The sequence below is a fragment of the Symphalangus syndactylus genome, chromosome 20 (assembly GCF_028878055.3).
Source record: "Symphalangus syndactylus isolate Jambi chromosome 20, NHGRI_mSymSyn1-v2.1_pri, whole genome shotgun sequence".
NCBI classification, from domain to species: Eukaryota; Metazoa; Chordata; class Mammalia; order Primates; family Hylobatidae; genus Symphalangus; species Symphalangus syndactylus.
In genome coordinates, this window is record NC_072442.2 from 40966492 (window position 1) to 41106616 (window position 140125).

The window sequence follows — 140125 nt, forward strand, 5'->3', positions numbered from 1 at the left end:
TCAAAAAAACAAACAACAACAACAACAACAAAAAACACAAAAGGACTTTGGGGCCACACACACCTAAGTTAGAATTCTTCCTAGGTCTCTTGGTTTCCCCATGCCATTATCCTTTATCAAAGGCACAGAGGGCAAAATGAGATATGCAAGTGTCTGGGACAATCCTTTTCCAGCTCTCTAGCACAAGGTGGTCTTGCTCTGGCCTACCCCTCTTCTCTTCTAGGTACAAGTTATTTCTCTGCCAGTCCCTCCCTCTTCCCAGAGCCTATTGCAGGGGGTCCTGCAGGACTTGTGGGGACTATTGAAGAAAGAAGTGGGTGGGGGTCTGGGATGGGTGGGCCTGGAAGGCATTGCACACAAAGAGGGAACTGCAGGTGCCTGCTACTCCTGGGAGGCAAGAAGGGGTTGGGGGTAGTTCCAGGGGGCTGTGGTGGGGGGGAGGGGAAAGATGCCATCCTCATTATCCACCCACCCTGCCCCCACTCTGCAGGGGCCGAAAGTAGCTACCTGGACATTACCCCCTCCCTCCCCCAACCTGTACTTGAATATGTGGTTGAGCACTTAAGGCGGACCCCTGACTAGGGTATTTGCTGGGTATATGACCTTGGGCAAGTCACTCAGTCCCCTTCACAAGTTCAGTTGTAGATCAAATTGACTTTTATTTGTGATTCATGAATTGGGGCAGCCCCCATTCTACAAAATAGAATGAAAGCTTCCACTGGGCAATAGCAGAACAGTGGGTTTTGTAAGGTGGGAACCAGGAAACAGCAATAGGAAAAAACCTGATTGGTTAACATCAGGTACTTCAGTTACCTTTTTGTGGAGTTAAAGCAGAGGGGACTTCCTTATTAAACTGACTTAGGTAGATTGGACTCTCCTGTTTTCAGGAAAAAGTGGTCTGTTTTGGAATCTATCTGCTTCTTTAAAGTTTCAGTTGGATTACATGGCATTTAGCATGAATGACTCGATCTTGGTTTGGTCTAGTCTTTTGGGACCTAGTGTAGGAGCTCAGTCGAAAACAATGGCCTCCATAATTTTTTTTTTTAGACAGAGTCTCACTCTGTTGCTCAGGCTGGAGTGCAAGAGTGCGATCTCGGCTCACTGCAACCTCCGTCTCCCCAGCTCAAGTAATTCTCCTGCTTCAGCCTCTGCAGTAGCTGAGATTACTGGCGTGCACCACCACACCCAGCTAATTTTTGTAGAGGCGGGGTTTCGCCATGTTGCCCAGGCTGGTCTTGAACTCCTGACCTCAAGTGATCCTCCTGCCTTGGCCTCCCAAAGCACTGAGATTACAGGCGTGAGCCACCACGCCCAGCCAACTTGCCATGATTTTTTTTTTTTTTTTTGAGATGGACTCTCACTCTTTCGCCCAGGCTGAAGTGCAGTGGTGTGATCTCGGCTCACTGCAACCTCCACCTCCCAGGTTCAAGCAATTCTCCTGCCTCAGCCTCCTGAGTAGCTGGGATTACAGGTGCCCACCACCACGCCTAGCTAATTTTTGTATTTTTAGTAGAGATGGGGTTTCACCATGTTGGTCAGGCTAGTCTCGAACTCCTGACCTCGTGATCCACCCGCCTCGGCCTCCCAAAATGCTGGGATTATAGGCATAAGCCACCGCGCCTGACCTATAATTTTTAACAATCTAAAATGGGGATAATGGGAGTACCTTCTCCTGCTCCTCATAGGGTGAGCCATTCTCAGTATCCACCCACCCTGCCCCACTCTGCAAAATTCTTACACAAAACTCTTAGTGCATTGTCTGGCAAGTAATAAGTGCTCAAGGCATATTAACAATGACTACCTCTGCTCCTTTCCAGGATCTTCCTTCCCTGCTAGTCCCACCAATTCCTTCTCCAAAACCAGTTCAAAATTCTCCTACCCAGGGAGCCTTCTCTGACAGTCTTTTTCATTGAACCTCCTCAAGTCTTTTGAGGTATATTTGCATATGCAGATGAGTTCCTTTTATAAGTATTCTTTGGTTGTTTTCTCCTGGGTTGTATGCTTCTGTTCTTTCTGCTCTTTGGCAAGGGGAGGGAAGGTCCTGGAGGCATAGTGTCCCCTTCATGGATCTGGAAGGTCCCCTAGAAAGAGCAGCATTTCTTCTCTTCTGCAGGCTTTCCCAGCAGAAGGAGGCTGGACTGAAAGTGTGGCTCTGGATTTGGGGTTTGGAGCTGGCTAGGCCGGAGCCCACTGGGAATTCCTGGATGAGGCTGGGCCAGCGCCAGAGTACTCAGGTGGTTAGGGCTGGGCCAAGAAGCTCTGTTTACCTTGAGGGTGACAACTGGCAGAGCCTGGTCAGTTTATTTATTTATTATTTATTTTTATTTATTTATTTTTACCAGGGATACCAGCCTCCGGTTGGAGGAGGCCAAGAAAACCCAAAATGTCCCATAGGGCCTAGCCTCTAGGTGGCCCCTGGCAAAGAAATGTGGACAAAGTTGGGAGGAGAGCAAGGGAGGTTACAGAGGGGAGCAGCTCAGGACCAGAGATGAGTAATCCCTAAGTCTGCACAGAAGTTCCCTATCCATCAAAAATTTAAAAACGTACACACCTTGTTAACTCAGCAGTTTAAATTCTAGGAATACTGAATTCAATGAATTCAATTCAGTTGTGGAATTGTGCAAAGACGTATGTACATATATATAGGATTATTGCAATGTTGGTGGTTTTCTTTTTCTTTTCTTTTTTCTTTTTTTTTGAGATGGAGTGTCGCTGTGTCGCCCAGGCTGGAGTGCAGTGGTGCAATCTCGGCTCACTGCAACCTCTGCCTCCCGGGTTCAAGTGATTTTTCCTGGCTCAGCTTCCTGAGTAGCTGGGACTACAGGCACATGACACCACACCCAGCTAATTTTTGTATTTTTAGAAGAGATGAAGTTTCACCATGTTGGCCAGGCTGGTCTTGAACTCCTGACCTCAAGTGATCCACCTGCCTTGGCCTCTTAAAGTGCTGGGATTACAGGTGTGAGCCACTGCACCCGGCCTATTTATTGCCATATTGTTTTTAATAGAAAATAACGGGCAGCAAGCTAATGGAATGAAATGATACGCAGCTATTAAAGAGATGGACGTTGGTCTAAGTGCACTGATATGGAGGTATCTCTAAGATATACTGTTAAGTTTTTTTAAAAGTGAGGCAAATACTGTGTAGAGCATAATTCCATTTGGGTAAATAAAATTATATATATTATATATACATATATGTGTATATACACATATATGTGTATATATATGGATTGAGTATATATATATGGACTGAGACTATCTGGAAGGAATTGTAAGGAGGTGGAGGGAAAGGAAGACTTCCTTTTTTCTTTCTTTTTGAGACACAGTCTCACCTCTGTTGCCCAGGCTGGAGTGTAGTGGCACCATCATGACTCATTGCAGCCTCAAACTCCTGGGCTCAAGCGATTCTCCTGTCTCAGCCTCCCGAGTAGCCGGGACTACAGGCCTGTGCCAGCAAGCCTGGCTGATTAAAAAAATTTTTTTTTTGTAGAGAAGAGGTCTTGCTATGTTTCCCAGGCTGGTCTCTGACTCCTGGGCTCGAGTGGTCCTCCCAGTTCAGCCTCCCAAGGTGTTGGGATTCCAGGCGTGAGCCACTGCACCCAGCCAAGAGTTGTTTTTTGTATTTTTCCTCCTATCTGAAAATTTAAAAGTATGGTCACCCTTCTCACCCCTGTGACTTTCCCCCACCTCATTGAAGGCAGGCATACCCGTCTATACAAGTTTGTGTGAGAATGTAATTTTTATAGATAAAGATAGATTATCAGTAGACTTGGGAACTCAGTGGTAAGAACTCTGCAGAAAAATTAAATCTTTGGACCAAAGTAAGAGACACTGTGCTGTGGTGAGAAGTCCCAGACCAGCTCTGCTGTCCCGAGTTGCATGAGCTTGGGTAAATCCTCTTCTCTCTCTAGTTTTCAGTTTCCCCACCTGTAAACTGAAGTTGAGGTACCCCAGCTAGAGGAGTGGGTTGCAAAATGCCTTCCTCACAGTCTCAGAGAGGTGATAGTGAGGCCGGGACGGTGGCTCACGCCTGTAATCCCAGCACTTTGGGAGGGCGAGGAGGGTGGATCACCAGGTCAGGAGATAGAGACCATCCTGGCTAACACAGTGAAACCCTGTCTCTACTAAAAATACAAAAAAAAAAAAAAAAAAAATTGCCAGGCATGGTGGCAAGCACCTGTAATCCTAGCTATGCGGGAGGCTGAGGCAGGAGAATGGCATGAACCTGGGAGGCAGAGTTTGCAGTGAGCCAAGATCGCGCCATTGCACTCCAGCCTCACTCCAGGGCGACAGAGAAAGACTCTGTCTCAAAAAAAAAAAAAAAAGAGAGAGAGGTGATAGTGAAAGCACTTGGAGGAGGTGAGGCCCAGTTAACCAATCCAGAACAGTCCCACTTTCACCTTTTCATATTTTTGGTTCTGTGTAAAACTTCATTAAACACAGGGCTCCACTGCTTAGATTTTTTAAATTCATGGGTAAATTACTGTTAAGGGCTCTTCAAGTTCTGACACTGTAATTCCAAATATGACTTTTCATTTATTGAGTTGGTTTAAATCAGGGTATGCCTGCAGCTTTGTCTTCCTTTCCCCCCACAGAGCCCAGCCACGGCTGCAGAGGAGCTCAAGCCCATTGGGGCTGAACCCTGGTGTATGGGGAGGCAGAGGAGGGCCACAGATCCTTTTCACTCTTTATGTGACATCCCTTCCCCCATCTCGTGGCCTAGTGGTATGGCTGGGGCTCTGCCAGCTCCCTAAGACATCCCCAATTGCCCCTCTCTGGCACCAGTGCCTGCTGATGGCAGCTGCTGGAACCGGAGCTTGGCCTTAGTTTCATGCCTACTGGAGACTTGATCAGCAAGACCTGGGCAAACACAATGAGCCCCTTGCTGCTTCCTCACCCCTAAACTCTCCAGCTCCCCACATCCTTCCTCTGTAGCCCACAGAATGGAAGTGGTAAAGTAGCCCTCCCATCTGAAAGCAGAGGCCAGGGCTAGGCCTCTCTGTTCTCTCGGCTTTTCACACCAGGAAAGGGAGGCAGAACTGGACTGAGTATCTTGATAGTCCTCAGGCTACTCGAATGATCACCCCCAGTATGTTTTACTTGGTCACTGTGGAACATGGAAGGTCATCACTGAGGAACTTCTGCATTGGAATCCTCTACCTTGGAAGAGGAATAAGAAAGTACGTCTCTGGAGTGTCTTCCCTCCGACATTATCTGACAGTTGTCCCCCCCTGCTGCTATCTATAAGGCAATCAGGGCCAGTTTATGTCTATAGGGGCCCCTTCAACGATGATCTGAGACACCAGGCAGGTTGGAAAGGGGTGGGATGGTGCTAGGAGCAAATTATTCACCTGAAGAAAATAGAAAGTTAGATCCTTCTGCTTAGGATTGAAGAAAATAATGGTGTTTCCCAAAGGCCTGGAGTTAAGTGCTGCTTATGTGGTTTTCTGTCTTCCTTCCTGATCATGAAAGGAGAGAAGCTACATGAGCAGGAAGATGGGAATCCTGACTGATACACACTCTATTTCCAACAATAGTTTTGCTGATTATAGTTTGTTGAATGCCAATTATAAGCACTTCACATAACTTTCCCCCTAATCTTTACAACAATCCTTTAAACTAAGGCAACTCAGGCTTGCAAGAGTTAGGCAATGTCCCCAAGATTGTGAATTTCTACTGATCTTTCAAGACACAGATCCAATGTCACTTCCTTTAAAAAAATATTTATTTACTTATTTATGAGATGGAGTCTTCTTATGTTGCTCAAGATTACCTCAAACTCCTGGGCTCAAGGATCCTCCTGCCTCAGCCTCGAGTGTAAGCTGGGATTCTGTCACCCAACACACCCAGCTCAATATCACCTTCCTTTGAAGCTTACTCTAACCACCCTTGGTTCGTCTTTGTTTTCTTGGCTTCCTATGCATTTCTCTCTATTACACAGCACTGTGTGTTTACCCACAGGTCTCCCACTTCAAACCACAAGCTCTTCTAAAGGCAGGGATTTACTTACTTCTTTGGTACCCTCACCTAGTACAATGCCCACCCACTGGAGGCCTTCTGTGAATGGTATTATTAGCACTATCATTGTCCACTTGGAGGCAGCACACGCAGCTACAGACCCCTTGTGCAGGAGAGCCAGGTCTCTGGCCAGGTGGCTGGGCTGTCAAACCCCTAAGTGAAGGGAAATGTCCACCCAAGCCTCTGCTTATGCCCGCATGGAAGCCAGGGATGACTGTACCAGCAGTTTGCTGCATCCTCTTCGGATTCAGTGGAAGGTACAGTACTCATTGCTGGTATCAGCTGGGCTGTCCTTGGAGACACTTGGCTATGCAGGAACGTCTCTATCTTGGACTCAAAGACCCAGTGCTATAGTTTGAATGTGACCCTCAAAAAGCATGTGTAGAAAATTAATCCCCAACACAACAGCGTTGGAAGGTGGGGCCTAACGAGAGGTTTGTAGGTCACGAACTCCGGCCTCATGAATGGATTAATGACAATTATAAAAAGACTTGAGGCTGAGGCTGCAAGTTTGATCTCTTGCTCTCTTGTCCTTTTGCCTTCTGCCATGGGATGACACAGCCTGAAGGCCCTCACCAGATGCAGGCCCCCTGATCTTGGACTTCCGAGTCTCTAGAATGGTAAGAAATAAATCCATGTTTTAAATAAATTATCTAATCTCAGGTATTCTGTTATAGCAGCATGAAACAGACTAAGACACCCAGTGAGGAAGCTGCAGGAAAGAAAACCCAGAAGGGGCAGAAGGAGTCAGTTGCAAGGGTCTCAGAGAAAGCTTCTCTTGAGTAGGGCTGCATCTCATAGGTAAAAGGGGAGAGGAATTCTTCACTAGGGCTAATGAACCCTGCTCCTAGCTGGGAAGTGGATAAAGTGTCCGCAGGTGTCTGATTGAGGAACCAGGTTATGTCTGTCCTCTGGAAGCGGAGGCAAAACAGTCACAGGGGACAGTCACAGAGTGTCTCTGTAGACACCTTCCTTCTTCTGCTACTGGGGTAACACCCGGAGGCTAGGGGTAATGATGGTGGTATTAGAGGCAGTAGGGAGGAGGGAGAGCATCCACTTCTGCCAGAGAACTTTGAGAGAAGGGGAGCAGATGAAACAATGAGGGGAGTGGCAGGGTATTGCCAATGGCTTAAATTATGAGCAGATAGGTGAGAGAAGAGAGGGTAGGGGAGGCATCTGGAATTATTTATTCTGAGAAGAGAAAGACATTTTCTTCTTCTTTTTTTTTTTTTTTTGAGATGGAGTCGCTCTGTCACCCAGGCTGGAGTGCGGTGGTGCGATCTCGGCTCACTGCAAGCTCCACCTCCCGGGTTCATCCCATTCTCCTACCTCAGCCTCCCGAGTAGCTGGGACTACAGGTGCCTGCTACCACACCCTGCTAATTTTTCATATTCTTTAGTAGAGACGGGGTTTCACCGTGTTAGCCAGGATGGTCTCGATCTCCTGACCTCATGATCCACCCACCTCGGCCTCCCAGAGTGCTGGGATTACAGGCGTGAGCCACCGCGCCCAGCCGAGAAAGACACTTGCATAGGCTTCACTGACATATAAGAATTGACATGTGCGGCTCATGCCTGTAATCCCGCACTTTGGGAGCCCGAGGCAGGTGGATCACGAGGTCAGGAGATGGAGATCATCTTGGCTAATGTAGTGAAACCCTGTCTTTACTAAAAATACAAAAAAAAAAAAAAAATAGCTGGGCATGGTGGCGGGTGCCTGTAGTCCCAGCTACTCAGGAGGCTGAGGCAGGAGAATGGCATGAACCCGGGAGGCAGAGCTTGCAGTGAGCTGAGATCGCACCACACTACTCCAGCCTGGGTGACAGAGCAAGACTCTGTCTCAAAAAAAAAAAAAAAAAAATTGACGTGTAAGATCACAATCCCTGGTCTATCAGATATTCTACTGTACACACTGCTTCCTCAAAGCCAAGGGAATTAATCCTTAATGGTAGGAGGTGATATTTGAGAGGAATATTTGAGGATGTTGCTTTGAGGAGGAAGAGGAGTGTATTAGTTAGGGTTCTCTAGAGGGACAGAACTAATAGGATATTATATATATATGAGTTTATATATATATGAGTTTATATATATGTGAGTTTATATATATATATGAGTTTATTAAGGAATATTAAACTCACATGATCACAAGGTCCCACAATAGTCCATCTGCATGCTGAGGAGCAAGGAAGCCAGTTCGAGTCCCAAAGCTGAAGAACTTGGAGTCTGATGTTCGAGGGCAGGAAGCATCCAGCATGGGAGAAAGATGTAGGCTGGGAGGCTAAGCCAGTCTAGTATTTTCACATTCTTCTGCATGCTTTTATCCTAGCCATGCTGGCAGCTGATTAGATTGGGTCCATCCAGATTAAGAGTGGGTCTGCCTTTCCCAGACCACTGACTCAAATGTTAATCTCCTTTGGCAACACCGTCACAGACACACCCAGGATCAAAACTTTGCATCTTTCAATCCAATCAAGTTGACACTCAGTACTAACCATCACAAGGAGGTAAAAGAGAAAGAGGAAAGGGCAGCCATAAAGAAAGGGAGCCCTGGCCTGAGGACACAGGCCTCTTCTGTTCTCTCAGGGAGACCCACCTGAGCATAGATCACCTTTCCAGGTGGACTAGAGGCTCCAGGAGGCCCCTCCAAGCCTCTCCCACTATGCAAGCCTTGCTCTCTCTTCTACCCTGTATTGGGAAGGGGGGTAGAATACAGGATAAGATGAGCTTTCCAGCCCCTGGGGAATCCCCCCAGGGGGAGATCCTAGGGGAGTGAGGTACAGGGTTAGTGAGCCAATAGGCATTACTGAGCATCTATTAAGTGTCAGTTTCCGAACACACAGGGATGTGTAGGACATGGTGTCATCCATGTAAGCAGCATTTGTTGTAGGAAAAGATGTAGGGAAGGATGGGGGAGGGGGTGCTAAAGAAAGAGAAGGAAGGAAGAGACTGAAGAAACAAGGGGAAGGGGAAGAAAGAAAGGCGCAGTTGTCAGTTCTCTTTTTTTTTTTTTTTTTTGAGATGGAGTATCGCTCTGTCACCCAGGCTGGAGTGCAGTGGCACGATCTTGGCTCACTGCAACCTCTGCCTCCCAGGTTCAAGCTATTCTCATGTCTCAGCCTCCCAGATAGCTGGAACTACAGGTATGTGCCACCATGCCCAGCCAATTTTTTGTATTTTTAGTAGAGATGGGGTCTCACCATGTTAGCCAGGATGATCTTGATCTCCTGACCTCATGATCCTCCATCCTTGGCCTCCCAAAGTGCTGGGATTACAGGTGTGAGGCACTGCGCCTGGCCGTCAATGTCTCTTAACTCATACTCTAGTTGTGGCAATCGGACATCTAGAGAAAGGGTGGCTAAAAAGCTCAGTGATAAGTGAGAAGTCACCTGAGAGAAGTTAAAAGGTTGTGTCAAGGAAGGTTTCAGGAGGGCTTGGGACAGAGGAGTGGGCTGGCAGGGTAGGTGGCTTCTTCTCACCTGTAGACCTGGCTGGCCTGGTTGTCCTCGAGGAGACCCTGGCCCAGAGGCTTCACTGGTTCTTGAGCTCCATGGATTCCTAGGAGCTTGTCTGGGCTGGGCAACCCTGAAAGGTCCAGTGTCCACAGGGTTCCTGGCAGCCCAGAAACTCCTGGGCATCCAGGGTGGTCCTGGGGCCCTTCGTGGCCAGAGTAGACCTAAGGTCCTAGGGGTCATAGAGATCCTGGGCTGCCAGGAGGTCCAGAGGCCCAATTCCACCCTGCAACTGGAAGAAGAGGCTGGAGCTGTGAATGTGAACCACAGAAGTAGGGTGTGTATTCGAAGGTGGGAGTCTCTTACAGGGGCGGTCAGTGGGGCCAAGCCTGGGAACCCTGCTGGGAGTAGAGCGTGCACATGGGAAAGTGCCCTCGGCCCTGAGATCACTTAGGGAAATTGAAGATGGTCCTGGGGGTGGGGCTACTGAGTTCCAGGTCCTATCCCAGCACTTGGGTGTAAATATAGAGATTGTCTCTATAGTTAGAGATAATACGGTTTCTTAGCTTGAGACTCCTGTCATCACCTTTACCCCAGACCCTTAATTCACAGGATCTTCAACCACAATTCTACCCAAATAATGTCATCACCTGTCATCCACCCACCACCTACTCATTACCCACCCACCATCCATTCAGCCCCATCCACCATTCACTCTCCTCCCCACGCACTCACCATCCACCCATTTGTCTGCCTACCGTCAACTCACCACCCACTTACCACCAACTGCATACCATCCACCCTCACCTCTGGTCTAGCTGCTCCTTCCAAAAGTAGTGCTAATCGGGAGCCACAGAAGGTGCTGGGAGGCTAGGGTCTCTGAGGAGGGTCTGGAGGTCCCCTGGGGAGTTCCTAAGGAGCAGAGGATCTTGGGCTCCCTAAAGCTCCCTTTCACCAGGAAAGCCAGAGGCCTATTCTGTCCTGGGGCACTCCTCTGCCCCTGCTTTCCCTGCTGGAACAAATGGGACATGCAGTAGAGATGGAAGGAGGGAAGAGAGGTTTTCTGTCTCACTCCAGCTCCTTAGTCTTCCTTTTGTTCACCCACCTCCCCTCCACTGCCATCCCAGAGGATCCCAAAGGCCCAGAGATTTCTCACACAGAGTGGCACTTATCTGACATTCAGGAGGCCCAGCAGGGCAGGCACATCCAGAAGGTGAGTTGGGAGCAGGATGAGATGGGCTTGGAAGAGAGGTTAGAATCAGGCCGGCTTTTAGATTACTAAGTCCCACCTCCCCATTGTACAAATGGGAAAACTAAGGCCCAGAGAGAGGTGTAACTTGCTGCAACGGGGCAGCAAGCTGACCTGGGGGATGGGGTGAGAACGCCAGTGATGCCTCCTAATGTGGTGGGGAATAGGGTCACCTGAGCCTGTCACTTTCTCCCTAGCTCTGACATTCCATATAGGGTCCTTGGGAGGCAATAAGGTGGGGCCCAAGAAGAGAGGAGCAGGATGGGGTGGAGTGCTGTGTGCCCTTACCCAGCATCCATCTGTTTCCCTGACCATCTCACCTTTTCAGGCTCTACACCTTCTCTCCCTCCCCTATCCCATGCCTGCTTTCTTGTTTGCCTGTGTAGGAGCCAGGTACTGAGGGGTACACGTCAGTGTGGCCTGAAAGAGCCTAATGAAACTCCCATTCATTAGTGGAAGTCAGGGTGGGGAGCGGGGGCAGGAGACCAGCATTCCAGGTAGCTGATCCCCACCTCAGACTTTGGACTCAGAACCCAGGGGTCTGACTCGAGGAACTGCAGAAACCTATCCTCCAGTCCATTGCCCTCAGAGGGCTCTTGGTTGCTGCTGGGAGCAAGCCTGATGGGTAGATGTGGGCTCTGAGACTTGGTCTAGCTTGACAGCTACTACCTCATTCTTTCCTCTGAAGAATGAACAAATGAATGAAGAGGGAGAGTTTACCCCAGACCCTTAATTCACAGGAACTTCAACCACTCATCTACCCAAATAATGCCATCACCTGTCATCCACCCACCACCTACTCATTCTATTTTCTGATATCTGATTTCATACCTGTTTCTAAATCTCTCTCACCTCTCCAAGCTTTTCATTTCATCACATCTATTCACCTGTCTCTGCCTTTCCATCCCTCTATCCTGTTCCCTGTTTCGGCCCCTCCCTCTCTTGGTTTTTCCCTTGCTAGTACTCCCTCCTCTTCTCTCTATCCTTTCACTCCAAATCATCATAGAATCTTAGCATCAAAAGAGACCCAAGAGGGTCATAATAAGGACACCATCAATTTGTAACCTGCTTTCTGGTATACAAGCCTGTGATTTTTATAGACAGCCTCATTTGATCCTCCTTAACAGCCTGCCAGAGTGAAGTAGGGAATAGCATCCCCAGTTTACAGATAAGGAAACTGAGGTTCACAGTGGTGAAGAGACAAGCCCACAGCTAATAAGGACAGAGCTGAGATCTGAACCCTTGGCTCGGACTGCAGGGCCAGTGCAGACTGCCCCACAGTTTGTGCATCCCAAGCCGGGAGCAAAGCTCTTTTCCATTTCAGGCCGTCTGGCTTTCCCCTGGCTTGGGGCCCAGCTTCTGCTGCTCTTTAGATCATCATGACTGGGTGGGGGTAAGGAACAGCCTGCACCGATTTCAAAGATTACTGGCTCCATACATCAAGTCTCTGAAAATGGTGCAGGCCAAGGGAGTGAATCCAGGTTTCAGGAGAGGAGACAGAGGCCCTGTGGATTAGGAGTTCCAGGCGTAATAGGCCTTGTTGCTGGGCCTACCCAGCCCTGTTCCTCTGCCATCATGTTCTCTCCAGCTGTCACCAGTCATCTTTACCTCTCTCAGGCCAAAGACAAAGGAGACTGAAGTGAAAGAGGCCCCTGGCATGGAAAGCCTGCTGGGATCTGTGGCTTCTCTCTGAGACCCTCTCTTCGCGCAGCTGAGGTTAGATCTGGGGCCCGGGATGCACCCTGACTGAGGGCACCAGAACTCTCAGGTTAGCGCTAGATCTGGGCCAGCAGGGAAGACATAACCCCCTCTGGGCACACAGAATCTGACAACTGGAGTTGGAAAGACAAGGGCTTCAGTGGTAGCAGGGCCACTGGGCAAGAGGAAAAGGTGCTGATTGGGTTTGGGGAAAAGTCTCCAAGGCTATGCTGCCTCTGGAGGTGGGGAGCGGGAGGTGCCAATTGGAGGCTGGGTGTGAATGGAACACAGGCTTTGTTGTCCTAAAAATGAGTTTGAATGACATTTAGTTGCATGTGACCTTAAGCCCACGTTTTTACTACCTGGAGCCCCATCTATAAAATGGGTTTATAGGGTTACCATGGTAATCAATGATCATAATAAGAGGCATTGAGCCTTACTCCATGCCAGGCACTGTGTTTAGTGCTTTACACACATTGTCTCAGCAGGTTTCTGCACAGACCTATCAGGCTGGGCCGGCATTATCTCTCTTACAACTGAGGGCATTTGAGGATAAGAGGGAGGATGCCACTTTGCCAAAGTCACAGAGCTAGTAAATGGCAAATCCAGGATTCAGTGCAGGCCTTTTGGCTCCAGGCTCTTAATCTCACTCACTTGGCTGGTCATGGCTAATAACTAACACTCACTGGGCACTTAATATTTGGCAGGCAGCATTCTCAGTGTTTTATGCAGATTCATTCATTTAGTCATCATAGCCACACTATAATAATATTCATTTAATATGAAGGATGAGGACACTGAGGCACAGGCTAACTTATCCTGGTTTCTGCTGCCAGGAATCCAGCCCAGGCAGGCTGACTTGAGAGCCAGCACTCTTTAAACAAATAAACAGGAAAAGCCTTTTTTTTTTTTCAGTAAAAATGGAAGTATAACATGCATACAGAAAAGTGCAGAAATGAGAAATGTCTAGCTCAATAAATGTTCACTTAGTGAGGTTGTAACTAAATAATATTACCTGTACCCCATAAGGCTACCTTCACTCCTCTCCCCACATGTAAACTTTATCCTGGTTTCTAAAAACATAGATTAGTTGTCTTAGTCTGTTTTCTGCTGCTATAGCAGAATACCACAGACTGGGTAATTTATAAACACTAAAAGTTTATTTGGCACATGGTTTTGGAGGCTGCAAAGTCCAAGAGCATTGCACTGGGATCTGGCAAGGGTCCTCCCATGGTGGAAAGCAGAAGGGCAGAAGCAAGTGTGTGAGACACAGAAGGAGGCCAAACTTCATCCTTTTTTTTTTTTTTTTTTTTTTGAGAAGGAGTCTTGCTCTGTCACCCAGGCTGGAGTGCAGTGGCATGATCTCGGCTCACTGCAACCTCCATCTCTAGGATTCAAGTGATCCTTCTGCCTCAGCCTCCCGAGTAGCTGGGACTACAGGTGTGTGCCACCATGCCTGGCTAATTTTTGTATTTTTAGTAGAGACGGGGTTTTGCCATGTTGGCCAGGCTGGTCTCGAACTCCTGACCTTAGGTGATCCACTGCCTCAGCCTCCCAAAGTGCTGGGATTACAGGCGTGAGCCACTGTGCCTGGCACCATCTTTTTTTTTTTTTTTTTTTTGAGACTGGGTCTTCCTCTGTTTCCCAGGCTGGAGTACAGTAGTGCAATCACAGCTCACTACAGCCTCCACCTCCTCAGGTTCAGGTGATGATTCCTCCACCTCAGCCTCCTGAGTAGCTAGGACTACAGGTGCATGCCACCACACCCAGCTAATTTTTGTATTTTTCGTAGGGACTGGGTTTTGCCATGTTGCCCAGGATGGTCTCAAGCTCTTGGGCTCAAGTGATTCTCCTGTCTTGGCCTCCCAAAGGGCTGAGATTACGGTGTAAACTTCATCCTTTTATCAGGATCTCACTCCTATGATAACCAGCCCACTCCTGTGATAACAGTATGAATCCATTTATGAGAGTAGAGCCCCCAAGACCTAATCATCTCTTAAAGGTCTCACTTCTTAATACTGTCACAACGATGATTACATTTCAACATGAGTTTTGGAGGAGATATTCAAACCGTAGCATTAGTTTTGCCTGTTTCTGAGTTTATATAGAGTGATACAGTAGTAATCTTTTGCTAACATATGATTTGTCTATATTGTTGGATGTATCAACAGCATATTCAAATCGAGACTTAACTATTCTACTATTGGTTCCATTTTTGGCTATTCTGAAGAGTGCTGCTGTGACACTCTTGAACATGTGTTTTGGAACACACACACAGACACACACACACATACACATTTCTGCTGGGTATATATCTAGGGGTGGAATTACTGGTTGCTTCTCAGTGGTTATACAAATTTGTTTTCTTACCAGCATTATATGAGAATCCCCTTACTCCACATTCTGGTATTGTCAGTATTTTATTTTTTTACCCATCTGGTGGGTATGGAGTGGTTTCCCATTATGTTTTTCCATATGTATTTATTAAATGAGGCATAACTGGAAGCAGGTGCTCTTACCACCCACTTTGTACAGTTTCTCCTAACAATCCCATGCACTGCGTATTTCGCAGATGAGGAAATGGAGGCACGCCGTTACTCCCTTTCCTCTCTTGTAATCCCCTCACATTTCCCGGAGGCCCTTCCCTACTTTTCCAAGTGGGATTGGGCTGTCTGGTCACCACCAATCTTGAGAGGCCCCTCAGGCCGGGATGTTCTTTTGGGAAGGGAGAAGAGGAAGGTTGGGATGAAGTGGGCAGGGGTAAGGAGGAGAGAAAGGATGAGGCATAGACGCTGGCATGAAGGATCCTGGCTCTGGCTATGGAATGATGGGGCCAGAAGAGAGTCTGGGCATATGCAGAAGGCATGACTGGTACTATCTGTAAGCTCCTACTGCTGGTGGGGAAAGGGGGAGGCATGCAGCTGGGGAGTAAGGGCCCTGTGTGCATGGGTGTTGGAGATCACTCTGAAGGTCCAGCAAACTGTGGGGGCTTACCGAGTCTAAAGTCTTATGCCCCCTCTGTGGGGGTGTCTCTAAGCCTAAAGTCCTCCTTTTGGAGGACTCTGGGTTCAGAGGTCCCTTGGTCTCTTTAGGATTTCCTAACGGGAAGGTGGCACTTTGTTCCCCAGGGTTGGGGAAGCAGGAGTCAGGGCCTGGAGGCCCTCTAGGGAATGTGGACAGGGTATCTGCTCTGATTCGGGGCCTCTGATCTGTCAGGCCACCTGCCCTTTGACTCAACAAGCATTAGGGGAAGCAGGGCAAACGATTTCCCAGCCCAACCTCTGGCTCTCTCTGCTCAAAGTCCCCTGTGTGTCATTGTTTTTGCAAGTGTCCTCTGCAAGATTTTCCCAGGTTGCACTTTCTTCTTCTGCTCCTTACCCCCATCTTTCTCGAGTTCTGAGCCCATAGCTCACGGTCAAATAAGGCTAAGATTGTAGCAGGCAGTAAATGTATTTGGCACAAGTCTTGGCTCAATTACTTGCTAGCTGTATCCTCTTGCGTTAACCTCATCACTTCTCGGGATGGTGACAGAACTCTCATAAGGTCCAACATCATTCACTTGGCTTGTCTCCTGCTTAGGCTTTGGACAATGAGAAAGCGCTCCTGTTGGTGCCAGTTGGCCTGGAAACGTTGCAGGCTCTGGAGTGTTGGAAGCCATGCCAGCACGGGGCCTTGGACCATGCAAAAGGAATCCGGAGGTCCTAGATTCCTAGATTGCCAGAGCTGGAAGGGCCTTCACAATTCAATGAGTTGCCTTCCCCCATTTTACAGTTGGCCAAACTGAAGCTGAGGAACAGGAAGTGGTCACAAAGCTGGTAAGCAGCTGGGCAGGATGGCCTGGAGATATGAAACTGGATCCTGGCCAGCCCAACTGTGGATGGCTCTCCTCTCCCCTCCCCCTCTCTTGCCTGCGTGTTCACCTCTGGAACCATGTGTTCCCAGGGAAGGACCCAGGCTCCGTAGTCTGGGACTGGGCTGGACCAGGCCTCCCTCTGCACTGTGTTGTCTCTATGGAGATCCTGGCTCTCCTGATATGGTCTCTCCAAGTATGGGGCCCTGGTGGGCAGGAAGGCAGCTGTACTGATGCACCATTGCTCAGCCCACATCTGCGGTGACTGTGTGGGTGCCCTGTCTGGGACCTGGATGTCAGCTGACATGGAGGGGAGCTAAGCTCCCCCACCCAGTGTGGGCACAGTGGACATTCCAGGGCAATCAGGAAAGGGGCTGGGAGGCCAAAGTTACGAGGAGGCCTGGGGCCCAGTCCCCTACCAATGCCACCTCTGCCCTGATCCCCCCACCCAGCTTGTACTCTGTGTCAGACTCTTTTGCCCTTGTTGGCATTAGAGTGCTCTGACAGCTGTTTTGAAAGGCAGTAAAGCATAGGGGCTAATAGTACAGACTCTGGAGCCAGACTGCCTGGGTTCACATCCCTGTTCTTCCACTTGTTTGCTGTGTGACTCTGAGTAAGTTACAAACCTCTCCATGCCTCCATTTCCTTGTCTTAAAAAGGGGATGGTGATAGCGCCTACTTCATGAGGTTGCTGTGAAGTGTACATGAGTGAAGCACTTAGATCCCTGTCCTGCATGTAGTCTGTGACTACTGTGTTAACTTTTTTTTTTTTTTTTGAGACAGAGTTTCGTTCCTGTAGCCCAGGCTGGAGTGCAATGGTGCAATCTTGGCTCACCGCAACCTCTGCCTCCCGGGTTCAAGAGATACTCCTGCCTCAGCCACCCCAGTAGCTGGGATTACAGGCACACACCACCGTGCCCGGCTAACTTCTTGTGTTTTCAGTAGAGACAGGGTTTCACCATGTTGGTCAGTCTGGTCTTGAATTCCTGACCTCAGGTAATCCACCTGCCTCGGCCTCCCAAAGTGCTGGGATTACAGGCGTGAGCCACCACGGCTGGCCTAATTTTCATTATTATGTATAGTTTGTCTACTCCATCAGACAAGATGATCCCTAGGGCAAGTCCATCAACTCAGAGGTTCCCTCAGGGCAGAACTGTGTCTTTCCCCCGAGAACTGAGCTTGCTTTTTTCCTATCTATTCTCTGTCTCTCTTTTTTTTTCTTTTTTTTTTTTTTTTGAGACAGAGTCTCGCTCTGTCGCCCAGGCTGCAGTGTAATGGTGCTATCTCTGTTCACTGCAACCTCTGCCTCCCGGGTTCAAGCGATTTTCGTGCCTCAGCCTCCCAAGTAGCTGAGATTACAGGCACCTGCCACCACACTTGGCTAATTTTTGTATTTTTAGTAGAGATGGGATTTATCCATATTGGCCAGGCTGGTCTCGAACCCCTAACCTCAAATGATCTGCCCGCCTCGGCCTCCCAAAGTGTTGGGATTACAGGCGTGAGCCACCGCACCCGGCCTCTTCCTATCCATTCTCTAAGACGCCCAGCCTGAACCCTGCAGAGGTTGGAAATTGTACCAACAAGGAAGCCAGTGAGACTTTCTAAGTAACAAGCCAGCTAGGGTGGGAGGTGGAGGAGGCTGGGAGGGAGTAGGCATTTTCTTCATCCATTCATCAGGAGGAGTGTCTTCCCAGTCCTTAGGGTACCCAGGAGGCAGGGACAGACAATGATGCTGTGGGAGAGGAGGTTTCATTTTCTGGTAGAGCCCTGGGCTGAGAAAAATGTCAGGGAAGGAGGGCCAGATTTCTGCCTTGGAGAGGGTCCTTGTCTGAGCTTCCAGTCCACGAGGAGACAGAAGCCAGGTGGAAAAAACTGATGACCAGCACCTGCACCTTCTCCTTGGGTTCCAGAGCCTCTCCTCATTCATTATCTTGTTTTTTCTTCCAACCATTCTGTGGAAGATAAGCCCATTTCTTCTCTCTCTCTCTCTACATATATATATGAAAAATTTTAAATTAATTAATTAAATAATTTTTTTGAGAGGGAGTCTTGCTCTATCACCCAGGCTGGAGTGCAGTGGTGCAATCTTGGCTCACTGCAGCCTCTGCCTCCTGGGTTCAAGTGATCCTCCTGCCTCAGCCTCCTGAGTAGCTGAGATTACAGGTGCACGTCACCACGCCTAGCTAATTTTTGTATTTTTAGTACAGATAAGGTTTCACCATGTTGGTCAGGCTGGTCTCAAACCCCTGAACCTCAACTGATCCACCTGCCTCGGCCTCCCAAAGTCCTGGGATTACTGGCATGAGCCACTGCGCCCGGATGAAAATTTTTTTACAGAGGGTGGAAATGATCCTCCAAGATGTTAAGTGACAGGTCTAAGGTCACACAGCTCTTAAGAGGCTGCGTTGCAACTTGAACCCAAGTCCTCTGACTCCAAATCCATGCATTTTTTTTTTTTTTTTTTTTTTTTTTAGATGGAGTCTTGCTCTGTCGCCAGGCTGGAGTGCAGTGGCACGATCTTGGCTGACTGCAACCTCTGCCTCCCAGGTTCAAGCAATTCTCCTGCCTCAGCCTCCCGAGTAGCTGGGACTACAGGTGCACGCCACCGGGCCCGGCTAATTTTTGTAATTTTAGTAGAGAGGGGGTTTCACCATGTTGGCCGTGATGGTCTCGATCTCTTGACCTTGTGATCCCAAAGTGCCTTGGCCTCCCAAAGTGCTGGGATTACAGGTGTGAGCCACCGCGCCCGGCCTGCTCTTTTTAGAAACAATTTTATTTTTTATTTTTAAGAGACCAGGTCTGTCTCTGTTACCCAGGCTGGAGCGCAGTTGCAGTCATAGTTCACTGCAGGCTTGAACCCTTGGGCTCAAGGGACCCTCCTGCTTCAGCCTCCTGAATAGCTAGGACTATAGGCACATGCTACCATAGCTGGCTAATTTTTTTTTTTTTTTTTTTTGAGACAGGGTTTCACTGTGTTGCCCAAGCTGGAGTGCAGTGAGCTATCTTGGCTCACTGCAACCTCGACTTCCTGGGCTAAAGTGATTCTGCTACCTCAGCCTCCCGAGTAGCTAGGACCACAGGTGCATGCCACCACGCCCGACTAGTTTTTGTATTTTTTTTTTTGCAGAGACAATGTTTTGCCATGTTGCCCAGGCTGGTCTTGAACTCCTGCGCTCAAGCGATCCACCTGCCTTGGCCTCCCAAAGTGCTGGGATTACAGACGCGAGCCACCATGCCTGGCCCCATGCTCTTTATACAGCCTCTCCCAGACACGACACTTGCAGGCTGAAGGGGGACACTAAACCCAGTCTTCTGAGAGCCTCTAGTTCAGTGGGGGAGACACAGGTCTTGCCACCAGGGGGTCTCAGCCATGTGGAGAAGTTACAGTTCCCAGCAGGAGAGGGGTAGGAGGGAGCAAACACTTGGTGCTTACTATGTGCCAGGCACTTTGGATAGGTCTGTCTCTCTTTCTTGCTGCAAAGTCCCATTTTCCAGATAAGGCCTGAAGCGCAGAGAGCTCAGGTAACTTGTTTTAGGTTTCCCAGTGAGCCCAGTGACACGGCTGGGGTCAGAATCCAGGTCATCGTGACGCTCACACTGTGCTGATTCTTGTAGCATGGAAGGCCATTGGCTCAAGGATCATCTCTCTCTTTTTATTTTTTATGGTGAAAAGATATACATATATTTAGCATTAGACAGCTGGACTCAGTTTAGATGATCCCAATTTTGTTGGCAACATCCAAAGCGTCATAATCAGGAGCCAGTCCAACATATGCCTTCTTCTCTCCATCAGGCTGAATCAGGGTGTTGACCTTGGCCACAATCAATGTCATAGAGCTTCTTCACAGCCTGTTTGATCTGGTGCTTGTTGGCTTTAACATTCACAATGAACACAAGTGTATTGTTGTCTTCTATCTTCTTCATGGCAGACTCAGTGGTCAGTGGAAACTTATTGACAGCATAGTGGTCAAGCTTGTTTCTCCTGGGGGCACTCTTCTGAGGATATTTGGGCTGCCTCTGGAGTCGCAGTGTCTTGGGCTGCCAGAAGGTGGGTGACCTGCGGATCTTCTTTTTTTTTTGTGGCTGTGGACACCTTTCAACACTGCCTTCTTGAGTTCGGCTTTAAGAGGAGCAAGAGATTCCTTCTTTGCCTTCGGCACCGTCTTGTGAAAAAGGATCATCTCTAATGAAGACTTTCTGCCTGTATGCCCTGAATGTAAAACTGACCACCTGTGGCTCTGGATCCCCATTGTGCCCCATATGAACATCTCCCAGGGCACCTGCACACTTCTCAGATTTATTTTATTTACATACTATCCTCCCTCATTAGGCAGTGAGCTCCTTGAGGGCAGGGGGTGATCTTGGTCATCTCTGCATCCCTGGTATGTAGCATAAGGCCTGTGCGTATCAGGCGTTCAGTAAATCTGTGTTACATGAATGGTAGGAGGTGCTTGGAAGGCCTCTTTCCTGTGCATCTTCCTGCCTCCTTGGAATTAACCCAGTGATGAGGGGTGGAGGGACACCAGAGGATGGACTGAGGGGCTGGCGTTGAGGTGTGGGAATCTGTCTTGTCTGGCAACCTTTGCAGATTCCCACACTCACCTGCACTCATGCTTCATCCCAGGCATGTTGTGTGGCATTGTCCGGCCTCTCCTGCACTCCTGCCTCTGTGTCCCGGCACCTTTTCTCCTCTTGGGTTTGCTGAACAGGGGACATGTCTGGCATTGGGAGCAGAACTATTCTTCTCCCTTCCATTTTATTCTCACAAGAGCTTCAAGAGGTAGGATGGGTGGAGATGATTTACCTCCATGTTACAGCTAAGGTCAGTCAAACTCCAAGTTCACACAAGTTGGTGGCAGAACAGGGTCCAGTGATGATCAAGGAGGGAGATGGGGTGGGGCAGTTTTCTTTTCTTTTTTCTTTTTTTTTTTTTTGAGACTGAGTCTTGCTCTGTTGCCCAGGCTGGAGTGCAGTGGTGCGATCTCGGCTCACTACAACCTCTGTCTCCCGGGTTCAAGCGATTCTCCTGCCTCAGCCTCCCGAGTAGCTGGGACTACAGGCATGTGCCACCATGCCTGACTAATTTTTTGTATTTTTAGTAGAGACGAGGTTTCACCGTGTTAGCCACGATGGTCTCGATCTCCTGACATGATCCACCCGCCTCGGCCTCCCAAAGTGCTGGAATTACAGGCGTGAGCCACCGTGCCTGGCCTGGGGGCAGTTTTCTGAATCAGGCACAGGCTGGGCTTCCCCAGGGACTTGAGGAAGCTGGTTCTGTTTGCCCTTCTCCAAGGCATATGGGGCAGAAGGGTCCCCACTTCATCTATGAGATGGAATGGAGAGAACCCCAGAATCTTGGCCCCAGCCATCACTTTCCAGCCCTTCTGCAGTCTTGATGGTTGCCAGTAGGTGCCGTCAGTTTGCAACTTTTTGGTCTGTCCTGCAGGTCCGGCTGCCAGTCCCAATCTCCCTGCAATCATCTCTCAGTAAGTAGGAGGTAGCCCAACCCCCGTGAGGCTGAAAGACCCCTGTCCTGGGGGAAGAAGCAGGAAGAGGGTCTCTGAACCGCATTTCAGCTTGGCTGACCTGCAGCTTTCTAGGCCGAGACCAAAAAAAAAAAAAAAAAAAAAAAAAATCCACAGTAGGTTACTGATTATTCCTGGACAGGTACCCTTAACCTGAAACCAGCTCCAGTACAGCAGAAACCTTTGTAGGGGAGGATGGGTGGGAATTGGGGGGGGCTGAGAGGGAACCTAGGAGATGGATCTTTGCTCCAAATGCCACTCCAGGGCTCTCCTCAATTTGGGCAGGATTGGGCAAGGCTGGGGGAATAGGGGCATCAATAGGATTTCACAAAGGGTCAAGCCAGGCCCAACACTATCCCAAGTAGCAACATTGGGTGAATTAAAAAAGCATCCCTTCCTTAAAATTCTTTTTTTTTTTTTTTTTTTTTTTTGAGACGGAGTCTTCCTCTGTCGCCTGGACTGGAGTGCAGTGGTATGATCTCTGATCACTATAACCTCCTCCTCCTGGGGTTCAAGCGATTCTTCTGCCTCAGCCTCCAAAGTAGCTGGGATTACAGGCATGCGCCACCACGCCTGGCTAATTTTTGTATTTTTAGTAGAGATGGGGTTTCATCATGTTGGCTAGACTGGTCTCAAACTCCTGATCTCAGGTGATCTGCCCACCTTGGCCTCCCAAAGTGCTACGATTACAGGCATGAGCCACTACACCCGGCCTTCTTTTTTCTTTTTCTTTCTTTTTTTCTTTTTGAGATGGAGTCTCACTCTGTCGCCCAGGTTGGAGTGCAGTGGTGCAATCTCAGCTCACTGCAAGCTCCACCTCCCGGGATCAAGCCATTCTCCTGCCTAAGCCTCCCTAGTAGCTGGGACTACAGGTACCCACCACCACGCCCGGCTAATTTTTTGTATTTTTAGTAGAGAGGGGGTTTCACCGTGCTAGCCAGGATGGTCTCGATCTCCTGACCTCGTGATCTGCCCGCCTCGGCTTCCCAAAGTGCTGGGATTACAGACATGAACCACCGCGCCCGGCCTTCTTTCTTTCTTAGAGACAGAGTTTCCTTCTTTCACCTAAGCTGGTGTGCAGCGGTACAATTCTAGCTCACTGCAGCCTCCAACTCCTGGGCTCAAGTGATCCTCTTGCCTCAGGCTCCCGAGTACCCGGGACCACAGGCGAACGCCACCACACCTGGCTAATTTTAAAATTTTTTTGTAGAGACAAGGTCTCACTACGTTGCCCAGACTGGTCTTGAACTCCTGGGCTCAAGTGATCCTCCAGCCTCAGCCTCCAAAAGTGCTGGCATTACAGGTGTGAGCCACTGCTGCACCCCTCAAAATCCTTCACTGCCATCTGGGAAATGCACCTGCACCCCTCAAAATCCTTCACTGCCATCTGGGAAATGATCACAACAGCTCTACAAATACACAATGACCACAAGGAATGGTGCCCCTCTGGAGTTGTTCAACGCAAAACTTGCACATTGCAAGTGGCAATCTCCCAGGCCTGCCTCCCTCCACCAGTGGGTCTGAATGGGCCTGAGAGGCAAACATCCAAGAAGGAGGAAGAGGCTTGGCGGCACCTCCCTCCCCGGGAGTTCTGCTGATTCCATCTTGGGGAAGCAGGGTGGACCAGGGCCCAAATGAGCCCTGGGGAGATTGCGGGGGAGGGAGAGGTTGCATGGGACAAGTGGCAAGAAGCCTGTTAACGTCTTAGGGCCACCAGGCCTTTCTGTGCCCCTAGCTAAGTGCTTGTACGCTTTACCCCACCTCAGGAGGCTTGATCTCCAGCGGTTGAGGCTGGAAGCACCGGGGTGCGGTGGAAAGGGTTCTGTCCAGGAAGAGCGGATACGCAGAGCTGGGAGTCCGGGCTAGGAGGTCCCTTTCTCGGTGGGAGACTGAGGCCGCCTTGGCGGGGCGGGACAAGGCTCCTCCGAGGTCGGGAGAGGGGGTTCTGCAGCAGCCCTTTGGCTTCCCTTCTCCCTTGCCTCCCCTCCGGGGCTCCGGTTCAGAGGCGCTCTGGGCGCCTGCCACGGCTTCCAAACTGCGCCGCTTCCTTCTTCGGCAGAAAAGGACTTTCAGATGTAGCGGCGGCGGCGACTCAGGACAGCGCCCCCTCCCCCTAACGGCCGCCTCTCCCTCTCCCCCTCGCCCGCCCCGGCTCCCCCACCTCTGGGAAGGCGCTGGGGGTGTGGCCAGGGACCGGTATAAAGTCCGGGGGAGCCGGTCCCGGGCAGCCGCTCAGCCCCCTGCCCCTCGCTGCCCGCTGCCTGCCTGGGCCGGGCCGAGGATGCGGCGCAGCGCCTCGGCGGCCAGGCTTGCTCCCCTCCGGCCCGCCTGCTAACTTCCCCCGCTCCGTCCCCGTTCGCCCGCCGGGCCGCCCCGTCTCCCTGCGCCCTCCAGGTCGGGTCCTCCAGGCGCGCCGGGTGCTGCCGCCGTGTGCCCTCCGCTGCCCGCCCGCGCGCCCGCGCTCCCCGCCTGCGCCCAGCGCCCCGCGCCCGCGCCCAGTCCTCGCGCGGTCATGCTGCCCCTCTGCCTCGTGGCCGCCCTGCTGCTGGCCGCCGGGCCCTGGCCGAGCCTGGGCGACGAAGCCATCCACTGCCCGCCCTGCTCCGAGGAGAAGCTGGCGCGCTGCCGCCCCCCCGTGGGCTGCGAGGAGCTGGTGCGAGAGCCCGGCTGCGGCTGTTGCGCCACTTGCGCCCTGGGCTTGGGGATGCCCTGCGGGGTGTACACCCCCCGTTGCGGCTCGGGCCTGCGCTGCTACCCGCCCCGGGGGGTGGAGAAGCCCCTGCACACACTGATGCACGGGCAAGGCGTGTGCATGGAGCTGGCGGAGATCGAGGCCATCCAGGAAAGCCTGCAGCCCTCTGGTAAGGCACCCCTGGCCTCCCAATTCCCTCCTGAGTGCGCTCCCTTCCCAGCGGCTTCTTCCCCATTCCAGCCGTCCTGGAAGGCCCTTAAAAATCCCCTGTGAGTTGAAGAGAAGACAGGTACGTGGCAGGGCCCGACTGGCATGGGACAGGCTCACCAAGGAAACTGCTACCGTGTCCCTAGCAGCCTGTTGCCACCACCAAGGGAGACTGTCCCATCGCTCCATCTCAAACCTCCAAGGGTTGTCTATTTGATAAGGGGGTCCCAGTGGGAGGCCTGGCTGCTGGTGTAAGAGTAGCAGATTAAGGTCCAGGTAAGTCAGCTGTCTAGGGCCAGAGAACTGGAGGATGGTGGTGGGGTGTGTGTTGGGGAGGATGGGGGAGGGGGGAAAGCTTTCTGTTCCTGATCCAGGCCGAGGGTGAAATCCCAGTGGTCTGGGGAGCCAGGGCCTGCATTTTTTTTTACATAGTCCAATGGTGGAGTGGGACATACAAAATAGAGGGACTTTGGCGGTGAGGGGCATTAGACTTGCCCTTCCCCAAAGCCCGGAGCCAGGTCACCTTGTTGTTTGAGAGGCAGTGGGAAGACGGGTCCCTCTGCCAGGCCTGGATACCTCTGCCTGCCCTGGTATACAGGCCCCCTGTTCTTTTCTCCAGGCAGGTATGATTTGAGGTGGCAGAAAATCTTGGCTCCTAGCCCAGAGCTGCAGGAGCCTCATGTGTGTGGGATAGGGAATAGAGAAGGGGACGGGGGGTCAGGGGAGAGAAACAGAGAGAGAGAGAGAGAGAGCGAGCGAGAGAGAGAGAGAGAGAGAGAGAGAGAGACTCTGAGAAGGCCCTTGCCCTAACCTCATTCTTACACTTTCTTTTTTTGTTTCTCAGTTTCTCCTTAGACTCTCAGTCTCTCCTTAGACTCTCAGTCTCTCCTTAGACTCTCAGTCTCTTTTCCTTCTTTCTCTTGCTCTTTTGTTCTTCCTGATTTGTCTCTCTCAACCTCTAGTTTCACTAGTCATGCTCCCGAGTTCTGTTTTCCTCAGTGTCTTCTGCCCATCATGCCTTTCTTTCTCCACCTTATTCTGTGTTTCTGTTTCAGTTGCTCTGCTTCTCTCCCTCTCTTTCTGTTGCTCTTTCTCTGTGTCTCTGTCACTGTTTGTCTTTCTCTGTTACTTTGGGACTCTCTCTGTCTGCCTTTCTGTATCTATGCCTCTGTTTCTCATTCCATCTCTGACCCTGTTTTGCTCTCCCGTGCCTCTGTCTGTCTCTGTCTCTTTTCCTGGTGCTTGAAGCTTCCATTGTTGCAGTCCGGATGCTGGGACTCCAGCCCCAAGCTTCCTGTCCTGGGTCCCAAACCCTCCACTTCCTCAATCCTCTGCAGCTTGTCAGCCGAGGAGAGCAGGATGCAGGGAAAACAGGAAGGAGGTGGACTCCAGGGGTCTGGGCCTCAGGCCTCTCTGCCCTTCCTGCCCCTGGAGATGGGTCAGCAGAAAACATTCTAGGAGAAATGCCAGCCTGGCACCCAGCATATCTGGGAAGGGGGGTCCTGGGGGAGAAAGTCGCTAATCTTGGGGCAGAGATGCCAGTGGCAATGGTAGAGGAGGTGTACTGAGACTGGGAGGGAGCAAGGGCCGAGCCCTTGGGTTCTCGGGGTACAACAGAGTCACGTTCCCTTTGAATCTCCATCCTCCACCAGCCAGAGGGTATCTGGCACCAGATAAGGATGGCTGGTAGCCTCCTCCTCTCTCAGCACTTTGAATGCAAGACAGAAGAGCCCTCAAAGGGCTGGGTAGGAATACCTCATCCTCTGGTTGGGTAGGAATACTCCATCCTGTAGTGGAGGAAAATAAGATCCCCTAGGGGTTTGGGGAGGGCATGGCATGAAAAGTTTGTGGTTGTCTTCTGGATATAATGCAGACTGGCCTCCAGGAGTGTCTAGGGGCTGGGTGTGGAGGTTCATGCTTGCAATCCCAGTACTTTGAGAGGATTGCTTGAGGCCAGGAGTTCGGGACCAGCCTGAGCAATATAGCCAGACCCCCATCTCTAAAAAAAAAAAAAAAAAAAAAAAAAAAAAAATTAACCAACTGCAGTAGCTCATGCCTGTAGTCCCAGCTACTTGGGAGTCTGAGATGGGAAGCTCAAGGTTACAATGAGCTATGATCACATGATTGCACTCCAGCCTGGGCAACTCTATTTCGAAAAAAAAAAAAAAAGGCTGGGTGCAGTGGCTCACACCTGTAATCTCAGTACTTTGGGAGGCTGAGGAGGGTGAATCACCTGAGGTCAGGAGTTTGAGACCAGCCTGGTCAACATGGTGAAACCTCGTCTCTACTAAAAATACAAAAATTAGCTGGACATGGTGGTGCGTGCCTGTAGTCCCAGCTACTCGGAAGGCTGAGGCAGGAGAATCACTTGAACCCGGGCGGTGGAGGTTGCAGTGAACCAAGATTGTGCCACTGCGCTTTAGCTTGGGTGACAGAGCGAGACTCTGTCTAAAAAAAAACAAAACAAATAAACAAACAAACAAACAAACAAAAAAACGGTGTCTTGGAATGGGGCGGCTTTAGGTCCCCTTTGGATGACACAGCTGAGGTCTGTAATGCCCCTCCCCCTTTCCTCCTTGCCTTGTCCTCCAGCCTCCAGCCATGCAATGGATGCAGGTATCTGGAGAGAGACAAGGGAAGCCTGGAGGTACCTACTGAGCAAGCTATGCCCGTGCCCTCCCACACCTCCTAGTCATCATAGAAGTAATCCCTTGCTGTGACCTGGGCCACATGGCACCATGTAAAAGGCACTCTCTAGAGTTCTGCTGCAGCCCTGCAGGGTCTGTGGGTGAGATAAGACGACCAAGCCCCTACCCACCCATCTTTTTAGCCTTACACAGTCAGTAGGCCACTGTCTGCTTTAGGTCCCAACGCTTGGGCCCATCGGCCTGCGAATAGCTTGGTCGAGGGTACCTGTCTATTTTTTCTGCCTTTTCCTTTTGGGGCTGAGTGTCAGCAGGTGGCTGGGGGAGGGTGGCCACTTGGCATGCCCCCTTCTTTGGCTGCTATGGTCCAGCTGCCTCCTGCTTGCCCCAGGGGCAGATCTCCCCTTTCCATCTCCAGCCACCCCTGCCTGCCCTCCTGTCACAGCTTTCCATGAGCTGGCCAGGTTGTGGCTTAACACCACTGAGGCCACCAGAGATGAAGCGGGGCATGTGCGTCAAAAGTCCACAACTCTGCAACCTGATACTGATCCTAGACTCATGGAATCTGGGGCAGTAGACGGTGGAAAGATCGGCATTTGGACGGGGAGTTCCTAGGCTGGGCTCTCAGTCCCTTTGGGACAGGGTTAGGGAACAGGCAGGCTGGGTTAATTTTTAGTCAGTGCAGCAAATCCTGCCCCCTACTTCAGTACTGGGAATCCAGTTATGTCATGGGAACAAGGGCATTCCCAGAAATTCTGTGCCTTGTCGGGAGGGGGAGGGAGGAGCATGGCCGCTTCCCACTTTTAATTTAGTACTGGCAAAGCTAGCAGGATTGGTGCCTCTGGTATCAGGAGTCTTTCCACTTAAAGACAGAGCGCTGCAGAGCTAAGTCTCTCCTCCTCCCCTTCCACCCAGTCTACTTCATTTTCCTGATTTGTAAAGTGGGGAGGGCAACAGGACCTGCCTCACAGGGTTGGGGCGTCTGGCATGGGGTAAGAGCTCAATACATCGAAGTGATGATGAAGATGGTGATGAAGAAGCTGATGCTAGGACTTAGGGAAATGGTAGGACAAGGGAGCAAATTTGGGGCAACATTCAGAGGAGTTGAGAGGGGTGGGGTGGCCTTTGGTGCATTTTGCTGCTGTCAACATGAGAAGAACAGGCCAAGTTGCCTTATCTGTTTTTTATTCTGAGGCTGGCAGCATGACACAGCTGTTGAGGGGGATGCCCCTTGAGCCAGACCTCAGAGAAAGGGCCTGGTACCCAGCACCAGTGGTCTTGGCTTCTCCAGCCAGAGTCTAGGGGAAGAGGGAAAAGACCTTTCTAGCAGGACAGGTGGGTGACCCTCTGGATCACAGCTGAAACTTCTGGTCGGGATGGCTGGGCCCACTCAGTTCATAGCCTAGGTGTCTCTCGAGGGCCAGGGGCTGGCGTTGGGGAGAAATTGTGAGGGTAAAATCAGGCAACAGGAAAGAGGAAATCCTCTGGCTTTCGCCACAAACTTTGCAGCCGGTGGTGCCAAAGCCGTGTGGCCTCTTCTCTCTCTGGCGCCTTCCCTTCCTCTGCTGCTGGAGCAAAGACCGAGGTTTCCCCTGTAGTCGGATGTCAGCTGGCTTAGCTCCAAGCTGGGGGCTGTAGGAGGACCAAGCCTACTTGGAAGTCCCATCTCCCAAACAAGCTTTTTGGAGGTCAGACTTTTCAGGGGAATAGGTCTGACTCCACTCCTGCTCAGAGGGGAACCCACAGGCATTGGAATTTCTCCAGAGGGCACTACCAGGATGAGTAGCACCAGGTGGCTGGAACTCTTGTGTGAGCAGGGAAATAGCAAGTATTTAGCCAGTTTTGGAGATGAGAAGGTTAACGTTATCAAGAGACTCAATGCTATAACCCTTACCCCCACAAAAACCTGGTGCTTAGGGGTGGATCCTGGGATGGCTCTTCAGTCTGCCAGTTAAGCAGGGTTGGGCAAGGAAAAGTTACAGATTACATGGAAAGTCAACAAACCACGGTGCAGAGAAGCTGTTGAAGTCAGCGTGCCCTGCCCTGGCTCTGTGTCTCTGACCAGGACAGGGTCAGAGTGCCCAAGTGCATGTGGGTAAGGCACATGTGGATGAGTGTGTGTCTGGACACGTGATTGTTTGTATACACTTGCGATTCTTGAGCCCCAGCCTGTCTGTGTGTGAGTAGGCAAATACGGATTTACCCTGTGTCCCCATGAGACTAAGGAGGGAGCTACTCTCCCTATCTGGTGGGTGCTACTCCGTGTAGACATGAACTGGGGGTAAGTAGGATGGCTAGTGGGGAACCTAACAAGGGAGAAGCCAGGCAGGCTGCTGGCTCAGCTTTTCCTAGGTAACCCCCCGATGTGACATGGGGCCATACCAACCCAAGAGCATGAGCCATGCCTCTGGGTTCACCCTGTGCCCCATGCAGCCCTAGGCTTCAGTGAGCACACCTAATCCTCCTTAATGGTAAACATCCCAAATATCCATTAATAATCCTCTGAGGGTTAGTTGTTTGTGAACTTTGACTTATAAAAACTCAGCACTGTGGCTCACACCTGTAATCCTAGCACTTTAGGAAGTTGAGGCAGAAGGATCACTTGAGGCCAGAAGTTTGAGACCAGCCTGGGTAACATTGTGAGACCCTGTCTCTTAAAAAAAACAGAAAAAGCCGGGTGCGGTGGCTCATGCCTGTAATCCCAGCACTTTGGGAGGCTGAGGCGGGTGGATCACAAGGTCAGGAGATCGAGACCATCCTGGCTAACACGGTGAAACCCCGTCTCTACTAAAAACACAAAAAAATTAGCTGGGCATGGTAGCGGGCACCTGTAGTCCCAGCTACTTGGGAGGCTGAGGCAGGAGAATGGCGTGAACCTGGGAGGTGGAGCTTGCATTGAGCTGAGATTGCGCCACTGCACTCCAGCCTGGGCGACAGAGCGAGACTCCGTCTCAGAAAAAAAAAGAGAGAGAGAGAGAGAAAAAGAAACTCAACATAGAAAGCATAGTTGTGGTCGTGCTTCTATTCCATATCTCTTGAGATTTTTGAGGCTGCTACCACCCTAATTCTCCACACTTCCGGGGTGGGAGCTCACTACCTCCTGAAAACTCTTCCTCACTCCTTGAACTCCTGAAAAACCTTCCTCACTCCTTGAACCAAAGAATATTCTACCCATTTACTGAGAGGAATGAATCATTGTACAAAATAGTGCTTGCTTTTTTAAAATTTTGAGACGGTCTCACTTGTTGCACAGGCTGGAGTACAGTGGCATGATCACTGCTCACTGCAGCCTCGACCTCCTGGGTTCAGGTGATCCTCCCACCTCAGCCTCCCAAGTGGGTGGGACTACACGTGTGCGTCACCACACCAGGCTAATTTTTTGTAGAGATAATGTTTCACTATGTCTCCTAGGCTGGTCTTGAACTCTTGGGCTCAAGCGATCCACCTATCTTGGCCTTCCAAAGTGTTGGGATTACAGGCGTGAGCCACCCCGGCTGGCCCCTAGTACTTTCTTGTATGGTCATTAAAAGAAAGCAAACTCAGGAAAAACAAAGGCTTTCCAGGTTGGAAGGGTGCCCCCTGGTGTTAGTGTCCTGGGTGATCTCCTCCAGCCCTACCTGAGTAACATGGTGGGGCCTTTGTCCACATCTTAGCTCAGCCCCTGTCCTTCTGACATTTGGTTCTAATTCTTTAATTCTTGAATTTTTTTTTTTTTTTTTTTGTTTTTGTTTTTGTTTTAAGAGACAAGGTCTCACTCTCTTACCTAAGCTGGAGTGCAGTGGCACAATCATAGCTCACTGTAGCCTTGATGTACTGGGGTCAAGCGATCCTCCCACCTCAGTCTTCTAAGTTAGGCCCACAGGCATGTGCCACCACGTCTGGCTAATTTTTTTTTTTTTTTTTTGGTAGAGACAGGGTCTTGCTATATTGCCCAGGCTAGTCTTGAACTCCTGGCCTCAAGTGATCCTCCTGCCTTGGCCTCTCAAAGCACTGGGATTACAGGCGTGAGCACCCAGCCTGGTTCTAATTCTTTGAGGTCTTCCATTTCCTCTTTCTCTCCACTCCCCAGTTCCAGCTTACACCCCTGAAACACGGTGACTCCATCCTCAAGCCTTATGGCTTTGTGCAAGGTGGGGGCATGGAGGGAGGTGATCACTGGGCCAGCTTAGGTTTCTTTGGCTGGAGGAATTCCTTGGGAGGGTCTCAAAGGAAGGGCCTGGATCCCAGATCTTTCTCTGGTTCCTAACCAAGGGCTCAGGATCCATCTCCTTATGGTCCCCTTGGCACAATCCTCGTCTTCTGAAGTTCGTGTTTCTTCTTTTGCTGCCTACCTTGGCCAGGGGATCTTGCTATAGTGTCTTCTCTTTGGTTGACTCTTAGGAACTTCATGTAGGACTGGAGTCTCCTCTGGACTGTCCTTCTTGGGATTTTAAATGTGCAGAAGGATGGATTATATCTGTCTCCTCTATTTATTTCTTCCCTTTTATTCGTCTTTCTAAGCCAGCCCTCCACCATAACAAAATCTTCTTCCATCCTTGGTGAATTTTATTAATAACCTTTGGTGTGGAAGGTTATTGACAAAGACTTTCTGGTTAGATTCCTCCTTGCCTGGTTTGCCTTTATCCACATATTTCTCCCCACACCCCCCAAACCAGGAGAATGAGAAAAGAACCAACTCCCCGGCTTTGGCTAGGCAGAAAAATACCATTTGACCCAGAGGCAGCTCTGGGATCGCTGCCACGCATGGAGGAACCTGCTAACTCCTCAGGAAAAAAAAACCCTGACGCAAACCAGATGTAACCTCCTGTCCGGCTGCCAACATCTGGAATGCTGGCAGGGGCTTTGCACTCAGGCCGGCAGCGAGCTGCCAAGCCTGAGCATTTCAGAGGTGGCTCTGATCTGCAGAGAGGTCTTCCAACCTCTTTCTCCAGCTCAGCCCTGTGTTCCGGTTTTGACTGCCTGGAGGGAGGAGCAGTGGTTACAGTTCTGGGACTCGAGCATGGGGTTTTTCTTTTTTTAAAAAATGTATTTTATTTTTTTTTTTTAGAGACAGGGTCTTGCTCTGTCACCCAGGCTGGAGTGCAGTGGTGTGATCATAGCTCACTGTCAACCGCGAATTCCTGGGTTCAAGTGATGCTCCCGCCTCAGCCTCCTGAGTAGCTAGGACTACAGGCACATGCCACCATACCTGGTTAATTTTTAAATTTTTTGTGAAGATGGGGTCTTGCCATGTTGCCTAGGCTGGTCTCGAACTCCTGGCCTTAAGTAATCTTCTCTCCTCAGCCTCCCAAAGTGTTGGGATTACAGGTGTGAGCCACAATGCCCCATTTGGATGGAGTTTTTCTTGAGCTCAGATAGAGCCTTCAGGAGATCCCACAGAGGCGTTGAAGGTCTAGCCTCATCACTCCCGTCTCCAGATCCCTGGTGCCCTGGTTCTGGGCAACCCTTATGGACTTTGGATGGAGTCCGAAGTCTAAGAATGGGAAACTTCGAGGTGGGGGACTGAAGGAATGTGTGAGGCTGTTCTTGTGGTCCTGGGGCCACACAGATTGTGTTACACACACACTCACACACACGCACACACACGCACTCACTCTTCCTCATGCAGGCAGATACACTAACTCCCACTTCTCTCCCACCCAGCCAATGGGGAGAGCCTTTTGGGCTAGAGATCTCATTGCTCATGGAAACTCTGATTCAGGCCATTTGGAAGAGGGCGAGCAGAGTCCACAGCCCTGGGGATCCCCTGGCTGGCTCAGCCAGACACCGAAAAAATCAGGAAAGGTGACAGGGAGAACGATCAGATGGAGAGGGGAATGGTGGGAGGAGCTGAATGGAAAGGGGACAGGATCCAGCAGGGGCCCCCCCTGCCTGCCTCAGACCTCCCTGCAGGGCCCAGAGGACCCTCCTGCCATCTGGGCAGCTGCAGCTGGTGACTCATCTGAACGCTGGCCTGGTTGGGGTGAGGGACAAGTCAAGGACTTCAAGAGGAATATTCTCCTGAGAGATCCAGGGGAGAGGGGAGGAGGTGGGGGGCTGCTCTTGTTTCTTCCCGCTCCCCAGGCCCCTGCTCTTCTCCAGCGCCAAGCCGAAGAATCCCCAGGAAGGAGAACGTGGGTGGGAGGCTGGGTTGTTGTGACGCTCTGACCTCTTCCGGTGCTGACCTCTCCTTATTGCTACCTGAATGCAGACAAGGATGAGGGCGACCACCCCAACAACAGCTTCAGCCCCTGTAGCGCCCATGACCGCAGGTGCCTGCAGAAGCACTTCGCCAAAATTCGAGACCGGAGCACCAGTGGGGGCAAGATGAAGGTCAATGGGGCGCCCCGGGAGGATGCCCGGCCTGTGGTAAGGACCACCGACGCACAAATGTGCATGTGCATAGACACACACACACACACACACACGCCCCCCCCCCACCATGCACGCACACACACACACCATCACCACCAGATCTGGGGCGTGTTCATTCAGCATACATTCTAGGGTGACTACTGTGTGCAAGGTGAGTCATCAGGACCCAGAGAAAGCACTCATTCCCTTCCTTGGGATTCCTTTCCTGCCCATCAGTTATATACATCGGGACAGCTTAAGTGATTATTGAATACTGAAAAACTTCTATACCGATTGGTAAAAAGCAGTTGCCCAAAGCGCCCTGGGGTTTCTTGGCCTTTTTTGGATTCCCCACCCCAGACCTTCTCAGTAACCAAAGGGTAAATGCTGGCCATAGCAGGGGGCCTGGGGACGCTGCTCCAGGGTCTGGCTAACGTCCCTTCTGAAGGGCTTACAAGTTGTCAGTTGTAAGTTTTATCTGTCCCTTCTGCATAGAAATCACCCCCTCCCTGGCTTTCTGCATAGGTTCCCACAGCCCCTTTCCCCACAATGTCCCCTCACTTCCCACCCCTCCTTTGAAGAAGCTCTTTGGCTCGAGAACCTTTCCTCCACGTCTCTACCCTCCCCACTGTGTCCTCTGGACCCAGGCCTCTCTCTTCACCTCTCTGGGTCCTGCCCAGCCCCTGGGGCTCAGGCCTCCTTTCGGAGCCTTCAGTTCCCACTTAGCTCTGACCTCAGGCCTGGGCCTCCTGCCTCTCTTCCTTCTGCTGAGCAATTTTGTCTTCCCCTCCTCCAGCCCCAGGGCTCCTGCCAGAGCGAGCTGCACCGGGCCCTGGAGCGGCTGGCCGCTTCACAGAGCCGCACCCACGAGGACCTCTACATCATCCCCATCCCCAACTGCGACCGCAACGGCAACTTCCACCCCAAGCAGGTGGGTCTCTGTCTCCCGCTGGCTCGGCCCTGGACTCAGCTCTGGGGCATTCCCGGCCTCTCCATAGGATGGTCCAGGATGGAGATCTCAGGAAGGGGAAACTCCTCAACCCCAACCCAACCCCTTGGAGCTTCCCTAAACCCTACCTCAGCATCAGAACCTCACTCATTTTGGAGACGAGGAGACTGTGATCCAGAGAGGAGTAAAAGCATCCGGGCTAGTCCGGAGTCATAGAGCAAGTTAACAGCAGATCCTGCCTCCCTATCCAGGGCAATTTCCCTCACCCCTGGATTTCACCGTCTGTGGTGCAGACCTAGCAACCCTGAAAACCTCTGGCTCCCAACACTCTCTCATTCACTCTACTCTATTCCTATGAGTAATTCCTCCTGCCACTGAGTGAGGTTTCATCTGGGAATGGAGGGCCAAAGTCATGAGGAGTCAGGGAGGAAACTCAGCCTACCCCTCCCTGCAAGGCGAGTAGCAAAACCACCTGAGGTACAGCAAGGGTGGAGGTAAAGCCAGATTGGACGGTTGGAGACAGGCACTTTGGGTAGAAGCAGAGGAAGGAGTGGAGCAGGAGAGAAGACACAAAGGCAGCAACTTCCCTATTCCTTCTTGCCCTTGGAAGTTGGGGTCCTCTGACAAGCCTCCAGGAGGCTGGGATGGTCAGCAGGGTTGGCCTCTTCCGGCCTATCTCTGGCCCATCAGAATGAGTGGCCTGTCTGGGCAGGGCTCTGGTGTGCCTCCTGCTGGGTGTTGCCTGGGGAACCCTAGCCTGGAGCTCTTTGTGGGTGTAGACAGACCCATTTCCCTGCTCCATGAGCTATAGACAAATTCACAGTTCGAGCTGCCACTCTGCCAGCAGAGGCCTAGATAGAAGGACAAAGGTTGCCCTGAGTCTGTGCATCCCAGGATGGCATGAAAACGGTATGAGTGAAGGGCCAGAGAGGGTGCCCCAAAACCAATGCCCAGCCTATTTCTAATCTTTATCCTAACACGAATTTTATCCTTGTCCCAATTTAAAAAACTTTTTCTCTTAATAAAAAAAAAACAATAGCTTTATTTTTTAGAGTAGTTTTAGGTTTACAGAAAACTTGAGCAAGAGTACAGAGTTTCAATGTACTGTCCTCCACCCCAGTTTCCTCATTATTAACATCTTATATTTGTTGCAATTGATGAACGAATATTAGTATATTATTATTAATTAGTGGTTCACATTTTGTGTTGTACAATTCTATGCATTTTCTTCTCCTGATTTTTTTTTTTTTTAAGGGCAGGATCTCACTCAGTCTCCCAGGCTGGAGTGATCACAGCTCACTGCAACCTCCACATCCTGGGCTCACGTGATCCTCCTACCTCAGTCTCCTGAGTAGCTGGGACCACAGGCACACAACTATGTCAGGCTAATTTTTTTTTTTTGAGAAAGACTTTGGCTCTTGTTGTCGAGGCTGGAGTGCAATGGCAGGATCTCAGCTCACTGCAACCTCCACCTCCCGGGTTCAAGTGATTCTCCTGCCTCAGCTCCCAAGTAGCTGGGATTACAGGTGCCCACCACCACGCTCGGCTAATTTTTTGTATTTTTAGGAGAGATGGGGCTTTGCCATGTTGGCCAGGCTGGTCTCAAACTCCGGACCTAAGGTGATCCACCCACCTCGGCTTCCCAAAGTGCTGGGATTACAGGCATGAGCCACCACCGCCTGCATGCCAGGCTAATTTAAAATTTTTATTTTTTTTGTAGAGATGGAAGGGTCTCTCTATGTTGCCCAGGCTGGTCTTGAACTCCTGAGCTCAAGTGATCCACTGCCTCTGGCTCCCAAAATGCTGGGATTACAAGCTTGAGCCACTAGCTTCTTCCTCTGATTTTTATCCCATTGAAAGTTCTGACACTTGAACTTTATCCCCAGACCAGTTCTGATCCTTAAGCTCTCCTTTACTCCAAGTTTAATTCTCACACTGAAATATACATTTGCGCCCCCTGAACCTCCTACTATCTAATTTTGACCCAAACTTTAGCTTAATTTTAGTTATTCTGACCTTGACCTCTGTCTTTATCCCAATTGTGTTTTTACCTGGGCTTTAACCCTCACCCAACTCATCCAACTCAACTTTTAGTCATATTTCCTAATTCAATTGCAACTCTTATCCTGGTCCTACCTTAATCCCAACTTGGATCCATCTCATAACTATAAGCCCATTCTTAAAGTCTCAACCCAATCGGAATACGTACCCAAAACATCTCCAACCTGAACCCAGCCTTTCAAATCCAGCTGTGCCTTTAAACCCGAGGGCCTTCTTAAGGTCCTGCCTTCCAGAACTCTCTAGACCTTTCCTTCTTGACCATGTTCTCTGTGCTCCAGTGAGCTCAGAAGACCCATGCTCAAAAAAGAATCACCACCCTCAGAGGCCATCTTGAAGCAGCGACTGTCTGACTTGGGGGCTGGGCTGGGATTGGGATGGGTCACTTGGAGTCTCTTTTCCTGTGTCGGAACTGACCCCTCATGCCCTTCTCTTGGCAGTGTCACCCAGCTCTGGATGGGCAGCGTGGCAAGTGCTGGTGTGTGGACCGGAAGACGGGGGTGAAGCTTCCGGGGGGCCTGGAGCCAAAGGGGGAGCTGGACTGCCACCAGCTGGCTGACAGCTTTCGAGAGTGAGGCCTGCCAGCAGGCCAGGGGCTCAGCGTCCCCTGCTACTCCCGTGCTCTGGAGGCTGCAGAGCTGACCCAGAGTGGAGTCTGAGTCTGAGTCCTGTCTCTGCCTGCGGCCCAGAAGTTTCCCTCAAGTGCGCGTGTGCACGTGTGCGTGTGCGTGCGTGTGTGTGTGTGTTTGTGAGCATGGGTGTGCCCTTGGGGTAAGCCAGAGCCTGGGGTGTTCTCTTTGGTATTACACAGCCCAAGAGAACTGAGAGTGGCACTTAGCCCAAGAGGTCTGAGCCCTGGTGTGTTTCCAGATCGATCCTGGATTCACTCACTCACTCATTCTTTCATTCATCCAGCCACCTAAAAACATTTACTGACCATGTACTACGTGCCAGCTCTAGTTTTCAGCCTTGGGAGGTTTTATTCTGACTTCCTCTGATTTTGGCATGTGGAGACACTCCTATAAGGAGAGCTCAAGCCTGTGGGAGAAGAAAAATCTCATTCCCAGAGTCAGAGGAGAAGAGACACGTACCTTGACCATCGTCCCTCCTCTCAAGCTAGCCAGAGGGTGGGAGCATAAGGAAGCGTGGGGTAGCAGATGGAGTAATGGTCACAAAGTCCAGACCCACTCCCAAAGCTCAGACTTGCCAGGCTCCCTTTCTCTTCTTCCCCAGGTCCTTCCTTTAGGTCTGGTTGTTGCGCCATCTGCTTGGTTGGCTGGCAGCTGAGAGCCCTGCTGTGGCGGAAGGAAGGGGGTCAAAGGAAGACTTGAAGCACAGAGGGCTAGGGAGGTGGGGTACATTTCTCTGAGCAGTCAGGGTGGGAAGAAAGAATGCAAGAGTGGACTGAATGTGCCTAATGGAGAAGACCTACGTGCTAGGGGATGAGGGGCTTCCTGGGTCCTGTTCCCTACCCCATTTGTGGTCACAGCCATGAAGTCACTGGGATGACCCTATCCTTCCAGTGGCTCGCTTCCTGTGGCTCTGCCTCCCTCTCCATATCTCCTTCCCCTACACCTCCCTCCCCACACCCCCCTACTCCCCTGGGCATCTTCTGGCTTGACTGGATGGAAGGAGACTTAGGAACCTACCAGTTGGCCATGATGTCTTTTCTTCTTTTTCTTTTTCTTTTTTTTTTAACAAAACAGAACAAAACCAAAAAATGTCCAGATGATTGTGTTTGGTTGATTTATTCTCAGACACAGGGATGCACCAGGGGTGGAGAGAGGGGGACAGATTTTGGGAGGTGAGCACTGTGTGGTCCCCAGACCTGCCTGTATGGTAGGGGACTGCAGAAGGACGGCCAATCCACCTTCCTCTTCCCTGCAAGGGAAGTTTCCTAGGGAACTCCTTGGCTTCAAAGTCTGCGCTGTCTTTACTTAGACTCCTGGTGGGCAAACAATGGCTCCTGAAAGGGGGGCGTCACCAAGGACAGCCCTGTGTTGGGGGGGGCAGAGCTGTCTCTGGGATCAGCTGGCATGTGGGGCTGGGGCATTTCCTAGGGCATCGGGCGGACTGGGCTTGCATCTGGATTTGATTTATTAATTTGTTGGGGAGGGGCAGGGACACTGCCCTGCATTTGAGGAAAGGGGTTAGTTGCTTCAGCACATTCCACAGCTCTGACTGCCGAGATCTCTGACTCAGGCATTGTGCTGAGATTGGATTCTGAGGTTGGGAGGGGTTGACTTTGCTGTAGACTCGGTGCCAGCCACAGCTTCAGAGTTTGTGCTCACATGGTATGCCTGGACTCTTGGCCATCCTCCAAATGCCCCTCCCCTCCCACACCTCTGTGCCTTGTGTGTGTGTGTGCACGCATGTGTGTGGCAGGGGGTGGAGGGTCCGGGAGCAGAAGCTGATCTCTCAGTGAGGGCCTTTTTCCAGGAGGTTGCAGGCAGTCTGGAGACGCTGCACTGAGCCTGCCACCCGCTGCGCGGCCTCCCTCCTGTCTAGCTGTGTCCTGGATTCTCAGCCCCCTCCCCAGCTCCAGAGGCGCTCCCAGGCTTCTGATTTCACTGGGCCCCGACTTCGTTGGCACCTGTCCGGTCTGCGTCTTGAGGCTGGGTCTGCAGTTCCGTCTCTCTAGCTCTGCCCCAGCAGCAAAGTCCTGCAGCCATCTGGTCTCCCTGAGGCACCACGGCGGCTGCCAGCAGCAGGAGATAAAGAACAAAGTGGCGTTGAGGGTTGCTCATAGAGTCCCCTCCTTCTGGAGCCCAGGCCAAGGCCTGTGGGGATGGGAGGTGTTGCAGGCTGAAGACTAAGTTTTAGGTTTCAAGTTTAGGGAAAGTATCTCTTTCCCTACGGCATCTTTTTCAACCCCCCTTGTCTCTAGTTCCAAGTTGGCTTGGAAGTAGCTGTGTGCATGGCCTGGGTGTACCTTTGTGACATACATGCATTTGTGGAGTATGTGTGTGTGCATGCATGTGAGTGAGTACGACGCAGTGACACCTGAAACATGAGTGTATGGGCTATTTGGGAGTGTGCATGCCTGTTTGATGTGTGAAGGCAAGGTGTGCCATTTGTGTGGTGTGTATATGTGGCATGTGCATTTGTGTGGTGTGCATTTGTGTGGTGTTTATATGTGGCATGTGAACACGTGTGCAATGTGAGGAGAGAGGGAATGAGACATTCACGGAGCACGCATGTCCCTCCTGGCTGTGGATGACTGGACTCTCGCTCATTAGGTGATCCTGCCTCAGGGTTTGTGGGGAGGTGTCTGCCACTAGAGAATGAACATGTACTTTTGGGAGAGGACTTTCACATCCCACAGAAACACTGCTCTGTCCAGGCTTTGTGCCCACAGGATCCTGGAGCCAGGTCCCAAGTACCAAAAAGCAAATAAAAGCAGCTTCGTCTTTGCAGCTAGGCCCTCCCACCCTTGAAATGGTGGGAGTACCAAAATGGTCTCTCTAGTTGTCACAGGGGTGTCAGCACCTCTGGGAGATGTGGGAGGGAGGTCCTGGTGGCACCACCAAACCTGGATGGACTTGAGAACTGAAGTCCTTGAGTGCTCTGCCCTGCCTCCTGGAGACATGTCATTCCCTCCCACTGACTTGGAGCAGGGGGTGGGACATCCCGCCTGCCAGCAACCTCTAGCTGATCTACATCAAGCATTTGGTTTCCATTTCCCAGCTCACTAGGAGAGATCAAACCCTGATGTCGACTGGGGGTTGGGGGCCGGGTTTTCCACTGACAAGAAGGTGGGGTGAGAGTAGGGAGGAAAAATGGAGACTTGAACTGATTCCAGCCTTGGATTCAGGTTGGGGAATCTCTGGAGAGCTGGCCAAGCCTCCGGGCCCTGCTTGCTCTTCAGGCCCTGAAGTTCCAGCCACTGCCATCTCTCCCACCTCTTTCCAGGAAAAGGCTGGTTGTCCTAACCCCGCTGTCCCCTGAGCCACATTGTGCCACCAAGCTGCTCCAGGAATGTTATGAGGCATGCAGGATTTGGGGCGCCTGCTCAGTCCTCTTTCCCAGTGTGGGGGGCTGTTATGTGGCTGTGTGGTAAATGGCCTGAAACATTCCCTGACAGAGATTCCCCCTGTATTCCAGGCCTCTCTGACCTCGAAAGAGAAAGTCAAGGTGATGTGGTGGAATGGAGCTGGGAGACAGGCTGGCCGCTGGGATGTCGGGTCAGGACCGTGGGGCAGACTTTTGGGCACACCCGTGGAGGAGCAGACACTGCTGCAGCCAACCAAGGGTCTGATTAGCTCCTCACTTCCAGAGTGACCTGTGCCCTCTTATGTCTGAAGCTCCAGGGTTGAGGAGGGTGGGGTCAGGGAGTATAAGTGGAGGGAGTAGCTGCAGATAATTAGAAACATGCTCTACTGAGTGAGCAGGCGCCACCAGGACCACCCTCCCCTCACCCCCACCCCCCAACCTCTTTTCCTTAGGTCCCCAGCCCCCTTCCCTTCTACCTGGACAATTCCAGCCAAACTGGGGGAGGCGCTGGTGGAGTCTGGGAGCAGCAACTCGGTGGGATTGGCTTCCTAGGCCCTTACACAGTCTCTAAAGTGCAAACAACATATTTTTGCCATGCAATAGTATTTAATTACACATAAAAACAGAGCCATTAAACTGAAATTAAACCCTTGTTGGAATCACTTGATTCAGGGCATGACAAATTGCTTTCAGTGGAGGCGGCAGTGCAGTCCCCCAGGGAAAGATGGAGATTAGCGGCTTCCATGGCTGGCTGGGTCCCCTCCTTCTCTTGGTCCCCTTGCCAGCTCTAAATTCTGAAATTGGGGTCAGAACTCTTTTTCTGAAGACCACCCAAGCCAAGGGGAAGCCTCTAGGTTTGTTCAGGAGGATAGGAATAGAGGGTCGGGGAATCACAGAATCACTGTCCAACCCAGTTTTAGACAACTCAGTACATTTATTGATGGGGAAGTCAAGGCCCAGACACCAAGGTCGTCCAGAGCCAGGATTAAAACTCTGGCACTAAGCCATAACTAGAGAGGCTGCTTTTTTTCCTCAGGCTTGTGTCCTTTGACCTTGGGCCTGAAGACAGAGGTTGAGGTTGGGGCCGCATGGATAAGGGGTGGGAACAAAGGCAGACCCTGAATGGGGAGGGCAGACTTCTCCAGAACTAGATTCCTACCTGGTCAAAGTCTGGAGACAGTGGGGAAGGGAAAATGGCCCTGGGGTTTGGGCTGTTGAGGCGGCCATCACTTCTGGTGGGCGGCCTGGAGCCCAGACTTTGGAATCAGGCAGATCTGGCTGCTGACCAGCTGAGTGAGGTTGGGCAGGTAAGACCTTTTGCTTCTGTGAGCCTCCGTTTTCCCATCTGTCAAATGGGAATAGTAATTCCTATCTAGAGTTGTGGAGACGACTATATGGGCATGATGCATGAACAGGCTTGGGGCTGAGCTCACTAAGTTCTGTTAGACTTCCTTCTCTGGACTTCAGTTTCCTCATTTATAACAAGATCCAGCTGGGATCTGATGGCTTTTAGAAGCTTCGCTTGCTCTTTTTATGTTGGCAGACCTTCTTCCTCCCTCTAGCCCCTTTCTTCCTTCCCTTTCCTTCTTTCTTCTGTGGGTTGAATGTCTAACTATGGACAGAAGTCTGGGTCTGTGGTCAGACGACTGGGTAGGAAAGGGAGGTCTGCACCCCCTAAAGTTTCCCTGCCCCACATGGCCCTCCGGTGGCTGTGTGTGAGGCCCATCTGGAGGGTGAAAGGAGACCAAATGGGACAGGGGCTGCACTCGGTGGGAGGCTTGGGGGTCCTGCAGCAAGGGCGGGCTGCTCGTTGTCTGTGGCCTCCCTCCCCATGGGTCCTCTATGATCTGGGAACCTGTTCTCCTGATTGGAACCAGATGGGTCTGCTGCGGCTGGAGGCCTAAGCTGTCTACTCACTCCGTGTCCTCCCCCAGGAGTGGAGGCTGGGGTAGACCAAGGGCAAGTGGTGGAGTTGTGTGTGGGGTCCCTCTTTGCAGGGGCTGGGGGGGAGAGCCCTTCTTCCCTTCTCCGTCTCTCTTGTGGCCTGGAAACCTATTAGCCCACAGAGGGTGGCCAGCTGTGGACAGCCTCTCACTGAGGCATGGGTGGGCAGTTTGCTACCTTGCCTGATGCCATCCTCTAGGAGCAGTACCCACTGCCCTCACCTCCCTACCCTGCCCCCATTCTCAGAGCTCAGCTCAGCTGCAGATTGTCAAGTGGGTGCTGACCATGCCTGACCCCTGGTCTCCTGGATTAGCCTCAAGGTCATTTCCTTCGCCTCGGCTTCCTTGGTCTTGGCAGACAGAGAGGTTCCTGCACTGGGGCTCGAGTGGAAGGGCTGGGGCTGGGCTGGGGCCCAGGGTTCCCATCATTTCAGGCCTGGCAGCTACCCGGCTGCAAATGGCTCCCCAGCACAAATGTTTTGCAGCTGTCCCTTGGTCGGCTTGCTCTGGAGAGCCTTGAGACAGAGGCGGGGAGTCCAGGAGACAGAGGGCACAAGTAGAGAGCCAGGGTGGGTGGGGGACAAACCCAGAGAGCCGCCCAGCAGACCCAGGCTGCTGGGAGAGTGAGAGTGATGAGGAAACTCCAAGTTCTTGAAACAGCCTCCCCAACTTGCAAGGGTTGGGATGGGGGCTTCCCGAGGCAGGATGACGGGGAGCAGAGGCTGCCTGGCAGGGCCAAAGCTCAGGGTCTCTGCTTCCCTCCTGGGTCCTGGTCTCTGAGCAGAACCAGAAACTTCTAAGATGGAGCAGCGGGGAGGGGAGCTCAGCCTCCACCCTACCCAGGGGAAATTAGACCAGACTGCCCAGGAAATAAATTCAATTTTCCAGCATTATGGAAGGCTAGTCGGACAATAGAGGATTTTTTTCCCCAGAAAAAACATTAAAAAAAAAACCAAAACTCCAATTGCCTTTGGCTGAGCTGTTTTCCAACTTCATTTCTCAGCCACAGTTCAAAACTTCTCATTCAAAGTGACATGTGACTGCTCTGTGACCCTGGTCCGCTCAGCCGCCGGCCCTGTGAGGGGTCAGGCCAGGCCAGCACAGAACTCGAGCTCCCAGGATCTGTGACCACCCCCACTCCCAAAAGCCCTCCGAGGTCTGTTCTGGAGACAAGGCCCGCAGGACCCTCTCTGGGCAGCCCCAGCGCCTCACGATGAGGGAGGGGCTGCGGTGGAAACAGAAACCTGCCTCTAAAAGAGAGGAGAGTTTAGGGGCGGGTGATTCTTACAGCCCAGGCCCAGGCCTACAGGGGTTTATGTTACAACATAAACTGGGGCTTTAACAACTTTGAGACAGTTTCTTATTTTTAGGGTTGGGGCGGGGAGTGGAGGTTGTCTTAAGAATGCAAATGGGGCAGGGCACAGTGGCTCACGCCTGTAATCCCATCACTTTGGGAGGCCGAGGTGGGTGGATCACGAGGTCAGGAGATCAAGACCATCCCGGCCAACGTGGTGAAACCCCGTCTCTACTAAAAATACAAAAATTAGCTGGGTGTGGCGGTGCGTGCCTGTATTCCCAGCTACTCGGGAGGTTGAGGCAGGAGAATCGCTTGAACCTGGAAGGTGGAGGCTGCAGGGAGCCGACATCGTGCCACTGCACTCCAGCCTGGGCGACAGAGCGAGACTCCATCTCAAAAAAAAAAAAAAAACAAAAAAGAATGCAAATGGGCCTTGTAAACCCCTCCACGGGGATATTCTTAGGGCTCTAATGAGTGGGGAAGGCCCTGCAGGCCAGAGAAGGGCCAGCCTCCAGTTGTACTGTCTGCAGTCAGCAGCCCTGGGACACTGGCAGAGGACAGGAGGGTCGGTGCAATCCTAAGTGGCAGGTGGGCAGGGAGGGGGTAAAAGGGGGACGAGCAGAGGCTGCCAGAAGGCAGATCTCAAGGTTCTGGGGTGGGAGGTAGGAGAGGGGGCAGACCACACAGGAGGCTTTGGGGAGAGCAGGGCAGGGTCATGGCTGGAGAGGAGAGAGCAGGGTGTGTGCGTGCGTGTGTGCACGTGCATGTGTGCACGTGGTCGGGGGAAGGGAAGGGATGGCTCTATCCTGTGGCTGAGAAAGGTCATCCCCAAGAAGACCAGGGTTGGGACTAGCACGTTCCTCTCTGGCAGGTCTGTAATGAAGATGGGAAACTGAGGCCTCCATGGGCCTGAACTGGCTTGTCGGAAGGTGTAAATGAACTGGTGGTGGAAGTAGATTAGAACTCAGGGCAGTATTCTTTCCCCCAGTGTCTCCTGGTGGGATAAAAAGGGGAACCTAAATAGGAAGGGACACTTCGGGCACCAGAGAGGTGAAGCTAGGCCAGGGGCTTTCATTTGGGAGGAAGGAAGGGGGTGTAGTTTCTGGGCAGAAGAGCCGTGATCCTATATGAGGGGGACGGATATGTGTGTGAGGTCCTGCTGGCGACCACACATTTATGTGGTGGCCTTATGTACCTGAGCTCAGGGGCAGAAGAAGGCAGTGGAGAGGCATCTGGTTAGGACCCTGTGTAACACCCTCCAGAGGCCTCCTGTTCAATACCTTCCTTGGCCTGTAGCGCTCTCTCCGAGTTTCTCCAGCCCCTTTAGTGTGACGCTGCCAGCCTCAGGGCCTTTGCACGTGCTGTTCCCTCTGCCGAATCACTCTCACCCCTGCTCTTCACCAGGCTGGCTCCCCTACCTCCAGCCTTCAGCCAAAAGTCACCTCCCGTGAGAGTCCTTCCCTGACCATCCTAGGTAAAGAATCTCCCTCAACCTTACTTTTCTACCATCTTGTTTATTTCCTGCATGATGTTTTTCACAATTGTTCCTTGGGTTCCCCTGTTTTGCTAAAACACATGCTGGTCTTATTTAATTACACTTGAACCTCCAGAGCTGGGTGCACAGTAGGCGCTCAACGAATGCTTATTGAATGAATAAATGAATAAAAAAAGAAACAGGAAGCAGTCCTGGGTGGCTACAGGGCTGAAGTCTTCTTATAAGGGGACCAGGGTCCTCTGCTCAGTTCTGCCTTTCCCTTCACTCTTTCTGCCCTAGCCCTGTGGGGTTCCTAAGGACAGCCCAGGTGGCAGAAGCCTTCCTGGGACAGGAGAGCTCAGTGCAACAAGAAAGCTGGCACTTGAGGCCAGGCGTGGTGGCTAATGCCTGTAATCCAAGCACTTTGGGAGGCCAAGGTGGGCGAATCACCTGAGGTCGGGAGTTCGAGACCAGCCTGACCAACATGGAGAAACCCTGTCTCTACTAAAAATACAAAATTAGCCGGGTGTGGTGGCGTATGCCTGTAAACCCAGCTACTCGGGAGGCTGAGGCAGGAGAATTGCTTGAACCTGGGAGGTGGAGGTTGCGGTGAACTGCGATTGGGCCATTGCACTCCAGCCTGGGCAACAAGAGCAAAACTTGGTCTAAAAAAAAAAAAGAAAAAAAAAAAAAAAGAAAGCTGGCACTTGGATATCTTTCTTTTTGTTGTTGTTGTTTTTGTTTTGAGGCAGGGTTTTACTCTGTCGCCCAGGCTAGAGTGCAGTAGTGTGATTATGGCTCTGGGATCAAGAGATTCTCCCACCTCTTGAATAGCTGGGACCACAGGTGTACACCACCACGTCCAGCTAATTTCTGTATTTTTTTTGTAGAGACAGGGCTTCGACATGTTGCCCAGGCTGGTCTCAAACTCCTGGGCTCAAGCCATCCTCCTGCCTCGGTATCCCAAAGTTTTGGGATAACAGGCGTGAGCCACCCCAGCCAGCTAGCCATCTTTCTATCTATGCCTCTGTCTTTCTGTGGGTTCCTTTGCCTCTGGTCCTGGTTCTCTTATTTGGTTCTTATCTTTCCATTTTCCGTGTCTTGCTGTCCTGTGCTCCTGTCCCTTTTTTCCCTCTCCATCTCCCTCTCCCACTACCTCTTTGTTTGTTTGTTTGTTTGTTTGAGATGGAGTCTCGCTCTGTCACCTAGGCTGGAGTACAGTGGCGTGATCTCAGCTCACTGCATCCTCCTCCTCCCTTGTTCAAGTGATTCTCCTGCCTCAGCCTCTCGAGTAGCTGAGATTACAGGCGCACACCACCACACCTGGCTAATTTTTGTATTTTTATTTTTATTTTTTATTATTTATTTATTTATTTTTATTTTGAGACAGAGTCTTGCTCTGTCACCCAGGCTGGAGTGCAGTGGCGCGATCTCGGCTCACTGCAAGCTCCGCCTCCCGCGTTCACGCCATTCTCCTGCCTCAGCCTGAGTAGCTGGGACTACAGGCGCCCGCCACCACGTCCGGCTAATTTTTTGTGTTTTCAGTAGAGACGGGGTTTCACCGTGGTCTCGATCTCCTGACCTCGTGATCCGCCCGCCTCGGCCTCCCAAAGTGCTGGGATTACAAGCATGAGCCACCGCGCCTGGCCAACTTTTGTATTTTTAGTAGAGACGGAGTTTCACCATGTTGCCCAGCCTGGTCTCAAATTCCTGACCTCAGGTGATCCACCCGCCTCAGCCTCCCAAAGAGCTGGGATTACAGGCATGAGCCACCACACCTGGCCTTCCCCTGCCTCTTAAATCTGCCCCATCACTGGGTTTTCCTGCGTCCCGCTCCCCGACACTACTCCGCGGTCTGCCCGGAACCGAGGCATGACCTCTCTTGCCGCCACAAAAGACCCTCTGCAGTGCGAGATAGGCTCTGTCATAACGCCAAGGCTGCCTGGCTTTTGGGAGGGGAGGTGGATGGAGGAAGTGAGGGTGAGGCACCAGGGATCTCCCCACACACCTGCTCCCAAACACATTATCTGAGGGCTCAAGCGGCCCCCACCCTTCAGGCAGGGCAAAGTGGGTGGTTCTCTGTTCATCTTCCTCCTCTCCTCCATCATGCACTGGTTTCCATCTTGGCAATTTGGGAGAATCACTGGCTACCCTGTCTGGGAGGATGGTCCTCATGAGGGTATCTCAGAGAGTCCCGCCCGGCTGATGGGAGGGGTGGGACGGGGGTCTGACTCAGAACTCAGGTTTTCATCCCTATCCGAAGCTGGATCCTCCTGGCCCTCCCCATTTCAGGAGAGGGTTCCATCATCATTCCTGTAGGCTGGAACCCTGGGAGGCCTTCTAGATAACCCCCTCCCCTACTTCTCACTCCTGTTCCATCTCGAAGTCCTCTGGATTTTAATTCTCAGTATCTCTCCGCTCTATCCCTGATGTCCTGCCTCCATCCAGGTCCCGGACGTAGCCTCCACCATTGCTTCTCTTGCTTACTCCACAGCCATTCTCAGCTTATTAATCCCCAGGTTTTTTTTTTTTTTTTTTTTTGACAGAGTCTCGCTCTGTTGCCCAGGCTGGAGTGCAGTGGTGCAATCTCGGCTCACTGCAACCTCCACTTCCTGGGTTCAGGCAGTTCTCCTGCCTCAGCCTCCCAAGTAGCTGGGATTACAGGCGTATGCCACCATGCCCGGCTAATTTTTATATTTTTACTAGAGATGGGGTTTCACCATATTGGCCAGGCTGATCTTGAACACCTGACCTCATGTGATCCACCCATCTTGGCCTCCCAAAGTGCTGAAATTACAGGCATGAGCCACCGCACCTGGCCCCCAATCATTTCTTCCTACAATACCAGGAAATTGAGTCCTGTCAGCCTCTTTCTTCCCTGGCCTCTCAGGGAAGGGTCAAGACCAAAGCCCCCAACATAGGCTGGAGGTCCTGCTTGGCCTAGCCCCTGCCGACCTCACCAGGCCCCCTGCCCCTCACACCCCCTTGCTTTCTGGGGCCACTAGTCAAACTGGCTGTATTGCATTCCCTTCCACCACAGGGTCTTTGCACATGCTGGTCCCTCTGCTTTCAATGCTCCCAATGCCCCCTCCTCCATACCCCCTGACAATGGATTTTTCTTCAGTTCTCATCTCAGCCATCATCACCTCCTCAGGGAAGCCCTCCCTGACTTCCCTGAGCAGGTTAATTCTCCCGAGTATTCATTTCAGAGCACCTTGCGCATCTTCTCAACAGAAGGATATTTAGTTAGGCATTCACCATGCAATTACTCTGTATCTTTGTCCCTCTTTTCTTTTTCTTTTTATTTATTTATCTTTTATTTAATTTATTTATTTTTTGAGATGGAGTCTTGCTCTGTCGCCCAAGCTGGAGTGCAGTGGTGCAATCTTGGTTCACTGCAAGCTCCGCCTCCCGGGTTCACACCATTCTCCTGCCTCAGCCCCCCAAGTAGCTGGGACTACAGGCGCCCTCCACCACGCCCAGCTATTTTTTTGTCTTTTCAGTAGAGATGGGGTTTCACCGTGTTAGCCAGGATGGTCTCGATCTCCTGACCTCATGATCCACCCGCCTCAGCCTCCCAAAGTGCTGGGATTACAGGTGTGAGCCACCGTGCCTGGACTTCTTTTTGTTTTTTTGAGACAGAGTCTTGCTGTGTTGCCCAGGCTGGAGTGCAGTGGCACGATCTCGGCTCACTGCAACCTCCACCTCCCTGGTTCAAGAGATTCTCCTGCCTCAGCCTCCTGAATAGCTGGGATTACAGGCGCCCACCACCACACCCAGCTAATTTTTGTATTTTTAGTAGAGATGGGGTTTCACCATGTTGGTCAGTCTGGTCTTGAACTCCTGACCTCATGATCTGCCCACCTCAGCCTCCCAAAGTGCTGGGATTATAGGCATGAGCTACTGTGCCCAGCTATCCTTCATTTTTATAAGCTCCATGAGGTCAGGAACCTCATTCATCACTGTAGCTCCAGGCTACATATTTAGAAAATAAAAAACACAGGCCATCCAGTTCTGTGTGAATTTCAGATAAGGAACAAATAATTTTTTAGCATAAGTGTGTCCCAACCCCATCTCTAAGGGCTAAGCACAGTGCCAGATACACAGGATGCCTGAGGCAGATACTGAATGATTACTGAATAAATGTAGCAAGGGGCTTTCTGCCTGTCTCTTCAATGCCTACTGCCCATAGATGCTTTTCTCCTGTGCTCTCTACCCTTGGCACCTAGTAGCCCTATTTCTTCATTTTTTTTTTTTTGTTTTGAGATGGAGTCTCCCTCACTTTGTCACAAGCTGAAGTGCAGTGGCGTGACCTCAGCTCACTGCAACCTTCGCCTCCCGGGTTCAAGGGATTCTCCTGCCTCAGTCTCCCAAGTAGCTGGGATTACAGACGTGTGCTACCATGCCTGGCTAATTTTTGTACTTTTTTGTGGAGATGGGGTTTCACCATGTTGGCCAGGCTGGTCTCGATCTCCTGACCTCAAGTGATCCACTCGCCTCAGCCTTCCAAAGAGCTGGGATTATAGGTGTGAGCCACTGGGCCTGACTTATTTCTCCATTTTGTAAGAGGGAATGTGTCTCTGTAGATTGCCTTGATTTGGGTCTCCTGTCTTCTGGCCCTGTTCTCTCTCTGGGTTTCCTTCTTTTCGGATGGCCCTCCTCCTGGTCTGTTTCTCCATGCCCTCTTTTTTTTTTTTTTTTTTGTCTGTTTCTCCATTTCTCTTTTTTTCCTGTCTTTTATTTTCTTGAAAAGGAGTTTCTCTCTGTTGTCCAGGCTGGAGGGCAGTGACGCAATCACTGCAACCTCTGCCTCCCTGGTTCAAACAATTCTCCTGCCTCAGCCTCCCGAGTAGCTAGGATTACAGGTGTGCACCACTACGCCAGGCTAATTTTTGTATTTTTGTAGAGATGGGGTTTCACCATGTTGGCCAGGCTGGTCTCGAATTTCTGACCTCAGGTGATCCATCCCCCTCAGCCTCCCAATGTGCTGGGATTACAGGCGTGAGCCACTGTGCCTGGCCCTGTCTTTTTATTTTTGTCTCCCTCTCTCTTTGCTTGTTTTCCCTCCCTTCTCTCCATCCCATCTACTCACAAGTAGCTGGGGGTAGAGTGGTTTCCCGGGGATCTCTGTCTTTCCCAGCGAGGATCCTTGGGTCTCATATGGGGCGTCCACGAAGGAGACTTGCTCTGGCAGGAGTGGGTTTCAAGCACTTCAGGAGGAGGTAAATTTGCTTGGAGCATTTGGTTTGGATCCTTGGTCCTGATGGAAGATTCTGGGTGGGGGATTACAGGGGAGATGTGCTGGCTTCCAAGCAGAAAGAGAGAGGCACGACTTTTTCAATTTCTTGAGTAGCCTGGGGCTAGGGATCAAGGTGGGAGGGGGAACCTAAACCCCAATGGAAGAAGAGGCATTTGGCAGAGACACCAGGAGGGACAGACAACCCTGTCCTGGTGTGCCTGAAGGCAGGTATTGGATTTGATGACTTTGGGCTCAATAAGCTCCAAATGTCTGCTTTCATCTCCATCACCTTCATCATCATTATCATCAGCAGCCATGGGACCAGATTGCCTGGGTTCAGATGCCACTCTGCCACTTATGGTTGAGCCTTGGGAAATTTACCTAATTTTCGAATCCACAGTTTCATGTCCATCAAATAAGGATAAATAATAGTACTTAGGTAGTGTTGTCGTCAAGGTTAAATGAGCTAACATATGGCAAAGTTTCTAACAGATACTACAGACCTACCATGTGCCAGGCACTGTTCTAGACGCTGGGGATTCAGTGGTGAACTAGACGAGTCTCTTTCCTCATAGAGCCCTCATTCCTGTGGCCCAGCACTCAGCACACATTGAGTGCTCAGTGAGAGAGCTGCAGATATGCTGCCCTTCCCATAAGGAGCATTTGTACAGCACCCCAGAGACTCTGAAGTGCATTCATGGCTGGTGCATTTATAAGGCTTCCCACAACCTTCATTCTATGAGGTGGGTATTACAGTTGAGGAAACTGAGGCTCAATGCCCAGAGAAGTGACTTGCCCCAAACTGTGCAGCTAACCAGTGGCAGAAGGGACCTGCCACCAGATCTGCCTGACCACCCAGGTTTCCATTTTTTTTTTTTTCTTTTTTAAGACAGAGTCTCACTCTGTTGCCCAGGCTGGAGTGCAGTGGCATGATCTCTGCTTACTGCAGCCTCTGCCTTCTGGGTTCAAGCAATTCTCCTGCCTCAGCCTCCCAAATAGCTGAGGCATGTACCACCGCCCCTGCATAATTTTTGTATTTTTGGCAGAGATGGGGTTTTTCCTTGTTTCCCAGGCTGGTCTTGAACTCCTGACCTCAAGTGATCTGCCTGCCTTAGCCTCCCAAAGTGCTGGGATTACAGGCGTGAGCCACTACACCCGGCCGGCTTCCGGTTCTTGATGCAGAAGAAGCAAGTGTGTGTGTGTCTGTGTGTGTGTGTGTGTGCGCGTGTGTGTGCGTGTGTGTGTGCATGCATAGATGGGAGTGGAGTGAACTAAGGATATGTCCTTGTCAGTGTTCACAGGGTGTCAAGTCTGAATTCTAGGAGGAGAGAACGTTGCTTCCTGGGGCACATGTAGGCCCCTTCCCCAGCTCCTGGCCAACCCTGGCCGCCTGGCTCTGCGTAGTTCACTGGGAGTGCAGCGCATATTTGTTGAATGCGTGAATCAATGAGTGTGTGTTACTCGCCCTCCTACCCCCCTCCTCATTCTTCTTCTGTGCTTCCCTCCTTCCTGGCTTGTCTCCCTGACCCCCAGGCCTGCTCCAGCCAAGCTCTACTTGCCTTTCTTGGCTAGTCCAGATGGGGAGGGGAGAACACTGAAAAGCCTTCCAGGAACAGCTACAAAATAAGCCCCTGGCTGGCCCTGGGAGGCTGGGAAATCAAGGGTCTCCTTTCCTGGGGCTGAGGGCTCCAGCCTGGCCAGGACTGCGGCTTGGTGGGGATGGGGAACATGACTGGGCAGGACTCTGCCTGGATGGGTGCTGTGGATTGAGCTGTGACCCGTTAAATTCGCATGCTGAAGCTCTCACTCCCAATGTGACTATATTTGGAGATAAGGCCTTTCTGAGGTAATTGAGGTTCAGTGAGGCCACAAGGGTGAGATTCTAATCAGATAGGATGGTGGCTTTATTTTATTGTATTTTATTTATTTATTTTTTTGAGACGGAGTCTCTTTCTGTCGCCCAGGCTGGAGTGCATGATCCACCCACCTCAGCCTCCCAAAGTGCTGGGATTACGGGCATGAGCCACCGCACCAGGCAGGATGGTGGCTTTATAAGAAAGGGAAGAGACGGAGAGAGATCTCTTTCTCCATGCACACACACTGAGGAAAGACCATGTGAGCACACAGGGAGAAGGCGGCCATCTGCAATCCAGGGAGAGAGTCCTTACCCAAACCTGGCCATCATGGCACCCTGATCCTGGACTTCCAGCCCCCAGAACTGTGAGAAAATAAATTTCTGTCGTGTAAGCTGCCCAGTCTATGGTATTTTGTTATGGCAGCCCAAGAAGATGAATAATACAAGGGGGAATGCAGGCCCCTGGTCCTGCTCTGTCTCACATAGTCCTCCCAAGCTTAGAGAGAACCAGGGACCCAGGCCTGGATTGAGCAGGCACCTGCCCCAGCCTGTCTCAGGGTGGGAGCTCCTCTTCTTAGGCTCTCATCCCTTCCCTGGTCTGAAATCCAGGTTCTCATCCCAGCACCCTTCTCCCCAGCCTGGGCCTCAGATGCCATCTCCTGCCTCCACTGCCATATTTCTAAAGCATAAATCTGGTCGATTACTCCTCAGCTGAAATGTCTCCCTGATGCAGGGCAGGCAAGCCCCAAATTGGGGCTTAGCCTGGGAGGGTTCTTGGCTTCATTCAGGGAATAATTCAAGGGCAAGCGGTGGTAGAAGAAAGCAGCTTTCTAGAGGTGGCGGTGTCACAGACCCGTGACTGCTCCTGCAGAGCAGGGCTACCCCAGTGTGCTGAGAGCTGTAGCTCAGTAGCTTCCGCACTCATATTTGCACCCACTTTTAAACACATGCAAATTAAGGGGCAGATTATGCAGAGATTTGTAGAAAAAGGGTGGTAACTTCTGGGTCATTAGGTTGTTGCTGCCATGGAAAGGGGTGGTAATTTCTGGGTGTTGCCACGGCAATGGTAAACTGACATGTCACACTGGTGGGTGTGTCTTATGGAAAGCTCCTCCCACCCCATCCCTGTTTTAGCTAGTCCTCAGTTTGGACCAGTGTCCAAGCCCTGCCTCTGGAGTTCAGTCCCGCTTCCTACCTCATCCTCATTACCTATGGGATAAAGCCCAAGCAGGGTGCCATGTATGACCACGCACTGCATAGCCCACAAAATCAAACAGCAGGCCTGAGTCCCATCTCCTTCCTTCAGCAAGTGTTCAATCTTCAGACATTCTCAGCTGGCACCCAAGGGTCCTGAGGGTCCTGCTGCTGTCTTTTTCTTCTGCTTTCTGTCTCACCTACTCCCTTAGGTACCATGTACTTGAGCCACACCAAACGTGGTACATCTTTTCATACCTGTGTGCTTCACACCCGAATGTCTCCATCTGCTTTCTGTGAATGCTGGCGCAATAGGATGGGCATGGACTTGAAATCCTGTTTCCCTGCCATTTACAGTTAGATGAATGTGGGCAAGTTAACCCTCTGAGCCCCAGTTTTCTAATCTATAAAATGGGATTAGGCATATATAATGTGCCTCAGATTGTATGTAGCACCTGAGAGGCCCTCCCCCTCCTAAAAGTTGGTTTCTCTCTTTGCATGCTGAACTCCTATTCATCCTTGAAGACCCAACTCAAATGTTACCTTCTTGGTAACATTGCCCTCCTTCCCTTCAAGTGGGTAAAGTTTATCTTTCTCAGTTTCTACTCTTTCCACCAGCCCTGCATAGCACTTATAAACCTCTGTTAGAAATGCTGTCATATTTTTCTGTTTTCCTGGTTCACATGAATAAAGCACACAGCCAGAAAACATTTGTTGCATGAATTAAGGCATTGGCCCCTGGGTTGAAAGCCTTTAACCCTACCACTGCCCTGGGTCTAAGACCTTGCTCTGGGTCTCAGCCCTGGCACAAGAGTGAAGGATCAGAGGCCAGAGATAAAACAGAGCATTGAGCAGCCTCAGCCCTCGGTGGGGCACGGGCACGGGGCGGCAGCTGGTCAGATGGTCCAGGTAAGGGCACTTCAGCCTCCTGGAGAGGTCTCCGTAGCCTGAGAGGAGGCAGGGTTTAGCGGGTGTGGGAACCTGAGTTTTGTTTGTTTGTTTTAGAGACAGCGTCTTGCTCTGTCAACCAGGCTGGAGTGCAGTGGCATGATCACAGCTCACTGCAACTTCCGCCTTCCAGGTTCAAGGGATTCTCATGCCTCACTCTCCCGAGTACCTGGGACTACAGGTGCGCTACCTTGCCCGGCTAATTTTTGTATTTTTTGTAGAGATGGGCTTTCACCATGTTGGCCAGGCGGGTCTCAAACTGGAACCTGAGTTTTGAGAAATGATTGGCAGTGCGAGAGGCTCCCCGGTTCCCTTCTCACGAACTCCAGCAGCAGCTGGACTCTGCTGCATCTCCAGCCACCTGGGACAAAGGGGCGAGGAAATTCAACTGGAAAAGAGCAAGAAGGAGGAAACGTTTCTCTGCAAAGGGGTGATCGAGTAGAGAAGGCATAATGAGGAGAGATGGTGAGAAAGGAGACAGGGGAAGTGGGAGAAGAGAGGGAGGGAGGGTGGGTGGTATGCGCGTGTATGGAGATCAAGAAAGGGATGGGGAGGGATGAAAAGACCGGGGAGACAGACACTGGAGCAGGGGCTGTGGCAGGGTTTAAGACCCAGGGCTATAAGGCCTGGAGTCTCCTGGAGAGAACACTCCTCTGGTGTCCCTGCGTGGATACGATGGCTCCTCACCTCCTGGTTCCTGGCTTAGTGGTTATCCTGCCTCCCCTCTGCCGTCCAGCCCTCCCACCCCTGCTGGGCTGGCTGCTTTGCCCTCAGCAAAGTCTTAAGTCAAGTTCTCCGCTAAATCTTCTTAGGGGAAACAGGAACTGTGGCAAATGCAGCAGAAATGATCGCCTTCCACGAACTCTGTTCCATGCTGGGCCAAGCAGGGCAAGAGCAGGAGACCGAGAGGAGACTGAGAGGAGTCTCCATCTGGAACCGCACTGGGGCGGTGGAAAGAGAGGCAGGGGCTAACCGGCGGTGGTTCAAGGCCCCTGCCACTGGGTCACATAGCTCAGCCCAGAGAGAAGGAGGGGCTCTCCCATTCCCAAAACTCTTTAGGAGAACAGAAGTGCCATAGCCTCTCTTGCATCGCTTGCTGAGGCCTTCTTAGGGCATGCCAGCCTTGGCTCCCTAGTTGCAGTGAAGTCTGGAGCAGGTCTGGGAGGGGGGCATTCCTCTGGGACTGGTTTAGGGGAGGACTGGGGGTAGAACTCCCCAGGCCCGGGGTGGGATCAAGAGGCCATGGTCCAGTTCTTTTTCTTTTCTTTTTTTTTTTGAGACAGGGTCTCACTCTGTCACTCAGGCTGGAGTACAGTGGCACAACCACAGCTCACTGCAGCCTTGACCCCCCAGGCTCAAGTGATCCTCTCACCTCAGCCTCCCGAGTAGCTGGGGCTACAGGTATGTGCCACCAAGCCTGGCTAACTTTTTGTATTTTTTTGTAGAGACAGGGTCTCCCTATGTTGCACAGGCTGATCTCGAACTCCTGGGCTCAATCCATCCTCCCGCTTTGGCCTCCCAAAGTGCTGGGATTACAGGTGCGAGCCACCACACCTAACCATGGTCCAGTTCTTCAGGGCGGAGCTGGCAGCTCTGGGGCCATCTGGGTTCAGGGACTCTTCCGGACTCCTCTTGAGGGGTTCATGTTTTGCCCCCCTCTCCTTGCCTCTCAGTGGGGGCTGAGTGAGACCTTAGAATCCGTCAGGGGCACCATACACACTCACTTTGGGCCCCGGGAAATCACAATCCTTCTGTTTCCCTGGCAGAGTGGCAGGAAAGGGGTGATGAAGAAAGAAGAACAAGTGTGTTGGGCGTGTGGGGGACACAGAGTGGTTTAAGCGATGGTTTACGAAGTGGAAGCCTGCTGGGCCTGTGGTGCCGTGGCCAGGGGTGTGGGAGGGAGCGTGGCACACCCGGTCTCCCCTAAGACACAGCCACGCCCTCCCAAGTCAGGCCCCCTTCTCTGTTCAGGTCTCCATCTCTGAGGGCACAGACCTGACTGCCTCAGAACTTACTGTTTTGCAAAGACAAACACTTTATTTTTCATGATAGGAGCTGTAGCAGAGTATACGGGGGCCTCTGCCAGCCCCCAGGCTGGGACTGGGACCTGTGACCTTGAGAACCTCATCTCACATTCTGCAGACTTTGGCGGCGGGGCAGTGCTCGACCATCGGCTGGGTGGGCTGGTCTCAGCCTCTCCCGCAGGCCCAGGGCTGAAATCATAACCGTGAGGCCCAGCCTTGGCCAAAGATAATGCAACTTTGGCAGGGCTGGCCGCTGGGAGGGGACAGGCACTTGCTCCTCGTAGAGCAAGAGTGGGCTTCTTCCCGGACCCTCCCTTCCACCCCAGTAGTGTGGTTTCCTTAGGAACTCAGGCCTGTGGGAGAAATAGTTCCAGCTTCTGGAGGCTGGGTGGGGGTGGGGGTGGGGGTGCGGTTGGGGGTGGGAACTAGCCCAGCTCCTCCAAGCCTCTTAGGGAAGCGGCCTCTTTGCATTCTTGACTCTCTGCTGCCCCCGTGTGGCTGTGAGGCCGGTTGAAGCCACATAGCAGTAGAGGGGCGTGCGTGTGTGTGTGTGTGTGTGTGTGTGTGTGCGCGCGCGTGTGTGTGTGGAGCGTGGGTTGGGGGAGGGCTCAGCAAGACAAGAGCTGAGGCAGAATCACAGAGGGATGGCCCTTATCTCTGCCCCCACCGCCTAATATGCAACATTAGGGCAGCTACGATACCAGCTTTGGAATACTCGCCTATTAAGAAATGGAAAGAAGCTGGGCGCGGTGGCTCGCGCCTGTAATCCCAGCACTTTGAGAGGCCGAAGCAGGTGGATTACCTGAGGTCAGGAGTTCAAGACCAGCCTGGCCAACATGGTGAAACCCCGTCTCTACTAAAAATACAAAATTAACTGGGTGAGTGGCACATGCCTATAATCCCAGCTACTTGGGAGCCTGAGGCAGGATAATTGCTTGAACCTGGGAGGTGGAGGTTGCAGTGAGCCTAGATCACACCACTGGAGTCCAGCCTGGGCGACAGTGAGACTCCGTCTCAAAAAAGAAAGAAGCGGAAAGAAAAGATGGGGTGATACTCATCTGCAAGGGGGTGCAGGACAACTGGGTCTCCTCTGACCATGGGGGCAAATTCCCCTTGCTGAGCTGCCCTAAATACCACACCCAGCTTGGCCTGCAGCATCCTGGCTGGGTGGACCCAAAAAGCCATCCAGAAAGTGGGAAAAGGGACAGAGGAACAGATATGGAAGGAAATAGAGTCTATCCATTCCCGTTTTGTAGTCAATCCTTGACCATCACCAGCTGCAAGCCAGGGGCCCCGTGGGTCACCGCCAGGCACGTGCTGTCTGCCATGAAACAGGGGCTGCAGGTCTCTCACTCAGACTGTTGTGTCGGCAGAGCCCAGGTCGATGGGGTCAGAGGGTCCTTGGAGGTTATTTTCATGCAGGGGTCTTCAGAGGTGTGCATGCTTCAGAATCATAGAGGAGCATGTTCAAATGCCCACCAGCATCTGAGAACAGCTGATCTTGTCTATTGGTCTCCTTCTATGGTTGAGGAAACTGAGGCCTGGGGGGTCTGGATGATGGTGACTGCTGAAGGCCATAGCAGGTTCAAGGGTGTCAACTTGATGCCAATCTCCCTAGTCCCATAGATTGGTCTGTCAATACAGCCACAAGCCGCACCCATTCAGGGGGTGGAGGGAGGCTCCTTATCAAGCCCCTGGAGGTGTTGGGAAGGTGCACAGGCAGTCTCTCCCCTACATCCTTTCTGCATCCTGCAGCAGAGCAGTCACCAGGCTGATGACCTGAGAGGCTGGCTGGACTGTGTCATACTCCGCAAAAAGGTGGCACATGTTCTCCTGAGGCTCTGTCTGGCTCTTGGCCACAAACCCAAAGATCCTGGTGGGGGAGGGCAGTCTGAGTGAGGGGTGGGATGCAGGGAGGCATCAGGCTGGTGGGAATGGGGTGGTGGGGGGTCCTCAGCCTGCACCTCATTCCTCCCTGCCCCTCCCTTAGCCAATTGGCTCCAGCACCTCCTTATGATGGGGCTCCCTGAGGAAGGAGATGCCTCTCCCATCAGACTGGGAGATTTCCAGGTTCAAGCTCTGGGTTTTCTTTGCTTTGAGGGGGGCTCCTTGAGGACAGGACCTGTGCATTCCCCATTAGAGTGGAAGCTCCCTGAGGGCAAGGATGCATCTTGATCATCAGACTGGGACATTCCAATAGCTTGAGGCTCCCTGAAGTTAGAGCCTTTGCCTCTTGCAGAAGATTGAGGGCTCCCAGGCTCATGTCACCCCCATCAGCCCAGAGGCTTTGAGGGCAGTCAAAGTCTTTCTTGTCAGATGGGAGCTCCCTGAGGACTAGAGCCTGTGCCCTCATCAACACCTTGGACTATTAAAGTCAGAATGGTGCCTCTTTCCTTCTCTAGTTCCCTCCCCATGTTGGGTTTGGGGCCCTGAGACAGGGACCCCTCTTTGGTAACAGAGTAGACAGGAAGGCCTTACCAGGAGGGTTTGCAGTACTTCTGCCACCTGTAGGAAAGAACATGATACCGAGTAATGAGGCTTCGCTCCATGCCACAGGACCCTGGAGGAGCAGCAGGACTGGCCAGCTGTGTCCCCACCCCACCATGCCCCACCCTACTCTCATTCTGTCACCCTGACCCCTTGAGGTTCACAGGCTCCCTCTGGGATCCCAGTCCCAGAGTCAGCAGGACACCTTGGTGGGCAGCTGGGCCCTGGACGGCCTTCTTAGTTTGGCCCAGCCTTGAACTTACTTCCGTTGCTCAGGGTCCATACCACAGAAGCGGAGGGTGGTGAGTGGGTAATGGCGCCGGAAAAATACCCTAGGAGGAGGCGGGGAGAGAAGGGAAGCGATGAGAGCCTGTCCCAGTGTCACCCTGCCTCCAGCATCTCTCGTTCCCCCCAAGCTCAGGGGCCCTGTCCTCCAAGAAGTCTCTGGGTTAGACCTCGACGACTGCTATGGCCTTTCCCACTGGGGGGCCATGGCGCCCCGCTCCTGCCTCTCTTCTCTCATGGGGCTTGTCTGCCTGTGTCTTACACTCTGGGGTTTTCTATCACACCCCTACCACGCCATTTAACTTTTTTTTGGCCCCTAACTTTTTGAGGACACGAATTACGTCTTGGTCATCTCTTGTTCCTCCCTGTGAAGTGCTCAGCCCTGGATCAGGCTCCTGTTAGACTGTGAGATCTGAGCCTGGGGAAGGAACGATCTCATTCCTCTCTGGGTCCCAGTGGTCAGCCAGAGTCTGGCCTAGGGAAGATGTTCCATCAATGGGTGCAGGCATAATCAGCACCCATGAATACTAGTTAACTCTATTTCCTTCCTTCCTTCCTTCTTTTCTTTTTTGAGATGGAGTTTCACTCTGTCACCCAGGCTGGCGTGCAATGGCGTGATCTCAGCTCACTGCAACCTCCACCTCCTGGGTTCAAGCAATTCTCCTGCCTCAGCCTCCCAAGTAGCTGGGATCACAGGTGCATGCCACCACGCCCGGCTAATTGTGTATTTTTCGTAAAGATGGAGTTTCACCATGTTGACCAGGCTGGTCTTGAACTCCTGACCTCAGGTGATCCGCCCACCTTGGCCTCCCAACGTGTTGGGATTACAGGCATGATGAGCCACCGTGCCCGGCCCCCATTAACTCCATTTTCATCAGTCACCATGAACAGGGGCTTTGGCAGTGGAGTGAGGCCCGGAGGAGGCAGGGAAGCTGCCTGGAGTCACTCAGCACATCACTGGCCCTGCTGGGTCATCCAGAACCCTGAACTCAACCTTCATCCCTGATCCGAGGCTGTCTCAGCTGTCCCCTCCAGCTCTACTCTGCCAGCCCCGCAGCCCCAGGGCAAGGGAAGGCCCTTACTTCCTCTGGACATCCGTCAGGGTGATGCCCTGCTCTGTGACTTTGAAGTGGACCACGGTGGGCGTGGGGAGGACGTCCCTCTCAAAGGTGGTGGAGATGGCCTTCTGCACCGCCAGGGCTCCGGTCAGGGTCTCCACGCTCACTGAGCTCAGGTACAGGGTGTGGCAGCCTGTGGGAGGCAGACACTGTGCTGGGGCCGCTGACCCAGGGCCCAGGTTCTCCCTCTGCCCAGGGCCAGGGGAGGGGGTGAGTCTCCTGTTCAGGAATCCAGTGGAGCTCCTCTTAGAGCCACCCAACAGGAAGTGGGTGTGTGGGTGATCACAGTTTGAGGCCAACCCCAGAGGGCTTTGGGATCTTCTGTGGCTTTGCATCGCCCTGGCCCCTGGCCCTCCAGCATGGGGCAGGGGAGGGGAAGTTGCCCTGTGTGTAGGGGTGCCCAGGAAAGTGTCCTTCTGTCCACACTTAACGGCTGCCCTCCTCCCCACACCTCCACCTTCAAGGTCTTGGTTCATTGGCAACGGTAGGGACAGAAGACAAGAATGTGGAGGGAAATTGTTCGTGCTCAGGGCATAGAGCAGGAACAGTCACTGAGACAAGTGCTGATGTGTGCTGGCCTCTGGGAGTGTGGGTCAGGGACCTTCCCCTGGTGAAGGCTCCAGGACTCAGACCTGACACCCCACAGAGGATCCCAGACCCAGAACCACCTCCAGGGCAGGTTTCTCAGACCCAGAGAGATCCTAGCATGTGTGCACGTGCCCATGTGTATGCAGGAGGGACTGTAAGTTCTGCCACTCCACCCACCCCCCACCCTGCCTCACTTCCCTGCTGGCCTCTCATCTTCTGTTTTACAGGGGTGATGGGGAGGGGGTTGGCACCTTGTTAAAGATGCAGAAACAAAGCTGAGATGGGAAACACGTGTGGGCCTGTGCGTGTGTGCGTGCATGCGTGCATGTGTGCAGGGTTGGGAGGTGCCCTCTTGGGGCACAGCCAAGCTTGGCGCCTCCCTTCCTGTACCACTCACCCGCGGATTTCTTCTGGCAGGAGGCTGGGCTGTCTGTAGAGTCCGAGGCCCCATCTGCACCTCTCAGTTCTGAGCCAAGGCAAAGAAACAGGCCCCCCAAAGGGGCGGGGGTGGAGTGAATGGACCCCTCTCACAGGAACAGGCCTCATGAATCCCTTTGAAGATCTCCCACCTCCACCCCCATCTCCAGGAAGTGACTCAAACCAGGTGTGATTACCGTAATTGTAATTAGGCAAACAGGCCACTTTGGGCTTCCTAAATGCTTAGTTTGCAACCCTTTTGATCTCTTCATCCCCTCCTAGACCCCCACCTCCTAGATGCTAGATGGCTGCCATGATCTTGTCCTCACAGGCCCCTGACCTCCTCACTTCTTTTGGACCCTGTCCCAACCCCTGACCTGTCTTTGCAGAAAGCGAGGAGGCTCTCACCATCGCTCCTCTGGGGCTCCCTTGCCCTGATGCCCTTCCCAGAAACAGCCCTTCTCGAGCTTCTCCTGCACACCCCGAGATGATCTATTCCATCTGAGCTGCCCCCCTACCTGGCTGTATGCTTGGGATAGGGCATGCTGATCTGAGTTGAAGGTCTAACTCTGTGGGCCTTTGGGCAAATTACTTAACATATAGAACGCTCATTTTCCTTTCCTTCCTTTCTTTCCTTCTTTCTGTCTTTCTCTCTTTTTTTCTTTCTTAGATGAAGTCTTGCTCTGTTGCTCTGTCGCCCAGGCTGGAGTGCAGTGGTGCGATCTTGGCTCACTGCAACCTCTGGCTCCCTGGCTCAAGTGATTCTCCTGCCTCAGCCTCCCGAGTAGGTGGGATTACAGGCGCCCATGACCACGCCCGGCTAAATTTTTGTATTTTTAGTAGAGACGGGGTTTCACCATGTTGGCCAGGCTGGTCTCGAACTCCTGACCTCAAGTGATCCGCCTGCCTCAGCCTCCCTAACTGCTGGGATTACAGGCGCGAGTCACCGTGCCCAGCCCTTATTTTCTTATCTGTGAAATGGGGATGATAACAGCAAAGTCTACTTCATAAGCTTTTGGTGAAGCATGAATGGGTGAGTGAGTGCTCAACAAATGCTGGGCCTGGAAAGAGAAAACCTCTCCAAACTATTTGATTTAGGCTCTTTCATCCTTTCAAAGCAGGCTGCTATTTATCCAACATCCATTCTATGCCAGGCATTGCGCTGAGAGCGTTGCCAGAGCTATCTCATTCAGTCTGCACAGCAATCCTATAAGTAGGTACGATGAGGAAACTGAGGCTCAGGGAGGTCAACGTTCTCAAATTTTCACAGCTAGGAGGTGGAGATGTTGAGCGACTCCAGTGCACACAGTTTTAACCATGACACTAAAATAATCCACCAACAAGGTAGGAGTGAACCTCATTTCTAGTGAGAACAAACAGGTCCCCCACCTTGGCATTGCCTCTTTGGGGCCCAGACCCACCTCTCTGTGGGATGGTGAGTTTGCAGGGCAGGGCCAGGGCCATGATGGAATGCTGGCACACGAAGGCAGAGAGGCTCCCTGAAAGGAAGCAAGCAGCCCTGCATGAGTAGAGCTTCCCCAGCCCACCCCTCAGCTCAGAACGGAGACTTCGCTGGCCCCCCATCCCGGCGGAGCCTGGAGGCTGGGGAGTCTCACCAAAGTAGGGCTCCTCATCTGCTCCTTTGAGATGCACTCCTTTGGCAGACGACTCGATGAGGAAGTGTCGGATAAGGTCATTGCTGTCCTCGCCTGGACAGAGAAGAAGAAAGCGTGCATTCGCATAGAATTCCACCTTGTGGCCGGGTGCAGTGGCTCACGCCTGTAATCCCAACACTTTGGGAGGCCTAGGCAGGAAGATCACTTGACGTCAGGAGTTCGAGGTCAGCCTGACCCACATGGTAAAACCCCGTCTCTACTAAAGACACACACACATACACACACATGCACACACACACACACACAAAAGCCGGGTGTGGTTCACATGCCTGTAGTTCCAGCTACCCGGGAGGCCGAGGCAGGAGAATCACTTGAACCTGGGAGGCAGAGGTTGCAGTGAGCCGAGATTGTGCCACTGCACTCCAGCCTGGGTGACAGAGTGAGACTCTGTCTCACCGGAAAAAAAAAAATTCCACCTTGTCCATCCCCCTGACTCTCCCTCCCACAGAGGAGGTGCCAACACATCTGCTCAATGGCTCCAGCCACACCCTCTTCAGGAAACCTTTCTCTTCTTCTTCTTTTTTTGGGGGTGGGTGGGGAAACTTTTCTGTTGGTCAAGAGTTATCAGGGAATTTTTTTTTTTTTTTTTTTTTTAGACAGAGTCTTGCTCTGATTGGAGTGCAGCGGCATGACCTTGGCTTACTGCAGCCTCAGCTTCCTGGGCTTAAGGAATCCTCCCACCTCAGCTTCCTGAGTAGCTGGGACTACAGGCGTGCCCCACCATGTCTGGCTAATTCTTTTGTAGAGACAAGGTCTCACTATTTTGCTCAGGCTGGTCTCAAACTCCTGAGCTCAAGCAGTTCTCCTGCTTCGGCCTAGGGATTATTTTATTTTATTTTTTTTAGACAGGGTCTCATTCTTTGGTCCAGGAAGGAGTGCAGTGGTGTGATCATGGCTCACTGCAGCCTCAAAGACCTCCTGGGTTCAAGGGATTCTCCTGTCTCAGGCTCCCAAGTACCTGGGACTGCAGGTGTGCTCCACCACACCTGGGTGATTTTTGTAGAGACGGGGTTTTGCCATGTTGCTCAAGCTGGTCTCAGATTCCTGGGCTCAAGTGATCCTCCTGCCTCGGCCTCCCAAAGTGCTGGGATTACTGGCGTGAGCCACTGTGCCTGGCAAGGACACTTCTTAATTATTTAGATAAATGTCGACTCTTTGGTCTGGTTTCTGTCTCCCTCTGCCCACCAGGTCATCTCTGCTGGAGCCACGCTGGCCCCGGGGGTGGGGAGGTGAACAATGACCTTCTGACTCCTTTCCACCAGTCCACAGTGTCCTCCTCAGTCTGGGCTCATTGCCTCTTGCAAGGCGTCCTTTATAAGTAACACCCTCCCCAGAGGTCACTTTCTTATTGTGACAGCGAGGCATACTGTCAAGAACACAAGGCTGGGTGTTTCATCCTTCCTTTATCACTTAATTGCTCTGGGGTCATTAAGTAACTCTGGGAGCCTCCGTTACCTCATCCGTTAAACAAGAGGGTGCAATCCTGGGGTTTGAGTGAGGCCTACGACCCAGGTACCTTGTACTGTAATCATCTGTTTTCATCTGTCTCCCTAGTGAGGTGGTGTCTGTGTCTGATTCCTCTGTATCCCTGCTGCCTCACACAGTGCCTGGTGTGTGGTGATGCCCCATAGATGTTTGCTATCAAATGAGCATGGGAGACCACAGGAGAGCATATAAGCTATCACACACACATGTGCTGAGCTAGTACACACACGTGATAAACTATCACCCATGAGATAAGCTAGCTACGTGTGTAATCACACATTAGGATCCCTGGAAACGAATCCAGTTTGACTCCAAAGAGAGCAGCCTAGAGGGAGCTAGGACCCTCCTCCTTCTTTCCCACCATGAGGAAAAAGCAGGGAAGTGGGGGCGGGGCTCGGGAAGGCAGAAGCAGGCAGGCTTGCTGTGAAAGGCGTTTTTCAGGGTGCCTTGGGGCTGGAGGGCTTCGGGGAGAACACTGGGGTGGACGCTTCTCCTAGGAGTTGTTATAAGACTGGCACCATGTCACCCTGAAAGCTAGTGCCAGAGCCAGGACTGGAACCTACCACACCCCGCTGCCTCAGTGAGGCCTTGAGTGAGCACAGAGACAGACGCATACCTGGTCGATTCTGGGCAGATGCGGGAACCTCCTGCACCTTCAGGGCCAGGCCGAAGGAGCCTCGGTATGAAGAGCTGTCCCTTATGACAAAAGCTCCTGGCTCCTCCTTCCTCAGCAGCTCGATTGCTGGAACAATCCTTGAGTCAGAGATGGACACCGCCCCACCTGGACACCCTCTGTCTCCAGCCCCGTAGGGTCCTCACAGAGCAGATGTTACAGAGTCACCTTTTGTCCCCAGGAAGTTCTTTCTACTGTCAAATCTCCACCATTCTTGCTGTGGTTCCTACTTCCTCGGGAGGTCATGAGGTCAGCAGGACATCCCCCTCCCCCACTTCCCAGGACCCACTATTTGCCATTCCTTAACTGTAACCCAGGGCCCTGCCTGATGCAAAGGGCAAGACCCAGACCCTATTCTGGGGTCGCTCGTGCTTCCTTTTACCTTGCTCTCGGGTGATGTTTGGCTTAAACCAGTATTTAGATGTGTCCATCACGAACTTCATGGTGGGCTGCATGTCCCTGGTGGGACCTGGAGACAGACAGAGAAGGGGGACCCTGTAGGCTGGACAGACGGGAGCTGAGGGATGTTCACCAGAGAAGGCTGGAGACCCTTCCCTCCTCTATTGCCCCAAGGTTTCATTCAACCACCATCCCAGACCCTAACCCCATTCTATCTCCAAACTGCCTACGATGAGGGAAAAGCAAACAGAAGGATGCCAGGGTTTGGTGCATCTAGAACTCAGAAGTGCCCTTATATCCTTGGTAATGAATAAAAAATGAATAGATACAACCTCAGTTTAAGGAGAAATGGTTTCTCAAATCTAGTGTTGAGTCCCCTGGTGAGGACTGAAATAAGAGATAAACAAAGAATTCTCAAATGCATCATGTTTGATATCACATTCTCCTCCATCTTTATAATCCTAAGAATTCCTTAGGGGAATATTCAGCTTGGAAAAGAAAATGGCAGAAAACGTGACGGAGAGGAAAATAGCAGATCCGGGCAGAAAACATGCCCCTGGGAGGCGGGAGCCTGGGTCTTGACTCTGATATGGGATAACTGAAGCTCAGAGGGGACCAAGTGGACTAAACTTCTGAGGGTCTTTAATGTTCCAGTAGTCTATGGAATTAAAATGAATTTTGTTTTAGGAATATTTTGCAGAATTTGATAAGATCTGGGGGTATAGTTAGTGATATTATGGGAGCAAAGCAAGATGGGAATATCACTAGGCTAAGTAAATGTGCTCTTTGGGATGCCAAAATGGCCATTTCCCTGGGTCCCTAAGGCAGAGAGCAGTAGCTGTCAACCTTGGCGGCTTGAAGAGGAGTGTTGTGACCAGTTACTCTCAAGTAACTCCTTCAAAAGAAGTACTGAAATCTGCAAATGATTTGTCCTAGGAAAGCGATCAGGGCAGATGCAAAGGCACGCCAGAAGTGTCATTTTCTCCTGCTTGCCTCCACATGGCTTCCTGAGTGGGAGTGAGCAGTGGGCTATAGTAAACATTCCACCCCCACCCCCTCTGGAATCGCCTTGATGCCTGTGAGTGTCATGGCCAAGTGGGGGCTGAGAAGCCCCCCAACGGCCGAGGGAGGGAGAACAGGGGGTTGGCAGGGGACTCTGCTCATGGGAGAGGCATCCACAGGGTGCTAGAGCTTAGCTTCTGGGTTTACTGCTGTAGATTCTGGTTGATTTTGTTCTCCTTGGACGCCTGTGGTCTCAGACTCCGGGAAGGAGGGTGTTTGCTGTTTTGTGGTTTTCAGCTGTCTGAACTGGAATGCATTGTCTGTATTACCCCATCCACCCCCTCTGTGTTCTCGTCATCCTCGAACGTCAGAGTCAGAACTGACTCGCCCTCTTGCTCTCCTTGAGTTAGTCATCAAGCACATCCTGAGGGTCGCCTGGTTCTGTCCTCTCTCCTTCACCCCCACTGCCCCACCCCGGTTCAGGCCCCTGCTATCTGTTGAGCTGCCAGGGTGATCCACTGAGCGTGCACCTCTGACCCCATCACTCTCCTGTATGAGGCTCTCTGATGGTACCCTATCGCTTAAAAGGCAAATTCCATTTTTTTTTTTTTTTTTTTTTTAGCTTGGCATTTAAGGCCTTTCACAATCTGGTTTCAAATTACTCTCAATGATTTGAACCTGCACCCAACATTCCGGTATTTCCTGAACATGCCATGCGCTTCCACACCTTTATGACTGTGGACCCCCTGCTTTCTCTGCTGGCTGGGAATGCCTTTCCTCTCTTTCTCTTGCCACAAACTTCTGATCCACTTCCCAGATCCAGCTCGATGTCGCTTCTTCTATTCTCCAGACTGAAAGAATCATTCCTTCAGCTTTGGCCCATATGATTGAGAATATCTCTTTACCTCCGCGTTTCTCCTACCCTACCGTGATGATTTGTTTTTGTCTCTTTCTAAACTGTGTCCCTCTGTGTGTCCTCACTACCTGGCATAGTGCCGGACACACAATAGTTGCTCAATAAATGTGTTGACTGGCTGTTGTAGAAACCCACTGGCACTTTGTTCCTCCGAGCCAAACCTTACATTGCTTCAAATATTGGTTTAAAACGTACCCTCTGGGCATGTGGTGAAGGGGGCATCTGACAGTGTCTGGCTGTGGCTCCTGGTGGCTGGACAGGGGTTGCTGGGAGAAGCAGCTCCAGGTTGAACAGAGTTCTGGTGTCCTGGGGTCCGCTGGGGTGGAGAAGACCCTGGTTCTGGGCAGCCGTTGATCAGCACGATGGGTATGTCCACCATGGAGTTGGTGATGGATGGGGGGCAGCTGCTGGCGTGTTCTTTGGCCAGCGGTGGAGAGTGGGGTGCTCTGGGTTGGCCCATGGTTAGGGTGGGGTTTCTGGGAGCCTGGAAGTCACTGGGTCTCGTACACAGGGACACTGAGCCAAGGCTGTGGAGGCTGGAGGAAGAGCTGGCTGGACTTTCCAAGGATCTGGAAGATGACTGATGGCTGGAGTGGCTGGAGTGCAGGAGGGACTGGCTGCTGCAGTGGGAGAGAGCGTCAGACAGGGTGTTAGGGCAACAGGTGGCTCAGGGGCTAGAGCCAGGCTCCGGATCTGGTGATCTTGGTTCCCATGGCTTTGGCCAAATAGAACACTGCATACCCCACCCCCTACAGTCCACAGCAAAGTGCATGCCTACCTAATCCTCAAGGGATGGTAAGGATACAGAAATGTCCCTGGATGGTAGGGTCTTTGGTCACTTAAAGTAGCCAGTGAGCTGACCCCTGCAGTCTTTGGGCATAGGCTGGCCTACATTCCATCTGCCTTCCCAGCCAGGCCGTTCTGACTGAGCTGTCGGATCAGGACCTCCTCAGGCCCCCATGACTCCCAGGAGCCCTGCAGATGGGCTGGACCTACGCTGGACCACACTATGGCTGACGCAGAGGGAACTCCCCAGCTGCAGGAGAAGGCCAGCTTCACATCCAGCCAGACTTCTCCCTGAGCTCAGAGGCCTGTGCCAGCGGGCATGGCTGTGGAATCCCCGGCCTCTGTGCCAGGGACTGCCTTGGCCAGTGGCTTTGGAGGTGGAGTGGGAAGCAGAATCCTGCGGTTTGGTCTTCCTGGGGCAGAATGGGTGTTCATGTGCCTGCAGTTCTGCCGTGAGGTCTATAGAGAACTGAGCTGGGATGATTGTAATTGATTCCCAGGCAGGGCTGCCTCCCTCCTTTGCTAGGTTTTGCCAGCAACAGAGGAAGGAACCTTTTTATTCCTAAGTAGTTCATCTCAGCCCCCCAATTCTATATTTATAGCCCTGTGTTTTGGGGTTTAAAAAAACCTTCCTTGAGATGGGTTGTATGAGGGCTGGAAAGGATATAGATGAGCCTCATTAAGGCAACAGGTCTTTTCCCAAAAGGTAGACATAAGTCAAGACTTTTTATATTGAATTGTATTCTAAATGCTTGAGGACAGCTTGAGATCTGAATGGCTGTAAAAGCAAACATTCGCTTTTGGTTTTGGTGCATGCCCAGATTTTGCTCAGACAGAGCAGGGTCCCTTTCAATGATTTTAGGGGGTGCGTGTGTGCGTGTGCCTGTGTGTGTGTGTGTGTGTGTGTGTGCAATGTTAGAAGCTACAGAACCTACCTTCCAAACATATAGCTGACATCAGACACTGGGCTGGCTGACAGCACAGAGATCCTGCTGCCCCGCTGTGGGGCCAGGCCTCCCAGCTGCTTCTCCAGTCTTGGAGAAGCCACCAGCGGGGAGCCCAAGCCGTGGGGGCTCGAGGCCTTGCCCCTCATGCAAGGGATTGAGATGCTGGGGGAATTTGGCGGTTGAGGGGACAGACCCTCTGAGGGGGGCAGAGGGCGCTGGTGCCCCCTGCCCTGGTTCCCAGAGAAGATGAGGCTCTCACTGCTGCTTCGTGTCTCTTGGGGGACGTCTCTGGAAAGGAGGAGGCCACCACTGCGAGGGGAGCTGAAGGGTGGGGTGACAGAGGGGCTGGAGCAGCGCTGGGGGCCATCGTGGCACCTTGATCTGGCGGAGGTCACCTCGATGTACTTTATGTCTTTGGGGGGAGAAAAGCAGAGCATTGGTGAAATGCAGGAGCCTGGACTCACAGAACAGAGAGGCTGGAAGTGTCCTCAAGGCCATTCTGTCCCCCTCTTTTATAGAGATGAGGAAACTGAGGCCCAGAGAGGAGAGCCCAACTCCACCTTCAGGGCCCAGTTCCAGTCACCCTTCCTGTGACAACTTCTCTTGGGTGAGGAGATGCAGTAGAGGACCCAGGCCTTGGAATCAGACAGACCCAGGCTTCAGATCTGGCTCTGCCACTTATTTTCTGAGAGAGTTTGGCCAAAAGACTTCACCACTCAGGGCCTCAGTTTCCACACCTGTAAAGTGGGGCAACTGCATCCAGCCTTTTGGTGTTACAAAAAGGATGAAGTGAAACTCATGTAGGCAGCACAGCACTGTTCCCGGCACAGAACAGGTGCTTAAAAACTGGGCAACCCTCTCCTTTGTCTGTGCCCTGTTTGTAGGTTGAAATGGCCACTTGATGGGTTGTACCAGTGACACTTTCTGATGCCTCTGCTACACAGGATGTGTGAAAGTAGTTTCTCTGAGGCTGGGCACGGTGGCTCACGCCTGGAATCCCAGCACTTTGGGAGGCCTAGGCGGGTGGATCACCTGAGGTCAGGAGTTCAAGACCAGCCTGGCCAACATGGCAAACCCCATCTCTACCAAAAATACAAAAATTAGCTGGGCACCTGTAATCCCAGCTGCTTGGGAGGCTGAGGTATGAGAATCGCTTGAACCCGGGAGGCAGAGGTTGCAGTGAGCCGAGATTGCACCACTACACTCCAGCCTGGGCGACAAGAGTGAAGCCCCATCTCCAAAAAAAAAAAAAAAAAAAAAAAAGGAAGTGGTTTCTCTGTACCTGCAATGAAAGCAGGGATTCTCAAGCTTGGTTACACACTAGACTCACCCCAGGCTGTGCCTCATGCCAATGAGATTAAACTCTCCAGAGGGTGAACCCAGGCCTCAGTTTTGTTTGTTTTCCAGTTTTTCAGGTGAGTCTAGAAGACCTTGAATGGCCCAGCAGGACCATATCACCTGGGATCCACCCCTACAGAAACATAATCTGCATTTTAGCAGGGCCACCCAGGGCATGTGAATGTGCCGTGGAGTCTGAGAACCCTGCTTTGGTGCAGGCATTCCCTGAGCACAGGGCTTCCTGCATTCTTGAGCTATGGATCTCCTGGGGATCGCAGCTTGTACACAGGGGTCACCCAACACACCCCAGGCTGCCAATGCGCTCCAGCGCTCTTTCCACTCCCCGGTCAGGGCACCCAGGACTCTTGGGATTCTGAGGCCTTGTTCCTCTCCGGAGGTTGGTCTTGGGGTGGGCTGCTGTGAGGTTCTCCCCATGGTGAGGATGAACACCCTTCCTCCTGACCTGGGGGAAGGGAATTGTCCTTGGTGCTGTTCCAGCAAAGCTGGAGGAAGGTGGGGGTTAATGAGCTGCTCCTTTCTGAAGAGTGTGAGTCTTGCCTCTGGCTTCCTGGGATGGAGGCTGGGGAAATTGGGGAGAACGTGCACCCTCAGCTCCCACCTGCCTGGGGCCCTGGCACATGTACTGTTCCTCCCCATTATGACTGTGGAGCCCCAGCCTGCCCCAGCCTGCTCCTGGGTAGGGCCATCTGGCCCTGCTCACGGTTACTGCCTCTGTCTGAGCCTGCTTGGGCCACGGTGGGGGTAGGGAGTTACATCAGATGAGCAAGGGCTGGCAGCTGACTGGGGCTTGCTGCTCAGCGGGTGGAGGAAGAGCCTGGCTTTGCAGCAAAACAAACCTGGGGTGAGTCCTGGCTTTGCTGCTTTTTAGCCAAGGGCATTGTGTAACTTTCCTAACCTCTCTGAGCCTCAGTTTCCTTATCTGCAAAGTGAGGATCTGAAACCAGTCTTCCAAGGTTATGATGAGGATGAAATACAATAGCCTGGAGCCTGGCCCATGGTGAGGCTCGAGAGAGGAGCATTTCCTACCTGCCTGCTTTTTGGGGGCAGTATTGGCCAAATGGAGCCCTTTTCTGGCTAAGGTGGGGATCTCTCTGCTTAGAAAGATGACTGCAAGATGAGAGTCTTTGGGGCACTGTATTGTGGGCTCTGGAAGAAAAGAGATCTTGGAATGGGTTGGATTCTTCTGGAAGGCTGGAAAGCACAACTTCAATTTTTATAGGACTTTATAGTGTTTACACCAGTAATCTCCTCTGAACCTTATAATAGCCCTTAAGCAGGGCAGGCATTATTTTTTACCGAGGAGGAAACTGAGGCTTGGAGGAGAGTGGGGATGGAGCTAACACTTAGTGTACAACGATGTTTCATAGAGACTGGTCTTTATTGAGTGCAATGTGCCAGGACCACTACGAACACATTGCTTGTATTAGCTCCTTTAACCCTCATGACAACTCTATGGAGGTAGGGGATATTATTAATGCCCATATAACAGATGGGAAATCTGGAAGGCTCAGAAAGGTGAAGTGAGTTATCCAATGCTGCACAGCCAGGGAGTGTTGTTGAGCTCTGTTTAGGGACTGCTTCTTCCAGGATGAGGAGGGGCTCCTTGGGACCCTGCTCCAAGGCCTTGACCTGTGAGAAGCTGCTTGGCTGCTTTGGGGAGGGTCTCTTGGCACGGTGAAGCTCTGGGCTCCCTACTCACTAGGCCATTGAAACATCCACCAGGGACCTTGCCGGGGGCGCTGAGTAAGGAGAGCAGGAGGGGAGGGAGGATCCCTGTGCTCACCTCAAGGTGGGTGTGGCTGGGGGGCGGGGTTGGGGGCCTCTACCCATCGCAGGGGTGCAGTCACTGTTTACTGGCCTGTGGGGCAAGTCTGAGCAGTGTTGGGTGGGTGCCGGCCCCAGCCCCAGGCAGGCGGGTGAGTGGAGGGAGGGCGTGTGGGTGAGGGGTGGAGAGACAGTTATTAAACACCTTTCACTTGGGGCTGGTAAACAGCCTTGCCTGGCAGACTTTGTTGGAAAATGAAAGTGAGGTGCCTGTTCCAAAGATGGGGTGGGGGGTGTTGGAAAGGATAAAGAAAGGGATATGGTGTTTGCTTCTAGGAACCACATTCCCTGTGGGATGGGGGCCCCCAGGGCAAGTTTAAAGGAAGGCAGGGGCAGGGAACCTAGGGAAGATTTGTGAAGCGCCCAGGAGGTCGGGTCTCAGAAGAGGAGCCTGCAGACTGCCTCCAAACGGATGGATTCCGTGATGCCCCAGAGGGCAGAAGACTAGACTTTAGAGAGAAAGGACAGTGGCCTATGGAGCCCCGAACGCTGGGATTTGAGGCCTGACCTATCTCTCCCTGGCTGTGTGACTGTGAGCCATCACATACCCACCCTGAGCGTCAGTTTCCTCATCTGTAAAAGGAGATTTCCACTATTTCCTTCAAAAGCCAGACACGGGGATCATTGGACTCTTTTTTTTTTTTTTTTTTTTTTTTTTTTTTTTTTTTTGAGACGGAGTCTTGCTCTGTCGCTCAGGCTGGAGTGCAGTGGCGCAATCTCGGCTCACTGCAGACTCCACCTCCAAGGCTCAAGTGATTCTCCCACCTCAGCCTCCCAATAGTTGGGACTACAGGTTCATGCCATCACACCCAATTAATTTTTGTATTTTTAGTAGAGATGGGTTTTCGCCATGTTGGCCAGGCTGGTACATGGACTAGTTTTTTTTTTTTTTTGAGATGGAGTTTTGTTCTTGTTGCCCAGGCTGGAGTGCAATGGCACGATCTCGGCTCACTGCAACCTCCGCTTCCCGGGTTCAAGCGATTCTCCTGCCTCAGCCCCCTGAGAAGCTGGGATTACAGGCACACACCACCACGCCCGGCTAATTTTGTATTTTTAGTGGAGATGAGGTTTCTCCATGTTAGTCAGGCTGGTCTCGAGCTCCCAACCTCAGGTGATCCACCCACCTCGGCCTCCCAAAGTGCTGGGATTACAGGCGTGAGCCACTGTGCCCGGCCTTTTTTTTTTTTTTTTTTAAGCCTGGGCTGGGTGAAATGGCTCACGCCTGTAATCCCAGAACTTTGGGAGGCTGAGGAAGGATTGCTTGAGGTAGCCTGGGCAACATAGCGAGACTCTGTCTCTACAAAAAGTTTAAAAATTAGCCGGGTTGGCAGGGCATTGTGGCTCACACCTGTAATCCCGGCACTTTGGGAAGCCAAGGTGGGCGAATCACCGAGGTGGGCGAGGTCAAGAGTTCAAGACTAGCCTGGCTAACATGGTGAAACCCCATCTCTAATAAAAATACAAAAAAAATAACTGGGCATGGTGGTGGGCACCTGTAATGCCTGCTACTCAGGAGTCTGAGGTATGAGAATCGCTTGAACCTGGGAGGCAAGACTCCGTCACCCACCAAAGGGAAAAAAAAAAGAAAGAAATTAGCCGGGCGTGTGACATGTGCCTGTAGTCCCAGCTACTGGGGATGCTGAGGTGGGAGGACTGCTTGAGCCCAGGCATTCAAGGCTGCAGTGAGCTACGATCACACCACTGCACTCCAGGCTGCGCAACACAACGAGACCCTGTCTCAAAAAAAATATGTATATATATTTAGGGGAAATGTCAATATAGAATTACCAATGTTTAATTTTTAAATTTTGCCAAGTTAAGACAAAGAGGAACAGTAAACATCTCCTAGCACGGTAATGTCAGAGTGTCTTTCCTTGAACAGCCCAAAAGTAGGAAGGATGAGATTGTAAAATGGCAGGGGATCCTCCACTCTGAATACATTTCGAGGTAAGAGAACTCACCAGAGTTGTACACTCAGAGTTGTACACTGCTATGGGCCAGTGAGAGCTTTGTCACCAGCAGTAGGGTCTGCGGGGAGGATTTTGGGTTCAGGTGTCTGCTATTCTTAGTGATGGTGGAGAACTTCCCAGTGGGGAGCTGACCTGGCTGGGCTGTCTGAGGAGGTAGTGAGCTCCCAGGCATTGCAGGTGTCCAGGCAGACGTTAGAGGAGGAGATTTTTTTTCTGCATCAGAAGGGGCCAGGGCACAGAGAGGCAGCTTCCTCAGGACCCTCTGGCCACTGCCTGCGTTACATTCCCTGTTCCCCAGAGTTGGGTGGACACATGTTCACGATGGCATGTGGTGCCCAGGGCATCTGTGGATGTGGACCCATGCCATCAGCCCTAAGCTGATCATGAGCCCGTTCCGTGGAGGAAGGGCCTAGTTGTCACCAACCCCCACCCAACATTTGAAGACGTTCCACAGGGACTGGTTTTGCCCCAGCTGGCCTTGGACATGTGGAAATCCAGTCCTGGGCCGTGAACGGTAAAACCCTGGGCTTGATCCTGCCAATAGTAATTAGGCCCAAGACGCCTTTCCTGCAGTGACATGCCCATGACTGGCCTTAAGAAACAGGAAGACCCTTGAGGGACAGTTTCTTTAACAGGCCTGGCAGGCAATGCTTGGTGAGAGGGGACAGAGCAGGCAGGAGCCCAGGAGCCCAGGAACCCGGGGTGCCAGAGGGCCTGGGTGCTGGGCTGGCCTCCACCTCAGAGCCCAAACCTACCCTGGGGCTAGCCCGATGTGCAACTCCAATGTTTAATAAAAACAGCTACCATTTAGAATGGCATATAGTGTGCCAGGATTTGTGATAAGCAGCCAACAAATGTAATTTCTTTCAATCCCCATAACACCCTTTGAGGTAAGAACTCTCATTATCTCCATTTCTCAGATGGGGAATCTGTGACACAAGGCAGTGAAGCAAGCAGCTTGTGAAAGCTCTGCCTGATGCCAGCCATTAGGCTAGACTGGCTCCTTACTCAACCCCAGCAACCCCAGCTTTCTCATTTGCAAAACGGAGACAAAATATTCGGCCGGGCGTGGTGGCTCACGCCTGTAATCCCAGCACTTTGGGAGGCCGAGGTGGGTGGATCACTTGAGCTCAGGAGTTCAAGACCAGCCTGGCCAACATGGTGAAACCCTGTCTCTACTGAAAATACAAAAATTAGCTGGGCATGGTGGCAGGTGCCTGTAACCTCAGCTACTGGGGAGGCTGAGGCAGGAGAATCGCTTGAACCCGGGAGGTGGAGGTTGCAGTGAGCCGAGATTATGCTGTTGCACTCCAGCCTGGGTGACAGTGAGACTCCATTGCAAAAAAAAAAAAAAAAAAAAATTCAGCTCAGGGAGTGGATTGAGAGGATTGAAGATTCTACATAAAGTGCTCAGCACAGTGCCTGATATGTGTCCAGTAAGTGTAATATCTTATGGCTCCTATCTCTAATCCTAATCATGCACCCCTTCACCCTTGCTGGTAGTTTAAAGCCTTGGAGGCCTCAGTCTTCCAACCTGTCTAATGGGGCTGCTCCTTGATCCTCATCAAGAGCATACTTGAAACTCTTTGTTCAGGAAACTGAAGCCAGATGTAGGAATTTCCAGGTTCCTCTGGACTCGGTGGTGCCCTGGAATTGGCTTGTATCAGCTGGTTAAGAGCTGATTGTTAAATTTTCAGGATTTTGTCCAGCTAGTTACTAAACCCAGTCATTATGAATAATTACATTATGTACACTTACAATGAAATAACTTACATTAAAAACAAAGGTAATAAATACTCAAAATTCGTCACATCCCAATTATTTTATGACAATATCTCCCCACCCTCCATACTATTATCTGTGCTCTCAGGGTTATTTACATCTATTGTGTTGGTGTGGTGGCAATGCTGTGTAACAGCCTGCTACTCCACATGTCTCCAGCTCCTCATTCAGTGACATCATGTTGGTAGCTTGAAATTGGCCACGGTGGGAGAATTTACACTGTGGAAATGGGCAGAAGTTTCAAATCAGCTCCCTCTGCCTCTGCTCCCCAACCAGAGCCAGGTAAACATTCACTAGCATACCACTGTTTGCACACTGCCGGGTCCTTATCCCAAACAGATGCCCCAATCCTTCCATTTCCAGCATGGGCCTCTCCAGAAAGATACTCCCCTAAACAAGGACAGAGGTCCCGATAGCAATCCTACCAAAATTTCAGGGGGGCCCAGGTTAGGCTCTGAAGTGAGACACCCTAGGACAGTGGGGGTCAGGGATCCACATTTATTGAGCTCTTCCTTATGGGCATGGCACTGCCCAAAACACTTTCTATAGGAGCTTATTGAAGTCCTCATAAAATCATAGAAAATCGGTATCTATCACTGTCCAAACCCAGGAACCAAATAGAATTGGCCAGTGAGGGAAACTTGTATTTATCCCCTTTGTGTAGCACAGAAAACAGAGGGGTTAGTAACTTGGTTAGGTTTGCACAGCATCTCCCAACAGGACAGGGTCCCCTTCTCTGTACATAGGAAAATCCTTCTTCCTCATGAGGTCTGGCACCAAGCTCCCCTCCTGGTACTGTGCCCCAAATCCTTACCCAAGGCTTCAGGTTCCTCCTTCTTTCTCATTGACATGGTGCTCTGGGTCAGCTCAGCCTGGGAGCCCCCAGTCCCTGGGGGAAGCAGCTGAAAGGTGGGGTCCAGTTCCAGAATCATCTGATTGAGGCTCTCCAGTGAGAAGTCAATGTAGGAGTCAAGGTCCTCCGGGGTCCCCAAGGCCTGCTCACCAGGGGACGGCAGGAAGCAGGTGGCTTTGGCCTCCGCCTGTGGGGCTTGCTGGAGTTGGCCAGGGGGCCCCATGCAGGGCACGGGGGCCATCAGGGCCTGGGCTCTCCAGCCCTCCGTGGTGTAGTAAGAACACTGGGGTGGCAGGCTGGGGCTGGGTGCTGGGTGCAGGGTCCTCCTGGGCTCGTCACAAGGCGCCAAGCTGACAGCATGGCCTCCTGCCAGCAGTGGGCTGGACATCACCTGGGACATGGTGGGAGTGGTGACCTCTGCAGTTTACCTCTGGTTTTCAGCCAGCCTCACTGACATCCCAGAGATCTCACTTGCCAACCAGGAGCTCCCAGGATCTGAAACAGTCCAAGAGTGGGAACAGAGTAACTTCTGTAGGTGAAGCCCCTGCCTCCCACCCTCCATACAAGGGCTAATTTATTCATTCATTTAAAAGCATGGATGCTGGAGCCAGACCACCTGGGTTTGCAGCCTGGCTCCACCACCTACCAGCTGTATAACCTTGGGCAAGTTAATTGACTTCTCTGTGCCTCAGTTCCCTTGTCTATAAAACAAGTTAATCATTGTAATGTGCTTAGAACAGCACCTGGCACATAATAAGCATTCTGTAAGTGATCATTAAATAAAATAACTTCAGTAGATGTTTACTGAATATCTACTACATCCCAGGTGTGTTTATTAAGTAAATACTACCTAATGTTTACTGAGTAATTATTATCCACATAAGCTCTGGTATTTTTACATAAAGCCTTTAAAAATCCTTATAACAACTGTATAAGGTAGGTATTATTATCCCATTTTACAGGGAGAGAACTGAGGCACAGAGTGGTAGGTAACTTGCCCAGGGGTCACACTGCCAACAAGTGTAGAGAAGGACTGGGCCCTCGGCTGCCTGATGTCCAAGCGCCTGCACTTAGGCCGGTTGGTGAAACAGACAAGTAAGTGGGTGAACAACTGTAAGCAGTGTCACGAGGGAGGAGGGGAGGGACAGTGGACTTTTCTAGTTTAGTAGGGAGGTTAGGGAGGTCTTCCTGGAGGAAGGGACATGCAAAGGGAGATAAGAAGGAAAAGCAAGAGGTAGCTGCGCAAGGTAGGTAGGGATGAGGAGGCAGAGAGGAAGGTTTAAAGTAGAGGGGATGGGCTGGGCGTGATGGCTCACACCTGTAATCCCAGCACTTTGGGAGTCTGAGGTGGGCTAATCCTTTGAGGTCAGGAGTTCAAGACCAGCCTGGCGAACATGGTGAAACCCCATTTCTACTAAAAATATAAAAATTAGCTGGCATGATGGCATGTGCCTGTAATTCCAGCTACTCAGGAGGCTGGGCCAGGAGGATTGCTTGAAGCTGGGAGGCAGAGGTTGCAGTGAGCCGAGATCGAGCCAGTGCACTGCAGCCTGGATGACAGAGCAAGACTCTGTCTCTAAATAAACAAATAAATAAATAAGTAAACAAAGTAGAGGGGACCATTTGTGCCAAAGTCTGGCCAGCAGGGAAGCTCACAAGACACTATTGAGCACCTGAGTAACAAAGCACCTGGGGTGGGTGGAGGAGATGGGGCGGGGGAGGCAGGCTGGCCAGATCCTGTAGGGCCTTGCAGGCTGGGCTCAGGACTGCCAGCTCAACCCTGAGGGCAACAGGGAGGCTCTGAAAAGTTTGAGCTGGGGAGTGACATCATCAGATGATATTCATTTCCTTGGGGCTCATTTGGGAAAGACATGTCCCAGCTTCCTCATTTTCCTTACTGTGAAAAGTCCTTTCCATTGTCTAACCTTAATGCCACATGCTAGTTTCTTGTAGGTGGGGCTTGGTAAGGAGGTAAGAGGTTCTGGGACTGAGGCTGCCAAGAAAACTGTACAGAGCTGCAATGTGCTGGCTGCACTCCCATTGCCTGCTCTGAGCTTTGCTGCCGGTCCCCAGCCCCCACCAACACCCCGCAACTCTCTCTCTTCTCATTGCTAAGATGCCTCCTTTATGTCCTGCTTTGGAGTCAGACTTTAGCACTGGAAAAGGTATCTGAGACTAGCCTGGGAGAAGGGAAAGTGGACTCTGGGATCCAAAGGTTTAGATTTGACTTCTAGCTCAAATAGCTCCTTATGGTGTGACTCTGACCCTGAGTTTCCTCATCTATGAGATGGGAATGAGAATTCCTGTACCCTCCCAGAGAGTGTTATGGAACCAGTGAGGTGCTCCTTGTGAAGGTAGTTAGGCAATTCTAAATAGTACTTAGAAATAAGGACTTATGGAGTATAACAGCCTCATAATAGTAGCTTCCATTTATTGATCACTGACCATGTGCCAAGTAGTTTACATACGAGTTACATTTGGTAACTCAATCCTCTCACAGCTCTAGGAAGTACTACACCGTATTGTCAGTCTTCTTGTTTTTTTTTTTTCTTGACACAAGGTGTCTCACTGTTGCCCAGGCTAGAGTGCAGTGGCACAGTCATGGCTCACTGCAGCCTTGACCTCCTGGGGCTCAAGCGATTCTCCCAGCTCACCCTCCCGAGTAGCTGGGACTACAGGCTTGTGCCCTATACCCAGCGAATTTTTTGTAGAAAGAGGGTCTCACTTTGTTGCCCAGGCTGGTCTTGAACTCCTGGGCTCAAGTGCTCCTCCTTCCTCGGCCTCCCAAAGTGCTAGGATTACAGGTGGGAGCCGCTGTGCCTGGCCTTATTTATTTATTTTGAGTTGTCAGCCCATTTTACAGATGAAGATGCTGAGACTCGGAGAGGTCAAGAAACACGCTTCACATCCAGAAAAATGGTGGAGCTGGGATTCAAACACAGGTGTGGGATTTTGGAATCTTAATTCCTTATGCTAAGGGAGGAGACCACCCCTCATGTTGTCTTATGCCCAATTTCTGCCTCCAAAGAAAGAAAAAAGTAAAAACTAAAAGACAGAAATGAAATCTACAAGCAGATAGCCCGGTGCCACACCCTGGGCCTGGTAGTTAAAGATCGACCCCTGACCTAATCTGTTATGTTATCTATAGATTACAGACATTGTATAGAAAAGCACTGTGAAAATCCCTATCTTGTTTTGTTCCGATCTAATTACCGGTGCAAGCAGCCCCCAGTCACGTACCCCCTGCTTGCTCAATTGATCACGACCCTCTCACACGCACCCCCTTAGAGTTGTGAGCCCTTAAAAGGGACACGAATTGCTCACTCGGGGAGCTCGGCTCTTGAGACAGGAGTCTTGCCGATGCCCCCAGCCCAATAAACCCCTTCCTTCTTTAACTTGGTGTCTGAAGAGTTTTGTCTGCGGCTTGTCCTGCTACAATGCCACATGGAATTCAAGTGCAGAGGGACACCTGGGATCTAGAGAGGGGGCGTGATTGGCTGAAGGTCGCACAGGTTTCACGAGAAAAGCCAGGGCCCCTTCCCCTCTCCTGCCTCCCCGGATCCCTGCGGCTCCCGTAGGTCTGATGCCAGACTTTTCCTTGGCCAGGTCCTGCAGGGGGCGGGGCATCCCGGGCACGGGAAGCTTTCTATAAATGGAAGTGGAAGGGAGCCGGCCTCTGCGCTCCCCCCCTCCCGGGACAGCTGAGGACACAGAGCCGGAAGCGCGGCTTTTTCCACACAGGCTCCAAGTGGACTGGGTTTGTTGGGACAGGATCTGGGCGCTCCCTGAAGGGTTTTCTGGCTGTGTCCTGCAGAGGAGGCTGGGTCTGCTGACTTTGCAGAGCTCAAGGAGGGCCGGGTGTCCCCTCGCAATCAGGACCCAGTATACCTGCTTACTAATTTGGACACAGCTTTTGTGCCACGCTGGGCAAGCGTCCTTTCCTCTCTGGGCAGACCTCAGTTGTCCCATCTGTGTGATGGGGATATGATAATAACAGACACTGAACACCTTGCATTTTCTCAACAGTTCTTTGAGGAGGGTGCTATTGCTGCAGGGCTGGAGAGGTTGAGGAATTTGCCCAAGGTCATACAACCCCAACTGTGAATTGGGGTTTAAACCCAGGTGGTCTTGCTCCGCAGTCCCACCCTTTTAGCCTCTGCTGCTGCTTCACATATTTAAGAACACTGTCCACCGCTGCCCCTTCTGGGATTCTGGAACCAAGAGGGACAGACCTGGAGCTGAGCAAAGGGCAGGCAGCCCCTACGATCCTCTTCAGCCTCCCCTCACTTTTAAGGCTCCGCGTTGCCCTTGGATGTACCAGGGCAGGGCTCCATCTTACTCCTGTATTCCTGAATGCTGCCCCCTTCACGGCCCCGCACACTCCTCTAACTTGCTCTTTCTTGCTGTAAGTGGTGGGGAGAGTCCCTGGGCCCGGGGCTCTGTGTGGTTGGGAGGCACGGGGCGGGGGCAAGGAGGGCTCCAGCCACCTCTGCCCTGTTTATAGCTGCCCCCTACCCGCTCCCACTTCTGATTCTGACTCAGATCTCTTTCCTTGTTCCCAAGGACTCTGGGGAGTCCTGGTGCCTTGGCAAATCCCCTCTTCTGTGTCATTGCCAACCTCTTCTCCTAACTTACTCTCTCCCTACCAGCCCAGGTCAGTGAAGGGAGAAGGTGGGGCAAGGGTAAAGCTTGAGTCTCCCCCAAAGCACTTTGCCTCATTAGCCGAATCTCCACTGCACCCCCTATTTTTGAAAACTGGCTCCCGATCTTCCCATCCCTCACACCCAGACCCGGTGATGCAGGACGTGGACTGCAGGCAGGGACCCACAGGACCAGTGAAGGCCAGCCGCCCCACCTCCCATTCCTGCCTATCTCTGAAGTGCCCAGAGCGCTCCTAGAGTGCTGGGAGGCAGGAGGCCTGGGTTCTGTGTCCAGTCCCTTTCCATGATCTCAAGCAAGCCTCTTCTTCCTGGCCCTCAGCTCTCTCATCTATTCGCCGAGGGGCACAGGTTTAGTTCCCTTGAAGTGCTGAACTCTGCGGTCTGTGATGCTGAGACCGTCTCTGTCTCATCCACATTCTCCACCCCATTTCTCCCCACCTTCACTCTGAGCCCTGAGAAATGGAGAAGCTGAGGACAAAAGGTTAAATGAGGCTGGGCTCATGCCTGTAATTTCAGCACTTTGGGAGGCTAAGGTGGGAGGATCACCTGAGGTCAAGAGTTTGAGACCAGCCTGGCCAACATGTTGAAACCCCATCTCTACTAAACATAAGAAAATTAGCTGGGCATGGTGGCAAACACCTGTAATCCCTGTTACTTAAGGCAGGAGAATCGCTTGAACACTGGAGGCAGACGTTGGCAGTGAGCCGAGATCGCGCCACTGCACTCCAGCCTGGGTGACAGAGCAAGACTCCATCTCAAAAAAAAAAATAAATAAAATAAATGTTTAAATGAATTAGGGCCAGCAAAGGTGCTCCGTGTTCCTCTCTTCTTAAAGAATAAAGGCACCTACCTGGTGTCCACAGGTGGGCAGACTGTTGCATTCACTACTGGCTCCTGGGACCAAGACGACTCAGAGTCCAGGTGAAGAGTCAGGAAAGGCGCCAGTTCAACTCCAGACCTGCCTTAAAAGCAGCTTCCCCGCCCTCTCTCCTCCCCTCAGGGCGGGCCCTGCACGTGGCCCTGACAGCAGTAGGCCCCACCCCTGCTGGGTCCAATGAGCTCAGGTGGGGCTGGCACAGGCAGCAGGAAGGGAAGCACTGGGTGGTGGGTTTTGGGTCTGGGTGTGTGTGAGGGGCTCCCAAGTTCCTGCTTGGGCTTCTCGTGGCACAACATGGCCAGGGAGTCCTTGCTTGTACAGGGCATAGCTAGGATCAAGGTGTGCAGTGGGCACTCCTCAGGTGCTGCCTGGGGCAGAGGCCATGGGTTGGCAGAGCTGGCAGAGAGTAAGGGCCTTGACAAAGCAGAATGCCAGTGGGCAGGAAACCCTCTGCAGCCCCCCTTTGTGCTGGGTCACGCTGGGACAGACACAGGGTAGGGGCCCACTGGAAGTAAGGCTAGGCACGAGCTTGTCTTCTTTCTCTCCTTTTACAGTAACGACTCTAGCCTGGGATGGGGCCTCTAACTCAAGGACAGGAGGCTGAAGTGTCTGGAGGGCTTTGAGAAGGGGCTTGTAGCTGTTCCTTCACTCATGGGCTATCTCTGTTCTTCATCTGGTCTGTGCCCCAGGGTGGAAGTTCCCTGAGGGGAGGACATTGGAGGGTGAGATCAGGAAGCCCAGAAGTCTGGTCTGATAGCTCCTTCTCCATGGTTCCAACTCTCTCCCTGTTCTAGAGGGGCCAGGGGTCCTAGAACGTTGTAAGGGGGTGCTCAGACACGGTGAGGGAAGGACACTGATGGCAGAGCCTGGTCTGGGGGCGCTGGTCTGAAGTGAGGGAACTGGCGAAGTCTCCAGCCCAGGGACTCATGGTGATCCCAGTAGGCTAATCTCAGGGGTGGGTTGCCCCATGCCCCCATTATGCCCAGTGGAAGGGTTTCTGGCCTTACAGTTTTTGATGCCCTGGGGTTTCACTGAGGCATGGTGAGCTAGTGCATGGGAGGCTGGTGAGCAAAGCTATGGAAAGTTATATAAGGTGCCCTTTCCTGATGGTGACATAAAAGGTGTCCCTAGGTGTCCATGCGGCCTTGTTGGCAAATGGCTTGGTGAGCAATTATGTCTTTGGATGAAAAATGTGGTGCTTCTGCCCTGGAGTGGATGTCACTGCACATGGCGGCTTCCCGCATGAAGCTGTGGCTCAGGATTTTGGGAGAGTGGGCGGGGCAACTGGTGAGTTTCTTGAGTGGAAGGAGCAGGTTACAGTAGGGTGTAGTGTTGGGCTGAGACTGTGGCAACTCCGGGGTAACCCTGGCCATCTCCCCTGGGGCTGGTATGGATAGCCTCTGCAGTGGTTCTTCAGGGCCAGGGGGCCCTCCAGCCTTACAGACCCCTACCTTGGGGTTATGGTCTTTCTTGGCAGATTGGCTCTTTTGTTTCACACCCAGCTGCTTCCTTTAGCTTAAGATGGTCTCAGGACAGTGATTTCAGCCCCAGCTACCTCACAAACCCTGCCCAACACCACGTCACCACCCTTTGCCATGATCATCAAGGGATGGATGGAATGGCATTTCTTTATACATCCATAGATATGACATTTTTTCTTTAGCCTATGGATGTGATAGATTACATTAATTGACTTTTGAATGTTGAACCCTCCTTGCATACCTGGGATGAAACCCCTAGTCATGGTATATAATTCTTTTTTTTTTTTTTTTTTTTGAGATGAGGTCTTGCTATGTTGCCCAGGCTGGTCTCAACCTCCTGGACTCAAGTAATCTTCCCACTTCAGATTTTGGAGTAGCTGGGATTACAGACATGTACCACTATGCCTGGGTCTGTATAATTCTTCTAATACACTGTTGGGTTCAATTTTCTAACATTTTGTTGAGGATTTTTGCGTCTATGTTCATGAGTGATATTGGTGTCTAGTTTTCTTTTGTAATATCTCTGGTTTCAGCAATGCTGGCCTCATAAAGTGAGTTGGGAAGTGTTCTTTCTGCTTCTATCTTCTGAAAGAGGTTGTAGAGAAGTGGTCTTATTTCTTCCCCAAATGTTTGGTAGATTTCACCAGTAAAACTGTCTGGTCCTGGTGCTTTCTATTTTGGAAGGTTATTAATCATTAATTCAATTTCTTTGCTAGATGTAGGCCTATTCACAGCATTTCTTTTCAACCTCAAAATACACTATTTCCCTAGCTGATGGGGGCACCTTGTCCTACATCTACTCTTCTGAGAAGGGATTCCAAGTAGATTAAAAAAAAAAGTCCAGCCTATATTTTGATGTATTCTTCACCTGTCTCACTAAGGGAGAGGGAAAATCAGTTAAAGAAACTAAGAAATGACTGGGCACAGTGGCTCATGCCTGTAATCCCAGCACTTTGGGAGGCCAAGGTGGGTGGATCACGAGGTCAGGAGATTGAGACCATCTTGGCTAACATGGTGAAACCCTGTCTCTACTAAAAATACAAAAAATGAGCCAGGCGTGGTGGCGGGTGCCTGTAGTCCCAGCTACTCGGGAGGCTGAGGCAGGAGAATGGCGTGAACCCGGGAGGTAGAGCTTGCAGTGAGCCAAGATCGCGCCACTGCACTCCAGCCTGGGTGACAGAGCGAGACTCCATCTCAAAAAAAAAAAAAAAAAAAAAAAAAAAAAGAAACTAAGAAATGTAATTTCTGACTGAGTTTTTTTCTTGTAGAGAACCCACATTACTCATTCATTCAAAATACATTTATTTGGCTGGGTGTGGTGGGTCACGCCTGTAATCCCAGCACTTTGGGAGGCTGAGGTGGGCCGATCGCCTGAGATCAGGAGTTCGAGACCAGCCTGGCCAACATGGTGAAATCCCGTCTCTACTAAAACCACAAAAACTAGCCGGGCATGGTGGTGGGCACCTGTAATCCCAGCCATTCGGGAGGCTGAGGCAGGAGAGGTGGAGGTTGCAGTGAGCCAAGATTATACCACTATACTCCAGCCTGGGTGTCAGAGTGAGATTCCATCTAAAACAAACAAACAAACAATAAACAAAAAACAACTGTTTATTGAGTGCCCCTGCATCAGATGTTAGGATATAGAGATGAATGGGACAAGGCTCCTGCCCGCAAGGAGCACACTGTTCGTGTGGGAGTATGACTCATAGACAGAAAGGCCCCCAAATCTCAGCCTGGTGCAACCAAGAGGCCTACAAAAGGCTGGAGCTGAGCCATCTTCTGGCAGCGTTAGTCGCGTGTGGATACCGAGTGCCTGAAATGTGGCTAGTCTAAACAGAGATGTGCTGTGGGCGCAAAATACAATTCAGATTTTAAAGACTCAGTATGAAAAATTATATGAAATATCTCAATAGTAATTGAATAATTTTTTTTTTTTTCAGAAATGCAGTAACATTATGGTGCCCAGGCTGGTCTCAAACTCCTGGCTTCAAGCTATTCTCCCACCTCAGCCTCCCAAAGGGCTGGGATTACAGTCGTGAGCCACCATGCTGGCTCGGTAATTTTTTATATTGATTGTGTGTGGAAATGATGCTGTTTTATAGATACTGGGTTAAATAAAAACATTAAAATAAATTTCCTCTGCTTCTTTTTACTTTTTAAGATGTGTTTTATTAGTTTCTCGAGACTATTGTAACAAATTACCACAAACCTGATGCCTTAAAACAACAAACATTTATTCTGTCACAGTCTGGAGCCTGAAATTGCACAGAGCCATGCTCCTTTCAGGGACTGAAAGGGAGAATCCATTCCTTGCCTCTTCAAATTTCTGGTGGCTGTCGTGGAATTCCTGGGCTTGTGGCCGCATCACTCTGGTCTCAGTCTCTGTCTTCACATCTCCTTCTCCTCTTCTGTCTGTCTAATCTCCCTTTACTTCCCTTTTATTTTCTTTATTTTGAGAAATAAAATAAAGAAAGTTTGTTTGCTTTGTTTCTCAGGCTGAAGTGCAGTGGTACCGTCACAGTTCACTGCAGCCTCGAACTCCCAGGCTCAAGCAATCCTCTTGCTTCAGCCTCCTGAGTAGCTGGGACTATAGGCACATGCCACCACACCCAGCTAAGCTTTTAACTTTTTTGTAGAGATGGAAGTCTCACTATGTTGTCCATGTTGGTCTCAAACTCTTGGCCTCAACTGATCCTCCCACCTCAGCCTCCCGAGTTGCTGGGATTACAGGCCTGAGCCACCGTGCCCAGCTTGACACTGGGTATTTTTTTTAGCAGCTGCTTTCTAACATCCAGTGTTCAGCTTTGTGGGCATCAAGAGCTTGTTGCCAAAACAACTTCCTGAATCAGTTATGATGATGGTTCTTGAAGTCCACAGACCCTGAGCGGCTCCTGATTCTTTCTTTTTTTTTTTTTTCTTAGATGGAGTCTTACTCTGTTGCCCAGGCTGGAGTGCAGTGGCACGATCTCAGCTCATACTGCAACCTCCACCTCCTGGGTTCAAGTGATTCTCCTACCTCAGCCTCTCCAGGAGCTTGGACTACAGGTGTGCGCCACCATGCCCGGATTTTTTTTTTTTTTTTTTTTTTTTGTATTTTTAGTAGAGGTGGGGTTTCGCCATGTTGCCAGGCTGGTCTGGAACTACTGACCTCAAGTCATCCGTCTGCCTTGGCCTCCCAAAGTGCTGGGATTACAGGCGTGGGCCACTGTGCCCGGCCACTTCTGATTCCTTACTCTCCTGATGGTACCAGAGGGCAAGACTCCCAGGTGGGTTGCTTGGCCCCTGTGTCCTGGGAGCTATTCCTGCAGTGCAGCTTGCTCCTCTAACCCTCTTGATCATTTTCTAAGGACAGAATACTGCATGAAATTCCTCTCTGCTTACACTAGCTAGTGTGGCTTCTGTTTCCTGCAGGTGACTGATGCAAATGGGTGGCGCCAGGGTATAGACTGGCCTGAGCAGTGGGAATTTTCTGTGGTGGGCAGTGGAGATACACGGGGAGGCTTTAAGCAGGGCAAGGTCAGGGAGGGAATGACATGAACATATGTGTGCCTTAGGGAGGTCCTGTTGCTTCAGGGAGGTGCTGAGCCCCCTGAGAAGGTAGCAGAGGTGCAGACTTCACTTCTCTCTGGCAGTCCCTCTTCTTTGGGGTTAAGACAGACCCAAAAGATTGGAGAGAGATGTTCTTTGCCTCAATGGGGCAGATAACTGACTTTGAGTGTTTAGCCTCCTGAGCATTCTAGGCTTTATTTGCAACATGCAAATCTAAAATGAATAGCAGGGAGGACTTCACAGTACAGAGGATAGTGAGAATTTTGGTAACCAAAAACCAGGCTCGGGATCAAGAGAGAACAGAGCAGGTAAAAGATCGGCACTGGCGCTCTGGGTGTCTGAATTCACACTTAATCTCCATTGCCAATTTACTGTGATACTCCAGGAAAGAGAGTTACCCTTTTAGGGCCTCTGAAGTCCCTCTGAGCGGGAGGAAAGTTTTCTTTCTCCTGTTGCGTAGGAGGGGTGAGGAGCGGTGGAGAGAGAGGTCCTTCTTTTTCCAGGGGAGGAGATGATGGTCTTTCCAATGGGGCTGCTCTCAGGTCTTATGCTTTTGGACCTCTGACCCCCCTAGCTATAAAATGCACATGCCTGGCCGGGCGCAGTGGCTCACACCTGTAATTCCAATACTTGGGGAGGCTGAGGCAGAGGGATCTGAGCCTCAAGAGTTTGAGACCAGCCTGGGCAACATGGTGAAACCCTCGTATCTCTTAAAAAAAAAAAATTAGCTGGGAATGGTGGTGCCTGTCTGTAGTCCCAGCTACTTGGGAGGCTGAGGTGGGAGGATCACCTGAGCCCAGGTAGGCTGAGGCTGCAGTGAGCCATGATGGTGCCACTGCATTCCAGCCTGGGTGACAGAGTGAGACCCTATTTCAAAATAATAATAATAACACGCACATGCCTGAAGCTCTAGTCAATGGCTTGCCTCTGCAGGGCAGGTAAAGCCCAATTCAAGAACATCTTTGTTATGAAGGCTTACATCCAGGTCAGGGTGGCCCCATGCGTTCTCCAACCCCAGACTGGAGGGCCCCTCAGGCACTGCCGCATCCTCAGACTCAAACTGTTGTTCACGCATCCCATTGGTAAAAAATGTTGAGCAGGCACCCTAATAACGATTTGTTTATAAATTACAGATATATAGGCCAGGTATGGTGGCTCACGCCTATAATCCCAGCACTTTGGGAGACTGAGGTGGGTGGATCACTTGAGGTCAGGAGTTCAAGACCAGCCTGGCCAATATGGTGAAACCCCATCTCTACTAAAAATATAAGAATTAGCTGGATGTGGTGGTGCACGCTTGTAATCCCAGCTACTTGGGAGACTGAGGTGGGAGGATTGCTTGAACCCAGGAGGTAGAGGTTGCAGTGAGCCAAGATCGTGCCACTGCACTCTAGCCTGGATGACAGAGCTAGACTCCATCTCAAAAAAAAACCAAAAACATTACGTACATGGAACTTTACAAATTATATACATGAGCTATATATACATAAATATATTAGTGTTTATATTATAAAAATATATGTACATTATAAAATATGTTATGCTCATTATACGTATATGTATAAACTATATTATATACATTCTAAAATTTTAAATAAAAATGAAGAAAAAATACATTGAATCTTTTTCAATGATATATTTAAAAGTAATTTTATGGCATTTCATTTAATTAAAACCCTTTTGTTCTCACAATGAGAGCAACGTGATTGAATATGCTTGTTTATTTTTGAAAATCCTGGTTTGTGAAATCTGAAAACACTTTGTGGAACAGTGATTTGAATGTCTCATTCTAAATTCAGTTTATTTCAATATTCAGTTTTAATGGCTGTCACAGCTGAAAAGAAGGCCTCACGAAGATACCTAGATCCAGACGGATGGGGTGCATTGTGGGCTCAGCTCATTAAATCATGACATTAATTTTCAATTTTCAATTTCATCCACCAATTATGCAAAGGTTTTGTTCAAAATTGGCTTGCAAATTTCCATCTTCTCTCATGTCAATCAGTTGTTCTTGCAAAGAAATTGGAATATGTTGCATTTTAATACTTTCAGCAAATGGATTTTAAACCCACTCAAACTCTTCATTTAGAAGATTTTTAAGCAAATTAAACATTTCTTTTTTAGTTTGTTGTTTGAAGGGCAGATATGAAAGATCTTGGGAACACATGAGGTTTTCAGCCACGAAATCATGTAACAATAGGAACACTTTCAAACCTTATTTTCAAATGCTCTGTCATATTCTTTTCCTTCCCCCACAGTTGCTTCCTTGATAACTTGGCTGAACTTCACCTTTATCCTGATGAAAAGAGATTTCATTTTTGGAAATCTCTACTGTAGCACTCAATAGGCAATACTTGTTCTTCCTTTGTGATATGGCAAATGAGGCGATCTTCTGCTATTTGTTTTGCTGTTTCTTTGCAGAAATCTTTTTAGGCTATTTATCCTTTTTTTTTTTTTTTTTTTTTTTTTTTTGCAGGAGGGCTAATTTAGTTTGAATCAGGCAGTATCAACTGGGAATATGCAGACATCAATATGTCACAACACACTGAAAGTGAGCCAGAGTATGGCCCTCAAGTTCTCTGCCTGATGGAGTGACTAATTCAGGGGACACAATTGGCCGACAAACAGACCGAGTGAGGGTGCCTGGGTCAATCTGTATGTTAAATATTAGTTGACCTGAATGTATTTATTTATTTATTTCTTTATTTCTTTATTTATTTTCTTTTTTTTTTTTGAGATGGACTCTTGCTCTGTCGCCCAGGCTGGAGTGCAGTGGTGTGATCTCGGCTCACTGCAAGCTCCGCCTCCCGGGTTCACGCCATTCTCCTGCCTCAGCCTCCTGAGTAGCTGGGACTACAGGTGCCCGCCACCACGCTTGGCTCATTTTTTGTATTTTTAGTAGAGATGGGGTTTCACCATGTTGGCCAGGATGGTCTCGATCTCCTGACCTTGTGATCCACCCACCTTGGCCTCCCAAAGTGCTGGGATTACAGGCGTGAGCCACCACGCCCAGCCCCTTACTCCCTCCCTCCCTCCCTCCCTCTCTCTGTCTTCCTTCCTTTCCTTCCTTCCTTCCTTCCTTCCTTCCTTCCTTCCTTCCTTCCTTCCCTCCTTCCTTCCTTCTTTCTCTCTCTCTCCTTCCTTCCTTTTCTCTCTCTCTCTTTCTTTGCTTTTGTTTTTGTTTTTTGAGAGAGTCTCACTCTGTCACCCAGGCTGGAGTGCAGTGGTGTGATCTTGGCTCACTGCAACCTGCAGCTCCCAGGTTCGAGCAATTCTCCCTGCCTCAGCTTCCTGAGTAGCTGGGATTACAGGCGCCTGCCACCACGCCTGGCTAATTTTTGTATTTTTTAGTAGATGTGGTTTTGCCATGTTGGCCAGGCTGGTCTTGAACTCCTGACCTCAGGTGATCCGCCCTCCTCGGCCTCCCAAAGTGCTGGGATTACAGGCTTGAGCCACCGTGCCCGGCCTCTTTCTTTCTTTAAAAAAAATTTATTCCTTTTTTTACTTTTGTAGAGATGGGGGTCTCACTATGGTGCCCAGGCTGGTCTTGAACTCCTGGACTCAAACAATCCTCCTGCCTTGGCCTCCCAAAGCGTTGGGATCACAGGCATGAGCCACTGCACCCTCCCTCTTTCTTACTTTTAGATACAAATACATGTATATGAATTCTAACATTTTCTTTCCACATTCCGCGGTACTTTTGGAGTATATATGTGCAACTTCACTGGACTGACAGGTGAGCTGAGGCTTAGTGTGGGGGTTGCCTATGGGCCCCATTGCCAATGGGGTGATAATGCCAGACTGAAACTCAGGTCCTTGACTTCCACGATCCTCCCTGGACCCTGACAGTGTGGATGTGGAGGTGAGGCAGTGTAGCCTGTGCAAGCCCCACCCCTGCATAGGGTCCTGTGGCCCTAGGAATACCTGTCTCCCTGGACTCAGGGCCGGAACCTCAACATCTGCTCAGCTCTATGCTCTCTGGGGAGCAGCACCAGGTGAGCCCAAGAGCAGGTGTGGTTCTGATTAGAATGCTCCTTTCTTTCCCCACTCCCTTCATTCCTCACGTCAGAGCCAGGCCTCTCAGACCAAGTCTAGATCGCCGTGACCAGGGGTAAGTTATGTGGGCCTCTCAGAACCAAGGAATTTGTTCTTGGCTTTGGGCCATAATTTGCTGATTTGTACACCTCAGTTAGATCTGAAAAGAAAATCAGCCATCTGTGCCCAAAAACAGGCGGGGGGCTGGGCACTGCTGTCTTTGGGCTTGCCCTCCTGGACCTCTCACTGTTCTCGGAGGAGGGGAAGTGCAGGGCTGCTCTTGGAGGCATCGGTACCTGTGCAGCAATGACCCAAGCTGCCGGACTGTCTGTCCAGGCGCTGGCCAGGAGAAGGGCATCCCCGGCCAGCTTGTGTGCGATCCTGCATGGCCCTAGGCCCAAGGTGAGCTCATGGGATGAGTCAAGCCTCCTGCTGAGCCTGGCGGCTGAGTAAGAGGACATGCTGTGCTCTCATACTTCCCTGGCCCCACCGCGGCATGCCCACCCTTGTCTTCCCTTCTGGGGCTTGGCTTATTGTCACTGACAACGTGATGCAGCCCTTTGCACACGGCATCTCTGGAGCCATGTGTTAACTGTGAGTTAATAAATGGGTGTTGTTTTAAGCCACTAAATCTGTGGTCATTTTTTATATAGAAGTAGAAGATGAATACATACCATAAGTCTAAATATTCAGAAGTCATAAGTCAAGCTTGCAAACTGTTAATAAAATATGTTCTATCCATCTACCTTGATTTTTTTTTTTTATAATGACTGTGAAGGCCAGGGTCAAATTCATAATTCTCTGACAACTAGGAGTTCTGTGCCAGGAGGTAGATGCCTGGGGAGGGCTGGCCCCTGGATCCCAGGCCCTCGCTGGTGATCTAGTCCTTCTTATCTTCTCATTCCTGGCTTCATCCTGCACCAGAAGTGGGGGGACAGAAGAGCCTGGAGAAGCCAAATTCTAACCGCTCTCCTTCAAACAGCTGTCCCTTGGGCCCAGGGTGTGACTTGCCCTGGGGAAATTAACCTGGAGAAGAGTTTCAGGGCTGCATGGGCAGGAATACCATGGTCCTCCATGGGCAATGCATGGTCTAGAAGGGAGGCTGTGGTTCTGGTGGGTACATCCACTTGGACCCACAGACTTCATTCCATGGGGGTGGCCAGAACAGAATTCCTCTACAGCCGGGGACCCAGGCCAAGGGCCTTCCATTTTGTCCTTTTATTGTAGTAAAATATGTATGACATCAAATTCACCATTGTGAATTTAATACATTCACAATGTTGTGCAACCACCACCTCTATTTCGGTCCAGAACATTTTTATAGCCCCAAAAGGAAACTCTATACCCATTAAGCAGTCATTCCCATCTCCCTCTCCTCCAGGCCCTGGCAACCACTAATCTGCATTCTGTCTTTATGGCTTTACCTATTCTGGATAGTTGATATAAATGGAGTCACACACTATGCAGCCTTTTGTGTCTGGCTTTTTTCACTTAGTATAATGACTTCAGGTTCCTCCACGCTGGAGCGCATTTCAGCAGCTCATTCCTTTTTAAGGCAGAATAACATTCCATTGCACGGATAAACCATATGTCCAGGGGCCTTTCCTGCCAAGATCTAAGATGGTGTTGGGCTGGGTCTTGGGAGAGGTCAGCTGGTGACTTTACCTCTTTGTCTTTTTCTCCTCCATGCCTCTTGGGGTTTGTCACTTTAGAATATGTCCCTGAGGCTTGGGGACCCAGGGAGACAGTCTGCCTCACCATGTCCCCTAGTCTTTGCAACCTGATCTTGAATCCTGCCTGGCGGTGGCAGCAACATCAGACAGAGCTGGAGCTGGTGTGACCCCATCCCAGGAAGACGCTCCTATTTTGAGGATCCCAGCTGTCTCTGGTCAGGGTGCCTCAGCAGAGTCTGGGAAAAGCCAAAGCCCGTCTCTGGTGACAGCTCTGAGGTCCGACAGTGGGGAGAGGTGGTGGGTGGGGGGAAGGGGTTGGACTTGCTCAACCGCCGTGCCTGGAGGGCGGAGGGAGTCCATCCTGGCATGGGGCAGAGCAATCGGACCCAAGCCCAAAGAGATGCTTAGCTCTTCACTTGCGGAGCCTATTTTCCAGAGAAATTTAATTCCACATTGTTTGTTCTCTGCTCTGCAGACGCCTCGGAGTTCTGTGCCAGGAACCGAGCTGAGGAACTCAGCTGAGGAAACCACGGGAATCTCATTTGAAGAGGAATTTGGCCCCTGGAGCCCCCTCCCCACTCACTGGTGGGAGGGTGCCAAGACTTCAGTCGCTGCCGCCACACCAGCAAACCCCAAACCACAGGAATGCAATGGGGTCACCTGGGGACAGAGGGAGATGGCTGGACAGCGAGTAGGCAGTGAGCCCTTGGGCCTGCATCACATGGGGTCTGCTGTTTTGTGACAAAAGCACTGGACTTGGTCCCCAGGCCTTGGTGTGGATTCAGGCTTGCTACTCGGGTCATGGGGTCTTGGGTGGTCATGCCTGTGGCTAACCACGCTCACCTGGCCACCCTGGCCTTTGGACCAACTCGGGCAAGGAGCTGAGCTTCACGGGGAGGGAAGCCACGGATTGGGGTGGACGGAGGCGGTGAATGAGAGTAGAGTGTTCTGGTCTCCAGGCTCTGCAAGCTGAGCTGGGGGGGCACCCAGCACTTGTTACCCAGGGATAGGAAACTACGTCGAGAACGATATCAGCTATGGGTCAAGGACTGCTGCAGGCACTTTTTTTTTCTTTTGAGACAGAGTCTCGGTCTGCCACCCTGGCTGGAGTGCAGTGGCTCAATCTCAGCTCACTGCAAGCTCTGCCTCCTGGGTTTCACGCCATTCTCCTGCCTCAGCCTCCCAAGTAGCTGGGACTACAGGCGCCCACCACCATGCCCGGCTAATTTTTTTTGTATATTTAGTAGAGACTGGGTTTCTGCTAGCCAGGATGGTCTCAATCTCCTGACCTCATGATCCGCTCGCCTCGGCCTCCCAAAGTGCTGGGATTACAGGCATGAGCCACCATGCCCGGCCTGCTCCAGGCACTTTATATAATACATTGCATTTCTCCTTACAGTGGTCCTCTGGTGTGGCTGCCATCATTCTCTTTTACAGACAAGGAAATCAAGAAAGGAGAGTAACAGGTACCAGGGGAGAGGCTGGGCAGAGGGTGGCCATCCCCAAATGCTGAGTGCTCCACACCATGCCACTGGCCCCCGACTCAGTCCTTAGACTTGTTCCTTGGTGAGATCACAGTTGAAATAATAGTTTTCTTCCCCTTAACTCCTCCTAGTTAAGAAAAGAATCATAGTATTTTTGAGCTGGAATGGACTTGGGTACAAGTTACCATTTTACAAATGGGGAAACTGAGGCTCAGAGAGGAGAAGCAGCTTTTCCATTTGAATCTTCAAATGAGATTCCCATGGTTTCCTCAGCTGAGTTTCTCAGCTTGGTTCCTGGCACAGAATTCCTAGGCGTCTGCAGAGCAGGGAACAAACAACGTGGAATTAAACTGCCCTGAAAAATAGGCTCCTCAAATGAAGATCTAGAAGATCTTCCTGACTTTTATCACCCAGGAAGATAGCAGATCTAGCTCCGGATGCTCTCTGGCCAGTTGGCCCACATGGGTAGAATCCAGGGTCCCTGAGGCCAAGGCTGTCTTTAGTGCCCAGTGGGACAGAATCTCCTTGCTCTGCCCAGGTTCCACACCTGTCTGTTGGTGTGACCATGCGTCCAACCTGAAAGGCCACTGATGGTTTGGTGCACCCTGTCCCCGCTATTATAACCCTGCTGGGAGGGTTCAGGAGTGCCATGTTGGTAGACAAAGCACTGCTCTATTTTGTCCCTCACCTTAACAGGCACGTGTCACCTGTACTAGGTGGCTCTATCCAGCAGAAGGAGAGAAGGTGGGAATGAGTGCCATCGTGGTTCAGACACTGTCCCGTGGGGTCACCTTAGCCTAGTCACTTCATATGTGGAGGGATTCCTGGGAGCAGGCTCTGTGCTAAGGTGCTGGGGAAACAAAAATAAAATAATGTCCGTGTTCTCAAGGAGGAGCTCACAGTCTAGTGGAGAAGGCAGACCTGCAGTTTAATGATGACTATTTCATGATGTCCTTGCTCTGCAGAGGAGGTGAGCAGCACAGTGGGAGCACGGAGGGAATCAGGACCTCCGTGCTCCCACTTGCTAGAGGAGGCAGGGCTGAGATACAATGAGAAGAGTTATTTGCCAGGTGGACAAAAGCAGAGGTCATTGAGTTTAGAAAGTGGGTTCAGGTTGGGTGCAGTGGTGCACATCTGTAGTCCTAGCTACTTGGGAGGCTGAGGCAGGAGGATCCCTTGAGCCCAGGAATTTGAGGCTGCAATGAGTTATGATGGTGCCACTGCACTCAAGCCTGGGTGACAGAGTGAGATCCTGTCTGAATAAACAAACAAAAAGCAGCAGACTCAGCAAGTGCAAAAGAATGAACATGTGGCAGGGAAATGTGGAATAACTTGGAAGAGCTGGATAATACAAAGTGGCACGGTGGCAATGATGGTGGGTGTTAGGCTGGCGAGGCATTGGGAGGCATGAAGGATTTCAAGCAGGGGATGGACACAACCAGATCTGTGTGTTGGCAAGTCTGCCTGGGCTGCCCCATGGAGGGCATGATGGGGGTGGGGAGGACACCCCGAAAGCTGATACCGTGATCTGGGTGAGATGGGGTGGGGTAGGGGAGGCACCCTAAGGCTGGGCAGTGAGAAAAGTAACAGGATTGAGGGATTGTGCTTAGCTGGTTTGGGCTTGAGTGACTGGGTAATTGGGGCACCATCCATCCCAGTAGGGAAACGGGAGGTGTGTAGGTTTAATGGTGAGGATGGAGATGCATATGCATTAAGTTTGGGGACCTGATGATTTGAGGTGCTCATGGGACATCCAAAGTGAGATGTCTGAGGGAGAGTTGATATAAAGATTTGGAGGCCAAAAGAAAAGTTAGGGCTGTAGTTTGATATTTGGGGCTCATCATCCTACATCAAATGCAGATGAGTTAAGGGGCCACAGAATGCTCTGGAAGCTGCACAGGATGACTTTGGTGCCCTGTGCATCCACCGTTGGCATTCGCCATTCCCCTGCATGCTGAGGCTTCTGCCTGCATCCCTGCAATTCTGCCAGAGGCCTTCTTTGCAGACAGAAGCAGGCTGTCTGTCCTGTACATGGGACAGGCTAGGAGTGCCGTGGAGTTGATGACTCCAGAAGCAGCCTTCAGCCAGTGACAGATGAGAATTGGATGATGAAAACTCCATCTTCCCCTCCCGTAGGTGTGTTCTGCCATCTCCCAGGGGCTTCCAGTGGGATTGCGTTTGAGTTCCCAGTTGCCCACAGGTGCTTGTCCGTCCTCCTCCATTGGCTTCCTCCCTCTTTCTACGTCACTCTTCCATTTCCCTACAGTGCTTCCTGGGATCACCTGCCAAGTCAATGAATCTCATGCTCATCCTTATCTCAGAGTCTGCTTCTGGGGAACCCGTTCTAACACACTGGTTTCCTTCAGTAGGACACCCGTCTGCATTGACTGCTTCCTGTCTTGATTGCTTCTTCATGTTTCCAGCATGTCTTGACTCTCAACTGGCCTGGAAGTGGCTTCAGGGTGTTTTCATCTCTGTGTCTCCAGCACCAGGATGCCAGGGGAAGGGATTCCTCAGCAAGCGGTTGTTGGATATATGAATGAATAAACCCACCAGTGGCTTCTCATTGCTTGTCGGATCGAGACCCAACTGTTCAATAAGCTTCACAAGGCTCCTTCTCACCTCTCCACCTCCACGTCCCACCACCCTCTCCTCTACCCTCTGAACTGCAGTCACTCAGGCCTCTCCTCCTCTTCCTCTTCAATTTTCCATGTGCTTTCCTCCCCGATGGCACGTGTGGCACATGCGGGTCTCTGCCTGACTGCTCCTTCGCCAAGCCATCCTCTTGACACAGTACTAGTTCACACCTCCTCCCCCATCCTTCCCTTAGCACTCCTCCATTTCCCCCTCCCCGCCCCCTTCTCGCTCAGGCATCCTCTCCGCAGCAAAGATGTCCCTGACCACCGTCCCCAGCCCAGACCAGTTGGGGCCCTACTGTTCTAACCTCCTGTAGCACTCTGTATATTTCTTCATGCTCCCTATCATTGACTTAGGTTATTTATTTATTTATTTTTTTTAAGGTGAAGTTTTGCTCTTGTTGCCCAGGCTGGAGTGCAATGGTGCGATCTCCGCTCACTGCAACTTCCGCCTCCTGGGTTCAAGCGATTCTCCTACCTCAGCCTCCTGAGTAGCTGGGATTACCGGCGTGCACCACCACGCCCAGCTAATTTTTGTTTTTTTTGTATTTTTAGTAGAGATGGGGTTTCACCGTGTTGGCCAGGATGGTCTCGAACTCCTGACCTTAGGTGATCCACCTGCCTCAGCCTCCCAAAGTGCTGGGATTACAGGTGTGAGCCACCATGCCCAGCCTTGGAATTATTTAAATAATGCTTAGACTGATGTTTCTCAAACTTTTCTGTGTGAACCACGGGAAGAAATACATTTTATGCCAGGACCCAGTTCACGTAATACATGTATAACTGAATGCTTATCCTTACTGCGTGGGCTACACTGACAATTTTCTATCCCATTCGGTATTGCATTTAAAAAAATGCTGGCTGTGACTCACTAAATGGACTATAGGCTGGCAGTTGGGAAAAGGTCTAGACAACAAGGTAGATGCCTGCAAATTCAGGAGAGTAGGGACTTAATTCACTTGTACTCACTGCTGTCCCCCAGGGACAATCCCTCAATCCTTTCTGGGTGTCTGGCACCCAGAAAGGTGCTAATCAATATTTGTTGAATGACCATATGATAGGAACAAATATGTATGAATGAGTGAATGAATTGTCTGCCCCACCCAGACAGGAAAGTGTGGCTTCTATCAGATTTTGCTGTTACCGAAAAATACCAGCCCACTTCCTGTGGCTTTGATCTGCAGCCTTAATTCTAAACTGCCCTGCCTCAGCCAACAGCTATCTGCAGCTCATTTCCTGCTTTCTGGCCATCTTATCTCTCTCTCCAAACATTCCTCAGCTTTCTCTTTTTAGGTAAGTATACCCAGAGCCCCACTTCTTCCTCTTGCAACTTTGGCAGCACAGGGTGGGGCTGCCCTTTTGGGCCAAGTACTTCCCAGATCTCAGGCTCCTGGGGTGTGGGGCCTTTCTGGGTCAGGTGTGTCCTTCTGATTCCAGCCTCCTGGGGGGCAGGTGCTAGGGCTGGGGCTGGGCATCGGTCCACATCCTGTTGATGGTCTTTGGGACAGGATGGGGGATGAGGATGGAGGGTAGACATTGATGAAATAACCATGCAGATGTCTAATTATGGACTGTGAAAGAGGCTATGAAGGAAAAGTCAAGGTTGCCTTGAGAATGTGTAACAAGGGACATGCCTATAGGGGATCAGGGAGAGCTGCCTCAATTAATCCAAGATCTGAATACAATCGAAGCTAGCCAGGCAAAAAGGGTAAAGGAGAGAGAAAGAACTTGCAGATGGAAGAGACTGCAGGTGCAAAGGTCCTAGGGTAGGAGTGAGTGATAGCGGTCCTGTTGAGGAGCTGAAGAAAACTCAGTGCAGCTGGTGGACAAAGACAGAAGGATTTACAACAAGGAGGCCAGAGAGGCACCTGGGGGCCAGCCCCAGTGCACCAGCTTAGAGGTTTTGGATTTACCTTGAGAACAGTGGGAAGCAACAGAACGTTTGTAGAAGCGTGGTGACATTGTGTTTGTTGTTTTTTTATTTGTTTTTGATTATTTATTTTTATTTTTATTTATTTATTTTTGAGACAGAGTCTCGCTCTGTCGCCCAGGCTGGAGTGCAGTGGTGCTATCTCGGCTCACTGCAATCTCCGCCTCCTGGGTTCAAGGATTCTCCTGCCTCAGCCTCCTGAGTAGCTGGGAGTACAGGCACATGCCACCATACCCAGCTAATTTTTTTGTATTTTTAGTAGAGACGGGGCTTCACCCTGTTAGCCAGGATGGTCTCAATCTCCTGACCTCGTGATCTGCCCATCTCGGCCTCCTAAAGTGCTGGGATTACAGCAGTGAGCCACAGTGCTCAGCCCTGTTTTGGTTTATTTTTGAGACAAGGTCTTGCTCTGTCGCCCAGGCTGGAGTGCAGTGTCACGATCATAGCTCACTGTAGCCTTGACCTCCTGGGATCCAGCAATCCTCCCAAGACATTGTGTTTTGAAAGATCCTCTGGGTGTGGTATGGCTAAAGGGTTGGGGAGCTGATCAAGTGCAGAGGGCAGGAGCCTAGGGTGGTGGTGGTGGAGATACAGGCACACGACTGGCTTTGAGAAATACAGTACTTAGTAAGTACAGTCCAATATAGTCCAATACAGTAGAGTTGAATTTGTCCATTCAACACTTTTAAACACCATGACTCTAAGGACCAGAGAGCCAGGCGGGTTCTGCCTTTAGGCAGATCTCAGTCTTTCTGGGAGTGCAAGTTGGAGGCAGATTGGCCAGGCTGAAAGTGCAAAGTGCTCAGGGAGGTTCCAATAGCAAGCATGCGTCTTGGAGTGCATGCCCAGAGGAAGAAGGGGCACCTTCAGTGGGTGCTTTCCTGCAAATACTGTTTGAGTTCCAGGCAGAAGAGAAAACGGGGCGCTGGGAGAGGATTCATTAGGGTCTCCTCCCTGACTCCTCACCATCATTTGTAGGACTTTTGGCTACAGGGATCTTGCCTGCATTTCACCGGGGCCTATAGTAGGGCTGAGAGTGTGAGAGGGAACAGGGGTCTCCCCAAGTGCCTGGGGCAGCCGAGCCTTGTAGGTCAGGTAAGGGTGGCATCCAGACTGGGCTCTCAACTCTCCTCTTCCTGCCTCTGACTCACTCTCCTTGGAAGTGCATTCCTCTGTAAACCTGCTTACTCACAGAGTCTCCGCCTTCCACCTGCAGGCCTGCGCCCTTCCCTGGGGTGTCTCAGTGAGCAAGCCTGAGCCCCCACCCCTATCCCCGCATCCCCATCCCCAAGTAAGGCCTGGGTCTCCCCCTTGGAGTGGGAGCTCCCTGAGGGCAGGGCAGGGATATTTCTTTGCTTGGTGATTAGGGCTCCTCCGAGGCCTTGAGGAGGGTTTCTCACCCACAGGCTTGTTGCCAGCCACCCTCCCGCCACCCCTCTGCCCCTCAAAGGGCTCTGAGGGATCCTCCTGTTATATGGAGTGGCAGGTTGTGGGGTGGGTTTATGGGGCTCCAGCTGCCTCCCCAACTACTTTTCTGCTGCTGAGGACTGTCTAGAGGGCTTCACACCCTGGTTGTGGGGAGTATACATAGTCCCTGAGGGTGCTTCCCCATCAGAGCCCACTCTGTCCATTTCATCCAAAGAGCCCCAGGGCGTACTCTCTGCTGTAACTGGAAATTGGGCCAGGTTTAAAGGACTGCTGGGGGCTCATGGAGATCAGCTTGTGCTCTCCAGCCTGGCTTTCCTGACTCCTGGGAGCACTGACAGCAGTGCCGTCTCCTGACAGCGTCTGGCTCCCTCCTCTGCCCCCCGCCTGGGCTCCTGGGTCTGCTTTATAGACCCGCAGCAGAACTGCACAGAGAGGGTAAGAGCTGCCTTCTAGTCAGCAGAAGTTCAGATGGAAAGAGACTCTGCTGACCAGCACCAGGGCATCTGGGACCATGGCTGGTCCTCAGGGCTGGGAGCTCACAGTCACCTACTCCAGTCCCTGCCTTCCTGCCAAGGGGAGGACCCTCTCCAATGTGAGCTGGGACCTGAAGCAGGAGCCTTTCCTTGCTCTGGTCTCACTACACTTTGGTGTCCACCCAACCTCCTAAGATCACATCAAGGGGCTCTTGGGAGAATAGGACGCCGGCTCCCCCCACCTGCCCCCTGCATCCCAGCACTCTCAGACTTTGGATGGTGTAGCACGGAACTGTAGAGCTTTAAAGAAGCCAGCAGAGTTTAGGGGAAGAGAAAAACAGTTGATCTCTAACAGGCATTCTAAGTGGAGTCCTTGACAGCTGGGAGCAGCTCCACAGGCTTCAAGGTGTGGGTGAAGCAAAAAGACCAACTAAGACCCAGGGAAGCAGGAGGGACTACGGGAAGATCAGAGGGCACTGGGGGCAGCCTGTGCCTTTGAGGGCCTCAGAAATATCCCACACACACTCCCTTCTGGAAGGACTGAGGAACAAGCTCTTGGGAATCGCATCCAGATTGGTCAGAGCCGGTCGGGCGTGATGGCTCACACCTGTAATCCCAGCACTGTGGGAGGCCGTGGTGGGCAGATCACCCACAGGTGGTCAGGAGTTCGAGACCAGCCTGGCTGACATGGCGAAAACCCGTCTCTACTAAAAATGCAAAAATTAGCCAGGTGTGGAGGCGTGCACCTGTAATCCCAGCTACTTGGGAGGCTGAGGCAGGAGAATCACTTGAACCCAGGAGGCAGAGGTTGCAGTGAGCCAAGAGGGCACCACTGCACTCCAGCCTGGGCAACAGAGTGAGACTCCATATTGAAGAAAAAAACAAAAAAACAAATTGGGCAGAACCACTGGGGTAAAATAGGCAACAAGCTCAGAAGGTTTACATATTTGGGGGGTGAGGGTCAGGGGAGGTGTCCCATGGAGGTGGTCTCAAAGGGAAGCCACGTGTTGAATACTTCCAGTACCAATAGCAGGGTGGGGGGATCCAGGAGTAGTGAAGCAGTGAATCCCCCAGCCCATTCCCACCCCTTACTCTGGAGCCTCCTCCTAAACTTACAGGAAAATCCTTATTTAATAACAATCAACAGAACAGGATTATGAACAGACGCCATACAGAGGTATTTGTAAGAAAGAAGGTGGATGCCAGAATCCTTTCTTCAAACAGAAGCTTACCAGTAAGTGCAGACTAATACAACAGGTAGGTCAAGGCTAATCCAGTTGGAGGGGGTGCTGGTGGAGGTGGGCACTGAGGGAGGGGGTCAGTGCCCTAGCCGTCCAGCCCTCTCCATCCTCCTGCACACCCTACCTGGGTTCTATGCAGCCCGATGTTTCCCCACCCCCTCCTATGCAATGAAGGAGGGAGACACAGAGAGGGAGGGCGGCTTCCCCAAGATCACCCAGGGTACTGGTTTGTGGTGGAGTGGGAAGGCGTCATGAGGCCTCCTGCCCAGCACTCCCTCTCTTACCCCAGCCTGTCTATTGCCGCCTGCATCCCTCCATTCACACAGTGTCTTCTCCTGCCAGACCCCAGCAGGACACAGCGGACAGGACAGGTTCCTCTGGGTCTGCCCGAAGGACTCAAAGTCCAGGGACAAGAGTCGCTTGGTGGCCTCAGGAAGGAGAGAAGGAGGCACTGTTTGGGATGGGCCGGGGGAAGTGGAGGTGGGATGCAGGGCTGTGAAGTCCTCCTGGCAGCCTAGGCTGTGTGTGGGGCGTGGCGGGATGTCAGAGGGTCTGTGTTGAGGCCTAGCCCTGTCTCCTCTACAGTGGAGGAACTCCTTTGGGACTCAGTTTTCTTACTTGTAAAATGGGGCCACACTCTGCCCTTCCAGCTTCATGTTGCTGAAGGGAGGCTCTAAGGAGACGGAATCTTCCTGTTCCTGTAACAAGATGCCGTGAGCGAATCATACTCTCAGCCTGGCCCCCAGGAGTCTCCTGCCTTCGGGCTTCTGGAGTTCCCTGCTCCACTCTGACCCCCAGGGAGAGTCCCCAGGTATCCTCCCCGCTGTGGAGGGTGCCCTCGCAGTCCTTCCTGAGCTGCCCCAGGATGAATGGCTCCACAGGGAATGTTTTCCCACTCTGCAGGAAGTGGAGCATGGCTGAGAAGAACTCCCTGTGGTCAGATCACCCCCGTCCCCAGACGCCCACAGACACAAACACATACATATCCTGAGGTATTGAAGAAGAATTCACCACACCCTGAAGATTGCTTTCCACAAAGCACTCCCTCCAAGCCCTGAGTCACCCAACTCCTTCACTCTGGACACCCTGCCAGGAACAAGGATATTTGTCCTTTCAGCAGACATGGGTTCAAGTCCCTGCTCCACTGCTAACTAATGGCATGGCCTGGGTCAAGCATTACTTGCTAATCTCAGTTTTTTCATAGGTAGAATAGGGACAATAGCATCAACCTTATATGGTGGTTGTGAGGATCAAATGAGATAATGTGTGTGTGGCAGGAGGAAAGCCATCTGGGGGGTAAGTGTTCCATCCCAGTCTCTCCCTTCTCTCTGCTCATCAGAGAAAATCCTGACTTGGCCTATTTGAATTGTGTGTGTGTGTGTGTGTGTGCGCGCGCGCGCCTCCCTTACTGTCTAAGAAAGGTGCTGATTTATTGGAATAGTCCTTAGGCATAGGCGATGTAGAACTGGGAGGAGAAAGAGAGAGGGAAGAAGGATCGGCAGCAAGACTGAGGGAGGAGGGAGGTTTGAGCAGCTGTAATGGGCGAGGGAAGAGAGTGGGTGGGAGAAAGGAGATTTGAGAAGCATCGCTATGATCCATGAATCTTTGTAGTCAAGTTTAAGAAATTCAAGTAAACAGAGTTATTGTGAAATTATTATTTTTTGGTTGCTATTCTCTCTCTCCTCTCCCTCTCTCTCTCTTTTTTTTTTTTTTCTTTGAGATGGGGTCTTGCTCTGTCACTTAGGCTAGAGTGATGCAGTGGTGAGATCATAGCTCACTGCAGCCAATCTTTTTTGTAGTGACAGGGTCTTGTTATATTGCCCAGGGGTGGTCTCAAACTCCTGGCTTCAAGTGATCTTCCTGCCTTAGCCTCCCAAAGTGCTGGGATTACAGGCATGAGCTACTGCGCCCAGCCTGGTTGCCATCCTTGATGATAACACAGCTTTCAGACTGGACCATTTGCGTGACGGCCTTATAAGTGATACCCCTACGTAACATGCTTAGCACACAGTAGGGACACAGTAGGCACAGTGACTGGTGCTGTATCCTCTCAATTTGGATGACACTTGTGTGCACGTGTACTGTCTCCCGTATTGGACTCGGTGTTTCCTGAGTGTGGGTGGGATCACATCAGCCTGGGAGCGACCTGAAGCCTGGGACTCTATTTTGTTTCCCTACCCTCCCACCCCCCGCCGTATTAGATGAGAAGCTCCTTGAGGAAAGGGATTCTTCCCGTCCTGCTTTCTTCAATAGACCTGCGACTCCCAGTGTGGGTGATGCTCTTCCTCCCTTTGGCTCTGCTCGAGGCCTGAGAACAGGATCCTGCTCACAGATTGTGTCTTAGCTCCATATTTGTCTGACTAATGGGCCTAACTCTGCCTGGGTGGGAGGTGAAGGTAGAGGGAGGAAGAAGGCAGAGCTCAAGACCTGAGGTGTTTTCTTCTGACTTGTGCTGCCCAAGGGGCTAAAGAGAAGAACAGAGAAAGCATCCTGCCCCAGCCCTGCCCCGCAGCTAAACGTGATTCTAGAGAATGAATAATTCCATCCCCACCCAGTGGGTTCTCAGAATTCCAGGTGAGCTCTGTCTGGTCTAACTGTCTTTCTTCCTCTGACTCTGTCTCATGGGGTGGGGCAAGGGCCAAGCCAAACCAAGGATCTGTCTCGTGGAGTGGAACGTGTTTACTTGTGTTTGGCAAAGTGGCAGGGTTGGCTACAGAGGTCATGACAGCAGCTCAGAAGCTCCTGCAAGAAAGGAACAGAGTGCGTTGTGGACAAGTTAGAATCTGTCTGAGTCATAGCTTGGCTTCCTTTCTTCCTCCCTCCCTCCCTCTCTCCCTTCCCTTTTCCCTCCTTCCCTCCCTCCCTCCCTCCCTCCCTTCCTTCCTTCCGTCCGTCCTTCCTTCCTTCCTCTCTTTCTCTTTTTCTTTCTTTCTTTTTTATTTTTTTGAGACAGGGTCTTACTCTGTTGCCCAGGCTGGATTGCAGTGGTGCGATCTCAGCTCATTGCAACCTCCACCTTCCGGGCTCTAGTGATTTCTCCTGCCTCAGCCTTCCAAGTAGCTGGGATTACAGGTGCATGCCACCATGCTGGGCTAATTTTTGTATTTTTAGTAGAGATGGGGTTTCACCATATTGGCCAGGCTGGTCTCAAACTCCTGACCTCAAGTGACCCACCTGCCTCGGCCTCCCAGAGGGCTGAGATCACAGGCGTAAGCCACCATGCCCGGCCATGATAGCTTGGCTTTCATATCTCTGCCTGGCAGTGGGTTTGGGATCTTCATAATCCAGTTCAGTTTGCTGCAACTCAATTAGACTCCAATACTTATTGATTGCCCACTATATGCTAGCTATAGGACTGGGTGCAGAGGAAATATGAGGAATCAGATCAAGACACTCCCTTTAAAGAATCCCTCTCTACTAGAGGGACAAGTGTGTGCAAAGCTCTCTTTGTTGCAGAGAGATTTGAACTACAGCAGAGGTGTGAACAGGTGTCAGGGGAACACAGAAGAAAGAGCAGTTACTCTTCTGGAAGGTTGGAGAAGACTTTGTGAATATGGGGATGTTTGATTTGAACCTTGAAGAACAAGTAGAGACCCAAGAGGTACAGAAGAGAGGAGGTGGAAATAGCATGAACGAGGTGGGGCGTGGTGAGTAGTCTGGTATGGAGTGGGAAGGAGGAATAGCAATGAGCATTTATTGAGCACCTACTAATCACTGGATTCTGTGCTAGGTGCTCTGTGTATGTATTATCTCACTTAATCCTCACAGCAATCTGAGAAGGTAGGTACTGATGCGGGAACTAACATTTGGAGAGAACAGATGGTTGAACCAGGATTTGAATCAGGTTTGTTTGACTCCAAACTCCATGCTCTTTTTTTTTTTAATCATGCCAGTGGTTTTCCCAGTATATTCTACAAAATTTTTAGGGTTCTGAGGAGGTGCTTTAGGGACACGTATAATTTTAGTTTCATATTTAAAATATATTATAATCAACAGACACTGAAATGTGTTATGTAACAAAAAAAAGCTTTCCTTCCATCTCTGTGCATATTTTTGAGTTTCTTGTAAATGTGTCATTGATTAGAAGGACTGCACAGTCTGCTCAGGTCTGTCCATGTAAAAGCACACACCCATGCGCACCAGCCTTCATTACAAGGTCAGTGGGACTTTCAATCCAAGACGGTTGACTAAATGCACATGGGCTTATCTTTACCTCTTCCAGAAATGTCTTTGTAATAAATAATAAACATATCAATGCTTCCAAAGGAGAATTTGAATTGGGAGGGGGCACCTGTGGACAAGAGAAATCCCAACAAATTTCTGGAGAAGTGGTTCGATGGGGAATGATGACTGAGTAAGCAGGACAGAGGAAGCTGCAGTGTGGAATGCACATGGCTGGGTTTGCAGCCAAAGAGGGAGCTGACCCACCTGCAGAGGCCCAGAGAAGCTCAGGACTTGGATGTGCTAGGTGCAATGGAGGGTGGGAAAGGGATATGTGGCTGAAAAGGGGCAGCTTAATTGGAAGTCTAAAAATGGAACAGTTAACTTCCCTGACTCTTATATGCAAACTGTTCAGCCAGCAGATGTGTGCTCTGTCCCTCATTTTGCTCCTTCCCCTAATTTCTTCTTTAAAGAAATTAAACTGCCTGAGGAAGACTAGGATAGCTGGGTTTTAAGGTGGCATCTGAGAGCAAGGCACATTGCAGGCTGACATTTAGAAATCTCAAGGCATAAAGATCAGTTTACGTGGAAACAAAGCCTGCCATTCATCTCCTCTTATCCATGTATACAGAGCTTCCAGGAAACTTTTCTACTGCTTTATTCTTAAATATGAATGGACAACCATAAGCCAGAAGCTATTTGAGGAAGCCTGAAATATGAAATAGAGAGACTAAGATAAACAAAGTGAAAATAAGACCTCTGAGGAAACAAAGACAATTCATACGTAGAACAGAACTTAAAAAAAGAATTCAAGAAGACAGTGAATCTATAAAACATGAGTAGTGATATGAAAAAAGAAACAATTAGAGAACACAAAAGCCCCAGACATAGAAAATGTAATTAAAATTTATTGGAAATGTTGAAAGTTAAGGTCAAGGTAATCTCTCAGAAAATAAAGCAAAAGGGTAAAGAAACAGAATTTTATTAGATAATATATGAGACATAAAAAATAAATACAGGAGGTCCATGTTTGATTTATAAAGATTTCAGAGAGAAGAGAGAAATCAAGGGAGAGAATTTTCAAATAAATGACTGAACAGAATTTTTTAGACACAAAACACTCCAGCCTTCAGAATAACAGGATTCATCAAGCCCCCAGCATAAAAAATACACAAGAATCAGACATTTCAGAATACTTCGGAAAATGAGAAGATGCTAAAAGTTTCCAGAGAGAAAAAAATCACCTATAAAGGAATGAAAATCAGAAAGGCTTCAGACTTCTCACTAGCAGCATTGGATGCCAAGAGACAATGATGCAATCTCTTCCAAGTTCTGAGAGAGACTGATTTTCAAATTAGAATTCAATACCTAGCTAAACTGTTTACTGGTTAAGAGGGCAGATCAAAGACACTTTAAGACACATGAGGACTAAGGAAGTTTACTTCCTATAGACTCCTTGTGGTAATGCTGCTGGAAAAAAAACAGCAATAGAGATGTGCAGCAGTAAAACAAAGGAGAAACCAAGAATGAGAAAAACATGGAATTTTTGTCAGCTTATAAGTTAGCTTGGTATGTAGTTTTAATTAATTTGTTTATTTAGTGTGTGTTTTCTGTTATTACGTTTAGGTATCAGAGTTATGCCAGCATTGTAAGATGAACTAAGTTTTCTACCTTTTTATTCTCTGAAAGTGTTTGCACAGGGAATAATCTCCTTCTTGAATGTTTGCAAAAACAATTGTCCACATCTTTTTTTAAAAAACACTTTTTGGACAATATTTTCTATTTTCTTTCACCATTTTGTGCCCTTTGTGGCAGGTCATTCTGCTACCCAATATTCATTCTTTTTCCTTTATTGAAAAGAATCCAATTTTGCCAAGTTCAAAGTTAAATTTCATGGACTCCCTTTCAGAGAGTGGGGCAAGTGACACAGTTTCGGCCCACGAGATGAAAACACACATTTACTGAATAGAGTTTCTGGAAAAACTGTCAGTTTCCTGATAAAAAGGGACAGACTTAGCTGTCCCTTTGTCCTCCCTGCCTTGTCTGGAATGTAGACAGGATGCCTAGATGTGGAGGAGCAATCTTAAAAGTGTGAAGACAAAAGCCACTTTCTAAGGATGGTGGAGCAGAAAGGCAGGAGTCTTGCTCCCTGGCACCATCATGGAGCATGACCCAGCCCAGATCTGCCCCCCTCTGAATTTCCTGTTGCATTAGAAAAATATGTCCCTTTTTAGTTTAAGTTACTGATCTCAATTTTCTGTTATTTGCAGCAAATTCACTTTCAATCGATACAACCTTTCACCTCAGAGCTGCTTCTTGTAACACAGAAGTTTTCAGATTCTATGAAAAGGTATTGAGTGAATTCAAGGCTCTGTTAAGGAGGCAACTGTCTCCCCTCCCCATTCTCCTATCAGCCCATAAAACAGGAACTGACAACCTCTTGGAAGAATTGGGAAGAAACTTTCTGATTTTCTCAGTACAATCTTCACTGGTTCCTCTCTGTGAGAGGAGGAGGGACCTCTTGGGTTGGTGTCCTTGGGAAAAGGGTATCAAGTGTGCATGGCTCAGCCTGTTCCCGGCTCTCTCTCTGGGACTGACCTGACTGCAAGCAGCATGTTCTCTCTCTGCTCCTGCCTCCTCCAGGCAATGAGCACCAGGGTGGGTCCAGCCCTTGCTTGGGAGGACTTCAATAGTCCAGCTGCTCTGCCGTGGTGGATGAGTGAGTTCAAGTCAGAGGAGAAGACATGGAAAGCTCATTTGGGCCTTGGGTCTTAGCCACATCCTCCAGTCCATCTGGACTAGCAATAAAGCTGACATTTTAATCCCTACTTGTCTCCTGTGACTATTTCTCAATTGGATCAGACCTCGGAGAAGTGAGGGGTGTGATTAACTAGCACCCGCAAACCCCAACATCTGTTGAATATTTCGCCCCAGTGGGAAAAGCCAAAGTTAGATGAAAACACTGGTTTAAAATTCTGATAATTATTAGACAATACTTCTCTATCCTTGTTTGTATGTCTTTTGATCTTACTATAAAATGTGTATCACGTGGGTTTTAAAAATTTTTTTATTTTCTTTTGAAGATAAGAGCCTGGATTGAGAGTGATAAGGCTCTTCTGAGTCTTGGCTACCACTTACTCGCTCTGTCCCTTGACTTCTCTGGGCTTCAATTTTACCAATTATATAAAATGAGGAGGTTAGACTAGATGATCCATCAGGGCCATCCCAAGCTTCGTTGTTCTTTCATTCATTTGACACCTTTTTATTGAGTATGTGTTGAGTGCATGCTGGCAGCTGGCTCTGTGATGTACAAAACAAACCTGGCCCCTGCCATTTGGGGTTTAGAGTCTCATAGAAGAGACAGACATCAAACACACCACAAATAAGTGGATGATTACAAATATTTCACTTGTTTAGCCATTAAATGTTCCTAAGTGGTCATTTGGATTGTGAAGATTCCTACTTCTTCTCAGTTATCCACACTCAGGGCAAACCTTGCAGAGTCCAGCAGTCACACACAGCGGTGCCACTACTGCAGCTGTGTCCCAGCCATTGTGCTCAGAAAGACAACAAAGAGGCTTCCAAAGGGCTGGCCTTTCGGATTAAAAAAAAAAAGTTAAGCATTTTTAAAAAAGTCACAAATGAGTAACATGCTTGTTATAAAAATTTAAGCAATAAAGAAAAAAAATTGAAAGGAAAAAATCTTTCCCTTGTCCCCTCCAAGCCCACTTGGAGAAAGAAATAATGGGTAGATGTGTGTCCTTCCATCAAGCTGCATATTTAACTGCAGGCTCCAGGAGGGCAGGGATGGCATCTGCCTTACCCACTGCTGTATCCCTGGTGGGTGCCCAGGAAATACTTGCTGACTGAACTAATGCATAAGTAGTAATCGCACATAAAGGCTCATAGATAGCTATTTTTTTAAAGATTGAAAAGGAAATCATGCTACATATGTTTTTTTTCTTGCACCTTCCTTGTTTTTTTTTTTTTTTCACTCAAAAATCTGTCGTGGAATCCCTCCATGTATTGGTTCCTAATTTATCCATTCCCCTTGTGATGGGTTGAATTGCATCGCCCTCAAAAGCTACATTGAAATCCTAATCCCGAGTCAGGCACTGTGGCTCACACCTGTCATCCCCAGCAACCTGGGAGGCTGAGGTGGGCGGATGACTTGAGGTCAGGAGTTCGAGAACAGCCTGGCCGACATGGTGAAACCCTGTCTCTACTAAAAATACAAAAATTAGCTGGGCATGGTGGTGGATGCCTATAATCTCAGCTACTCAGAAGGCTGAGGCAGTAGAATTGCTTGAACCAGTGAGCTGAGATCATGCCACTGCATTCCAGCCTGGGCGACAAAGTGAGATCCTGTTTCAAAAAAAAAAAAAAAAAAAAAAAAGAATTCATAGGTACCTAATCCCCGGTACCTGTGAATGTTACCTTATTTGGAAATAGGGTATTTGCAGATGTGATCAAGTTAAGATGAGGCCATGCTCTATTAGGGTGGATCCTAATCCAATATAGCTGGTGCCCTTATAAAAAGAGACAGAGACTACGGTCATAAAAAAGAATGAGTTTATGTCTTTGCAGGGAAATGGATGAAGCTGGAAGCCTTCATTCTCAGCAAACTAATACAGGAACAGAAAACCAAACACCGCATGTTCTCACTCGTAAGTGGGAGTTGAACAATGAGAACACATGGACACAGGGAGGGGAACATCACATACCGGGGCCTGACGGGGGTTGAAGGGCAAGGGGAGTGAGAGCATTAGGACAAATACCTAATGCATGTGGGGCTTAAAACCTACGTGACAGGTTAATAGGTGCAGCAAAGCACCATAGCACGTATATACCTATGTAACAAACTTGCACGTTCTGCACGTGTATCTTAAAGTAAAAAAAATGAACTTAAAGTAAAAAAAAAAAAAAAGAGTGAGCGTGAGAGAGAAACAGAGACACAGGGAGGATGTCACACAATGACAGAGGAAAGATTGGTGTGATGCAGCTGCAAGCCAAGAAGCGCTGAGGGCAGATAGTCGCCCGTCAGAATCTAAAAGAGGCAAGGAAGGAGTTTTCCCAGAGGGAACAGAACCCTGCCGACACCTTGATTTGGGACTTCTGGTCTCCAGATTGCAAAACAATCCATTTCTGTTGTTTTAAGCCGCTCAGTTTGTCGCACTTGATTACAGCAGCCCTAGGAAATGAATCCCTACCTCTTCAGGTGTATTTAGGTTGCTTCCAGTGTTGAACTGTCACAACAATGAAAACTGCTTCCATGGACTGTTTGGAGAGGGGAGCCCTAGGAGGTTTTTTTTTTTTTTTTTTTTTTTTGAGAAAGGGTCTCACTCTGTTGCCCAGGCTGGAATGCAGTGGCGTAATCTTGGCTCACTGCAACCTCTGCCTCCTGGGTTCAAGCAATTCTTGTGCCTTAGCCACCTAAGTAGCTGGGACTAACAGGCGTGTGCCACCACGCCCGGCTAATTTTTGTATGTTTAGTAGAGAAGGGGTTTTGCCATATTGGCCAGGCTGGTCTCGAACTCCTGATCTCAAGTGATCTGCCTGCCTCAGCCTCCCAAAGTGCTGGGATTACAGGCGTGAGTCACTGTGTCCAGCCCCACCCTTTTTTTTGAGATTGGGTCTCACTCTGTTGCCCAGGCTGGGGTGCAGTGGTGTGATCATGACTCACTGCAGCCTCAACCTCCCAAACTCAAGGGTTCCTTCTACCTCAGCCTTCTGAGTAACTGGGACTACAGGTGTGTACCACCATGCCTGGCTAATTTTTTGTATTTTTTTTTTTTTTTTGTAAAGACAGGGTTTTGCCATGCTGCCCAGGCTGGTTTCAAACTCCTAGCCTCAAGTGATCCTCCCACCTTGGCCCCTCAAAGTGCTGGGATTATAGGTGTGAGCCACTGTGCCTGGCCCTGTTTATTCTTGTCTCCAGGAAACCCGTGGAGTAATCATAGACCCTAGCCTTGGGGCCTTAGCATCAGCTCATAACCTTGGCAGGATTGCCAGCTAAAATATGGGACACCTGAGTCATATTTGGGACATACCTATGTTACAAAATTATTTGTTTTTTATTTGAAATTCCAGTTTAACAGGGCTTCTGTATTTTTCTTTGGTAAACCTGACAACCCTAAACCTCAATCTCTGCCATTGTAATCCTGAGCAGTTGGGCTGTGAGCAGCCTACACTATCCCGGAAAGAGCCTGAGGTTCATGGTTTTCTGCCTGGTGACTGTAGGAGCACTGGAAGATCTCTCTTCGTCCTGGATCTCTGGCTCTCTCTTAGCATCCTGAGTGTTCTCAGTGGGACCTGGATGTCCTGCGGCACCTGCCTCCTCCAACAGTGCCCAGCTAAGCTTCTCTTCTGCCCATCTCAGCAGCAATGTGCTCATTCGCTGCACCCCACCTTTGCCTTGGCAGTGCCTGTCCATCTCCCTCCAGCCTGCTCTCCCCCTACCTACTCACCCCTACTGGGCTTAGGCGAGACAGATGTGGGCCTGGCCCGCAGGGGTCCACAGGGCAGAACTAACTCATCAGCTCTAGGTGTGCTGAGTGGGACTGGAGAGCGAAGGGTGCCATGTGAGCTTGTGAAGACAGTGGCCAGTGCCTCCCAAACTTGCCCTATTTTAAAAATTGCCTAAGGGCTGGTTGGAAATGCTATTCCTGGTTGGAATCAGAGATGTCCTGGGAGGGGAATCATTGTAGCTCAGGGACCTGGCTGAGACTGGAGGCTTGGGGGTGGCCCCTTGCAAGGAAGTGCTGTCCAAGCAGAGGTCTGAAGGCTCAGTAGGAGTCAGGCAGCTGAGGCTTTTGGGGGCTGGGTGGGGATCCAGGAGAGGAAAGAGCATAGCAAATGCCTTGATGGGAGAAGAAGAGCCTGGCCTGTCTGAGGCCAGAGAAGAGGCCACTGTGGTTAGCTTGTGGAGAGCGAACAGAAAGGTGAGTTGAGCTTGGAGAAAGCAGGCGAAACCACATCTGGCCAGGCCTTGTTGGGCTGGTTAAGAATTCAGCCTAAAGCAATGGTAATGGCCTGGGGCGGGCACCAACTGACCCTTTTTCAAAGGCGAGTCCTCAGTTGCCTCCCTCCTCTGATGTTTGATTTCTGAAGGTGCCCATGTTGCCCCCATCCCACCACCCACACTACTCCCAATCTGGCAGAGAGCCACTCACTCACCCAGCAGGGACTTTCCACTGAGTCTGGTGGGGGCGGGGGACCAGAGGGACCAGGGGGACCAGGGGAACCAGGCGGCTGTTGCTTGGGAGAAATGGGTGTGGGCATTTACCAACGGATTTAGAAAGTTTCCATATTAGACAAGTAACTTGAGAAAATACTGCTTTTGTTATTGAGAAGATGCTATAAATGTTCAAGTATGTGGTAGGCATACCACGCATCCTTGTGTAATCCCCTCCCCTGAGCGTAGGCTGGACCTGGCGACTTGCTCCTAATGAGTAAAATATGGTAAAAGTGGGGAATGTCACTTGTGAGATTAGACTATACAAAACTGGGACTCCCCTCCTGCTCACACTCTTCAAGACTTCTTTCTTATGTGTTCTGATGAAGCAGCTGCCATGTTGGAGGCTGCCCCATGGAACGGCCAACGTGCTGAGGAACAGAGGGCACAAGGCAGTGAAAGGCATCGGAGCCTTGAATCCAGTGCTCCACGAGGAACTGAATCCTGCCAGCAACCACTCGAGTAAGCTTGGTATTGGGTCCCCAGTTGAGCCTTGAGATGACTCCAGCTCAGCTGACAGCTTGATTGCAGCCTTCAGAGGTGCTAAAGTGGAGGACTCAGCTAAGCTGCACCTGGATCTGTGACCCACAGAAACTGTGAGATGATAAAAGTTGTTGTTTGAAGACACTGAGCTTTAGGGTACTTTATTATGCATCAAGAGGCAACTAGTACAAAGTATAATTTGGAGAAGACCAGCCATACCTGTACCCCCCTTAAGTATACATTTGTATAAGTTGAAATCATGGTGGGTGCACTAATTTTGAAGTCTTAAAAAATCACTTATCATTATGGGGGAGATATCATTCATCAGGGTCCATGGTCTATGTATGTATCAAAGTCTGGCCAGAAAACAGAAATCACACCAGGTATCTTAACAAAATTTAATATGACGAATTAGATGGCTTAAATAACAAGTACAGTGTGAAAAGTGAAAATCATCAATAACCAATCATCAAAATCACTCTCAGAAAATGTCATATATCATCAGGATCTGGGGCCTTGGAAACTCAAAAGCCAAGAATTATTGAGCTTATTGTTTTTGTTGCATTTAAGCTTCTCTTCTGTTCCTTTGGGGTGTCAGGGGCTGAGTTTATTTTGAACATGAACAGAGAGACTTCTCTCTCCTTGATAAGCGTGATTTGTTGAATTAGCTAGTTAGGTGGGAGTGTAGTGGTGATACACTGTGTGGTAGAAGCATTCTCCATGTTCCCATTCCCCATCACAGTCACACAGCTGTGGATTTCCAGGCCTGATTGTCCATTGTGTTGATATCCCAGTTTATTAAACCACTTCCTTATTGTGGTTCCCAGTTTTTGACCTTTAAAGAAAGACTTCAATGCACGCATGTATGCAGATAACACTTGGCTTCATTTGGATAATTTTCTTAGAATAATTTCCCAGGAAAAGAGATTACTGGGTCAAAGGGGGAGGAAGAGCTTCATGCCTTTTGCTAGTAATTGCTTTACTGCTTTCCAAAGGCACTATACCAACCCAGCATCGACAGTTTATAGCAGATGAGGGGTCAGCTTCAGGGCACCAAGTTATGCACTCTTAGGAAATCAGCTTCCAGGTCCTTCATCAACCACCCAAAAGGGCCTGGAGATGTGAGAAGTGGCGTCCAGCACAGAGAATCCTGGGCTGAGAAGTAGGATGTCTGAAAGTCCAGCCTCGAGGCAGCAGAGTGAGCAGTTGGCAGTATGACCTATGGACAACAGATCCTGAGTTCGAATTCTGCCTTCACCACTGAGTGACCCTGGGCAAGTTACTTAATTTTTCTGAGTCATTAGTTTTTTCATCTATAAAGCAGGAATTATAGCAACACTGAGCCTTGAGGAGGTGAGAGGAAGATTAAACGAGTCATGACGTGTGAAGTGCTTAGACCAGGGACTAGCACTTGGTAAATATGAAGAGTGAGTGTTATCACCATTTCTATTATTCAGACGGAGCCTCCATCTCCATGAGCCCTGCTTCTCTAGTGGCTGACCACCTCCTCTTCTGGGTTGCCACGCGAGACCCCACCCTGGTTCTTCAGTTTTTCCTGGGATCTTCTTGTCCCTCTGAGACCAAGTAGCAGTCTTGGCTTTGAGATACTGACTTGGATGGTCCTCGAATGCCCCCTTGTGGACAGCTGGCTCTCTTTCACTCTTTCAGCTAAAGAGGAAAACCAGCCACGTGTGTGTGTGTGTGTGTGTGTGTGTCTCGGGGTGGGGAAGAAGGTGGGGGAGGCCTCCGTGTTTGCAGACAAAACAGGAAATAGCACGTCATGGCATCTTTCTTGCCGGCTAGGAAGGCATGGGTGTATGGGTCTCTGTACACTTACATAAACATGGAGGGGAGCTGCATGTGCTGGCGTGCAGGTGTGTATGTGGGCATACACTTGATACCACTCTCCTTGTTACTGGGGCCTCTCACTGGGTTCTACTGAGACAATGTGATTAATGTGATTTGAAAAATGAAAGCCCTGTGCGCACACGAGGCCATTGTTATGTAGAATAGCGTGTATAACCATTCTGTTGATCCTTTCACTGATTTGGACATTCAGTCCCACAGTTGTTTATTGAGTACTTACTATGTACCGGGTCTCCTGAGGTCTGGGGAGGCTACAGTGACCAAGACAGAATCTGTTTCCATCCTCTCACAATCCAGTGGGTGAGACAGACAGGTGAGTAAACCTGTGGCGTGCTAGTCTAGCTAGCACTTGGTAAATATTCAGTAAATATGAAGAGTGAGTGTTATTACCATATTCCCAGAGGAGGGGCAGAGTGGTTGTGGAGGGGGAAGGAAGGCTGCCTGGAGGAGGTGACATCTGAGCTGAGCTATGAACTGTGAGTGATCTATCCTCTCCCTGGCTTTGGGGCAGAGGGCTTGGTACAAAAAGCATTGGTGGGATTTTGGAAGTGCAGGCTGTAACCCCAACTCCCTGAGCAAGTCCCTTTTTTGGGCCGGAGTTTCCTGCTGGACTAAGCCAGGGGATTTGGCCATGAAACCCACAGTTTCCATCAACTTTGATGTTTTCTGACCTTTTATTCCCTCAGCCTGAGGAATTCCTGTTTCTTCCACTGGTCTTTCATGCCCCATCCTCTTCCCTAAAGAAATGAAAACCAGACTGAGTGATAGAAAGCAGTGAGACATTGGTATACACATGTAGGACACACACACACTCACACACTCACACACACACACACTCACACACACACACAGACACACACACTCCTCCATTCCCACCCTACCCCTGCTCTGCTGGAAGCCTCCAGCTGTCTCCCAGGTCAGAGTGGTCTGACAAGGGAGGGGTGGAGTGCGGAGGCAGAGTGGAGGTGAGAGCTCAGCAGACCCAGTTTCTTTCATGCTTGGCCACTCAGGCAGGTCACCTTGGGGAGGTTACTGAGCTTCCCAGAGCCTGCTTCCAGCTCAGCAAAGTACATACCCACCTGGCAGGGCTTCCGTGATGATTAGAGCTGCTATATGTGAAATGCACCCCCCGACTCTGTGTAGGACCTAGCAGGCTCTTGGAAAATGGGAGCTGAAAAGTAATGATATTACAAAATATCTAGTGCGGTGGCTCACACCTGTAATCCCAGTACTTTGGGCGGCTAAGGCGGGCAGATCACTTCAGGTCAGGAGTTCAAGACCAGCCTGGTGAACATGGTAAAACCCCATCTCTACTAAAAATACAAAAAAATTAGCTAGGCGTGGTGGCAGGGGCCTGTAATTCCAGCTACTTGGGAGGCTGAAGCAGGAGAATCGCTTGAATCCAGGAGGCTGAGGTTGCAGTGAGTTGAGATCGTGTCACTGCACTCTGGCCTGGGCGACAGAATGAGACTTTGTCTAGAAAAAAAAAAAAAAAAATCCAGTGTGGGTCAGACTCTTGTCTCTGCAGGAGCGAAAGGTGTGATCTTTCCTCCACTCGGATCTTCGCAGTGACAATGGTCTGGGGAGGATAGCAGACATGTACCAAGCTCACTGTAGGTGGTGAGGCACTCTGGTTCCAGTTTAGAATGCAATTTATTACTTGGGTCATTTTGGCCAAGTTACTTAACCTTTCTAAGCCTCAATTTTCTCATCTATAAAACAGGCACTTTAAAATAGCTCCCTTGTGGAAGTACTGTGAGGATTAACTGAGATAATAAATGTAAAAACACTTCATGTAATTCCTGGTATATAGTAAGTGCTCCATAAATTGATAGCTACCTGTATTGGTCAGGATATGCTAACTGGTGTAACAAATAGACCCAAGAATGTGTGATGGCTTAGAGACAATGGAATCTTGTTTCTTGCCCCTCTAATGGTCTAAGAAAATACCAGGTTAGCAGTAAGGCTCAACTAGAGACCAGGTTTCTGACAGCTCTGCCGTTTTTGTTTTTTTTTGAGATGGAGTCTTGCTCTGTTGCCCAGGCTGGAGTGCCGTGGTGCAATCTCAGCTCACTGCAACCTCCACCTCCCGGGTTCAAATGGTTCTCCTGCCTCAGCCTCCCGAGTAGCTGAGACTACAGGTGTGTGCCTGGCTAATTAGCTCTGCCATCTTTAACAGGTATCTTCCAAGATCACTTTGGCCATCGGCCTCTAGCTAGTGGGTGGGGAAGAGAGAGTGGAGAAGGCACATCAGCTTCTTAACTGCCTTGGCCCAGAAATGCCACTTCAGCTCACATTCCATGGGTGAGAACCAGTCACATGGCCCCATCTTAATGCCACGGGGGCTGGGAAATACAGTCACTGACTGGGCAGTGTCAGATCTCAGTGTCAACTCCATATACTTCTCAATGTCAACCCCACGCGCTAGGCAAGGGGAAGCAGGAGTCTTTGGTGACAGAAATGTCTATTCTCATGATTGTTGTTGCTATTTCCATCCAGGACAGAGTGATAAGCACTAGATGGGGGAGGTGAAAGCATAGTAGGAGTCTAAAAAGTGGGGCGATCAGAGATTGAGCTGATCAGGGATCCAGCGGTGCTGCCCAGGGAAGACAGCGTCCAGGGCACTTGGAGAGTTCCACAGGGTGGGATGGAGAGAGCAGGGAGGGAAGGTCACTGTGAGCTGAGGGAATCACATGAACAGTCAACAGGCAGGAAAATCCAGGCCAAGGGAGAGTCCCAGGCGGGAAGGGGTGGAGAGGTGTGCTGGCAGCCCACCCGGAAGGCCTGGAACGTCAAGATAAGGGTGTTGAGACGCGGAGTCACGCACGATCTCTCTGCAGCGTAGTCCAGGGGAGTGGGTGGTTGTGGGATAGGAGTGCCAGGTGGGGAGGAGGAGGTGAGGAGGGAGAAAGAGAAAGCGGTTAGGGGAGGAAAGTCTGGGGTTCACAGAGGAGAGGCTGGAAGGTGCAGGAGGAAAGGGGGCTTGCCTGGCCCCATGCTCATCCTTCTCCCTGAGGCTCTCCAGCTCCTCTGGGGCCCCAGTTGTCACCTGGCAGCCTCCTGCCTGGAGGTCCACCCCCTTGGGCCCCATTGCTCCATCCACAGGGAGAGGCTTGATCTCCTCTTTCTGCTTTGTTCTCCTTCCAGGAAGGAAGTGGCTCCAGATGCTGTGGGTGGGACATTCCTTGGCTCTGCTCGCTGTTCCCAGATTTCTCATGATTCCCGGTGACAGAGCTGGCATCTCTAATCAGCCTCGGAGAGGGGCAGAGTCTTGCTCAAGAACACCCTGCACCTCAGGAAGCCAGAGGCTCTTTTTGAGCTGTCTCAGCCCTCTGAGTGCAAGACCCACCTCCAGAGAGATGCTTTGGCAAGGTGATTCCCCCCCAGGTCTGCTGGGCACCTACCGTGTACCCTGCACTGTGACGGGCACCAGGAGACAAGATGGCTTCTACACTCAGGAGCTTATCATAGATTGGGGGAATGAGATATTACTTAGAGAACTATAAACCCTGGGAAGTACCACAAAAGAGGCACAGACCTATGGGGAACCAAAGAAAGGAGGATTCATGTTAAAATTTACTGGGGGCCGGGCCTGGTGGCTCACGCCTGTAATCTCAGCACTTTGGGAGGCTGAGGTGGGCAGATCACCTGAGGCCAGGAGTTCGAGACCAGCCTGGCCAACATGGCAAAACCCCCTCTGTACTAAAAGTACAAAAATTAGCTGGGCGTGGTGGCAGGTGCCTGTAATCCCAGCTATTCAGGAGGCTGAAGCAGGAGAATCGCTTGAATGGGAGGCGGAGATTGCAGTGAGCTAAGATCGTGCCACTTACAGCCTGGGTGACAAGAGTGAGACTCCATCTCAAAAAAAAAAAAAAAAAAATTACTGGGAGGAAGTGACATTTGTGATGGTTCATGAAGAAAGCATAAGATTCTGACAGGTGAAGATGGCTGGGAGGTTATTTCAGGGAGAAGGGAGAGCCCATGCAAAGATGGAGGAAGGAAGTCGGGGGTGGGGGCTACGCCTGTAATCCCAGCACTTTTGGAGGCTCAGGCAGGCGGATCACCTGAAGTCAGGAGTTCGAGACCAGCCTGGCCAACATGGTGAAACTCTGTCTCTTTAGCTAGGCATGGTGGCATATGCCTGTTAATTCCAGCTACTTGGGAGGCTGAGGCAGGAGAATCGGGAGGCGGAAGTTGCAGTGAGCCGCGATTGTGCCACTGCACTCTAGCCTGGGCAATAAGAACAAAACTCCATCTCAAAAAAAAAAAAAAAAAGGAATCAAGTCAGGTTCACCTTTAAAGGGCCGTGGTCCTGGAGGAAGTATCAGGCCAGAGTGGAGGGACAGCCGGAAGCCTGGGCTTGCCTCTCAGCTTCTGACTGTGGGTCCTGGGCACACTGGTAAACCTCTCTGGGCCTTGGTTTCCTCAATGTGACGTGGAATAGCAGCACCCACCGTTCGTGGTAAATGGAATAGCTGCTCTGGCTTATTTATAGTTGTGTTTAACAAATAGTTTTTCACTTGGAGTGGGTGGGGGCAGGGGAGAGGATCAGTGAATCGGTGCCCATGATGGTTCAGTCTGGAGGGTGGCTGTGGCTGCCTGTCCCTTTTCATCTTGTGCCTGAAATGTTTGGGGGAAGAAGGTCAGTGGTGGCTGGAAGCACTACCCCCTTCTCAGGCCTAGCTGGCTCCATCCCCTGCCCTCCTGCTCACCTGGAGGGACGGTATGGGACTGAGGTCTGTGTCATTCTGGCCACTGTCATGTCATAAGCTGCTCCAATCAAGCTGGCAGGAGCTCTGCAGCACCAGAGGCTGTGGGCTCCTGGGAGTGGAATGTGAGTGCCTGGGAGGCCGGCAGGCTTGGGCCCCATGCCCACACTGGCACAGCCACTCGGTCCAGAAGAGGGGCAGGAATCCAGGTCACCAGCCACTGCGACACGGGCTGGCTCGCTGTCTCCTTTTCCTTCGGTTAATCTTCCCTGTGAGGAGAGAGAGAGAGGAAGAGTCTACAGGATAGAGCTCATTTTGCCAGTTTTTTCCCAAAGTCCATCAGGAGGGACGTGTCTGAACTGCCCACTTCCTTTGGCCAGCCTTGGAATGAGAGCACATGACTCATGGCCTCACTTCTCTAGACCTGGCAGGTAGTGGGAGAATCAGACAGATCTTGGTTCTAATCCTGGCTCTGCCACTTATTAACTGGGTAACCTTGTGCATGTTATTAACCTCTTCCAGCCTCAGTTTCCTTGATTGTAAAATGGGAATAATAGCACCAACTCACAGTGTTATGAGAACTGGATGAGCTAATAGTTAGAGTTAACATAGTGACCAGCACACATTGGGAGCCCTTAAATATTAGTTTCCTTCCTTCCTTCCTTCTTTCCTTCCTTCCTTCCTTCCTTCCTTCCTTCCTTCCTTCCTTCCTTCCTTCCTTCCCTCTCTTCCTTCCTTCCTTCCCCTCTTCCCTTCTGCCCTCCTTCTCTCCTTCCTTCCTTCCTTCTATCTGGGGAATATGATGGTTTCCTTGAGGGCAGAGATCTGAGTTGAGAGAGCTGTAGGTACTTAGAGGTGGCCTCCTTCATCATAGAAGCCCTCAGAATCCCAGGCCAGAAGACTGGAGAACAACAGAAAATAGGTGATCTCCAAGCTTTGCACGCTGGCAGTACCCAATAGCTGATGAGATTTATCTGAGGCACCACTATTGTTAAAAGGAATGTAGTGATCTGAGACCCAGGTGCAGAACCCTAGCATAGGGATGGGAGCACTCACCACCTCTGGGGAGAGTCTGCTCTGGCACCCCTTGCTTTAGGGCCCAAGTGAGGCTGAGACAAGCAAGTGTGGCTAGGTAGGGTAGCATGGGAGGGTGGAAATAGCTGGACTGGGCTTTTCTCCTCTGGAGGACCAGTATCTCCTATCAAAACTTAACAGTATGGATGCCCCAGCCACTCTCTGCCAGCCAATTGACAAACAGCCAGCAGCTAATTCACACTAAAATGTTAATAGCAATAAAGGAATCAATGGTATTCACACCCTAGGGGTGTTGATAGCTGTTAATGCTGTCAGGTTCTACACATGGCCTTCTTAGCAGCACAACTCTCCTCTCTGAAGCGCCTGCGGCTCAGCTGGAGAGCTGACTGCTGCAGAGTGTAGAGGCCCACGTTTTGGCTCTAGTCTGTGGCTGGGAATCTAACCCAGGGGACACAAGCCAAGGTACAGGAGGCAGGCAGAACTGGAGTACAGGGTCACCTTGGTGACCACCGTCAGCTCCTAGAGCGCGGGTGAGCCAGTTGGCCTTATAAGCTTAGGTCAGATAAGATGAGACCAAGCGTGTGGCCCACCACCGCCCCTTGCTTCAAGAAAGGCAAGGTCTGGAAGGTGGAGGAGAGGTGGCATCTGGGGCAGAGTAGAGCACGGAGGTCCTCTGTGCACAGAGGAGCAAAGCTGTTGCTCCCTGCTCTTCAACGTGGGCAGCTAGGACCTAAGCTTAGCACCACATCAACCTCATCTGACACGTGGCTGGAGGAACAGGGCAGTGGTGGCCGTGGCGGGTTGGCCACAGCCTCTCTTCCGCATGGCTGACCAGCAATTTGGGCATAATATAGCTCTTAGGAGGCCTGGGCCCGGGCTGAGCCCAGCGTGGGGGAGTAGGGAGTCTCAAACTTACTGGGCTAAAAATCAGCTGAGGGCATTGTTAAGATGCAGATTCAGATTACTTAGGTCTGGGGCCTGAGGCTCTGGTTTTTCACAAGCTCCTGGGTGGTGCTGAGGCTGCGGGTTCAGGTCATACTCTGAGCAGTGAGTGTGGATGCCTGGGAGTGAGAGGCTGAGCAAAACACTTTCCTGGCTGTGACCTTCGTGTCCCTTCCGGCTGTGACACTTTGTACATCACCAAGACCACAAGTTGAGTGGGTGGCTGGGGCGCGGAGCTCCTCCACTCTGTTGCCCCACTGGCGGAGGAAGGTGGCTGCCCTTTGATGTGATGAAAAATAAGAACAGTCGCCAACCATTGAGAACTTACTTTGAGGACACCTCATCACTTGTATGTGGCAGAGCACGGCCCTGAGATGTTTTTGAGGCCAGAGTTATGAGAAAGTTTAGGGAGGGGAAGCACTGGTTTATTTGGGAATTATTCCCATCCCAGGTCTCTCTGGCTCTTTTGAGGGTCAAGGGTCTTATCAATCCCTTTCTCGGTGCCCAGCACAATGCCAAGAGTTCAGGGAGAAAGCAGATACCCCACAGAGACCTAGACAGGCCAGAGGCACTGTCTCTGGGCAGGGGAGGCAGGTCAGGCTGGCGGTGCTCACCCAGGGGGGCTCGGGAACTCAGGCCTCTGATCAACTGCAGATAAACACTGAACTTTCTACCTGAGGAAGCTCCCTGGCAGGGCTGGTTTCCTGTCAAGGAGACAGAGAAAGTTTCCATTGAGCGGGGGTGTGTGCATGTGTGCGTATGTGTGTGAGTGCATGTGTGCGAGTGTATGCGTGTGAATGCATGAGTGTGTGCGTGCATGTCTGTGTGTGCATGTGTGTGCATGTCTGTGTGTGTTTCTGTGTGTGTGCATGCACACATGCACCGAGGTGCCCTATTATCTTTTCCTCTCTGCAGAAAATCAGGTCAGTAGTTTCACTGTTGTTGTTAACCGCAAGGTGGAGTAGGGAGGTGGCCTGAGCTGCTGAGGCTGGGCTAGAGTATGAGGGCCAGGGTCTGGGGCCACCAGGCTACAGGGTCCCCAGGAAGCAGTGGCAATGGATGCCAATCGGGGGAGAGGGTGCTGCCTGCCACGTCCTGTTTCCCTCTCAGCATTACTCTCCCTTTCTTTAGGGCCTTGGCTGCCTGTCCTGGTAGACGCCGTTGAATAATCCAGGGACTGTGGCTGAAGAGAGGCAGTCACTCTGCCTCGTGGCTCGGGACACGGTGGAGGGGTGGGAGGTGTGGGCAGGGCCCCCCATGGGTAGTAGTAACAACAGCCAGACTCTGGCTGTTGCACTTTCACACCGGAGTCCTCACCTCGCCCACAGTGCCCTGGAAGCATGACAGCAGGTGTTATTGTTGAGGGCACTGAGAAAGAGAGAGAGAGGGGCCAAAGAGCTAGTTCAAAGGCATCCTGGTTCTCACCCTGGCCTCAGATTCCCCTTCTGGGGTCCCTGAGGGCCCCTAGGCTACCCCAAGGGGCTGGAGGAACACTTTGTCCATTCCCCGTGGCGGGTGGAAGGATGCCGGAGCATGTTAGCTGCAGCCTGGGCCTCTGTTGGGTCCTCGGCTCTGGGTCTCTCACAGGCGGCCATCAAGGTGTCGGCTGGGGCCTTGGTCATCTCAAGGCTGGAGCAGGGAAGGACTTGCCTCCCCAGGCCGTAAGCTTGAATGGCGCTGGGGACAGCGGGCAGCACTCTTCTGGCACGGCAGCCCCTCCTCCGTCCTCTTGGCATCTTGTCCTTGAAGTTCATCATTGCCTCGTCTGCTAACCTCCTCCCCCTCTTTCCGCCTCCATCTCCCCGAGTCCTTCTCGCCTCTGCTTTTGCTTCCGCGGCTGTTTCCTCATGGAGGCTCAGACAATAGAGGCTAATGATCCAACTGCTGAGAGCACACCCTCCCCTAGCAGCCAGAAATCATCTGTTACCCATCGCCCTCCCTCCCTGGGGCCCAGGCTTCCAGACTGAGACCTTTTCCTTCCCTCCCACTTCTTACTGGAAATGAGCCCCCATCCTTCCACTCCCCCCTAACCCCCCAGGCCTCCCTTAGGGAGGTTCAAGGACTCGTCTCTGACTCCACCTATCTACTGGGTACCCCTCTGCACGGGGGAGGCAGGGGCTGGTGCCCACGACCTCTGGAGGCCCTTCTGGGAGCACAGTCTTGCCATGACCTCTCTAGGTCAGCTCAGTGCCCTGTGCTGGACGCAGACCCGGAGAACAGCTCAGCACGAGGTTACCAGGCTGACGTTGCACAGACTGTGCTGGAAATTACAGAGTGCCTTGGAGGGAAAAACAAATTGGGGTTTCAGTTCCCATGGAAACGACATCTATTTGCAGAGGTGCTTGCGTCAGAGCCCGGGACCCCGTGCTTGGCAGGGATGGGGTGGACGTTAAAAGGCAGGGTCATCTGTTGACTGTCTGGGACTCTTCCAGGACAGTGTCTGAAATGGGGCCCTTACCTTTAGCCATGACAAACAGCTCTATCCACAGAGAGGCCTGTCTGCCTGGGCATGTCTCTGCAATGCTGGGGTTTTTGGGTAGATTTTAAACTTATGAGTCAAGGGTGTGGGAAGACCCCACATTCGCCATTCATGAGCATTTATTCCACGAGCATGTTTTGACCTATGATGTGCCAGGCACTGGGCTAGGCCAGCCAATCAGGAGTTGGTCTGGACCTGCTAAGTTTGGGGCCTAAAGTCTCCCTTCCTGGGAGGAGCTTTGGTCAGACAGGGGCAAAGTGGGGACCTGCCAGGGACCACGTGACGTGGGAGCACACAGGCTCAGCAACGCCAGTCCCCTCACTCTGTAACCAAAGCAAATGCCTTCTGTCCTCATGTGTCACAGGGGAGTAATTCCTCATCTCAGGGGGAAAGATGACCCCTAAACTCGCCACTGAGGTCCCCACAGCAGAGGCCATTATTCCAGCTATTGTTATGGAAGAGTGTCTATTGTTACCCTCTCCATCACTTTACACTTTACGAAGAGCTCTACATCCACTACCTCATTTAATGTAACTCTCCAAGGAGGTTTTAACGACCTCACACCTGTTTTCAAACAGGGAAACTGCATCGAGGGAGGAGAAGGCACTTGTCAAGGTCACACAGATGATAAACGGTGAAACCAGTATAGGAATCTGAATGCCAGACCCCCTGCTTTGCCCCCTCCTCCCTGTCTTGGGGCACCTGGTGACCAGACCTCCCACCCTGGCAGGCCTCCAACCAGCCCGGCTGTTTCCCATGCCTGGGGAATGGGAACCAGCTGTGTGCTAGTGCGGTGGGACATGGATTGTTCTGGATCTGGTCTCATGGAGATTGCACATCAGAAAGACCACAGCCCTCAACTCTGCTGCTCACCCAAGTCACTTCACTCTTCCTTGCTTCAGTTTCCCTCTCAGTAAGTTGACAGCCTGTGAGGGGATCTGAGTGACTTATGCCCTATAAGAAATCCGACGAAATAGGCCGGGTGCGGTGGCTCACGCCTGTAATCTCAGCACCTTGGGAGGCCGAGGCGGGTGGATCACGAGGTCAGGAGTTCCACACCAGCCTGGGCAACAGGGTGAAACACTGTCTCTACTAAAAATACAAAAATTAGCTGGATGTGGTGGTGCGTGCCTGTAGTCCCAGCTACTTGGGAGGCTGAGGCAAGAGAATCGCTTGAACCCAGGAGGCAGAGGTTGCAGTGAGCCGAGATCATGCCACTGCACTCCAGCCTGGGTGACAGGGTGAGACTCCGTCTCAAACAAACAAACAAACAAACAAGCAAAAAAGAAATCTGATGAAATAGTTTCTTGTTGGTGGCCACTTGGACGACCTTTCCTCTCTCCTGTGGGTGACTATAATTGGAATGGGGCACACTGGCATGCCCCTTAGGGCCCATTCGTTTTTCTGAATCACTCCTTAAGCATCTGGTATCACCTAACAGAATGATGGGGTTTTCAGGGAAGGGACAGAGCCTGGGACAATTTAAAATAGGGACGCCTGTAACCCCAGCACTTTGGGAGGCCTAGGTGAGTGGATCACTAGAGGTCAGGAGTTCGAGACCAGCCTGGCTAACACGGTGAAACCCCATCTCTACTAAAAATACAAAAAATTAGCCGGGCATGTTGGCGGGCGCCTCTAGTCCTGGCTACTCGGGAGGCTGAGGCAGGAGAATGGCGTGAACCTGGGAGGCGGAGCTTGCGGTGAGCCGAGATCGCGCCGCTGCACTCCAGCCTGGGCGACTGAGCGAGACTCCGTCAAATAAAAAAAAAAAAAAAAAAAGCAAAGATTAGCTGGGCGTGATGGCGCATGCCTGTAATCCCAGCTACTCGGGAGGCTGAGGCAGGAGAGTCACTTGAATCTGGGAGGCAGAGGTTGCAGTGAGCCAGTGCACTCCAGCCTTAGCGACAGAGCAAGACTCTGTCTCTAAATAAATAAATAAATAAATAAATAAATAAATAAGGAAGGTTAGGGTTGGGGGTGGAGAATAGAGGTTGGGGGTAAAGAATAGAGGAGGAGGCCGGGCGCAGTGGCTCACGCCTGTAATCCTAGCACTTTGGGAGGCCGAGGCAGGTGGATCATGAGGTCAGGAGATCGAGACCATCCTGGCTAACGCGGTGAAACCCTGTCTCTACTAAAAATACAAAAAATTAGCCAGGCATGGTGGTGGGTGCCTGTAGTCCCAGCTACTCAGGAGGCTGAGCCAGGAGAATGGCTTGAACCCGGGAGGCAGAGGTTGCGGTGAGCCGAGATCGCGCCATTGCCCAGCCTGGGCAACGAGAGTGAAACTCCGTCTCGAAAAAAAAAAAAAAAAAGAATAGAGGAGGAAGAAAAATTTCCAGGCCTTGGAGGCCTGCTTGGTTTGGGTAGGGGGTGGGGCAGGATGGGGCTGCAGGATCCTGAAGGTCCCTGAAGGGATGGTGGCCATGAATTACATCCACCTCTGTGCTTGCCTCTGTGCTTGTACCTGGCTTCGAGGTGTGAAGCGAGACGAGGAGAAGATGGGAAATAAATGCGTTCCAAATGTCTGCTGTAAGGAGGGGGTCTGGAGTTTCTGTGTCAAGAATCAGATTGCAGGCCTGATCAGGAGACGAGCTGTTGAACGCTGCAGGAATCCAGGAGGTGCTGTGTCGGTGTGTGCCTTGCCACCCTGCAATGTAGAATTGGCTATCCCATTCCACAAAGGAGGAAGCTGAGGCCGGGAGTTACACGGTGTGCCCAAGGCCGTGTAGCTAGTGAGAAGGGAGGTGTGCATCTTCTGACTGACTCTGAGGGCAGGACCGCGTGTGCTTGCGGGGAGCACAGGGGCATTGTTCTTACCGCTTTGGGTCCAAGACCTTCTGAGCTCTTATGAGACCACTGCTGGGGCCAGCTCGCCTGGGGATTCAGTTCCTGCCCCCACTCCCCACCAGTTCTTTGTTGCCCTCTCTCTCTCCCTCTCCACCTCCATCCCTATCCCCTTTCTGTCCAGTCCATGCGTCCACCTCCCCGGCTCTCCCTTTCTTCTGGTCCCAGCCGCTGAGTGGGGTGGGTGCGCCCAGGGCCGAAAAGAGAGGTGGGAGATGTTTGCGGGTGGAGGATGTGAACCTGTTTTCTCTCCAAGCCCCTTCCCGGCACATTGTTCTGCTGCCCTCAATGTTAAGTCGATCGAATTGTGTCAGCAGGCTGCAGGGTGTAGGCTGCATGTTGTAGCGTTGCTTGTGAGCGTCTGGACTTCTTCTGGGTATCAATATGTGTGCTTTGGCGTGTGAACATGGGGGGCTATTGCTGTTTGTGTGGGTGTTGCGTTTGTGGCATGCATGTGTTTGTGCATCTGTGTGTATGTGTGTAGTGGATGCACTCTTGTCTATGAAGGTAGAATTTTTTTAAAATTTTACTTTAAGTTCCAGGATACATGTGCAGAATGTGCAGGTTTGTAACATAGGTATACATGTGTCATGGTGGTTTGCTGCACCTATCAACCTATCATCTAGGTTTTAAGCCCCTCATGCATTAGGTATTTGTCCTAATGCTCTCCTTTCCCTTGCCCCCCACTACCTGCCAACAGGCCCCAGCGTGTGATGTTCCCCTCCCTGTGTCCATGTGTTCTCACTGTTCAACTCCCACTTATGAGTGAGAACATGCGGTGTTTGGTTTTCTGTTCCTGTGTTATTTTGCTGAGAATGATGGTTTCCAGCTTCATCCATGTCCTTGTAAAGGACATAATCTCATTCTTTTTTATGGCTGCATAGTATTCCATGGTGTATATGTGCCACATTTTCTTTATCCAGTCTATCATTGATGGGCATTTGGGTTGGTTCCAAGTCTTTGCTATTGTAAATAGTGCTGCAATAAATATACGTGTGGATATGTCTTTATAGTAGAATGATTTGTAATCCTTTGGGTATATACCCAGTAATGGGATTGCTGGGTTAAATGGTATTTCTGGTTCTAGAACCTTGAGGAATCACCACACTGTCTTCCACAATGGTTGAACTAATTTACACTCCCACCAACGTGTAAAAGTGTTAAAAGGTATGCTTAAGCAGTAGTGAACGCTCTCATGAGTGCACACCCGCAGGAGCAACTGCAGAACCTGCAGGGCCCAGTGCAAAATGTAAACGCTGGGCCCCTTGTTTAAAAATAATTAAGAATTTCAAAGTGCAGGCAGCAAAGCATTACACCCAGCATGGGCCTTAGTGCAGAGCCCAGCGTGACTGCACAGGTCGCGGCCCATGAAGCTGGTCTTGTATGGCGGCAAGTTTTCTATTCGTATGTGTATATGCGTGTGCTGGTTGTGTGACTGGTGTGCGTGTGTGTGTGTGTGATATGTGTGGTGGTGTTTCTTGTGTGAATATCAAGCATCTGTATGTGCGGGCTGTTTGTGAGGTGGGACAGCTCTTGTGAATGTGTATGTGAGTGTGAGTGTTCTTGGGCATGAAATCTGAACCTTTCCTCTCTGCCCCTAGGACAGACTCCCTTAGCAGCTGCCTATGCCTGCTGCCAATGCCTATCAAAGAAAAAGTGTGTTTTATTTTTGGCGCCCTTGCCGCCTATTCCCGTGGTGCTCCGGGAGGCTTTTATTTGACTGCCTTTGTTGGAAGGGTGACAAACACTTCCCTCCACCTGCTGCCATGGTGGCCCCACCAGAAACCACAGCTGGGGGTGGAGCAGCTTCCTCAGCCCCTCACGCACTTGCCCTGCACCTCTTGCAAGCATTAACATGCCCAGAGCCCTGCCCCGCTGAGCACTGGCCTCCCAGACTCTGCCCAGACAAGGCACCCATAGCAAGTCAGAGCTGGAGGTGATGGCTAGAAATGATTCGGTCCCGCAACCTCATTGTGCAGCTGGGGAGCTGGAGGCCCAGAAAAGGGAGGTGACCTGCCCATATTGCCCAGTGAGTCTGTGGCAAAGCCATCTCAGCCCTGAGAGTCATCTGCCTCTCAGGTGGTGTGCAGCCCTGCAGGGCTAGCCCATGGAGGAGGCCTAGGTAAGAAGCAGGGCCTAGAGGGGAGAAGCGGGGACAAGGTTCTGTGGAGCTGCAAAGACCTGGTTATTGCCCAGCTGTGGGGGTCACAGCCCCCAGCAGGTGGAGACTGTGTCTTTGTTATTTGATTCTCCCTTCTCCCAGGTCAGAACTCTGTGTCTGGCAGGGTTTGAAAGATGTTGGCTGGACACAGCACAGTGCCTGGCACTCAGTAGGGGCTCCAGAAATATTTGGTATTAAACAGCTGTTTAGTTGAACGGTGTAGTAGGGTGACAAAAGCAAGAACTTTGGAGGCAGCTAGAACTGGTTGAAATCACTTAGTAGCTGTGTGACATTGATAAAGTTACTTAACCTCTCTGAGCCTCAGTTTCCTCATTTATTAAACGAGACTCTAGTAGAGTTGTTGTGGGGATTAAATGAGATAAGATACCGATGCTTAATACAGTGTATAGTACATAAGAAAATCTTAATAAAGTTGCTAGCTGCGTCACCACAGGTAAGTTACATGAGCTCTCTAAACCTGTTTCCTTCTCCGTTGTCATAAGAATTCAATGAAAGGTAGTATAGCTAGCCTAGTCCTTGGTGCATCACAGGCACTTAGTAAATGTTAGCCTGTCTGCCGCCTAGGTTCATCACCCCTCCACCTCTTCAGTGTCTCTTTCCTCTGCCCCCCAGCCTCTGTGATCCCTGCCAACCCTTCCATGACATCTCATCTCTCATACCTTCTGTCTCCCAGCCTCTGACACTCCCAGCAACAAAAGCTCACAAGGTCTTGCAGTCCATGGTTTTCTCTGGGTTCGGCTCTGATGAGCATGGGTGGGAGGGGGGCAACTGAGAAGGAGGCTGGGGACAGAACAGGTGTAGTCCTTGGAAGAAAATCCCAGTTCTGCTTTTGACAAAGGATTTGAGGATTCCAGTGGGTCTAGCCCTGTGTCTTGTCCTGGAGAACAAAGGCAGAGGGATGTCTTCCTGAACAGCCCAGGCACAAAGCTGCCACCATTCTTCCCATTCCCTTCCTCCTGATTTCCAAGTCCAGAGGTTGCCAATAGCACTCTCAGCAGCTGAGCTTCCCTGAAATCGGGGTGTGCGGAGGAGGGCAGGTGGCAGGTAAGAGATGCTAGTGCAAGCAAGATGGCGTGTCCAGAGAGTCAGTTGTAGGAGAAGTCTCTGGAGCTTCGGGGCAGGAGGCAGAGCTGGTTCCCACATAGGTGACCCCCTAGCACCGGCTTCACCATAGGCCTGGGCCAGGCCACAGAAAACACCCTCTGGGCCTGGGAAGCAGATTGAACCATTCAGTCTTTACACGTGGTCAGGTTTCTGCTTCAGTCACTCGATTGCAGTTGCATAAACCAAATGAGATCAATGAGCTGGCCTTTTCAGGCCTCTTTTTAAACATTGGGAAATGGTTTGGGGGCATTTCATCTGCTGCATCTGTTGTGCTTTCCAATGTCAGATATTATTTACTTGGAGCAAATATAAACTATTCTGTCCTAAATAAACTCTGACACAGGCACAAGAGGACTTCAGGGCAAGAACCATCTCCTTACCTGCCCTCTTGCTAGTGGGCACGGATATGTGACCTCGAGACCTATTGCGTCATGCAGGAACCGAGCCAGTCCAGACCTGGCCAAGCCTGTGGGGAGATGTTTATTTACCCAGAGATGAGAACCCAGAGGCCACACTGTGTGGTGGTTACCGTGCCACGTAGGACAGCCCAGCCAGCGAATTCCCTGGGGTTAGTGAACAACACACAAAAATAAGGTTATATCCATCCTCGAAGTGAATATGGACAGGAGAGAATCTGACAGCGGCAGAGGAATCTGAATTGGGTCACGCACTGACACAAAGAGAGGAGCCCGTGGGGAATACACATCCTGGTGTTGCTGATTTCGCACGAGATCAGCTGAGATTCGCTTAGTCTGGAGTAGCTCTCCACAGAAAAGGGCCTGGGGAGATTTTTCTGCATGCAGACTCCTGTCTGTGTCTCTGCCTGGGCCCAAGAGAAGTGAAGGGACAGAGGGGGTGGCTGCTGGAGGAGTTGGGACTTCTCAAACAGCTGCTCCCGTGGGTTGGAGTGCTAGGAGGGCTTGCTTTTCTGAAGCCTGACAGGGTTGCTCTTTTGAGTTGAGGGAGAGGCCACCCCACCTTTTTTATTCTCCCTGGAGTTTCTCTAGGGTCTCAGACCAGAGACACATGGCCGATTCTAACCATCTTCTCTGCAAAGAAGGCCATGGGCCCACCTGTCTCTAAGACTAATAGAGCCCCCTTCTCCTCACCTGAGATTAGGAGACCTGGGGAGGCTCTATATGTGTGTGTGTGTGTGTGTGAGCGCGCACATGCATGTGTGTGCATGCAGGAGGGGGCATCTAACTACCCACTGAAGATATGCTTCAAGTCCCGCCCCCAGTGTATATTCCCTAAAACCCATTCCTGCCTCATCTTCCCCCTGCTTTCCCCCATCTCCTTTGCCTTAATTCCCCCCACAATCCCTTTAGGTCTGTTTCTTTTCCTCCAAGTGCTCACCCTCAACAAAGACATGTAACTGAGAACCACTCCCAGAGAAGACGGCCCATCTTCCTTTCTTAAAAAAGATCAGTTGCCTGATTTCCTTTGGGCCCGCTGCCATATTTCTTTTGTATTTCATTCATTCTCCAGACTCAGTGATAAGGACAGGAACTATTTAAAGGGGAGAAGGGAGGGTCTCCTTAAGGACCTAATCAAAGGACAGGATGGACGGTGCCTGCCGGAGGGAACGAGACAGCGTGGGATGAGGGCGGGTGCCACGGTGGATGTGCAGGGATGTTCCCGTGAGCCCAGCAGGGTCTGGTGGGAAGAGCTCTGGTTAGGAGCCCAGGGAAATAGGTTAAAGTTCCAGCACTGCAAAGAGCTCCTGAGAGACCTCAGGCTGGTTGCTTCCCTCTCTGAGCACGAGTAGACTCACCATACAGAGGATGGAAAGGCCAGATTCACTCACCTCTAAATTGCCTTCCAGCTTGAATTATAAATTCTGTAGGGATGGAAATGGGCTAAGGAATTGAACTTGGTTTCCTTGTGGTTAGCAACTTTTTTTTTTTTTAAGTTACTGTTTCTTAAACATCTCCTAAAGATTACCAACAACACATATGTAAGTTTTTCTAAGCATTTTACATATATGGATTCGTTGCCTTCCACAACAATCCTAGGACATAGGTACCATTAGTATCCTCATTATACAGATTAAGAAACTGAGGCCCGGGCGACAGAGCGAGACTCTGTCTCAAAAAAAAAAAGAAACTGAGGTACAGGGAGGCTAAGTAACCAGCCCAGGTAGTGGAGCTGGGGTTCAAACCAGGCAGTCTGGCTGCAAAGTCCCTCTTCCTCACCACTACGCTCAACATTCCAGGCACTGTGCCAAGTGTTTACACAAATCCTTTCCATTTTGCAGTTGAGAAACCCAAGACTCAGAACAGCTGAGCAACAGCTGAAGGTCACACAGCTGGGAAGCAGTAGAGATGAGATTCAAAGTCGGCAGAGCTCCAGAGTCTCTGCTCTCCCCCACACCCTCCCGCAACCCTGCCAGACGCTCAGGCTTCCAAAGCAAGTTTAACCAATATCCCTGCACTGCCATGCCTCTTCAGGCAAGTCAGCTTCTCCCCGCTGGGCCTCAGTTTCACCATCTAGAAAATGACTGGGGGATTGGCTCAGCTGATCTTTGAGGTCCCTTGGAGCTCTGTGAGTCTGTGATGAGAAAGGTGTGGTGCTTCTAGCTGAAAGGGCAGATCTGTGGCCTGGGAATGCCTTGGGCTTGGCCTGGGGTTGCAGCCAGCAAGGATGAGGGAGATGAGGGCCTGGGGATGAAATGAAAAGGAAATTTCAGGTGACTGGAGAAGGCTGATGGCTGTGAACCTGGGAAGAGGGTTCAGATGTATGAAGCAGGTAAGAAAACAAGAGAGAAGCCCTGGATGGGCCTCCCAGGGGGCCTTTTCCTTCTTTCCAGGGGTCACCCCAAGCTCAAGATGGGCACGTGAGAGCCTCGGGCAAGGGAGCAGGGATCAGGCCAGCACTGAGCCGAGGTCAGAACTTCTGAGACACAGCAGTTTGAGGGAATTAACATTGCTGAGGGTTTTGTTTTCTCTGTAAATATTTGGAGATGTCCAGTTATTCTAGAAAAATGTATTTGCAGCTGAGGTGGCGCATTTGTGCGGCTGGCCTGGCTGCCTTTTGCATGACTGCTCTGTTACATTCCTCCCCTTCAGGAACCGAGGGTTGTTTTCTCATCTGTAACCTCATTAGGATGTCCACACCAGCGGGCTCCACATGCACACGCGCTCCGGCAGGTTCCCCTCGGGGACACACACGCACACTGGCATCGCCCCCTGGCCACACGCTCACGCACACAGTGGCAGCTGTGCCTTTTAATATTTAATGCCGTTGCTGCAAACGCCGCTCCACGCTGACTGCATCCGTGCCAGGCTCATTCCTCGCAGGGCACCGATTCCCGGCTTGGAGACCAGATGACAAATCTTGTTAAAAACCTTCCAGCCCAGTGCATCTCTCCGAGGAGGGTAATGTCACGTGCTTGCGAGATGAGAGAATGAGCGTCATTACCAGGCAGCTCCATTTTCAACGAGGCTCTTTCCACTTGGGGAAATTGATGGAATCACCTATTGCGTGAGTGTCTCAGCCCTCCCTCTAGTTCCCCACAGCCCAGAGCTATTGCAGCTCTGGGTCCTTCAGACCCCTCTCGATGCATTGTAGGTTGGACTGACCTGCTCTCTGGCTTGCAGAAGTCACGGCTCTGGGTGGCACCAAGACACGAAATGACATGGACACCTGGCCTGTGTGGGGGCCTGTGTCTGTCCCTCTCTCCCTGCTCCTCCAGTCAGTATCCACACTAAAGTTTGAATGTATGTATCTCTCCAACATTCATATGTTGGAACATAAACCCCAAGGCAATGGTATGAGAAGTCGGTGCCGGGGGGGGGGGTTTGGGAGGTGATTAGGACATGAAGGCTCCACCCTTGTGAATGGGATTAATGCCCTTATAGCAATAAAAGAGCAGGAGGGAACTAGTTAGGCTCATTGTGATCTTCCACTCTCCTACCATGTGAGGACACAGTGTTTGTCCCCTCCAGAGGGCATGGCAAGGCCCCATCTCGGAAGCAGAGAGAGCCTGCACCAGACACTGAATCTGTTGGTGTCTTGATCTTGGACTTCCCATCCTCTAGAACTGTGAGAAATACATTTCTATGGTTTGTAAATTACTCCATTGGTGGCATTTTGTTGTAGCAGCAGGAAGGGACTATGACATACACCATGGAGGCCACTGCTGCTACAGTGGCTAGCAGAGAGGATCATGGGTGGTTCCAGCTCTCATGCAGCCAGCAAAGTGTCTCATCGCTGACCCCTAGTCCAGCATGCTGTGGTCTCCAAGCCCACAGAAAGGCCCTCCCTCCAAACCCCAGCTTTCAGAGTCTAAGGGGCTGACAAAAGGTCAAGGGCTCTAGTTCTGGTCTGAGCTGGGACAGGTGAGCAGGCCACTGTGCAAGAGCTGCTAAATGCAGAGTCCCCAGGTATCGAGGTGACCTGGACAACTTGGTCTTCCCAAAGCTGCAGTAGGATCAGCATGTCCGGTTCAGTGCTGACTATGCAGGCTTGGGGCCTATCCCGTGAACTCTGGAAGGGTATATGCAAGATGGACCTCCTGTCCTCATCTTCCTTCTACCTTTCAGCCTCTTGGTCCTGTGTCACCGGACAGGCTCAGAGCATTCCTGAGCAACTTTGTGGTTCTGAGCCTCTCTAAGAAACGAGGCCTGGGGGAGGGCAGGGAGGAGGGGAGAGGGGACGGTCAGGTGGGGTGTGGGGGATTGCAAAACAAAGACACACTCATTTGCCATTTACCAAAGACTTTTTTTTTCTTTTTCTTTTAAAGCTGTTGTTTCCTCAAGGGAAAACTTTATTTGTGTGTGGGTAAAATGTTGCTCTCTTAACGAATCGAAAGCAGAACATGAGGAGAGGTTTTCAGTCCCTGTGACAAAGAACAAAGAACAAGCTCGTGGGCCTTGGGCGGCCACTGTCACCCTCCCCTTCCCTGACATTTCTCTTGTCCTCTCCTCCCATCCCAGTGGAGCCAAGAGCTGAGTGCATGTCATCCCCACTCTGGAGCCCAGAGTGTGGCTTTGGTCAGGCGGAGGCAGCCGGCCTGGCCTGCAGGAAACACCACACTCTCCCCTGTTGAGAGCCTGGGAGGGCGACGCGGCAAGTGAGGGGATGAGTGTGCTTTTAGGGCAGCATGGCAGCTGCCATTCCTGCTGGCTTGGAGGACAGTGGAGAAAACGATGGAGGGAGGGGTTCAGAGAGTTCATTTGACCAGCCGATATCCGCTTTTCCTCACCAAGCCAAGAAGTCTCCCCACTATCTCTGGTCTTGGAGACAAGGCCTGGTTTTCAGAAGAGCTGGTCTGAGCATTTGAGTCTGTGGGAGGCCGGAAGAAGGTTCACTCAGAGGACTCATCAGGCCACTCGATGCCCTTGCACTCACCCTCCTCGGCCCCTTTACTCCAGCAGGTGGGAACCGTTTCTGGACTTTCACTTGCAGTTTTTGGTTTAGGGGACAATAGCCTCTGTTTCCCAGTGTTGTCTGTCTGGTGTTAGCTTATCAGCCCTGTCTTTCTTTGGCATTGGTTGAGGTAGCTGGGATTGGGGTGAAGCTATCTTCTGGAGCAGGGGCTTGCACTGTGAGGGGACAGCTGCTTTTCCCTGAGCAGCTTTTGGCAGGGGGATGTCCTGAGTCATTGCATCTGCTCCCTGTCCCCACCCCAGGGACCCTGGGAGAGGTCCCTCTAGTCCAGGCAGAAGAGTCGCCTATGGGGAGAAAGTGGTGGTGGTCTCGGCCTCCACGCTCATGGAGGAGCGCCGGATGTGCCGACAGGAAGACCACTGCCGGAGCTGCTCCTGGCTGAGGCAGCCCAGGTCCTTGAAGAGCTTGAAGAGATCGTTGCGGAACTTGACGCCGATGAAGGCGTACAAGAAAGGGTTGACGCAGCAGCGGACGCAGGCCAGGCTGTAGGTGACGTCGTAGGCGATGTTGAGCTGCTTACTGAGCTCACAGGTGCTACTGGTGATGTTGAAGTTGGCCACCGTCTGGGCCAGGACCACCCCATTGTAGGGCAGCTGGAAGACTATGAAGACCACGACCACAGCGATGATCACCTTGATGGCCTTGTTGCGCTCAAAGTTGCGTGCCTGGAGCAGGGTGCGGATGATGACAAGGTAACAGAAGCTCATGGCCAGCAGGGGGACCAGAAAGCCGATCACCATCTGGGCTACCTGGATGGTGATAAAGGCCTCCACATGCTCTGTGATGAGAGAGCATCGCATCGCTTGCTCACTGCTGCTCCTCTGGAGGTCACTGTACAGGAGCTCTGGGATGGAGAGCACCGTGGCTAGTATCCAGATGCCCACACAGGACAGCTTGCTGATGAGGAGGACGCGGGCACGGTGGCGGTGAGCTGAGATGGCCTGGACGATGGCCACGTAGCGGTCAATGCTGATGCAAAGAAGTAGGAGCATGCCGCTGAAGAAGCTCATCTTGTAGATGGCAAAGATGAGCTTGCAAAAGTGGACACCGAAGACCCAGGACTTGGCCGCGCTGTAGGCCCAGAAGGGAAGGGTCAGGAGGAAGAGGATGTCTGCCACCGCCAGGTTGAGCAGGTAGGTATCGGTCATGGTCTTGAGCCTCTTGAAATAGATATAGGTCAACACGACCAGCCCATTGCCCAGTAGGCCCACGAAACAAATGATGGAGTACATGATAGGGAGGAACCAGGCTTTAAAGTTCCGCACGTCCTTCTTGGAGCACAAAGACTCGAACAGAGTGTAGTCCACTGTGGTGTTGTCTCCGATGTAATCGTCCGTGACCTCATCTTGACACAGGCATACCTTTGGGGAAGGAAATGAGGGAAAACAGTCCAGTTTAGCTGGGTGGCTCCAACTCTGGCTGGGATTTAGCCTAAAGCAGTGGTTTTTTTCTTTTCTTTTTTTTTTTTTTCTTGAGACATGGTCTCACTCTGTTGCCCAGGTTGGAGTGCAGTGGTGCAATCATGGTTCCCTGCAGCCTCGGCCCCTCCAGGCTCAGGTGATCCTCCCACTTCAGCCTCCTGAGTAGCTGGGACCACAGCCTTATGCCACCACACCCAGCAAATTTTTGTATTTTTAGTAGAGATGGGATTTTGCCATGTTGCCCAGGCGGGAGGAATAGTGGTTTCATCGTGAGGTCCGCATCATCAGTATCATGGCATCACCTGGGAACTTGTTAGGAATGCAAATTCTCAGGCCCCACCTGAGGATTCTGAACCAGAATCTCAGGTGATGGGCCTAGGAATCTGTGTTTTCCTAAAGTCTCCAGGTGATTCTTTGGTTTGAAATCAGTGCTTCTCAAATTTTAACTCCAATACGCATCACCTGATTAATCATGTGAAAATGTCTATCCTGAATCAGTAGGCAGAGGTGGGGCCTGAGATTCTACAGTTCTGCTAATAGGTAGCAAGTGGCTGATTTTGCCAAGTCTGAGAGACTCTACATGTGCTGACAGGGGACCGGAGATCGGCTGGGCTCTGGGGCCAGATAAGCCTTGAGCTGGTTAAACTCTCTCTCTCTCTCTCTCGGAGCCTCAGTTTTCTCTCCTGTGAAATGGAGATGAATCCTATTTGCTTCACATGGTTGCTGTGAGGTACCTAGCCCAGGCTCCAGCACCATTTCCTCTCCATTGAGCTTTAATTTTGCCCTCTGGGAGCTCCATGAGAGAGGGAACATGTGTCTTTCTTCTTGACTCTCCTTTAGAACTTGGTGGAGTTTTCCAGGGGGCTTACAAAAGACCTCAGCTTTAGGGGGAAAATCCACCTGGGGGTCAAGGTTGAGGAGGGCCTGGAGTAAGAAGAGAGGAAGGCAAATGCTCCCATTTGGAGGCCATGAAGCCTTGGATTTGGGGCAAACTGCTGTGACCATGGGTGGTAGGTGACCTGGAGAGACTCTAGATCCTGAGTTCCCTCTTAGCACCCAGCAGGAGCTCAGGCAACGTGAGCCCAAGTGCCATAAACTCCGTGAATGGATGATGGGCCATGGGGGTGGGGGCGAGGCCTCCTCAGCAGCTGTGTCCCTGGAAGGAAGCGCAGCTCTCATCTCCCACTCTCCCTCTGTGCTCCCGCCCTCTCCCCCCACCTCTCTGCCTCTCTCTTCCTCGCATCTCTTCCGGCAGATCCCAATCAGCAGGACTCAGCTGCTGGAGCTTTTTTTAGCCTGTCTGCAGGGCTGGGTGAAGGTTCAGCAGCCTGCTGTGATTTTATCAATGAAGGAGGCGGCCCATGCCTGCCCGTGCCTCTGCGCACAGCGATGGACGGGTTTGTGCAGGGCAGGGAGCTGGGTTGGAGGACCTGCCTCACGAGGCTCGTGGTTCTAACTCCAGGAACCAGATTCAGCAGCTCAGCGACGATGGGTTTCTACACATTTGTGCTGGAGGGATTCACTGCATCTTGTCTCTATCTCTTTTTCACATCCAAGTTCTGGATTCGTCACTGTCCTGCTCAGGAACAGGGTGAGG

The 140125-nt window shown here is 51.1% G+C and overlaps 3 protein-coding genes and 2 long non-coding RNA genes across 7 annotated transcripts in view; 2 read left to right on the plus strand and 3 right to left on the minus strand.

Moving 5' to 3' along the window:
* Positions 1-23797: 23797 nt before the first annotated feature.
* Positions 23798-38402, plus strand: IGFBP4 (insulin like growth factor binding protein 4). Its single transcript, XM_055256397.2, has 4 exons — positions 23798-24652; positions 33526-33683; positions 34465-34599; positions 37116-38402. Exons 1-4 carry the CDS (start codon positions 24304-24306, stop codon positions 37248-37250), a joined length of 777 nt encoding a protein of 258 aa, XP_055112372.1. The 5' UTR covers positions 23798-24303; the 3' UTR covers positions 37251-38402.
* An 18231-nt stretch (positions 38403-56633) lies between these two features.
* Positions 56634-82810, minus strand: TNS4 (tensin 4). Its single transcript, XM_055256394.2, has 13 exons — positions 82721-82810; positions 77171-77704; positions 69410-69833; positions 67884-68308; positions 65754-65840; positions 65315-65440; positions 63154-63246; positions 62959-63036; positions 61518-61586; positions 60497-60665; positions 59393-59461; positions 59121-59147; positions 56634-58515 (listed from the first exon to the last, which is right to left on the minus strand). Exons 2-13 carry the CDS (start codon positions 77607-77609, stop codon positions 58374-58376), a joined length of 2148 nt encoding a protein of 715 aa, XP_055112369.2. The 5' UTR covers positions 77610-77704; positions 82721-82810; the 3' UTR covers positions 56634-58373.
* A 15983-nt stretch (positions 82811-98793) lies between these two features.
* LOC134735362 (uncharacterized) lies at positions 98794-109666 on the plus strand. The gene is made up of 4 exons (XR_010118398.1): positions 98794-98898; positions 102584-102693; positions 106134-106324; positions 109109-109666. It is a non-coding gene; the product is annotated as an uncharacterized lncRNA (long non-coding RNA).
* Positions 109667-114940: 5274 nt separating this feature from the next.
* Positions 114941-125677, minus strand: LOC129469592 (uncharacterized). 2 transcript variants are annotated; one of them, XR_008653079.2, is made up of 4 exons: positions 125566-125677; positions 121134-121399; positions 120716-121041; positions 114948-117158 (listed from the first exon to the last, which is right to left on the minus strand). It is a non-coding gene; the product is annotated as an uncharacterized lncRNA (long non-coding RNA). The 2 variants fall into 2 exon arrangements; XR_008653078.2 differs by lacking the exon at positions 120716-121041 and having other exon boundaries at positions 114941-117158.
* Positions 125678-136417: 10740 nt separating this feature from the next.
* The window catches only part of CCR7 (C-C motif chemokine receptor 7), an 11851-nt gene continuing 8143 nt past the window's right edge, over positions 136418-140125 (minus strand). For both annotated transcript variants that reach the window (XM_055256395.2, XM_055256396.2), the window contains one exon: positions 136418-138468. In XM_055256395.2, coding sequence (XP_055112370.1) covers positions 137392-138468 — 1077 coding nt within the window. In that variant the 3' untranslated portion in view covers positions 136418-137391. The remainder of the gene's footprint in view (positions 138469-140125) is intronic.

Bases quoted from the DNA above. Each gene is read 5' to 3' on its own strand.
- IGFBP4 (XM_055256397.2), top strand. From the start codon at position 24,304: ATGCTGCCCCTCTGCCTCGTGGCCGCCCTGCTGCTGGCCGCCGGGCCC. The intron at 33,684-34,464 runs GTAAGGACCACC...CCCCTCCTCCAG, and splicing joins GGGAGGATGCCCGGCCTGTG to CCCCAGGGCTCCTGCCAGAG. The intron at 34,600-37,115 runs GTGGGTCTCTGT...TTCTCTTGGCAG, and splicing joins GCAACTTCCACCCCAAGCAG to TGTCACCCAGCTCTGGATGG.
- TNS4 (XM_055256394.2), bottom strand. From the start codon at position 77,609: ATGTCCCAGGTGATGTCCAGCCCACTGCTGGCAGGAGGCCATGCTGTC. The intron at 63,037-63,153 runs GTGAGACTCCCC...GCTTCCTTTCAG, and splicing joins AGATGAGGAGCCCTACTTTG to GGAGCCTCTCTGCCTTCGTG. The intron at 60,666-61,517 runs GTGAGTGGTACA...TGCCTCCCACAG, and splicing joins CTGCCAGAAGAAATCCGCGG to GCTGCCACACCCTGTACCTG.